The sequence below is a fragment of the Danio rerio genome, chromosome 7 (assembly GCF_052040795.2).
Source record: "Danio rerio strain M-AB ecotype USA chromosome 7, GRCz13ab, whole genome shotgun sequence".
NCBI classification, from domain to species: domain Eukaryota; kingdom Metazoa; phylum Chordata; class Actinopteri; order Cypriniformes; family Danionidae; genus Danio; species Danio rerio.
In genome coordinates, this window is record NC_141027.1 from 62,973,074 (window position 1) to 63,117,252 (window position 144,179).

Below are 144,179 nucleotides of genomic sequence, written 5' to 3' on the forward strand. Positions count from 1 at the left end.
TTGGTCAGAAGCCGGAATAATAATAATAATAAGAATAATAATAAGAATAAGTTTAAGTAGCATTACAGTATGTTGGCTTTCTCAAGCCAACATAATAATAATAATAAGTTTAATAGGATAACAGTAGTCTGGCTTGCTACACAAGCCAGCCTAATAATAATAAGTTTAATAGGATAACAGTAGTCTGGCTTGCTACACAAGCCAGCCTAATAATATTAAGTTTAATAGGATAACAGTAGTCTGGCTTGCTACACAAGCCAGCCTAATAACTCATCTCTAATAACTGATTTATTTTTATCTTTGTCATGATGACAGTAAATAATATTTGACTAGATATTTTTCAAGAAACTTCTATACAGCTTAAAGTGACATTTAAAGGCTTAACTAGGTTAATTTGGTTAACTAGGCAGGTTAGAGTAATTAGGCAAATCATTGTATAACAATGGTTTGTTCTGTAGACTATCGAAAACGAAAAAATATATAGCTTAAAGGTGCTAATTATTTTGACCTTAAAATGGCTTTCAAAAACAACCAAAAGCTGCTTTTATTCTAGCCGAAATAAAAAAAAACAAGACTTTCTCCAGAAAAAAAAATATTATCAGACATAGGCCTACTGTGAAAATTTCCTTGCTCTGTTAAACATCACTTGTGAAATATAAAAAAATAAATAAAAGTCAATGGAAGGCTAATAATTCTGTGTCATATATGTGATGTGTTGAATTTCATTAATTTTTTTCAGCCCCTTTATTAATCAGGGGTCGCCACAGCAGAATGAACCACCAACTTATTCAGCATATGTTTTACGCAGTGGATGCCTTTCAAGCTGCAACCTATCACTGGGAAACATCCACACTCATTCACACACATACACTACAGTCAATTTAGCTTACTCAATGTGTTAAATTTAATTAAACTAATTAAAATTAGAAATGTTCAGCTTTGTTTGTTTAAATACAGCCAAAAATATTTTTTACACCTTACAAAAAATAGTAAATAACAAAAAATAGTGAAATTTTTTTTTTCAGCTGTGCAAACATGTTGGTGTGTTTTATGAATATGTGAGTAACTAATCAGCAGGCCTGTAATGAGAAGGTAATACACTGTGAATATGTTGTACAAAGGAATAGTTCACACAAAAATTCTAATTCTGTCATTATTTACTTACCCTTCACTTGTTCAACCCCTATTTGAGTTGTTTTTAACAAAAGAAGGAAACTTATAAAGGTTAGAAATCACAAAGAGGAATGGAATTTTCATTTTTGGGTGAACCCCCTATTAAGACTCTTTAATTAAAAAAAAAAGTATTAAAAACACACTTTGTTTATGGAAATTGATACGTGTCCAACATAAGGGTTAAACTTGGGAACAGTGTATGTGTGTGTGTGTGTGTGTGTTTACACAAATAAAATTTTATGATTTGCAAGTTGCTGTATAGGATCTGCCATTTTTGATCCCCTTTATACACTTTCATTTCCTAATCAATAAAACAATAGACTAAAATACTGATGAATAGGCTAGATAAAATAAAGCAGACCTAAAGTTCAAATATGTCACACGTATATATGTTGCCATCAAAGAATCCTTTTGTTTTTATTCCTCACTCATTTTAACATCACAGTTGAAATAACAGGATTATCTACATGTATTTAGCCTGAAGAGAGGGTTGGGTGAACTTATTAGTCAGCGTTAGAGACAAGGGAGGGAGAGGGAGAGAGACTGACAGAGAGGGAGGGAGAGAAAGGACAGCCGTTGCTCAAAGGGGGTTACACATACACAACTCGTGTGAGGGAAGCAGAGTAGGAAGAGAGAGGAGGGGGAAAGGAAGGACAAAAAAGAAGGGGGACACTGCACTGTTTGTTTTCGTTTTATTGCTTTGAATTGCAAAAAAAGTACCGGTTCTCTTTAAGTTAAAGGATAAATCATTGCTAACGGCTTCCATCTTTACTTAAGTTCTAGATAGTAGGCTACGAGGGGCACGCAGTTATTTTAAGTGATCAGAGCATTTGTTGCTGTTCTAGCTACTTTGTAAAGAAAAAAGAGACACGCGGTTTGCAGTCCTGTAAGTGCTTTTTAGCGACTCGACAATTTGAGACAAGACTCAGCGTAACAAATATTCAAAACTGGAAGTAGTTTTATGTGACTTTATTTATATTATCAAAGAGTTGCCAGATGTCATTGAGCTCTGCGAGAAAGCTAGAATAACATCTCCATTAGTGGCCTTTTTAAATCACACAGCTAAACAAACACGGGGAAGAAAACCAGATCTACTGTACCAGCCGGTTATTTACATCATTGCGGACTATGGCGGCGGTAACAAGTCCAGAATCGAGTCAGCAAGCTCGCGTTTACTTCCAGACGCCCACCGGATCAACTGAAGAAACCGAGACTCCGGTCCGCAAGCAAGGACGGGTCACAGTGAAATATGACCGGAAAGAACTGAGAAAAAGACTTAATTTGGAAGAGTGGATTATTGACCAGCTAACGGATCTCTACGACTGCGAGGTAAGAGTCGTTTACAGACGCTTTGCTAAAAATAAGAAGGTTAGTTTGAGGTAGTTTATAAACTAAACAAAAACATCAACAAGTCAATCTATTCAATATTAATTATTATAGATAGACAATGCAATGCTCAGTTATCGCAGTCACCATAATATTACAAGCGAAGGGGAGAATGCAATTGTGTTTAAGCGCCAATCTGCAACTGACCCACATTCTATTTACAGACACTTTAAGCGTTAAAGGGAGAGCGCATTAATTATTACGTTGTAGCCTATTACTTTATATACCTTCGCGCAATCTCGGTGACGTCATCCAAAGTACGCCTTGTTCGCTGCTAAATAAATTTGTACAGTTGAGAGACAAGGAGATTGACTACGAATTAAAGCACGAAATTAAGGGGTTTCCCCTTGTAACTCAAGCACTTGGGTTTTAATTTATTAGATTTAATAAAGATTTGCTCAGGGACACATCCATCCTGTGCAAGCTACATTGTTATAGTTCTACCATTAGGTTGACAAGCAAGTAAGCAAACAAACACACAAATAAACAAAATGTGTGTATGCCTACTTCTAGGCCTACATAACTGCTATAAATCTGTACTTCAGGCAGGATTTCATAAAGTCATATTTGACCCACACTATAAATTAACTGATGTGTGAACTAGCTGAATTCATGTAAGCTACCCTCAATGATTTTATTGAATTTACTGTAAATTTTTGATTTGTGAAGTAGCTACTACCCAGATAGCTAGTAGTATAGGCCTACTGCACGACATAAATATTTTTCAAGCAGGAACATTTCTTCAATGTTCAATAATCTGTTCAATGATGTGTTCATTGATGTTCAATGATCAGAAAAATGTTTTAAATTATAAACATCTTTTAAAATATTTTCTTTTTAACATCTGACAGGGACCGTCATATAGATGCACTGCAGATTTGTCTTTCAGATGTAAATACACAAATAAAAAACAAACGCAAACTTTTGAAAACTGAGGCAAGGCTATTCAAACCATTATATGAAGAGTTCAGATGCAAAAACCTCTACGTGCAATTAAAAATGAACATTTTTCTCAGCCTAATTTGTTTATGTTGATATATTTTACTTTAAAGGCCACGAAAAGGACTTATTCGTTGCCATAAAAGTGATATTACTGAACATACACACAGGAGCTTGATAAATTTTAGAGGAAAACTTCAGATAGCATTTAGAGTTTTTTTGCATCTAAAAAATGTTTGTTGTTTATTTGTTCTTTTATTTTTGTTTGTTTTGCTACTTTGTTGGGTTTTGGGTTTCACTCTCTTACACTGTAAATAAAGCATCACTTTACACGTTATATCAGCGAGTTGTGCCATCATTTTGAGGTTTTCTCATTTTTTTAATATCCTTTGAGAACCCACTTCGAGCCTACCTGGCTCGTAAACCTCACACTTGTCATATATAGATTTTAGGCTGTATAGTGTGGATACAGCTCACGTTTTGGAAGCACAATAAAAACGTTACTCTAGACTAGGAGCATTTTCATTGTAAAATGCTGTTTTAAAATGAAAACGCACTAATGTTAAAGTCGTTGTTTGTCAGTGTTAGTAAATATACAAATGAGCACCAAAGACTATTTAACAATATACTAAAGTAATCCTTTTGAAAGCTTCTTTTACAGGAAGTCAGAAAAGAGTTATGAGATTTACCATAAACCTATATTTGGAAGGAACCTTCGGTGCTTCTATAAAAAAATGAACATGTGGTTTGGCATACTTCTCAAGTCGCCTATACCCTCTCAGAGTCTATAAACAACACAGCCACGTATGAACAAATACTTGCTTCCTCACACCATCCAAGACCCATGTCAGCATGTTAAATCCGCTTTTCCAATTTTTTTAGCTTTAAAGTTAACAATAATGCATGACGTGGCAATCCCTCGAGAGTCTTAATCCTTTTCATTTAAAACTACTTGAATTGTTGGAAGTGAGACCAGTCTCGGCATGGAAGGAGTTGGCATGGCAAATTGCCATATAAAGAAGCAATCAAGATATTAGATTCTCACTTTCCTCACAGTGAGTGTTTAGTTTGCCTGGATTTGAGTGTGTAGTATTTCAAAAGACTAGATGAAGAAATGCTTCAGTACTAACGTTACAGATGTGGCTTGGTTAAATAGCTGTGGATAATAAAAGGCTGGAGAAAACACAATTACTGACTGGAAGGGTAAAACATGAAGGAACAAAATAATTTTTTAAGCTTAGTGAGTGTATGTGTTTGTGGAAAGCTTGACTAGTGAATTACTGGAACTGAAACATTCTCATTTCATGATGAGTCATTTTGACACTGGGAACGATGGCACTTAAAATTTTAAAAACCTGAACTTAAAAAAAGAGGATGCCAAAATCAGGGGAGAAGTAAACAGACAATCATTGATGGAGACTAACAGACGGTCTGTGAAAGAGTTGGAGGCACTGAGGTTTAGAGAGGGACAGCTGTGGTTTTGGCCAGCAGCACAAGGATGGCGTTGAGAGGAAAGAAGAAGAAAAGCTCATTAACACTCAAACAGTGTATTTCACTTTGCTACACACAAGTTCATTTTAACACATGCTGTCTAGGATTATGATGGTATCCAATTTTCATTTTGCAATTTAATTGCTGACATTTATATCATAAAATATTATTACAATATTGACCTAGGTTGCAAAAAAAAGTTACTTTAACTGGTATTATTCCATTTTTTATTTCAAATAAATTAATTGCAAAAAGATTATAAAGATTTAATAAAATGATTATCACTTGTAGTCAGTTTTCAACATGTTATTAAACATTAAGCATGCTCATTATCATGATATATTGAATTGTTAGCTATCGGCACATGTCTAATGCTGTCACATATAATTTCGAAGCAAGCCTTTTATTTGGACTTTAGGTATAAATGACATCTGTACATATGAACAGTGTATGACCTTGCTAAAGAACAAGGGCTTGTATTTGTTTCTAGGGCTGGTCCCGTAAACAATATCATATTGAATCATGATAACTTTATATCATTAATGATGATAAGCTCTGGTCATTTTTACACTATTTGGACTAATCTGCGAGCCAGTCACACAGCAGGCGTATGCAACAACAGCCAATCAGCACGCTTTTAGGTCTGGGACACTCCAAGCCAATGCTAAGCAACTAGCACCATTTAAAACAACCGTGTTTTTGCTTTGCGTTGGATTGCGTCTAGACTAAAAGCTGCTTGTGAACACACTAAATGGACAAAAGCCAACAAAAGCAAGAGCCAAGTTCTGTACCTGCGCAAGAGGACATAGCTGCGTCCCAAATGGTACACTATACACTGGTGGTGGTGTGGAGAGACCCTCCTCATGATTGTGAAGTACTTTTCGGTGTATGGTCATACACAGTAAATGCGCTATATAAATATACATTACGTACGTACTTACTTACAAATGATGTTTGTGATATAATTTTTTAAAATTAATTTTATTAATTTTAGTTTAAAAAAAAATCTTTAAAATAGGGAGGCACGGTGGCTTAGTGGTTAATACTGTACCGGCTGGGCCAGTTGGCTTTTGTTTGGATGCTGCGATTTCCCCCACAGTTTAAAGACATGCGGTATAGGTGGATTGGATTGACCAAATTGGCCATAGTGTGTGACTGTTTGTGTGAATAGGAGAATGTTTTGGTGTTTCCCAGTGCTGGGTTGTGGCTGGAAGGGCATCTGCTGCATAAAACTTATGCCAGAGTAATATGTTAGTATGAGGAAGAACTTTTAATTTGTCAGTAACCTAGTCAAGCGCCTCTGGTATACTGCATGTTGTTACAAAATCTGTGAATTTAAGGTCTGTTTACCTTAAAAATCAGCGATCTCCACTGGCTGAGTTACATCCATATAAAGTGGTTTATTCCGCTGTGGCAAACCCTGATAAATCAGGGACTAAGCCAAAGGAAAATGTATGAATATATATCAATTAAAATGTAATTGATCAACAGTCAAACTAAGATAATGTATTTGTCATATCGGCCAGCCCTGCTTGTTTCCTACTAGTTCATTCACTTTGCAATGAATCAGCAAATTTCTGCTAGGCACATAAAAAGGTCCAAATGCGTGAAAGAAAATGAGAATGAAGGATCTTCTGACAGGCTTAGGAGGAGAAGGAGAGGCATAATTGCAGTTTCTAGGATCATTGGGTTGATGCCGCATAATAGAGACTGCTGAGCCGTGACTCATGACCGAAGGAAATGCCAGTGACAGGCGAAACTGCAGGAAGTATGTGCGTATGTTGTGACTGTCTGATGTTTTAAGAAGGCAGTAAAGGTCACAACAGTCTCGTGACCTCAGCTTTGGAGCAGTCCTTTTGTGTGTGTGTGCAGTGATGAACACTGGCAGGATGTTGAGCTGCTGTATATGGGATTGACGTTGTTTCGTGCAGAGTTCTCTTATCTCCTTCCTCACACTCACTCAGAGCTTATTTGAATACTTCAGTTCCTCACCTGCTCATCTCTGTCCAGCACATCCCCCTTATGTTAGCACCTGTGTGTGTGTAATATATCTTTGTGTGTAGGGGAAAGAACAGGTTTAGGCATGTCTTATGTCAGAATACACATTTAAATAAGCAGCTTTGCATGTCTGTTAGAGATTTGCAAAGGCAAAATGCATGCTAAACATTCAAACGGGTCGATTTTTTTGAATGGATGTTTTAATACACAAAGATGCATTAAATTGATCAATTTGTTCTTGATCAACAAATTAGCATTAATGATATTTGAATGGTGAAGAAAATGTCAGATATGGCATCACAGGAATTCATTTAAGCACTATTTAAAGAGCCCCTATTATACATTAAAATAGGGTCATATATTGGTTTTAAGGGCTCCAACAACAGGCTGACATGCATGCAATGTCAAAAAAACACTTTCATTGTCTTATAATATGCATTTATTTTTACCTAATTATCCCAGTGACTCCCATATGATTCGTTCAGCGATTCAATTGTTCACAAACCCCTCTTTAGCGCAAAGCTTATCTTTGCTGATTGGACTGATGACAGCCTGTTGCGATTGGTCGACAGCGTTCAATGCGAGTCAAAGTGAAATGCCCACCACGGCTTATCAACAATACTGAAGTAGAGTGCAGAGTGTATCTGTGAGCATACCTGCCAACTGTTTTTCCCAGGAGTCTCGCATAATTCAGACCCATCTCCAGCCACCCATCCATTTTGTTATTTATACTGTAAAACTTCCGTATAACACCGTAGTACTTCCGTAGTACACAGTGCCCTGTTCTCAACAGTGTTAATCAGACACCCCACCCCCAAACCTAACTCCCCCGTTCTCCCGGATTTTCAGGGACAATTGTTAGCAGGAGTGTATGAGCCCAATGCAGGAGTGCATTAAAGCAGTGCAGTTAAACAGTTAACCATGACACACATTCAGTATTAACCCACACAGCGGCAAAAGCTGAACTCCTTTGAATCTTGTCCGCCTTATGTGTGTAAGAACAGCCGAAAGTGAACATAGTAATGACAAACGGCTGAGAATCGCGAACTTACAAAAATATTTAAATCCGTAAACAAAGCGGCGAGTGCTGCATTTTTAACGAGGCATTAGAAGTGATATGCCAATATAAGGAGTTAACCAGATACAGTACAAGCGGTTACAAGTAACAAAACACAATTGAATACATAATTTGCGAGCTAGAGTAAACAAGGAGGCAACAATTTCAATCGCAACTGGAGAAAGAAACTGATCCATGAGCTGTGTACTGATAAAGTTCCTGTCGAGCTCTGACAAAGTCCCATACATCAATAGTCTTTTCTAATCTTTTCTTTAACAAACGGCCAACAAATCCGCCATTGTCAGCGTGTACATTGCGGAAGCACTCGTTGAAAAAATGATAGAAACACAGCACAAGGCTGGGGCTATAATGCTGAGGTATTGTTGCAAAAATAAACTTCAACCACTGACTCTTTGAGCAGTAATCTTTGGGTAGAGAAAATAACACTAAATTTCCCTCACACTTCCAATAATATACAGCTGAGCACAGCGTCTTCATGATTCATTCGACCGGGATCTGCTACAGTGTTTTTGGGTGGCGCCGCAGGTTTAAATTTTCCCAGGTTTGTGCGTGCAACAATTGGGCTGGTCTCAAGTTTTGTATCAACGTCATGCCGAAATGACTAAAGACTCATTATCAAGACGATTTATTTGAAACACTATGAGGTGACTCTTTTATAAATTAATTAATAATTATAAACACTTTCAGATTTAAGCCTTAGCTGGATTTTTCACTTTATTTAGAGCTGTGATGCACACTATGTGGAAGGTCATTTTCAAAAACCCATAATAGGGGCTCTTTAAAATAACTTTATATAATCTATTTTACAATATCTAAAAAAATATTTAAACATAAATATTTAAAATATTTAAATATTTAAATATATTTCTATTTTTACAGCATGATTCATTTTTGAAAGCATTAAAAAACATCCAAATGAATGGTAGTGTATGTAACTAGAGCAACAATTTTCATAAGACTCTTCGAATTTTGAGTTGTTTACCAATAGTTTATATTCTGAAGTAGCAAAAATTATTTCTCCATATATTATCTGCCAATGCTTGTCATACATATGGCGTTTTGGTACTTTTTATAAGTTTTAATAATTCACATGTCATAATTTATAATGTAATAATGATTCATTGATTTTTAGCTGTTCATTCATTTTAATTTTCGATCAATTTAAAGTATGTATAAATAATTATTCAAATTGAAAGCTAAAACTTTAAATATCAAGTCTGTTTAAAAGTATAAAGACATCAATTTAATTAGAATATCGCTATGTTAACAAAACTACTGTATTCTCAAAAGTATGCACTTTTTAATTTGCAGTGCAAATGTGAATTTGGTTGCTGTTCATTATACCAATTTGTTTTATTCAGCATATGATCAGTTACATAACTGTGTTTACACACTCCTCAAAAATATGGATTGTAATTATGGCAGAAGTGAGTTTACACATTACAGTAGCACTTTAAAATTTGCGTCTTTTCTTTGTAACCCTATGAGTTAGCACATCTTAAATGATCACAGCAAAATCATTTTGTTTCATCTCCAGTAAATAATATGCATTCATGATGATGCTCTTTTCTGGAAAAGTGAACCACAAACCATTTTAAATGTGTTAGGTAGACAGAGAGGAACATATTGATCTAAACAGTCAAGAGTCAAAAGATATTTTTAGTTCTTGGCTATTCCGTCTGTCATTCAGCGATCCTTATGTAAAAGGCTCTGATCTGGCTGGAAATAGCCTTCACTTATGTACACAAGCTGAGGATAAACTAAGTTAACTTCTTAGACAGACTGTCTGGCTCTTTAGCATGTTTATAATCTGGTTAAGTCGTTCTGTGACACTGAAAGTTACTATAGAATGAAGCAAAGGGCTGTAATGTACTTTTAACTTAATATTTAGTGTTAGATAGCAGTCGTAATAGTTGACAAATTACTAGTTGATTTGTGCATTTGAACAGTTAGAGTATGAGAATAGTTCATTGAGATAACATATTTCCCTAGATATAAAAAAAATAATTCATTTGATTTTATAAATATTAAAGGTGCCGTAGGTGATTGTTTTCAGAAGCATTTGTTGTTGTGCTGGTTGAAAGTCTCTTCACAGCCTAATAGTAATCATTAAAGTAAATGATCTAAATGTGGTTATATGTATTTTTATGTTTTAAGGCATAAAACTAAAAGATGTTCATCCAATTAAATAGAGTCGGGCTGACATCTTTCATAATTCCGATGAGTAGGTCAAACTGTCTGTCAGCAAATGCAGATTTGAACAACTGCCTAGCTTTTTGTGCGCAGCTCCGCTAACCGCCGTGCGTTCACGAGAGGGAGATAGAGCACGCACGCGCGTGATCGGTAAAAACCTGCTAAATCAAAACTTTTTAAAAACCTGAATCATAATTGGAGTTACCTTTGCACACTGGAAAAAGGATGACACAATGGCTTAAGGATTTCTCTTAGACAGGTAATGTTCTGTTTTAAAACTGTATTAGCTTCACGCAAAGCTGATGTAACGTTAGATGTTGTTGTTACAATTGGGTTGTTACAAATTAACTAAAACTTTTATCAACTATAAAAATGAAAGATTGATAAGACTATTTTCAGTTTCATAAGGGAATTTTTACAGCATCGATAATGTAGATTTTAATTAGTTTAACAACAAAACACAAGTAAATACCGCTATTCCGCCTAGTCTCTCCCTATATTGTTTACCATGCAAATCTAAATATTCGCTCTGAAATAACATGTCAGTTTGGCTTGCACGCCATCGGACAAGCACTAGTCGCTTTTAACACATGAGAGAGGGTTCTTTTGCTGTGCTCGTGTTTAGGGAGGCGTGGCTCTAGACGGCAGGGGAGGAACTGTGATTCAGAGATTTATGCAAAGCTGTTAGAATTGTGGAAAATCACCTACTGCACCTTTAAATATGATCCTTTAAAAGCCATAGTTCACCCCAAATATAAAAATGTACTCACAATTTACTTAACCTTTACAGGTGCAGTTTTCTGTTTATATGTGTTGTTGATGTAAGACTGTATTCAGTTTGATCGGAATATTCATATTGATTATACCGAGCGCGCGTGAGGGCTGTCACCGCACACACACACTGATCTGACAGCCTTCAAAGCAGCACGGGGTAGATGTGCGCCAGTCACTGTATCCAGCATGGGGCACTTAACTCACCCCACTTTCTATCTTTGTATTACGCACTGTGTTTGCCATAAAGTCATCTGTCATCTCCGAAGGCAAATTTGTGCCCCCAGATAAGTGAAACATAGCAGTTTATCATAAACTTTTCATTAATCATTTTTTCCCTCAATGGGCAGCAAGAATGAACACAGAATCGTTGTCTGATTGACAAGCAGCAACTACATGTGTTCAAAAGAATCTAAAATGCCAAATAGGATGAATCTATGCCACTTTTTCTAAAGAAATGCAATCTATATTCAGCTTTTCACTTGTACGGTGGCCCTGAACTGTCAAAACACCTCTAAAAAAGACTTTTTTGGACATTACATATTTTTATACATTAGTACATTACTGCAACATGTTTTATTTAATAACATTTGAGCTGGTTTCAGTCCTTTAATATATAATAAACTTGCTTGTTGATTAAATTCCATTTTGTTATTTAACCTATTATTTTTATGCAACAGTCAAGTAGCTTGTTATTTTGCTATGAAGCAAAGGAAATAATTATTTTTTGCATGCTGATATATGTGAAATTGTATAATATAGAATATAGGTCTAAATAATCACCTTGCAATTTTGAAATAATAGTTTTTTTGCTTTGAGTATGGACTATTCAGTTCATAAGAGCAGTTCTATCTTTTATGAAGTTTGCTGTGTAAAAATATAACATTTTGAAATATTTATAACTATCGGCTTATAAATCGGCTATCGGCCTTCCAGTCTGAAGAGTTAACGGTTATCGATATCAGCCAAAAAATCCTTATCGGTGCATCCCTAGTAAGATTATTTTTATTCTTTATTTAAAATCGTTTTATATGCTCATTCATTACCCCATGAAGTAACCCCAGAACAAGAAGGTCCTTGACCATATTTGGCACAGTTGTAAATATTAATCAGTTCTCCTCTGATGCAGCTCTCTCTCTCTCTCTCTTTCTCTCTCTCTCTCTCTCTTTCTCTCTTTCTCTTGACAAAAGAGACTGACAGAGATGTGCTTTTTGGTGTTTAAAGCTATAATGTAAATGTAAACACAGCCAAGATAGGGTTTAATAAAGTGTATTGCTATTCTTTTACTCCAGAAATGTCTGCAGATAAGAGCAGAGTGATAAGTTACAATGATTAAATATGCAGTAAACACAAAACTTAACAGTCTACATGTGTTTGTCACCTCAAATTACAATTGCATCTTATAAATTTCACAATAAACATGATAAATTAACAAAAGATACAATTAAATATACTTTTTGCCTCATTGGCGTTGCACTGAATAAATGTATAATCTTTATAAGTGATGGTTGTGGTAGTTGTTGCTTTGTAATGCATAGTAAACAAATTGTTGCTGCATTTCCCACATACAAATATGGTGTACATACACACACATACATAGTAAGATTAATATAAACTTAAAAATAAGGGAGTATAATTATCATTTTAGGTGGCGCAGTGGGTATGATGTCGCCTTACAGCAAGAAGGTCATTGGTTTGAGTCCCGGCTGGGTCAGTCTGCATTTCTGTGTGGAGTTTGCATGTTCTCCCTGTGTTGGTGTGGGTTTCCTCCTGGTGCTTTGGTTTCCCCTTACAAGTCCAAAAACATGCCCTATATAGTAGGTGAATTGGGTAAGCTAAATCGTCCATAGTGTACATGTGAAAGAGTGTGTATGGATGTTTCCCATGGGTTGCAGCTGGAAGCATATACACTGTGTAGAACATATGCTGGATTAATTGGCAGGTCATTCCGCTGTGGAGACCACAAATTAATAAAGGGACTAAGCCAAAAAGAAAATGAATGAATATAGAAGAATTAAAAAAAATAAAAAATAAAAAAAAAACTTAAAAAGGTTTCAATTGAAACAAGTGAAGGGTGAGTAAATAATGACTTTTCATTTTTGGGTAAACTAACCTTTTAAACTAAGTCGTTTCTAGATTTTTGGCACCGTAGAAGGGATTACTTTTGTTACCTACTTCCACGTAATCCTCCATCTGAGCTTTGTTTTTCTTTGGTTTAGTCGCTGCTTCATCAGAGGTTGCCCATTCGGCAATTTTCCCCAAAAATTTTTTATGAGAAAAAACAAAATATTTATAAAGGCAGCAACACCAAAGCTCCAAAACGGTACATTTATTAACTTAAAAAGCTTTCACATAGCATGTGGCATTTCAAGCACAACGGCTGTTCATCAGAAAATAATGATCACAACAATTTTATACATACTCTTTTATACACCTCTGGATCCCATGATCTCACACATTATCTCTCAACAACATAATTAATGAGGACAATTGTAGGATAACACTAGTACAATTATAGTTAAAGTTATTCGTGTCATTCTCAAAAATTGCTCTTAAAAAAAGTTAGATTTTTTTTCTCCACAATTCTTGATGTAAACAGTTCTCCCTTTAAGTTTCTGTTGTTAGAGTAGAATTTTATTGTTAACTTTTTTATCCATCTCATGTGAAGTAGGTTTAGAGATCTAGAGCATGTAAGACTTATTGCCACTGAACTTCTAATCAAGTAAAACAAAATATGTCTCTCTATCAGATTATATCCTCTCTTAAACCTATTTAGAGCTGTCCCCTCTTTGAAAACATCTCTACATGCTGCCTGGAATCCACCTGTAACATCACAAGCCATATTAGGTCAACGACTGTGGTTACAGCAATATATACCCTTCAGCCGTTTAATGATGCCGAAACACTTTCATTAAAGAGCTTTGTGAAAATTACCACTAGAAACTTATCACAAAAACTAGACTATTATAAAAACCTCTTTTTAAAAGAATTGCCCTGTTCTGAAAATACTTTGTAGATTTGTGAAATTGGACCTATAGAAATAGAAGTATGCATAGACATGCACACACATACCTGCAGGTGCCCAGACTGAAAATCCTACCATTGCTTTTATCTAGGCAATATGGAAAGAGCTTTCCTGTTTTATTCCGCTCCAGAAACGACAGACAAGAGGCTAGCAGGTCTTGGCCTCTTGATGTTTCTCTTTATCACCACTTCTCATTCCTTTTCCTACATGTTACACCTAAAGATAGAAAACACAGAGTCAGATTCATGAAGACCACAGAACATGGCACTTTCTCCTCTATATATTTACTTTTTACACAGTGCCGTTGTGCTTTTTTTTTCTATCTCTTATCATGCATTCTGTTCTTATCTAACACAGCGATTTACATATTTCAGCATTTTAACAACATATCTGCATCTTCATGACTTCTGATGTTGCTTAATGGTCACTTAACTTGCTGAAAAATAAATAAAATATCTAACTTCTAAATTCTTTCTACATATATGGTAGCTGCTTTCTGATTGAACAGCATGCTTGTTTACAGTGTTCACAGTAGTGATGGCCAAAGTTGGCCCATGGTAACCTTTGATTTGGCCCTTCATCCTATCTGGGAGAGGGAAAATGATGGGGATGGTTTTGAGGTTGTCAATTCAAATTTAATGTACTGTAACCCCTTGTTTGTTTGTTTTATTGTTAGAAGATAACTGAAATTTAATGTTTCAATTGAATGGTGTTAATTAAATCAGATATTGTTTAAATGTACATACTGTCACCTGATAATGCAAAGACTTTGATGAGCAAATCAAATCAAGACAGATTCCGCTTGACCAGTTTATTCGGCATTGAACTCCACTGTATTTTAAATGTGATTACTTGTTTTTATTGCCATAAGTTGTCATTTTAAAAGTTATTCTGCATTAGTTAATATTATTTAAAGTAATATTTTCTATTTATTTTGAAATATTATAAAAATAAATTTGGAAATTACCCATGGCATCTTAAATGTAATATACAGTAGCTTGGTATATTTACCTTTGGCCCATGGCTCTCAGTGATATTTGGATTTTGGCCCTTTATAAGAAACAGTTTGGGCACCCCTGGTTTACAGTATAAAGAGCATAATGCTAATGAATATAGATTTTAAATGACTTTATGAAATTGTTTAAACTAGCCATGTTTGAAATTGTTCACTCATTTACTAAACCCATAAAGCATGGCAATGTGGTGCTCTAAATCATCAAGGAATGAATGAAAATAAGAGAGTCAATTTGGATGTTGACATAAATAGAATAAACCAGAGAGCAGTTTTATGCAGACAGTTTTGTCTAGGACATTATAACTTACCAAATATATATTAAGCCATACGCCTATTTTAGCCTAATGAATAGTTAATGTGTTACTGTTTATTTGTCACACTTGTTGTATAATTTGAAAGCACAGAGAACCAAATCATTTGTTTTTCGTGCTTATTTTCTTCTTGACTACATTTACAAATGTGAAATGTTCATGAAAGTAACAAAATATAAAATATAAATTTAGTAAATAAATTATAAGTTCATTAAAAACAAAAAAGCTGCCTATTAGGAGTGTGTATTGTTTCCAAAAAAACCCGTTAACCAACTGAAGTTGCAAGTCATATTGTTACAAAGTTCAGCAGTTTGGTGTTTCCCGAATCCCGAACATTCGCAACTTGCGTGTCACAAACTTGTGTGGTTGCAACTACACCCCTAGAGCTGTAGTTTGATGTGTAGTTCCTGGCTGTGTTCTATTTTCAGTTATCCTGTGTCTTATTTATTGTCTAACAATCTAACATCCACTCTGAATGACTCAAAGCATAACGTTACTGTCTTATGTGTAATTGTCTTTCAAAGTTATTCTTTTTTACAGTTCAGTTTTAGCAAACTTCAGATTGACAATTGCGTTCCCTTCATAGTGCACTGTAATTTTTGCACTAATTTATGCCATTTTAAATGCAGCCGTGGCTCATGATAAATGCTAAGTAAACCAGGATTTACCTTTGATTTTTAAATCTTGTAAAAAAAAATACAGTATAGGGATACATTTATGGTTTTAATTGATAGTATTTGTGAAATGTGTCTGTACTGTTGACCTAGGACTGAGCAATATTGCAAAAATAAATGATCAAAAATCATGTTTTATATCACTCGATACAGATAATTATTGAATATTTTTTAACAATCCATTTAGGTATATTAGGATTTTTTAACCACTTTATTTTATTTCACCAACATTACCTAGGCAAATAATTCTAATAGTCAAAAAAAAAAGTATTTAAACAAAATATCTCATCTATTAATAATAAAATACACATCAGTGTTAAAAAGACTCATAAACTTGATAAATAAAATGTCACAACGTGTGTGAAATGGTAAAGCATAAATGCTGAACAATCAAAGAAAACTTTAAGGTGTGAATAATAATTGTAAATAATAATGATACATTAAACGTAAACTCTGTCAACAATACAAATTATGATAATCAAATCTGAGCTTTCAAGTAATACTCATTATTCAAATACATGCTGAACATTATAAATTGTGTACAAAAAGTTGAATGACTGCATTAACCCTAAAAACTTTCAGATGGGGAGCTAGTGGCTGGGATGCACAAGAAAACAACCAAAAAGCCACTCTGGCAACATCCTTACATCCTTTTTCTCTTCCCTACATCTCTTTCCTGCTGCTATATGGCACTGTTTTTCAGGTATGTTGTTATTCTGACCTTAAGTGGCAAGCGTGAGCGTGTGGTTATCTTCACTATGTTCAGTGCGCTTTGTGCTTTGCGCTTTCTGTAACTAGGTGACCATTAACTGTTTTCTCAGACGATGATAAACAGATAAATCATTGCTGCACCTCTGATACAAGCTTATGGAGAAAAGAAAAAGCACTTTAGTGTTTGGGTGCTCTGTGTTTGTCTGAGGTAATTAGTCTGCCGTCATTACTGAAATGTGTATATTCCATACAAAGTGTGAAGCAGATTGGTTAGTTCCCCTGAATCCCAGTGCACTCATGTCATTCAGAAAGTTTAATGTTTTTAACTAGGTGTTGCTGAAAATGCACTTGCATCACGTGTGCGTCGCTTGCACAACATGTGCACGTTGCTTCAATGTGAGCATCGTGCAAGTCGCATGCCTTCATTGAAAATGACAAACTTACACCCTGAGCTTATTGGCATTGCTTCCAATGTGCACGCTCAGCAGCCACATTTTCAGACCGAATACAGCCACATTTTCCCATTTTCATACCGAAACTTCATACCAAACTTTTTTTATCGATATTGACAATAGTGTTCGGTCAATAAATACCGATTTTAGCACCTAGCACTATATAGACCTATACGACATATTGGCCACACTATTTCTGCATTCATGTGAACTTAGTATACTTTTAAAAGTATACTTTTCAAATAATAAAAAAACAAAAACAAACTAAAGCTTATTTAATAATAATAACAACAACAATAATAATAATAATAATAATAATAATAATATTTTGGATCTAAATGTAACTATAGGCAACAAAAAATTTAAATATGTTTTACAATTTTACAATTATTTGACCATATATCTGATTTATGTAAGATCAGAAAGAGTAAGCTATTGTAAATGATTTTATATTTTAAAATTAGAATATGGAACATTTTCAATACTGTTCGTAAAAGAAATATAAGCCTTATATGTGCCATTTACTATTAAAACGTATATTGGATTTAAAAAGTGTGTGTAGATTTTCTCTAAAGGTGTCCATGTACCACACTGTTAAAAGCATCATTATGAATATTTTACATTATAACTAACATGGTTTAAGCCAGGCATGTCCAAACTACGGCCCGCGGGCCATCTGCGGCCCGCAATCAGTTTTTTGGCGGCCCGCGAGGCTTTTTATAAACATCAATAGAATCTGGCCCGCTATACAAAAATGAACGTAATTCAAAAAATAACCACCGTGTGTCGCTATTACATGCATTCATTTAAGCAGCAGTTCTTGTTATGATCTATCTATCTGTCTGCCTGTCTGTCTGCCTGTCGGTATGTCTGTCTGTCTGTCTGTCTATCTATCTATCTATCTATCTATCTATCTATCTATCTATCTATCTATCTATCTATCTATCTATCTATCTATCTATCTATCTATCTATCTATCTATCTATCTATCTATCTATCTATCTATCTATCTATCTATCTATCTATCTATCTACACACAGTTGAATTATTAGCCCCTCTTTGATTTATTTCTTCTTTTTTAAATATTTCCCAAATGATGTTTAACAGAGCAAGGACATTTTTACAGTATGTCTGATAATATTTTTTCTTTTGGAGAAAGACTTTTGTTTTATTTCGGCTAGAATAAAAAGCGGTTTAAATTTTTTTTATGAACCATTTTAAGGTCAAAATTATTAGCCCCTTAAGTCTTCAGAACAAACCATTGTTATAAAATAACTTGCCTAATTACCTTAACTTAACAAGTTAACTTGCTTAACCTAGTTAAGCCTTTAAATGTCACTTTAAGCTATATAGAAGTGTCTTAAAAATATCCAGTCAAATATTATTTACTGTCATTATGGCAAAGATAAAATAAATCAGTTATTAGAAATGAGTTACTAAAACTAATATGTTTAGAAATGTGTGGAAAAACATCTTCTCTCCGTTAAACAGAAATTGGGGAAAAATAAACGGGGGCTAATAATTTAGGGGGGCTAACAATTCTGACTTCAACTGTATTTATATATATATATATGCGTGTCTGTGTGATGTATGTAAAATTTGGCCCGCGACAACGTTTGTTTTTTTGCATCTGGCCCTCGGCCCAAAAAGTTTGGACACCCCTGGTTTAAGCAATGCATCTGTGACCGAGTGAATACGGTTTTGGGAAACACTTGTCTCTACATCATTCATTTCACAAACGATGCATCGTACTATGGTAGTCCAGCCGTGAGTTACATCATTGTTTAAGGCAACACATGCCTGCCTGTTAGTTGGCTTTTTTTTTTTTTATAAATTAAATCTACATTAAAGTTCATTGTGTTCATTTTAACTTCACTAATTTTTCTAATGTGGAAATAACCTGCTTCCTGTCTTCAATACTTCTTAGCAGCTCTAGGTATATAATATAAAAAACAATGTGCAGCTTGCTTTTGACTTAGATAATACATCAGAATAATATGACTATTATAAAAATACCATAATTAAAAACAGTAATTAATAGCGGTTTCAGTTACCATTGTGGTGCTAAAGTAGTGTAAAGCAGTGAACTGGAAGCAGAAGCCTTTCACATTTAAGTTAAAATGACTGTGCACTTGTGCTAAAATGGTATTACTGAGTTAGTGTAAGCTTTATTGGTTGATTGTTAGGTTGTCATGTAAAAAATATCTTTAAATGAAGTATTGCTATATTTAGACTGTATATATTATCCTAAAAGAGAGTGTGACGGAGTCTAAATGATTTCCACTAAAGGAGATGAATTCTCACAAACACTAGAGAAAATATATTTCGTTCAATTAGTCAGTTTACAGTCTGATTTCTTTCCTTTTCTTTGACTGCTTTGTGTGCGGTCATTATTGTTCATCTTAATTAGGCCTCTCGAGTTGTCACAGACTCAACAATCAATCTAATCACTACAGTTCTTATAGTTTTTCCCTATACTACAGGCTGGCCATATGACTTGCCATTTTCTCCATTATTAGTTCTTTAGTTTTTACACTCTTCGCAGAGTAGGAAGTGGGAGGTCAAACGTGTAATGACCTGTTGATTTTGTGTTAGTGTGTGTTATGCTCAGCTACAGTATTTCTATGGGAACAGCTCCCATATGATCTCGCCTCTTTTATGAAGCGTGCTCTCCTTCCCTAGGGTCACGGCATTCACTGCATAATATGAACAAACACAAGCCATCTGATGCTCTGAGTTCACGTTTTCTTTAACGTTCTACAGTTTCAGTTACTGTTTTAGTTATACAATAAAAATGTCATTTCCCCCTTCGTCACTGCAGTTGTTTTAATGGTGAGAAAATATCTTGCTCACTCCACTGTGTGTGTTGCTTGTTATTCATCAGTATACTATCTGCTGATAAGCAAGCGTGTGTGGTGAGAGATACTATACACCCCCACCCTTCACAGGCCCACTTCAGCTTAGCCAGAAGACTCTCTCCCGGGGCAGCATCTGTCCCTGGTCTTCCTCTCCTAGCTCTTTGTCTGTCATAATGTCAGACAGCAGCCAGCACTGAGAATAATCAATAGCACAGCACTGTCTGTTTGTGTACATGATATAGATCACAGGCTAAAGTGTGCCAGAGAGTAAGCGATTCATCTAGTTTTTAAGCCTGATAACAAGGCCTTTCACGTTCTCTCTTGTCATACACCTGGTATTAAGATTTGTTTTTTGGTATATGGTATCAAAAACAGATGAAGGATACACATTTCTGTTTACCACCTCTCTCTTTTGATCAATTTATTTCATGGGTTGGTCTATGAGCACCGCTATTGTTTTTAGATACAGTTGCGATCAGAAGTAGGTTATTTATTTATTAAATTATACATTCATTGTATTTTATTAGTTAGATTGGATGCAGCTGAAGAAACTCATGTCAATATAGCACAATCTAATAAAATTGAATTTTATTAGATTATTCTATATTGATGTGAGTATCATCCGCTGTATGCCATCTAGACTTCACCTTTTAGACTCTCCTGCAGCATGGTGAAGTCTATATGGAAACAGCTGAGGATACTCACGTCCTAATTAGGCATGGGATGATAACCGTTTTCAAGGTATACTGCGGTTTGGAAAAGTCAAGGATTTAAAACTGCCAAAATTTTCTGCTGTACCGTTCCTACATAAAAGATTTTTTTTTACTTTTTTCAGTTTATTTTTTTACTTTTTTAGTCTCTTCAGCAGAAAAGATATCCAAAGATGCCATTTTAAATTGTAAAGAAATCTGTGTTTTTTAAAATAATGAAGACACTGTTTACTGTTCGAAAATATTTTAAATGTTTCTCAAAATAAAATATGTTGTGTTCAAAGTGGGAAAAAGTTTTTGGTTTTTACCCAGATATTTAAAAATAATATATTTTAGAGCAGTAATTACAATATTACGAAACTGTGATATTTTTATCTAATGTTAATATTTTCACATTATTGGGTTTAAGGTTAAGGTAGAGGTAGATGCTTATAAAATACAATTAATTTCATAAAAATTATTAAGACTTCTCGTTAAATTCTGATCTTTTCTAGCAACAACCGCAGAAGAGATCTGAGCTGCTTGGAATTTACGTCATGCTTATTCATAATATTCTGCCGAAATTCATGAATGTACACAACTCTTTATCTGAGAGATTAATAGAGTACTAATAACATAAGTAACATAAACAGTGTATCCTCTGTGAACAAAGCACATCGTCCAGCCATATAAAAAAACTATTATGGCTGTCACCATAGACATTTGCATGTACTTTATGTCTTAAACCTAAAATAAATGTTATTTATTTGAAAGCACAAATTGTGATTGTGATTTATGACTGGCGCTGCGCCTCTCTTTCTGTGCCTTTCAGTACATGGTGTCAGATTTGAATTTTAGCAGATGATGACGTGCGCTCTAAATGCTCTAATCACACCGGTGTAATCATATGCTTCAGAGTCCAGCATAGGCTGTACATTTTAAATAAACAGAAAAAAATACTTTTATTGTATTAATAATGATAAATTTTTGTACATTTTATAATAAACTTCCTAAATGATGGAGTTTACTGCTGAATAATAAAGCTGCACCTCCTTTTGCCTTGATTTGATTGCTGATGTCTTATTCTCTATCCCTTGAGTGACTATTTTAATAACCAAAAAAAAAAAAAAAACATTGGATTAATTCACAGCATTTAATTGGAACATTTAATTTTATATATATATATTTTTGCTCAACGATTAAACAAACAAAATATGTTTTCAATGTAAAACTTCGGCCCACGAGCCTTAGGGCATCTCTGCTCTATCACTTTTTCATATAAAACAGTAATGTTCTCTGATTAGATGTGGAAAATAAGTTTGTGTTTGTGTCCTGACATAGTAAGGATGCATAAACTGACAGCATCACAAGTATAGCAGTTTATTAAGTGTGCATTGAGTGAAACTATGTCATTTGTTGACACAGACTCTTTATAGACCCTTGCATGATTAGATCCTGTGTTTTCATCCACGTGTTCTACATTATAAAATCATTTGACCCTTAGAGTTTATGTGGATGCACTGAAATGATGTTTGATGATAGGATGCAATGTGTTTATATTTTATGCAGTGTCTTTTACAATGCATACAAAACAATGTCTTAGGCGTCTTAAACAATGTGTTCACACAACTGTGCTTTCATTCTAAAATGCATACGTACTGCCATGTTTGAGCCTGACATCCACAGTACTCCGGTGGCTTCGGCGTTTGAAAACACTGAGGAACCTGTTTTAGTTTACACTGGTGTTGTGTTTCATTGTAGACAGACCAAAACACAGACTTTTTAAAATGGAGGTATGAGTGCCCACAATCGCTGCCTGATAGGGTCTTCTTGACTATTGCTTTATGATCCCTGATTTGTCAAGTCTGTCTCTTGTGAGCATTGCATTACTGCTAGACGACAAGTACAGAGAGACTAAAGTCTCCACTGAACAGACGTTGGCGTTTCTGAACTTTACTCTTACCTGACCTTCCCCATGAACTCAACCATCACTATGATGTGAGCCAACATGTTGAAAATGACCTTCTTTTGTGTCCTCGCCCACTGATCCGATCATTACCATTACTTACCTGCAGAGGCCTCAACTTGAGAATGTATGATGGAAAGATATGCACAGTGTGCATGAAGAGTCATATAACACGCAGTTTAGGTTGCACAATGCATATAAAAAATACTAGTGTGAAGGCAGCTTTAGTATGTGTTCATTTTCCTTCCAATTAAAATTGTTATTTGATTCCATTGAAATCTTTCCTCTGTGGGAATGGGTCCTGAGTTCTGTTTAGTAACTGCCATTCTTTCAAATATATTATTTTGTGCTTAGCAAAACAGGAGTGGAACAACAAGGGCATGAGTAAACCATTAAGTAATTGGAATTTTGGGTGACCTACTGTAACCCTTTCATTTGTTTAACAATCCACATGGGACAAGAGAACTTGTCTCAGCTTTGGAGTAGCCAACAAGTATATGCATCCTAAAAATTTCGCTTTTTGTTTTGGACTTCTAAGTCTATTCATATTTCAACTGTTTTATTTATTTACTCACATAGGCCAACTCTAGTTAAGACTTATAATTGAGAAGTCATCTTAACTTAGTGCTGGGGCATTTATTTGGAAAACTGTTACTCATGATCATGACATGATTCATTTGTTCTGTGTATTGCACAGGATGTTTTTTTTTTTTTTTTACCAACAGATAAAACATCTAAAGGAAGTGCCTGAATTACTCTTAAAACTGGATCTTGTTGTGCAATGATATGAGCTGTTGAATGCACACACCTGGACTCATACGCGGTTTATCTCATGGGTATTATGAAGCAACTTCTTGCATATGCTCACAGTGCATGCCAGATAGAAAGATAGAGACAGAATATGTGGGTGACACTTAGATTTATTGATAAATTTGAACCAATGAAATAAATTTTCGACACCAGTGTCAACTCATTTCCTCCTTCCTCTATGTTCAGTTTTCTCTCTTTCGTTCTTTGTATGTTTTTTTTCCTTCTCTATCCTTTCCATCTCAATTCTTTTTCTTCCCCCTAATTATTATCTTGGCATCAGAGATTAACCAACCCATGCAGAAACCCCTCCAGTCATTAACCACAGGTAGAAGTGCTGGCACTTAACTATGTAATCAGATATCAAGCATAAATTACTCTTGTCAGCGGCTTAGGGCTGAACAATGTCACACGTACACCAGAGCATAAAAAGTGCAGAACAAAAAATATACGTATTACACTGCGAGAGACCTAATTTAAATAAAAGACACATTGATATGAGACTCCAACTATTTGATCACAGTAACAGTTTGGTTTGATCATATTAATATTAGTTCATCAAAAAATTTAAATGTACTCTTGGAAACCTTCTCGGAAGTTTTTTGTTTCTGTTATAAACCAAATATGTTGAAAAGCAGCAGTTATTCACATCCATAGTTGGGAAAAAGTCTAGTCGGCAGCTGGATGTTTTCAATTTTTTGTGCTCAAAAGAAGCTCAAATTGGTTTGTAAGAAGTGGACAGTGGGTTAATGTATTTATGTATGGGTAAATTTGTATGTATTTATGTATAGGTAAATGTTTCTTTTTGAAGCTTTTAAGCAGTTTTTTATATACTCCAATAATATTAATAAAACAACTAAGAAAAAAGGAATCCAAAATTCATCAGAAATGGAGAATGTATTGTAATGTAATGTTATTTATTTATTTATTCTACAATGTACTTAGAGATGTTTAGAAAGGTCTCATCACATGTCAGCGTCTGATTGAGACAAAAAATGTTTATGTTTTTAATGATAAACATTTATCATAGTGTATTATAGTACAGATAGCTTCTGATCAACTTTACAGTAATGGATAGGGAAAAAAATGTCAGTGATTGCAATTATTTCAAATATAATTACAACTTTGGTTTTAACAGAAAGCACAGATTTACATAATGCAATTTGGTGTCAAGCAAATGTATTATTTAGCATCATTATATTTCAGTTTATTTACACTTATAATTTCTTGTCATTGTGATTATCGAGGAAGTTAAAAATAGAGGTAATTAAAAATCTCTGATTACTGTCAGTTGAATGATATTTTGTTGATCTATTTTGCCCTTGATAATGTCACAATGTCGGTCTCTATTCTTCTTATTTACCATCTAAAGCTCAGAGGTTGTTCTGGGTTCAGTACAGGTTCTGTCAACAACATTGATTACCACCCAAAGTACTTTTGACCGTAGCCCTGCAGTATTTCATGTTATGAATTTACTTAAAGTTTAATAATAACAATCTAGCTTAACGTTTTAATACTTTCTTATTATAAATGCATTGATAGCCTGAATCCACCAAGGATTAAAGTGGCAGTTGACATTACTTTTAATAAACAGAGCATTATTTATTAGCATCAGCACTAATGTAGTTATTGTTCTTGGTGTGAGCCAGCCTCACTGTGATTAAAAAGCGTTGATTTTTTTTAAATCTATTTCAATTGATAATGATTTAATTAATTCAGTCATGGAATAAATAAATAACACACACTCACCGGCCACTTTATTAGGTACACTTTACTAGTACCGAGTTGGAGGCCCTTTTGCCTTCAGAACTGCCTTCATCCTTTGTGGCATAGATTCAACAAAGTACTGGAAATATTCCTCAGAGATTTTGATCCATATTAACATCAAACATCATCACGCAGTTGCTGCAGATTTGTCAGCTGCACATCCATGATGCGAGTCTCCCGTTCCACCACATCCCAAAGGTACTTGACTGGATTGAGATCTGGTGACTGTTGAGGCCATTTGAGTACAGAGAACTCATTGTCATGTTCAAGAAAGATAATTTGTGCTTTATTACATGGCATGCTTTCCTGCTGGAAGTAGCCATCAGAAGATGGGTAAACTGTGGTCATAGGGGGATGGACATGGTCAGCACCACTTAGGGCTTTGTTGTTGACACGATGCTAAATTGGTACTAATGGGCCCAAAGTGTGCCAAGAAAATATCCATCATAATAATGATGGATTCATGCTTTCATGTTGTTGACACCAAATTCTGACCCTACCATCCGAATGTTGCAGCAGAAATCGAGACTCATCAGACCAGGCAACGTTTCTTCAATCTTCTATTGTCTAATTTTAGTGAGCCTGTGTAAATTGTAGTTTCCTGTCCTTAGCTGACAGGAGTGGCACTCGGTATAGTCTTCTGTTGCTGTAGCACGTGTTGTGCTTTCAGAGATGCTCTTCTGGAGACCTTGGTTGTAACAAATGGTTATTTGAGTTATTGTTGCCTTTCAATCAGCTGGAACCATTCTGGCAATTCTCCTCTGACCTCTGGCATCAACAAGGCATTTGTGCCCACAGAACTGCCGCTCACTAGATATTTTCTCTTTCTCTGACCATTCTCTGTAAACCCTAGAGATGGTTGTGCATGAAAATCCCAGTAGATCAGCAGTTTCTGAAATACTCAGACTAGCCCGTCTGGCACCAACAACCATGCCACATTCAAAGTCACTTAAATCCCCTTTCTTCCCCATTCTGATGCTCACTTTGAACTGCAGCAGATCGTCATGACCATGTCTACATGTGTAAATGCATTGAGTTGCTGCCATGTGATTGGCTAATTAGAAAATTGCGTTAACAAGCAGTTGGACAGGTGTACCTAATAAAATGGCCGGTGAGTGTACATTTAGTGATGCTACAATGAATGAATAAATTATTTACTTTAAACAGCAATTTAGCAAAAATACTACTCGATCTCGAATAACAGCCATTTAACTACACTGTTATAATATATATGTTTTTATTTTTTTTACTGTATTGGCGAACGTCAAATAGGAACTGAAAGCCTCTTGGCCTAAGTTCAAGTTGTGTCTGGCACTTCTAGAGATCCACTAGGGAGCCAATATTGCTTCCATCCTCGTCCTCAGTGATGAAGACAGCTGTGTAAATGTAGGTCAAACCACTGCTGAATCGGAGACTCTCCTGCTCCCATAATGCCACATCAGATTTACCATGACTGCAAGAAACCTGTAGTGTTGTTCATTCACACATGTGCACATAAAAATGTCATGTAAGCAAACCTTTTTAATCACATGCAGTAATCTATATATATCCAGGGTAGATACTTGCATGCTGACAAATTTGCTGTGCTTTTATGTATGTATGTATGTATGTATGTATGTATGTATGTATGTATGTATGTATTTATGTATGTATGTATGTATGTATGTATGCATGTATGTATTTCTGTGTGTGTGTGTGTGTGTGTGAGTGTGTGTGTGTGTGTGTGTGTATGTGTGTGTGTGTCTGTCTGTCTGTCTGTATGTGTGTATGTGTGAGTGTATGTATGTACAGTGCTCAGCATAATTGAGTAGAGGCCATTTAAAAAAAATGATATTTATGTCCATTTCGCAATGAATATAGGCAATGTATTTTGGTGCATTTAAACAAAACAGATTTATTAAACAATCTTTAAACAGATATATCTAATAAAATATTTTTTCAGTCATCAAACATATTTAGAAATTGAAAGATAATACAATAAAATGTATGCAAAATATTGCAAAAATAAACTAAATTTTCAACTATATTTTTCTATTTTTCTATTACCATGTTTGTAAACATTCAGAATGTGCGCACAGGGAGGTGGCAGAAACCAAAAAAAAAAACGGGAGCGCTAGCATTTACAGCTAGGGAATGACATCTGATGCCGTACAGAGTTTGTTGTTGTCTTATAAATAAGATATATTGATCACACATTATACATATTATTTACATAATGCTTTCAGCATATTATTACAGCTCGTCATCTACTAATAAGCACAGTGCATTTAAACAAAACAGATTTATTAAACAATCTTTAAACAGATATATCTAATAAAATTATTTTTCAGTCATCAAACATATTTAGAAATTGAAAGATAAAACAATAAAATGTATGCAAAATATTGCAAAAATAAACTAAATTTTCAACTATATTTTTCTATTTTTCTATTACCATGTTTGTAAACATTCAGAATGTGCGCACAGGGAGGTGGCAGAAAAAAAAAAACAAAAAAAAAAAAACAGGAGCGCTAGCATTTACAGTGATCTGGCAAAATTTACGTTAAAGTGAGTGGCGTTCATCTGACAGGTCATTTGTGATACCACCCTCCCAATGGATATTGGATAAGATGAAATAAATGACCAAGCATCCAGCCCCAAATATACTATCTCATTAAAACTCCAAGTGATTTTACAAGAGAGAAGTTAAAGTCTACAAGATTCAAAACTATGTAGTGTTAAAAATCGAGGTTCTGCTTAGCCAAAGACAATAAAAGAAGACAGAGTTAACGTTATACAAGGCCTGGGTAATTAACCACCAACACTCAAAACTACTGCATTCTGACAGTGAACTTCACCTGTACCGCAGGGTATGTGAACTTATACATAGTTTTAGGTAAAGTTGGTTTTATATTTGCACATTCTGACTTTCTCCTAATAATATAATTTCAGAAAAATATTATTTGCAAACTCTTAATAGCGAAATCATATTAGCAGCCAATGACTATCAAAGTACAACATTGTTTACATTCAAATAAACAGTGTTAATGTTGTTTTCAAGTCACACTTGCAGGTTATTTCAGAATGAATATTCAAAGTGCTGTGGAAAACAATATATGGAGTGTGTCACAAGTTGTCTCTGAATGAATGTGTAAATATAAAACCAACTTTACCTTAATAACTTAACATTACACTTTCACGTTTTATTCTTAGCATTCATTGTCGGCAGTTAAATGACCCATATGTTACAGTTTTTGCTGAAATCATTTCTGCAATCAAAAACGAGTAATGAGTATGATTCAACATACCCTGTAGCATGAACTTACCTGATATAACATGAGAACTGTAGAGTCGAGTATTTCTAAATAGGTCGTCACTTTATTCAGCTCCCTTTTAGCCAAAGACGTCTGGAGTTGGCAATAAAGCAGTGTGATGTATGGTAAAAGTTAAGTTTTCTATTTTTGGACTTTTGAATTCGGCATCCTACCGCAAAACACAAAATCTTTACTATTGCAACCTGTCTTTTTTTGCAACCGGGGACCCTTGTGACGTCATGTGTGATGTAGTTTGGTAATTGGTCCATATATGCTGAGCACTGTGTGTTGTGTGTGTGTGTGTGTGTGTGTGTGTATGTATGTTTGTAAGTATGTATGTATCTATATGTTTGTGTGTTCGTGTGAATATGAACACTTAGATTGTTACGTATAATTATGAATTCTGTCTATATTCATTTTAGAAAAAAATTGATTATCAGACAAATTTTAAGTCCTCATAAAAAGGGAAAAATTGGATCAAAATCCCGGCCAATAGTCAAAAGTTTGTTCATCTGTACATTTTTAAAGTTTGTAATTGAGGATTTTATTTATTTGTTTCATTTATGTATTTAATTATTTAGTTATTAGGAAATTATTCTGCTGCATTTATCGTATATAAAAGGTTATTAAAAGATTACTGTAATATGTGAAATATGTTACGTTTCAAACGAGCCTTCATAAATCAGTCTAATATGCTGATTTCCAAAAGTAAGTTGCTGCTCTGAACTCTCTGCCCACTTTCCAGAGCGTTTGACCCAAAAATCAAAACATCAGTTTGGTTTTGATTATCATGTCTATCGTGTGCATGCGACATTGCAATTCTTGATCAAAGTAAAAGTTCATTATCAGAATGTATTTTAAAGCATTGACTGTGCCAGATTAAACTTCATTTTGTGTGCAAACTGAGATATTAAACATTACTGTGAAAATTGTTTTGTGAAATTGAAAATACCTTACTGGCAACAGTTACAAATCTCAAAGTGCTTTATATAAATAGGAATAAAAGAAACGAAAAAACAATTGCTGTAAAACTAATTACTTCAGTATTTAGCATACTGTACAATTACAGTAGTTTACTGTTTTTTACCACACTGAACCACAACATTGCATTAACAAATATTCTGTACATTACAGTTATGTTTACTTAAATTTGTTTCATAGTAAACATTTAATGAATAGCTCTAATCTGTAACTTGCAGAATATACAAATGAAATACAATTTTAATTTGCCGGTGCTGTAAAATAAAAAAGAACAACTAAATCATTAACTGGACACAAACTTTTTGTATAATTGTTTTAAACATTACATAATAGCATTAATAAAAATAAAACAATAATTAGTTAATAATTAGTTATTTGTTTTAAAAACAAATTAGCCTGGGCAACAGAGAAGACATGCTGGCAATTTATAGAAATAAATCTTACAGATACAATCTAATGCACATGAATTGCATATAATAGCAATTTTACTTCGTAAAGTGAGTGTGTGTTTTTTGTCCTCAGTTTGCAACACTGTATTTATATAACCAATTATTTCCCAGAATGCATTGTACATCTACAGTAATATAGTGCAAACTGCATACACAGGATAGAGTTGTTGAGTATACCAAATATTACTAAAGTCCCTACCAAAGGCAAGTGATTTTACTCAGCAGCCACTTTGAAACGCCTCTTGAGCATTCTGTCAGAATGGGAAAACATCAAATTCTCTCAAACTGTTTGCCAAGCTAACAATTACATTACATATTTGGAATCACCAATTAAATTAAACAGCATCTGCCCAATACATTTTGTTTCTAAACGTCCAAATCAAACAAAATCTGCATATTTTCAGGTTGCCCGAGTTAATGCGCATGCACACTTATCAGGAATAAGATCACGACACCAAACTCATTTATGGCAGTATTACACATTATCATCTTTTGGATAATGCTTTGTCATGCGCTGCTCTTTTAAAGTAATTTACAACTTGGTCTTGAATCTCCTCCAGAAATGACAGCGACTCTTTGTTTACCAGTTTGTGGGGGTTTGAGTAGTTGTTGTCATGTGACGTGCATTTGACAGGGCAGACTGTATCTTGTGTTTGTTTCATACAGACAACAAAGCAAAACACTTTTGTTTTTGTGTGTAGTTTAGTAATTTAAATGTGCATATTTCTAGCTTTATGTGGATATTTTTCCTATGTCTATCAAGCAAGTATTTACTGAGATTCCAGTGCATTTGTCGATCAACAAACTGTCCAAAAGCACACGTCTGGTCCGAGCTTTTCCTCCTGATAAACGCTAGTCTATATAGCAATCAATGATTGGTACTAGTTCGCATTACTGTGAACAACAACATGTACAGTAACAAACTGCACGGAGCTTATATACAGCAAGAAGCAGTTGAGAAAAACAATGTTATACAGTGAAAACTGTCTGAATCCAAACTGCCAGAAATAATTAAATTAGATGACAGCAACATAATCTGTGCTGTTAATATGAATCAATAAAAAATGATTCATATTAAAATGTTGTTATGAATCAATCACACATCAATCAAATGTGATTTTACATGAATGAAGTTATCATCACAGTGGCACAGTGGGTAGCATGATCGCCTCACAGCAAGAAGGTTGCTGGTTCGAGCATTGGCTCGGTCAGTTGACATTTCTGTGTAGAGTTTGCAATACTTATTCTCCTAGTGTTGACATAGGTTTTCTCTGTTCTTCTGGTTCTTCTGTTTCCCCCACAGTCCAAAGACATGCGCCATATGAGCTGGTGTGTGGTGTGCGGTCTGGTGCAATATAGCTGCTGTCACATCATCCAGGTGGATGCTGCACACTGGTGGTGGATGAGGAGAGTCCCCCTTACGTGTAACAGGCCCGGATTGGCTAATCGGGAGGACCGGGAGAATTCCCGGTGGGCCGGTCCGTTTTTTTGGCCGCGAGGGCCGGTGTCCCTAGCTCCAGAATATGTTGCTCTCAGCAGTCACACTTTTTTAAATATAATTGATTTATTTACTTGACCACAGCCTTCTTATTTATTATTTTACCGCAGCTCTGCTCTTGTTATCTATTTTATCGTAGCCTAGTGAGCAGTATGCAGCCTGCAGGTTAATGATGATATATCTAGATAAGTCAATATTTAATGTACAGCTTCTGTGGTACAGTGGTTAGCACGTTAGGTGAATATGTGGCCAACCAGGGTTCGGTCCTCGTCTATGAAGATTTTTTTTTTTTCATTTTTATTGTTAAGACATATAATACTGTAAAGGTTGTTGAACATTTGAAGTTCTAAAACAGCTGTTTTCTCAAAAAAAGACGTGATAGTGTCATTAGAAACTGAATTGGAAATTAACTTATTTTAAGATAGTCAGTGGTGAACTGAGGTGGGCCGGTCTAAGGCTTGAAACTCCAGGGCTGAAAAAGAGTCCCACTCCGGCCCTGACGTGTAAAGTGCTTTGAGTGTCTAGAAAAGCTTTATAAATGTAAGAAATTATTATTATAGGTGAATTGAATAAACTAAATTAACCGTAGTGTATGTGTGTGAAAAAGTGTGTATGGGTGTTTCCCAGTGTTGGGTTGTGGCTGGAAGGGCATTCGCTGTGTAAAACATATGCTGGATAAGTTGGTGGTTCATTACACTGTGGTGACTCCTGATAAATAAAGGGATTAAGCTAAAAAGAAAAGGAATAAATTAATATATTATCATATTTATCATTTAAATGAGATAATAAACAAAACAGGGCAGCTTTTTAGGAGCACACTGTATATTATATATAACATGTTATATCATTGGTAATTTATTCAGCTTGTTGTTTGACTAATAATTGTACCACATTCATTAACAAGTGACAAAAAAAGTAATAGAAACACCTCTTTTACAAACTTTTAGCTTAACCACAATCAAAGGTCTTTCCTGTAAATAAATCATCTATAAATCTCTCTGTTCACTTTTTTCTTACTGTTCTGCCTTTTAACTTCTGCTCTGTTTCTGTGTCACTTCAACTTACCATTATAATTTCACATGTCCATTGTTGGCTGTGTTATTATTGCTTCTGCTGTTCCTCATCCGTAAGTACTTTTTATCAGAATCTTAACATTTAGAAAAGTCGTTACTAGTGATAAAACAACACAGATCTGGAGTGGAGCTTAACTCTTTTTTTTTTCCTCCCTCAGGGGGGCTGTGTTTCTCATAATTGTCCTGGAAGTTGCTTAAATAAAATGAAAAACAGCAGTTGATGACCACTGCCTGTTTGTGCATTTAAAGTTATTTTGTGATTTTTTTTTTATTTTTTATATGGTTATATTGAGTTTTCACACAGCTCGTCTTTACTCAGCTTTGTGTTGCTCTTTTGATCTTTTTCCTAGTCTCTGTGAGTGACTAGTAGCACATGGTGCCCACATGTTGTGCCGTGCATTCTTTGTCTCAGTGTCCACACACACACATATGCGCGCACACACACAAACTCACTCACATTCCACTCCCTAACTGCCAACTCAAGTGGCTTTTACAGCTCGTTCACTTCCGTGTAATCATGCACCCTTTAGTTATGCGTGCGCTACTCATAGACACAAATTGAAGATATCTTCATTTACTAGAGTAATTACATGTGCTTCTGTTCACATGTGCCATTGCCATGGCAGTATCAGTGTGGCTGAATGAACTGGAGTTGGTATGCTTGTGTTTGTGTGACAGAGAGAAAGAGAGAGAGAGAGAGAGAGAGAGAGAGAGAGAGAGAGAGAGAGAGAGAGAGAGAGAGAGAGAGAGAGATTTGGGCAAAGGGTAGTCAGGCAGGTGCAATGACAGCTGGTCTGGGCAGCTCAAACCGAGGGGGAGGAAGAGAGTGGTGAAAAGATGAAGTACTTATAGTGGCATAGAGAACAAGAAAACGTTTGAATTAAAGAAAAATAAAAGCCCTTTAGAAATAGACCTGTTCCAGCATGTGCCTTTTGATTTTTCCATTGTGAAGCAATGGGCAGTTTTAGCGTTTTTTTGGCTTCAGTGCTTGTTTCTGTAGACAGACGATATTTTAATATGGCGTATGAGTCACTTCACCAGAACCACAATGAGCTTATGCTTGTTCATAAGGCACTTGTGTGTGTGTGTGTGTGTGTGTGTGTGTGTGTGTGTGTGTGTGTGTGTGTGTGTGTGTGTGTGTGTGTGTGTGTGTATCTGGAAAAGGAAGATGAAGTTTGTTTTGGAAAAGCCTCTGAGGGAGCAAATGTTTGCAGAATAGGGAAAGAAAGAACATTAGAGAGAGAAAGGGGGTGTGCGAGCTTTGTGAAGACCATTTATAGCTTTGTGGAGAGAGAGACATATTAACTAGTCTTTATTGAAAGAGACAACTTTATAGAAAGAAACCAAATTGGCAGACTGAAGGAACAAGAGGAGAAAAAATACAGAAGCGTATAATTGAAGGTTGGAGCCTCCACTTTCTTCAAAATACGATTAAAACTCAGCCAGGGGAATGGTGAGGGTTTGAATGTGAATCAGGGTTTTGATTTGAATTAAAACTACATCATTAGAGAAGTTGGTTGTAAGACAAAGAGTCTGACGCCATGCTCACTAACATTGAGAAAGAACTGCGGACAGATCTGTTTCATGGCCAGAGCCTTGCCAGCAGCCCAAGGCCAAATATGTGAACTGGACTGATAAAAATATCCAAACACAGCAGTGTTTCTCTAAACAAACAGGCTTATTGGAATCTGTGCAGAATCCCATTTCAGAAATGTTTTGCTGCTGCTCTGTGTTCAACGTATGACTTTTTCTGTTCTGATGTTCTGTTACTCATGATGAGATGTGCTGCTAGAACTTGCCTAGATGTGGAAAGTTAAAGACAAGATGATAATGTTGGAAAATTTGGAAATTTGGGGAAAATATTTTATACACTTTAATCTTTTTTTGATCATCATCAAAATATTCTTCTTCTTTTTGTGATAATAAATATTATTTTACATTTATTATTAAATTATACTATTAAATCAGGTTCCAAAGAATGGCAAATGATCAGAAGTCTGGACTTTTTTTTTTAAACTTATTTTTATTAGAGAATACAACCTTGCATGGAGTACAAAAGTGTAACAGTTTTTTTTTTTTTTTTTTTGCATAAGACCATCCATCTCTAGCTATCAAAATGGTTGTAAGTACATGTACAGAAAAAAAAAAAAAAAAAAAAACAACAACCTTAGGACATATAAAGAGATAAAAGAATAATAATAGATTACAATAATAATAAAATAATAGTAATAATAATAATAATAATTGTAAAAAAAAATATATAAACAAATAAATTTTTAAAAAAGGAAGGAAAAAGTGGCCTTGTTCCTTGATACTTCACGAGTTCAGCATGGCTTATTACAGAAGTGTGGACTTTATAGTAAGATTTTTTTTTTTATTTTATTAAATAAATGAACACGTTGATTCAAGCATGCATTAAATGGATCAAAAGTGTGACAAAAAATTATGTTTCAAATAAATGTTCTTTTAGGGCAACGCAGTTGTGTAGTAGGTAGTGCTAGTGTCTCACAGCAAGAAGGTTGCTGGTTTGAGCCTCAGATGATCTGTTGGCGTTTATGTGTGGAGTTTGCATGTTCTCCCTGCGTTCGCGTGGGTTTCCTGCGGGTGCTCCGGTTTCCCCCACAGTCCAAAGACATGCGGTACAGGTGAATTGAGTTGGCTAAAATTGTCCGTAGTGAGTCAATGTGTATGGATGTTTCCCAGAGATGGGTTGCAGCTGGAGGGGCATTCGCTGCGTAAAACATACGCTGGATAAGTTGGCGGTTCATTCCGTTGTGGCGATTCGGATTAATAAAAGGACTAAGCCGAAAAGAAAATAAATGAACGAATAAATGTTCTTTTAAACTTTCTACTAATGAATGAATCCTGAAAAAATGCTTTAGTTTACACAAAAAAGCAGCAGTTTTGATTAGAAGTAATGTTGATTGTTATTTAGCATATCAGAATAATATATGCCAATTAGGCATGGGACGATTTTAAGGTTTACTGTGGTTTGGAAAAGTTAAGGTTTTAACATTGCCGGAATTTTCTTTTATATCGTTCCTACGGAATATGTAGTTTTTTTAAATGCGTTGTTTGCTATATTTTATTTAGTTTTTTAGGACAACAGTATTTCCAGCAGAAAATGACCCTCCACAACAAAAGCTATTGTTCCAAATTATTGTAAATGTTTCTCAAAATAAATATATATTGTGTTCAAATGGCATATTTTACAAAAAATTTGTAAAAAGAACAAATTTAAAAATATTCTTTTTAAAAAGTATATATTTTAGAGTAGTAATCACAAAACCGTGAAACCATGATATTTATATCATACCGTCACAATCTAATACCGGCCCATGCCTAATGCCAATTCATCTAAATCCTAAGTAATGCCTGTTTAAAATGATTTCCTTTAAACCTGAAATTAACTGTTTGAGTGACACAAGAGATACCTCTAGTGGTGAAGAAGCATTACACTGACCTTCATTAACCCTGGGTGCTATTTGTGTAAAACTGCTTTTAAAGACTGATCCCAAGTCACTTTCGCAGACATTCTAGAGTCATCTATGCAACCAGCGTCACTATGTTTCTCTCTGCCTAGCTACTCTTTCCTCACTAGATTTCTTGACCCTTTGGGGAAAATGCGAGAGCTGTAGGGGATTCTTAGTATAGTTGTGCAATTTCCAATTAGCTGTTACTTCTAGGCGGTATCCTAATAGACATAATCTTCATCCATAAGGATAGTCCATGTGCTTCATGATGCTTATATTTGTGTATTACAGGAGGAGGCCATTCCAGAGCTGGAGATTGATGTAGATGAACTCTTGGATATGGAGAATGATGTAGATCGTGCTGCAAGAGTCAAGGTATCCTTCTCAAGAATGACACTCTCAATGATTTTTTAAACATTTTCTTCTACTTTTTCTTTTTTTTATCTGACCATTTTGTGCTTCTGTTTTTCAACAGGAACTGTTGGTAGACTGTTATAAACCTACTGAAGTGAGTATAATCAGCTCATATTCAACAGTAGGCAAAAAAATATGCACACTTTTGAGACATTTTACATCTCAATACCTAGAATTAATCAGTGGAATTGATTGAAACATACTGTATCGATGCATACAATGAAAACGGGATTAAATTACACAGACGTTAACATGAAACCATTAATTGTCCTTACATTATAAATATTTCTGGGCAAAAATGTTTTAATAATTTACAGTTGAAGTCAGAAATATTACCCTCCTTTTGAATTTTTTTCTTTTTAAAATATTTCCCAAATGATGTTTAATCAGAGCAAGGACATTTTCATGGTATGTCTGATAATATTTTTTATTCTGGCGAAAGTCTTATTGTTTTATTTTGGCTAGAATAAAAGCAGTTTTTAACTTTTTAAAAAACATTTTTAGGTCAATATTATAAGCCCCTTTAAGCTTTTTTTTTGATAGTTTACAGAACAAACTACTGTTATACAATAATTTGCCTAATTACCCTAACCTGCCTAGTTACCCTAATTAACCTGGTTAAGCCTTTAAATGTCACTTTAAGCTGTATAGAAGTGTCTTGAAAAATATCTAGTCAAATATTATTTACTCTCATCATGGCAAAGATAAAATAAATCAGTTATTAGAAAGTTACAGTAATTGGGGGGCAGGGGGGTTAATAATTCTGACTTCTACTGTATATAAGTGTATACTCTGTATACAGTAGTCAACATTTGATCAAAAAAGTTAGGACAGAAAACTATTGGACAACACCCATTACTGTAACTGACTACTATATTTATTTTGTATATATGCCAGGGTATCTGCGGGGTTTTATAGTGTATTAAAAGTTGATAAATTAATTTAGAAGAAATGTAAGACCCTTAAAAAGCATTGAGTTTGCTTAGAGTTGCAAGGTATTAAATATTGTATAATTCTTGATTATACAATGTACAGTTGCATGCAGGCATTTGATCTGTGAATAGTGGGACGATACGTAGTTTATAAAATTATAAAATCCTGCTAGATTTGACATCACACTGCTTTATTTACTGCAGTAACCAAGGCAATGGCATCATTTTCTGCTGTTCTAAGGGGACCACTTGCTGGATTTGCATTTTTATTCACTATATGAAAAATATTTTAGTTAAGGATTGGTTTCAATCATTATTTAGTAAATGTACTGTAGGTTAAAATGTCGCTAATGTTACCTATTGAAACCAAAAAGGCTAAGAAGAGTAAAGAGTCCAACCTAAACCTAAAGAGTCTTATAAAAGGTCTTAAAATGTTATTAATTTTGCTTTCTGATTCCTGTATAGACTTTGAATACATGTATAAAATTATTGATATTTAGATATAAAAAATATACTGTATGTACTATGTATATATATGATACAAATGATACATAAATCAAAATATCTATATTTAATAAAATAGTTTTGTAGAGTATTGTTTTATGATCCCCTGATTTATTAGCCCTGTTTATTTTTTTGCCAAATTTCTGTTTAACGGAGAGATTTCTTCAACACACTTCTAAACATAATTTTAATAACTCATTTCTAAAACCTAATTTATTTTATCTTTGTCATGATGACAGTAAATAATATTTGACTAGATATTTTTTAAGACACTTCTATATAGCTTAATGTGACATGTTAGTTATGTTAACTTGGCGGGTTGTATAATGATGGTTTGTTCTATAGACTATCAAAAAAAAATTGCTTAAAGGGGCTAATAATTTTGACCTTAAAATGTTTTTTTTTATTCTATTCTGAAATAAAATAAATAAGACTTTCTCCAGAAGGAAAAAAAAAATCAGACATACTGTGAAAATGTCTTTGCTCTGTTCAACATTATTTTGGAAATATTTTTAAAAATTTAAAAAATAAAAGGGGGGCATATATTTCTGACTTCAACTGTATGTTTCTATATCACACATATATAATAAATATATGTAATACACACATGTATTATGTCAAAACTAATTTTATTTTGGAAGTGACTGATCGTGATTAATCTTGCCCAGCGCTAATTATAAATAAACAATCAAACAGATTGTGGTAGGCAGAGTTTTAGGACTTCTCTTAGGACTTGTCAGCTGACCGATGTCTGCTAAATGTATTTTCTGTAGGAGTTTGTAGCTGAATTGTTGGACAGGATCCGTGGCATGCAGAAGCTCAGTACTCCTCAGAAGAAATGAAGCTCCAGCCGCCTCCACCTTTCCTCAGCGTATCCCGCTTCTCCTTTTGCAATTTAAGGGGCGTTTCTTTTCACCCCTGAGCAGGTGCTCATCCTGTCCCTTGGCTCCATTGCATCTGTTGGGGAGGAGGTGGAGGCAAAGTTACTGGAGATTCAATCAGATCCTTATAAGCAGGGCTTATTTTTTTATAATTTTGTTGTTTTATTTGTATTATTTTATTCTGTTTGGCTTTTTTTTTGTAAAGGAGGAACGAATTTTGAAATGTTTTGGAATGTATTTTTTTCTTGTTGTTACACATTATTGTGCATATTAGTCTTTATGCATATTATAATGTTATTTTTATGAATTAGTTTTCTTAGAATTGTACCTTTTAAATATGGTTTCAGAGCTCCCTGCACTGTCTCAATGAACACATGGACTAAATCAGTTGTGAAACTGTGACGTTCCTTGGTTTAAAATGACTTCAGAGGAGATCAGACAGAAGCGGCCTTGTGGATTATTATTTTTTTTTCTTTAAATAAGTGTTCAGGAACATTAAAGAACATTTTAATTAAAAGGAAAAAAAAACAATAAATAAAGCAATCAAAGCTGTTTGAAGCAAGGGAGTTACTTCAGATTTGTGATATTAACAGGGGAGGGAACAGTGAGGCTTTGATACTTTAATTTCCCCCTGTCTTATACACACACACACACACACACAAATCCATGGGCATCACCACCCTCAGGGATCAGGAGAAATTACCACGTACACTACCACAACCACAGCTGCGGCTCTTGGGCCTCACACACACAAACATTTACAGATGTGCATGCTGACTCTTTCAGAGATAGGGAGGGACTGGATGATAGCAGGCTAGACATGCTGCAGTACGTCACAGTCACTGGCAATCGTATGTAAAAAAATTAATCCTCTCACGTGACTCTCCTAAATCATCTTTCCAAGGATGCCATCTGCTCTTTTTGTCTCAGCCAATCAAATACTATAATAAGAGGGCTAATAGTCTCACTCGGTGCTCTTGAAATTCACCAATCCAACATTTCTAGCAGGAGTTTTAGGATAGCGATTTCTATCACATACTAACACATCTACAGTATATGAATCATTCACTGAAACTCATCCTGTCATTCGCTTGGGAGTGATATGAAGTCAGGTAGAATGACAGATGTCCACTTGTTTTATTTTATTATTATTAATAAAAACATTTATTTTACTTTTTCCCTATTTTTTTTACCTGCCCATCTGCATTTCATTTTACATGACAGTCATGTTTATACTTTCAGATGCTGCCTTAGGTTACATTCGTTCTGACAACCAAATAAATAAAATCATGTTAGATAAATACACAAGGGGGAAAGGAAATAGAAAAGACCTACACAAGTTGAATTTTCTAGAATAAATAAAAGGTTATTGTACTTTCAGTGATTCTTTTTTTTCTAGGAAAGGAAGTTGACTATATTTGGAGCAATTTTAGATGCATTAACATTTATTAACAAAATTTAATCATCTGTTGTGTGGACCTTGTAGTACTGTTGATTTCTCTGTTGTGTCCAATGGGACGTGCAGATTAAAATAATTAACTTGACTTTTAAAAAAAATAATAATACAGATTTTGGAAATGTTAGAATTTGTGCTCGAGGTCATACCTTTTAAAGGAAAAAAAGTATATTGTAGCAATACTAAACTGATTTGTTTTTTGCCCAGTTTTTACACTTTTATGCAAGTTTAATAAAAACATGTAAAACTACTTTGTCTGCTTCTTTACTTATGTCTTAACTGTGTATTGCTCATATAAGAATGCTTTACTGTTGTTAGAATAATCATCATATTTAGTAATGGAATATGTTTATCTCCGATTCATTATACAATATCACAAACAAGCTTTCATCAGGGAAACCTTTCAGTGGGTAAAAGCCGCGGCTCCAATGCTATGCTCCAAATGCTAATGCCAGGTTTGAGACCAACTGTAATCGACGAGTCCGCGATTCTTCATCTGCGAGCTTCTATTGGTTCTTATAAGAAGCGAGGTCTGCGTTTATTGGCTAGAGCCCCAAAACGGCTGTGTGTTTCAACAAACGAATAAACGCTGAGGAAGTAGACCTGTCCGATGTCAACTTGCCATGATATGCAAATTCATTCGAAAATATGTCATATTTCTTCAATGCTTAAAGAATAATCGACAAGAAGGTAAGCTATTTTGCTGTGGTTTATGCAGTAAATAGAGTTGTTTGTAAGATGTAACACGGTGTGTTGATATCCCGAGTCTTGCATCGGGTAATATGCGGAGAACACTCGTGGAGGATTTAGTACCTCCATGCGAAGTATGATAATCAATTACTACATTGTAATTGAGACGTTTTAACAGTCGTAACTTTTTGTTTTGCACTCTTGTTCGCGAACACCCCATGTAGCGCGCTTTGTACTAACGTTAGGCACTTCTTGCCTCTGAATGAAGTGCGGAGTTGGTCAATTGAAAAACGAGCTTTTATAGCTAGCCTTAATGCGCAACTATACTTGAACTGCACGGAACTGTATTTTGTAATGTATCTCACAGCGTATAATGTATGAGCTGTAGATGCACAGAATGAGTAATGAGCTTGTAATGTAGCTAAGTCAGTGCAGTGCGGCCTTTAGAGGATGTACATGATACACACTGCGAGTTTGTATAGACGCAGGTCACATACATTGCTTTTAAAGTGTTAATTCAATACACTGTGAATTAAGTTTGACGCACTGAACGATATTTTTCCTTTCTAATTAAACATAAGTGGTTAATAGGTTCTTACGCTTGGTTTCTTGATTTCTTTGCTCTTGGCGGCTAGTGTCCTCTAGAGGTCCATAGTTTTCTCCGTTGTTATACATGAACATTAAGTTAATGTTATATATTTTTTTCTTTATGCTGAACGCATCTTTGAGACCGATAGCTTAAAATGTATATTTAAATATTTTTGTTGTCACACATATATATATATATATATATATATATATATATATATATATATATATATATATATATATATATATATATATATATATATATATATATATATTTAAATGTAACGTTACATGTTCAGTATCCAAGTAATCAGGGATGGACAAAATACATAAAATACATATTTTAAAATACAAAACCAAATACATAAATTTTACATGTATCAAAATAAACTACAAAATACAGCAGCCACAACAAGTACCAAAATTAAATACTGCTTGTATTTTGTACTTTAAAAAATACTACAAAATAGTTTTACAAGGGAGCATGACATTTCTTAACAAACCTTCCATTAATCGACATTTGATCCATCCCTTCACCATTAAACTGACTGAAGTGAAGTAAACAATGTTTGACAGCAACAGTATTTCTCTGAGCAAGTTTAAGTTAGCTTCTCTGCTAACTTTAAGATATTCATAAACTTGTGTTTCTCTTTAATTTTTAGTATAGATTTTGTACAAGTTTCATACAGAAACTCCTGTTTTAAAGATGATCACTTTAATGACTGTAAAACATTTAATGCAGATAATGAGCTGGAACATATTTCTTCATTGTGTTTGCATCCATTGTATGGCCAGTAATATTGACACCATCTCTTAACAGTCTTATATCTTAAAAGGGTGATATACGAAAAGTTTATTTAATTTTTTTTGTTCACATCATTTTCTAAATAAATAAATTTTTTTGACAAATAAAATCTTCAATACTTGATGTAAAACATTGATTTTTATAAGCTACTAAAATATCCAGTTTTAGTTATTTCCATAAGTCATGGTTTTGCAAGTTATCTTTTTATGATCAAAATTCTGGCATTTGAAAACGCCAATGAAGTATAGGAATTGCCACTGCAGGACCTATTTTTATGTTGTTTGTCTTATTGTCTTGGCATCTACAGTACATTGCAACCCATCCAGATCTACTATTATTTAAGCAGTTTACTTAATTTACCAAGAGTTTTTCAGTTCTTCTTTAACTGGAAGGCTTACCCTCTTAGTTTACCCCCTTTACCCCCCTGAGCACCAGTTTTTTTTTTTAAAGCATCAATTTGAGGTTGCATTTTTATCAAATCATCATGTAGACTTCTTACAAAGTATTTTACGGTATTTAAAAAAAAAAAAAAAACAAGACACTATAATACTAAGTATTTTGATAGAAAATTTTCATCTATATTCATATATATATATATATATATATATATATATATATATATATATATATATATATATTAGGGGTGTAACGATACACCAAAGGCACGGTTCGGTTCGGTTCACGGTTTTGGAGCCACGGTTCGGTTCGGTACGGTTCGGTTTCTGTTTGCTGTGGGGTTAGGGTTGATTTCATGTTAACAGCAATGCTAAGAGAAAATTCACTTAATAAAAAGAACATCTTAACTTTTTCTTTATTAACTTTGTCATCGCTTTTTTAGTACAGTCAGGATACCCGAGTAAACAACTAAAATTAAATAAATACCTCCAATATAGACTAGTCAGAAAAAAAACTATTCTCTTTAGTGCAGCCATCTTAACTAAGTAAACTAAAATTAAATAAATAACTGCAGTGTAGACTAGTGAAAGATCTTCTTCAAAAACACCATAATATCCACATTCTCCGATGAGAGACTTGATCTCTGTGCAGACACACACGCTCATTTTTGATTATCTATGGTTTCAGTTAGATAGATAGGTTTCCGTTTAAATTAATGAAAAAATATACATATAATGTGTTTGTAAAGTGTTTTTACATGACATATTCACCAGTAAAATACATTGCAGTTGTGTCAGAAACTAATGTTAGGGTTGTAGCCGGCTGTATGTTTGCCTCTCGATCTCTCTCTCTCTCTCCCGCTCCCTCTATGCCGGTCATTTCTGTAGGTCCGCCTTCATGACAGCTGCTGCCTGTCATTTCTGTAGGTCCACCTTTTTGACAGCTGATTGGTCAGGAGACCGATCTATCATCATTTGGTGACGCAGCGCGGGAATGTGAAAAGCAATTCAGGAAGAGCGGGAGAGAGAGCGCTTTTTCCTTTGATCTCGTTTTTCGTGTATTATTCTCACATGATTATGATTTTCGTTGTTTTTGCTTAACTTTCGTTTGGGCAAAATTATTTTGCATTACTTTTGGCCACTTTAAGTAATTTTGTGAGGTTTGTACATTTTTATTTCAATTGATTTGTATATTATTTTTTGGATCCGCTCCTTCCCGACAATATAGGCTGTTCACTCTTAGTGTAAGGTGAATAGGGAAAATGTCATACGATTTCCATTTTGCAAACACGTAGAAAATGTATTGCTAAAGACATCAGGTAAGAGGTGAAGGTCATCTTTGTTTATTTTATTCAGTATAGGGAAGAATGCGGCGCTCGGCGCTGAAGACCTTTTTTTTCTTTTCATCAGTTTTAGCGAGATAAGGGGTTATTCATGAGTTAGAATTGTTTTATTATATTTATTTCTTTTGTTTGTCTTCACTATCACCCCCTTGCTAGAGTTTAACTAATTTTTGTTTGATACTTTTGTTTGAATTTGCTACTTTATTATATTATTTTTATTAGTGTAAATATTTCTCTTTTTTTGTATATTTGGGCATTATTCTGGTTTCACTTTTGTACATTAAATCACTTTTGTTGGCAGTTTGTTGCTTACACCCTCACATTGTGAAATTACCACACTTTTAAAATGTTTTTCCTTACAAGTAAGTTTCGTGAAACAGTTAAGACAGATAGGCAGGCGCTTTGTCTACGACACGAATTCTATTCCTGTACTCAACTGGAAAACCAAAATGTTTCCACACAGATGACTTAAATGTGTCTGGGGGATCTGCAATCTCAGTACTATGTAAAGCAGCCATCCTGCGTCCAGTAGTAACAAGTGTGATGCTCACTCAAGTCACATGACATGACATGCACTTAAATACTAACTTTAGAATATAATATTTAGAACAAAACCTCATCATTACTAAAACAATTTAATTAAATGTGATAATAAAGATGTGTTTAAATTGGTTCAATTAGTTAGAGACAAGTGACGTCAACCTCAACAATGGGCAGCAGGGGGAGTGAGAGTACCGCGATACGCCACGAGAGTTTCGCGATACGTATCGTGGCTGGTGTATCGCGATATTTCGGTTCGGTTATAATATCGTTACACCCCTAATATATATATATATATATATATTCATATATATATATATATATATATATATATATATATATATATATATATATATATATATATTATATATATATATATATATATATATGAAGCATACATTCCACACTTTTGCAATGTGCACACACAATCATGCACCTATTACACAGATATGATCTCAAAATACCATAAAGTAGATAAAAATGTGGTAAGGAACCATCTTTCTCATATTGATGTGATTGGAATGGAAGTTTGCTTTAAAAAATTTGATCTCACAGTGTTTCGTCATTAGACTCAAGCTCGAGTTAACTGTGTTAAAACAACACAGTTACCATATTTCTTCGGTAGGTATAGTAACTGACAATAAGTTTGATTAGGCTGTTGTTAGTAGAGGTTTAGAAAAAATATTCAAATGAATGAAAAAATTCTTTAATACTCTTAAAAAAAGGAAAAAAAAAAAAAAAAAATATATATATATATATATAGCCCTCCATATGCTTGCCAGAGGTAGCCTGACTGCCATTAGGTACCAAGATGAGATCCTCTTGAGTTGGCCCTGGATTTCTCCTAATGCAAAACAATGTGGCTTCTTGTGGAGTTCCAGCACGACAAAGGCATTGCCGCTTTTCCCCTATTGTGCCAGTCTGCCGGACCATTCTAAGAACACTTCGGTACGGTTACGGTCGCTATTTCTTCACTGAATCTGGAACGGCGCGGCGCTATTACAAACCGTTCTCGGCCCGGAATTCTCGGCACGGTTAGCCGACAGATTCTGTGTGTTGAAGTCACGGTTCTGTTGCCAAGCTATCACAGCTGGCTCAGCGAAAGCCCGCTAGTCATCAGACAGCCACAAGTAAAGAACACTACATTTAATATAAAAAAATATCCAGGTCTAAACAATACAGTTTGGAAAGGGTTTTAGCAGTCTCTGGCAGAGAAGTGAATAACTCTTGACATTCTTATGAAGATTATTAAAGTTATTATTTCATTGACTTGTATACAATTAACCATGTATAATATAATTACTAACCCATCATCTAAAATCTTAGAAATAATAAAATATCCTATTGTTTTATTCGTGGCTAGAGTTTGATTATTTTGATTGACATCCTAGGCAATGAGACCTTTAATTCGCCTGACTGAGCGCAAGTTTATTGCACGCAGTGCCGCATTTGATAGCACAAAACTCGCTTTGATCCTGGAGAAAACTTTACCAACTCCTACATGTGCTGCTGAAAGACTTTTTTTCCTGCTGTGCATTGATAAAGCAAAAATACATGCTTAATATCATCAATGTCCAAATTCCACAACAACATTACTATATCCATGGAACATGAACTTGCAGACTCTTTTGTCAACTCTTTCAATACATTTTTTAGACTTTGCTTGAAAGCTTTACAGAGAGGCACTGCTGCCCAAGTTACTGTTTTATGATTAATATATATTTATATGCACTAATAAAATAGTCAAATTAATGAATAAAATAAATTAAATGTTGGTATTGCTTTTACTCAAAAAAATTTCACTAAGTTTTGACAAATGTTTTCTAAAATAAAATGAGCCACTTTCATCATTTCAGCTATAGGCCATTATATGATTCAGTTATACATAAGTTTGATATTTATGGGGGCATGTAACATGTTTCGGTTTTTTTGTTCTCTGTGATCTTTAATATAGGTAGCTACGCAAATATTTTCTAAAGCGTCAAGCAGGAATTTGTCTACAGCTTGTTTGTTAGTTATGAAGTAAAAAAAAAAAAAAGATAAAAATACAAAGATAAAAGAGCAGCATGTTGCTGAATATAATAGGGTTTTATATGCTTTATATCTTGCTATGTGTTGTTTCATATTCGTTTATTATTTCACTTGCTGCATTCGTTATTTAATGCAATGAAACAAAAACAGCCATCACTTAAAGGGTTATATTTTACCATAAAAATGTAGTATTTTTATATCATTATCAACTTTTGATAAAAAAAACACTGTGTCATTTAATTGATTATTAAAAATGAAATAATTTAAGTGCTATATTTTTTATAGTGAAAGTGCTCACTTTTGACAAGGCCTGTCCAAAAATATGTTTCTGCAACTATAATACAAATGTAGTATTATTGTTGCATTATCATTTTGAAATTTTCTGTTATGTTCAGATATTTTAAATATATTTTCCCCCTCCAATCATTTTCAATTATCATGTTACATTTTGGTCATTTTCCCTCCAAAAACAATTTAGCCAGAGCCAAGCAGCACATGACTTCTAAATAAGGTGCTGTGACATGTACCTATATTTAGCCACTCCTATTTGATAGAGCGGCATAGCAGTGTTTAGTCACACGGTTGCTTTCGTTTTTATGAACATGAAAAAAAATAGTTTTGACTTTTATTTAAGATTAATTGAACAACGGAAGCCGTTTACATTGCGTTACCAAGGCAACTACTGATGTGTTTTGTGTAATGTTTCAAAGAGCTTTGTTGCAGCACGACAGCGGAAAATGAAACTGCATCCATGCTGTCTGGCCCGGTTTGGCATGGAATGGAACAGCTCTGCTTAAAGAATGATTTAGGAAGATTTAGCAAAAGCGGCTGTTGATGCCATGGACTGGCCTGTCTGTTCCCCACACTTGAATTTAATCAAGCACACTTCTAGGGCATAATGTTTTAAGTTGCACTACAGACTAGACTTGGTGGATGCTTCAGTCCAGGTCTGCTTTGAGATCACTTAGGAGACCATACGCCACCTTATCAGGAGCATGCCCAGGCATTTTGACTTGTTTTAAGGACATTACATCAAAGTTAGATCAGCCTCTAGTTTGTTTTTGTACTTCAGTTTTGAATGTGACTCCAAATTCAGACCTCCATGGGTTAATAAATGCGATTTCCATTGATTATTTTTATGTGATTTTGTTGTCAGAGCATTCAACTCAAGAACAAGTAATTAATTAGAATATGTAATTCATTCAGATCTATAATGTGTTATTTTAGTTTTCCCTTTATTTTTTGAACAGTGTATATAATGTCAAAACAAACTTTTATTTTGAATGTGATTTATCACAATAAATCTTTTCCCAGCACTAGTTATTAAAAAGTATTTAACAGTATTTTTTTTATATTCACTGCCTCAAACACCAATCTGTAAATGGATACCATGAGATCTCATTTCTGTTATTATTATACATTTAAATTTATTCATTTAGCTGATCATAATGAGGACAATAGAAGTTATCAAATCAACAAAAGAGCAACAATATGTAAGTGCAGTGACGAGTCTCAAAAAGTCTAATACAACACACGGTTATAATTCCATACTGTTGATTTCAGTGCTGTAAGCAGTCATGCCAGCTCAGCCTGCTGCCAGAGATCCAGACGAGGAGATGGAGACTGAGGCAGATCCTGACATTCCTCAGACCAATGGAGAGGTGGAGGAGGATCAAGAAAGAGATGGAGGAGAGGCTGAGGAGACGATGGAGGAGAGTGGAGAGGAAAGGGACAGTGACTTGGAGGAGAGTGAGCCAGAGGAGGAGGAGGAAGAAGAGGAAGAGAGTTCAGGTGTCTATACAAAGAATCAATTGAGTAGATTTTCTCATTAACTGTGTGCAGTTGTGCTGCAGCATCTGTCAATGTGGTTGCACTGGGGAATAGTAATATTTCACCCCATTAACTTTTATTTGTTTTTTAATTAAAACTATACCACTGAACTGCTTGGTGATTTTGAATATATGACTAAAATAAATCATAAAATTATGCATTGAATGTGGTGTAGTTATGTGATACCTGTACATGTGAAGCAAAGAGAATAAACAGCACAAATGAACAATATTGATTTTCTGTTTCAGAAATGGATGATGAAGATTGTGAGAGAAGACGATCACAGTGCCTGGATGAAATGTCAGACCTGGAAAAACAATTCCTGGAGTTGAAAGACAAGTAAGAATGTTTTTTTTTTTGCTGGTAATTTTATGTATTGTATTGTTCAGTTGTTTGAAAGTTATTAATTCTACAATGTGCTAGATGCAGTTGTCTTTTTCTTCAATTTCAGGCTTTTTCAAGAACGTCTGAATCAAGTTAAATTGAAATTGGATGAGGTTTTGACAGGAAAGGCAGGAGAGTATAGAGAACCTTTAGCAACACTGCAGCAGAATCTACAGCAGAGGACACAAGTGGCAGGTGAAACATCAACACACACTTACCTGCTTTGTTCGTATCATTTTAAAAGTCAAGTTCTCAGATTTGTTTTAAAATTATTTTCACTTCACCTTCTGTAGGTGTATATAGAGAACTTTGTCTGCAAGTGGTCAGACACAAGCATGAATGTGAAGTACAGGGTGCAAGACAACATCTAGAGGTAAAGTTGCTCAGCAGACATTCAGTCTTGAAGTCAATATTATAAGCCCTCCAGTGAAATTATTCTTGTTGAACAATCTTTGTTGAAGCACTTTATTAACAGAGAGATTTTTAAACATAATTATTTCTAATAACTAATTTATTTTGTGTTTTCCATTATGACAGCACATCATACACTCTCAGAAAAAGGTACATAGTGGTACAAATAATGTTCCTTAAGGAACAGTTTTGTACTGTCTAAAAGTTGTATCTTGAATAGTACAGAAAATACCTCTTATGATACTTATCTGTACCTTTTATGGTACAATTGTAATGAAGGTGCATAATTGTTCTCAGAAATAAGGTACATAAATGTTGGACAACTCCTTTTTTTATAACATCTATGAAAATAAACATAACCGAAAGGCAAAGTTATTTTCTGAGTAATTTCTATATTAAAACAAGAATCATAATTTAAAAGCTTATGTTTAAAGACACTCAAACATGAATTGTTATGTTCTACAATACAAAACAACTGGTAAAACAAAACTATAGCTGTTGTAAACCAAACGTTTAATACATTTTAAATAAATGTTTGGTAAGCATTTTTTTTTTTGATAAATACATTTTAATTGGTAATATCCACACCTTTTGGGTTGCTTTCCACTACACATGTGAGCTGGCAAAAGTCCTGCATATGCAAAATGTTCATGCAGACATTTTAGCATTGTAAAACTAATCAAACATTGTGTATATCTTATTACAATACTCTGTAATTCTATTTCTTTTTAAAAAATTATGTAAATTAAATTAAATTTTAAGTGATTACAAAGATATTATTTGAAAATTGGAGAAAAAGGGTTTTAGATTGTAAATGGAAAAATGTGTTTTATGTAACTTTTGTGAAAAGTGTTGTGAAATGTTTAGCAAAAATTGGATAGTTTGTTAAAGTATTTTTTATTCTTTATTGTAAATGGAAAAAGGTACACAAAAAAGTTACTCAGAACTCCCCTGCTGCGGTAGCTAAGGGAACACAAGGGATTAGACAAAGCTTGATTGTTATGTATGTTGAATGTCTTTGGATGGTGGGAGGAAACCGGAGAACCCGGGGAAAACACACGCGGACACGGGGAGAACATACAAACTCCTCACAGAAACACCCACCGGTCCTGTGGAACCAGGGCTGGCAGTGTTCTTGCTGTGGGGCTCACAGTGCTAACCACTGGGCCGCCGTGCCGCCCAATCATAGGTAAAGGAGGAGAATTGGGGAGGAGGGGGGTTTCTTCCAAACGAAGATAAAGTGAACTGAAAACTGTGGCTATTTATAGTAGCTTAGGGCTGATATGATTGGAAGATAGTGATTGGAAGATAGTGAATGCGAGACCGGCCGTGATAAATCATAAGCACGTGATCCTCTCGAAATTAGTTTATGAATAAACTTCACTTTGATTGACAGCTTTTTAAAAGCCCGAAACCTTTTACAGCCCGACATTATTGAAATGTGCACATGCACACAGCTCTTTTGCCTTTTTTCAAGAATGAGTCGTTTATATGTGTTTTATCATAACTTATTCATAACAAATGTTGGATATAGGCCACTTGGAAGTTTGAACAAAAAAAGTCCTCATAACATTTCAGCACTTTAAGGTAGCGTACATATACTTAGCCTTCAAATTGCCACACATTGACACACCAATAAAAATTAGTTTTTCTTAACCAATTAAAATAAATTATAAATTAAGATGGGTATTTGGCAATAGCGAAATTAAGATATAGGCTCTGTTAGATCTGTTTCATCACTTCTCTTCACAATCTGACATTAAGGTGACGGTGAAGCTGAATAATAAAATAATAATGCCAACATTACCCCATATACTCTGTCTACATTATGCATATTTGGTTTAATGAATATTTAGTTGTAATTTAAAAATCCTTTACTCACCAAGATTAGGCTACCTGTTTTTGTGGAGGAACATTATTGAATCCACTGTAAATGGCTTTAGTGCAGTCCTGCGCTCACTGAGGAGCAATGAATACCCTTTCACTGCTGCTGCTACCGGCTGGGATGCATACTGTTCTGGCTAATTTAGCATGTTTTGGGTTGGATTGTTTGTTTATCTTCCACCAGCCAAGGACATCCATTTCGTTTTCTATGACAGCAGTTTCAATGTAGCGAGTGACCTCGTCATCTTCCGTGTCAGCTTGCTGTACATTGCTGTCTAGTGGTTTACCATAATATGCAGTGTATGAGCAACCCTTGAAATACATTGGTGGCTAGAATGACTGTTCTTTTTGAACTAGCGTCTGGCCTGACCACAGTCAAAAAAATTTTTTTACGTCTCTGTCATCATTTGTTTCACCTTTCGAGGGATGGATTTTAATGTTGTAACAAACGATTTTATTACTTTCTGGCACTAATTAAAATGCATCACATGACTGTTCACTTACCACACAAGCCCAAGCCCGGCCTGACCCTGTCTAAAATGATAGAAATTAAGCCCAAACCTACCTGAACCTGTCGATCTTCAGCTCTACTGTGGATGCCCTTCTAGCTGCAAGCCAGTACTGGGAAACACCCATACCCACTTATTGACACACACACACACACACACACACACACACACACACACACACACACACACACACACACACACACACACACACACTCTCATACACTACGGCCAATTTAGTTTATCAATTCCCCTATAGTGCATGTGTTTGGACTGTAGGGGAAACCGTAGCACCCGGAGGAAACCCATGCTAACACGGGGAGAACTGGCCCAGCAGGGACTTGAACCAGTGACCTTCTTGCTGTCCACTGTACCTCCCATTTGAGTAATATTTCATTACGTCACATTAATTCACACTCAAACATGCACACATCACATTTATTACAATCTAGAAGCATTGCCACAGTCTCTGCCACAACAGTTGTGTTTGTGTGTTGACAGTGCAGTGATGACCCTAAATCATATCGAGTCTGTAATAAGATGCTTGTTTCTGTAGAGTGAGAAAACCCTTTTGTTTGATGCCATGAAGACAGAACTTTTGGAGAAGATCCGCAGACTGGAGGAGGACAAACAGAGCATAGACATCACCTCAGGTACATGCACACGAACACTCACACACCCACATACAAGACTGCCTGCTTATCTGAATCTGGAATCTATGATACTGTTTAATAAGATTTCTATATCTGTCTACATAATATAAAAATCTTAGTAAATATACATACACTACCAGTCAAAAGTTTAGGATCAGTTTTTTTCTTCATGTTTTTTAAAAGAAAATTATTCTGAAGGCAGCATTTATTAAATGTAAAATAATTGTTAAATATTTAAACAAATTTGAAATAGCTGTTTTCTTATTATATATAGATTCAAATGAAATTATTACTCCACTCATTATTGCTTTTATTACTATTACCATTATTAATAATCATAATATTAATAATAATAATTACAATAATAATTAATATTAGAGTGATTTCTGAAGGATCATGTGACATAGTCGTAGTAAAGATAAAGATTCATTAGGTAAAATCACTGGATTAAATTGTTCTATTAAAATGATCAACTACTTTTAAACAGTTATTTAATAGTGCAGTAACATTTCACAATTTTTGCATCTGAGTTATATTTTTGATGAAATAAATGCAGCCTTGGTGAGCAGGAGAAGCTTATTTTAAAACATTAAAAAATCCTACTTAATGTAATGTATATTTTAACCATTTGCCCAGCAGGAATTGCTACTGGTAATTGGTTAGTGGCACTTACAATTGATATAACATATACTGTATAAAAAACACAATAACTTTTCCATTATTAATTAGAGTGGTGGAATGATGAAGTGAAGATGAAGAAGTGTAAAAGAAGGAGTCACCTGATTCGCTCAGACCGGAAGAAGAAGGCAGCACTTGTGTCAGGTAATAAAGTGATTAGATTCAGATGCATCATTTCCTTCTATTGCCGACTGTCATACAGAATAAATTCTGTTCCAGCACCAACACTTACCAATTATCTGATAGTTTATTAATGCATTTCTTCAGAGGCCATCAATAAACAGACTCTGGGTCAGATCAGACAGTGTGTGATGCACAGGAATTAAACATAGGTTATTTATTTTTATTTATTTGTGAAACAATGTTTTTTGTGAAACAAGAGTTTTTTTTTTTAATCATAACAAGGTTTATGTATCATAATTATTTAATTTGTTTGTTTTATAGTTGTTTATTTTATTATCTAAATCCATAATCCATTTTACACAAGCAATTTACGTTTTATAACAAAATGTTTAATTTTATTTATGTCATATATATATATCTGCAATTTTTTGTAAACCTTTTTTATTATTAGGATATAAAGCTTTTAAAAAAATATTACATTTGTGCTTAAAGTTGAGTCTCTATACATATACTATTTTAATTTTAATGTGTTAGCCATATCACTGCCAAAGGAACAGCTGTATGACCAAAAAAAAAAACAAGAAAATTATTAGCCTTTCTTTGATTTTTTTTTTCTTCATTAAATATTTCCCAAATGATGTTTAATAGAGAAAGAAAATTTTCACAATATTTCTGATATTATTTTTTCTTCTGGAGAAGATTTTAAGGTCAAATTTAAGGTAATTTTAAGGTCAAAATTATTAGCCCCTTTAAGCTATTTTTTTTTTCGATAGTCTACAGAACAAGCCATCGTTATTCTACAACTTGCCTAATTATCCTGCCTAGTTAACCTAATTAACCTAGTTAAGCCTTTAGATGTCACTTCAAGCTGTATAGAAGTGTCTTGAAAAATATCTAGTAAAATATTATTTATTGTCATCGTGGCAAAGATAAAATATATCAGTTATTAGAAATGAGTTATTAAAACTATTGTGTTTAGTAATGTGTTGAAAAAATCTCTCTGTTAAACAGAAATAGGGGGGGGGGGAATCAAACAGGGGGCAGATAATTCTGACTTTATTTATTTATTATTAACCTTAAAAAGAGTTTGCTAAATTTTACTGCAGTAGATCTTGTTTGATTTCTAAAAACCTGAAAATGACTGAAGAGTTTTCTAGAAAATAAATATAGATTTAGTATTGGTATCATTATATTTAATAGAAGTATTGTCAAAATTTTTGTTTCATCACAGCACTATTATACAGAATATACTGTACAGTGCCTAAAGAAAACCATCATATCCCTTTGAAATAATTTTATTTAGTTTAACACTTTATTTGACATACAACCTGGAATCAAATTATATCCCAGATAACCATTCCAGCTATTGAAATGTTTTTGCAGCCTTCTCCTAACCTGTGCCTTTCAAAAACTTTATCTTGAGGGTCTTTTGAAAGAAAGGTGTAATGTGAGTAAAGGTATGGATTTTCATGGGTTATGATGATTTTCTATAGGCACTGTATCATTACAGCCAATATACAAACTAACTTCACAGCATCACTTAGACTGATAAAGCAAGCTGCTGTCATTTAGTATCTTTCACAGACAGCTTTTTTATCTTGCAAAATAAATGTTTTAAATATTCATCTTATTTGTAATCTTTTAATTGCGCCAACTCACTTGCGAGAAGTCAAACACAGTATCTGTATGTTTGAAGGCCTGTGATTATCTCTTTGCTACCGATTTTCCGCCTTTTTGTGGTTAGGAACGGAGGATGAAAGCCAGAGTTAAAAGAGAAAGCTGATGATCAGCGTTATGATACCGATAAAACCTGATTGCTCCTGTTTGGTTTTGTCAAATAGAAACTAACCCTGTAATCATCAGTTTATTCCGCCTCCTTCATGCTACAGGCCCCTGAAGTGACATGAATTATTGTTTTGACGATTTCTGAGAAGTAAAGTGAATCTGCATGGACTTCTTTCCACTCCTGCTTTCTGAGTCTGTTCGTCTTTTTCAGGGCCATACATAGTGTATATGCTAAGAGAAACTGACATACTAGAGGACTGGACAGCCATCAAGAAGGTATTAATTATGAGTTATCAACCCTTCACTCACTGTGAAAATGTTTTATGGATCGTGATCTTTACCTTTTCTGTCTTTCAGGCAAAAGCAGCACTGATGCCCCTAAAGAAGAAAGCAGACAGTAAGTCAATTATTAAATGGGAATATTTATTTATGTTCATCATTCAAGCTTTCCTGTCGCTCTCTGTTTTTTTATGCAGCTACATTGGGAGGTCAAGGTAGTCAGATGAACCTCATTAAACTTTGAAAAAACTGAGTGCTAAAATTAACTCATTGTATATTTATTAATGAAAATCACATGCGCTGACCATCTGGGACCTTGCCTTGGGCTTAATATATTTCACCAATGAATTCTTTCTCAAGAGAACAGAACAGGTTTAAAGTGCAAATAGATGTTTCTGTATAATAGTGAACTGTACAATGTTGTGCAATCATAATTCAAGGTTCATGTTTGGTTTTAAGTAGAAAAGTGTTGCATGTTTTAAATAGCGCAATCTTTTACTAGCATGATAAAACTGGTTGCACTTTGCTATATGCTACAGTATGTGTACTTAAGGAGTACTTGTATATAGGGCTGGGCAATAATAAGATAACAATAATTATCACAATATATATTTTTTCGATAAAATGGTAATGACCGTTCGATAAGTGCTCGATAATATTTACGCATTATGTGTAAAGAAAAAAAATCTAGGAGGAGTATGAAAAAAATTAGGTAAAAAAGGGCACAACTGTCCAGACGACTCGTGCCATCAAAAGCAAGCAACACCGCAAACCTGTTTCATCATTTAAAACAAAACCACCCTTATGAAGATGCTAATAAAATTACAGACCCAAGCAAGTGTTGGTAAACCAGCACAACTACCCAGCAGAGTTTTATGTCATCATTTTCAAAAGCCGTGCCTTATAAGAAAAAACCCACAAAACGACAGACAAAAGATAAGACAGACAACACAATCTCAAGCATATCTCAATGAACACTTGATACTTGCGGTAAACTACAAGCTATGTTATTAAAGGGCATTTGTTACAACATTGATAGGATCTTTTGTTGTGAAGCTTATGTTTCCTTTTTAATATTAAGATATTTACTTTGAAATCTGTAATAACACTATTATCTATCACTGACGGTAAAAAACCATATACATATATAAGGGCTGCACAATATATCGTTTCAGCATCTGTATTGCAATGTGCAGATCCCCAGTAGTCACATCGCAAGACATCACAGAATGCTGAGTATGAATTATAGTTGACCAGGAGCTACAGAATTGTACTTTACTACTGTATTTATGGAATATATACCTTTTAAGAAACAAAAAAAAGCATGTGTTTTTTTTCTCACTTAGAATTTTTGTCTTGTTTCTTGTTACTACTACAATTACTATGATATAAATACAGCACTACAACATAAAAAAGAGAGAGATCGACTTGTCACTTAATAGTGATTTGATCAGCTGTAGTTTGTAGTTTTACGCTGAATTTTTTTCCTCTAAGGGCTTATTATGCGGTCTCTGTTGCCAATTTGTGAATAGACAACATCTACCGTCTTTGCTCTGCTACAAAACAACTTCATTCTTGGCTAAAAAAGCCTTAAAAGTACATTAAGTTGTCCAAATGGCTGCAATATTTGTCAAACTGTTGAGTGTCCTCTGCTTGGCACTTGTGTGGGCGGAGTAATACACAAGAGTGGAGAGACAGTACGAATTCTGATATTGCAAAATATTGCATGTTTATCAGCCAATCAAATTCATAAACCAAACAGATCAAGCTTAGGTTCAGGGGTAGGCTTAGGAATAGTCCCTAGTTATGACCCAGCTTATGTGGCTTTCAAACATTGGTTAGGGTTAGGGTTTTACCTAGTACAGGTAAATGTACCATCAGGGACCATCACAACCTCTTATAAAAAGCATGCACCCCATATACAATAGTGCTGTCTGTCTCAATAGTTTAAATGGAATAAAAGACATGTTATCCATTGTCATCCCAGTTGCTTCCATTAGACCTGACTGTCACTCACATTCTCCATCTGCCTGCCTTTCATTATGTTAGATGCAGATGTTCAATTCAAACAGCCATTTCCCTATTTCTGTCACTCCAGACAGATCAGCTGAAAGCACTTTGGCTTTAATGTAACATTTTCTACTCTTGAGAAAAAAATGATGGTCATTGCACTCATTTTCATATTTTGCCTCATAGCTCACTCTTTTTCTATTTTCCCCAAAAAAAATTGATTCCTTTATTTATACTTTTGCAATTACACCATTGCTAATATTTTCCTTAATAAAAAGAAGTGTACTTAATTGTAATCTATGTGCATTCATTTAAATATTTACTTATAAAAAACACAAGGGCCAGTTAAATATATTTTAATTAAAACACTTAATACACTTTTTTTCAAGTTTTAATTTAAAGTACGCTATAAACTTAGTTTCCCCCCCTTTTTAAATATAATTATTGTGTTATTAAATATTTCATTTAAAGTCAAAAAAGTGTATAAAAACAAATCCCCTGTGATTATTAATTTTGCGAAGAGTACTTTTTAAACTATATTAAAGTTTTATCTTGTATCTTAAATTTGTAATCTTTTTAAAGTGTGTTAAAATAAAATCTATGGACAATCAAATATATATTTTTCTGACTATAAAGTTTTTATTATCCCAAAAGTGCTGTGACTTGTATTCCAACATGATTTATGATATGATATATATTTATGATAATCATGGTATTTATTTATTTATTTTTCTTTTTTACTTAAATCTTGTTTCTGTTCTAAATTAAAAAGATTTGTTGTAGAGTGAGAGGAGCAAGAACATATTTATAAATTATAATGTTAACATTATAATGTTTTTAAAATGTATTTAAAATCTCCTTTGACTTCCACACTAGTGCATCATTATAGTCAGTTGTAGAAAACATTCTTTTTAATACCATTGAGCAGCTCAAACTCAAAGTCTGACAAGCTGTTTGATTATCCACACTAAACATAAAGTCAGAATTGACAGTCAGAAGATATCTGATGTAGTGTCTTTTTACAGTATGTGTAGCAGATTTTGGACAGGTCAGATATCCGGGTGGACAGCAGGTTTATTTTAGTAAATGAAAACTAAGACCAAAACTATTGGTCAAAAAGCTTTTTTGTTAACTGAATAAAAAAAAAAAATTAAAATAAATAAATTAAAAAATAACTGAAATTAAATAATCATAAAAAAAAAATTTAAGTAAATAAATTAAAAATTAACTGAAATTAAATAATCATGAAATCATCAAGACCTGTGGCTGTTTATCGAAACACTTGTAGATTTGTGGGGCTTTCTTATCCAAACTCACCAGTCAAAGACATGGTTACATACAAAAACATTTTTTTTATCTATAAATCATAAGACTTCCTCTTATCAAACTTTTCTTCATGGGGAAAAGAAAATAAATTAGGCTTGTTTAACTACATATCTTTTATATGAAGATGGTTGTATGAATTTGTATTCATTGCATTTGTGTAGTTAAGTCAAGAGTTACAAGAGATGATGCAAGCTGTGCAAAATAAATTTGCTCTGGTTGACACTGGATGTTTTTCTATTAAGTAAAACAAAAACTAAATATAATTACTAAATACAAATGTGTTCACAAAATAATAAAAACTAAATCATATATAACCAAACCATTAATGGAAACTAAAACTAAACTGAAACGTACAGCAAATTTGAAAAATGTATTGACATATTCAAAAATCCAAAACAGGTCTAGTCTAAAAACAGATCAAATGTCTCTTGGCACTCACAGCTAGTTCACACAAAGATTGTCCTGCACTCTTGATCGTATCATATTTAATGACTGTAGTTTCACATTAGAGTATGTGTGCAGTGACAAAATGTCTTGAAAATAGAGATCATTAATGAAGATGAAGTATCTTTTAAACAAGCAGATGTCTGTGCAATGTGAATTTTGGGGTCTTTTCTATAATGGAGAGAGACTCTCTAAAGACAGAACTGTTGATCTAGAGGTTAATAACAACATCCCAGCACAGTCACTAGAGAATAAGGCATAAGACTACATCTGTGTTCACTTTGGCTTGTTTACAAAACTGAAATGGTCTTCTTTTTTTGCCTGTGTTTCTCTTAGGGTCGTAATAAAAGGGATCAGCACAGGAGAGGTCTGGTTCAAGCGCACAGATGGCACCAAAACCAAAATCTACATCTCTTAACTTCAGAAAGGCAAATGTGCCATACGAAAAGCTTAGAGACGATAAATTACACTCAGAGAGTGTGTGAGCCTACCCTTTAATAATTACCAAATAACACACACATTTACCAACACATTGTAAAACTTCATCTAATGCTATTCACTGGTATTGAACAGACCATAGGATGTTTATTATGTCTCCATTGACTTTTTGTCTCAGATCAATGTTGCCCTTTTTGATTAGGTTTTCCTGATGTTATTATAAAAAGAGGGAGTCAGATCAGCTCTGCTAATGGCAAGTATGTAAAGCTGAAGTTCATTACATTACAAAAACACAAAATGGGCATACAAAACCTGTTCGACCAAATGCACATAGACTATATGAAGCCTTTCTTTGTTCTTAGCGGGAATCTTGATGTCCAAACCACAGTAAAAAACAGGTCAAAAAATGCAAATCGATTTAATGTCAAAAACCTTGATTGATGGCCTTTTGATCACAAAAACAGCGAAACAAAATGATTACAATATAAGAAAAGTTCAGAAATTGGAGGTTGCATTTCACTGGAGTTTGCAATCCTATAAGATCTAATTGTTTTTATTGTCATATCCCCAGCAGATGTGTGCTAAGGGTGATAAGGAGCCAATTCCCAAAAGTGTATCAAGCAAAAAAAAAAAAAAAAAAAAAAAAAAAAAAAAACAGAACCATAAGTAAAACATAGAAAACACTAAATAGTGTGTGCTTGCAACACAGCAGCCTTGCTTGGCACCATCTTGGAGATACAACATATGACTACCTTGATGTCAAAACAAATTAACATCCAATATTGGTGTCAAAAAATTAGAACTATAATAGTTTTCGACGTGTTTTCTGACACCAATGTTAAATGTCAATTTAAAAGGGGACGTATTATGCCTTTTTACAAAATGTAAAATAAGTCTCTGATGTCCCTAGAGTGTCTATGTGAAATTTTATCTTAAAATACCCCACAAGTACTGTTTTATACTCTTTGAAACTGCCCCTTTTAGGCTTTAAGCCAGAGAGTGGTGTTTTGGTGACTGTCACTTTAAATTCAAATGAGATTGTGCTCTTTTCAAAAGAGAGCGGAGCTACAAATGTCGATGTATCAGCATAGTGGCTAATTCAAAAACAAGACTAATATCCTATACGAATGAGGGAGAGATTGTTACTAATGGGCGGGGCTTTCCCCCTCTGATGACACGTAAAAAAGGAGAATGTTTACCATTAGATGCTGGTTGTATTCACAGAATGTTGTTACATAACTGTGTTTAAACTCCTTATAATAGGGATATTTTGTGTAATAGTTTTGACATCAATGTAGTCAGTTGACATGAAATGTATTTGCAGCTTTGTTTTCTTAATGTCTTTTTGACATCAAGTTGCCCTCTGGATTATTATAGCCTACTGTTAGTTCCTCACACTGAATACATTCAAATTACTTCACACTGACCTGACCTTATATGAAGACTGATACATATTTGGGTTCCTCAGTTTTTTTATTTATCTTCATGCTTTAAAATGATTATAAAACTCTACTTCATGTGCACCAAAAACAGTACATGGACAAGAAAAGACTGCACTTACAGAACATATCTTATTTTTATCTTGTGCTGTAAAAACTGCTTCTTTAACCTGGTCTCTGATCTGTTTTTAACTGCTAATGGTTTGAATATTACAAGAAAGATGATATCAGGACACCTTGAAACATGTTGTGTGTACCCAGAAAACACAAACAAACAAAAGAACACAATCACACCTTTAAACATGTTTGCACTCAGAAAAAAACAAGAGATGTAATTTTTTTAGTACATTGAGAACTGTTATTGTAATACATAGTATTTATAGACATCTGTAAATTAATCTGAAACAGAGGGTGCTTTTTAAAACTTATTTATAAAGTGTTGGAGATAACCATGTATTTATAACAAGAAGCATTAATAAAATCTTTTTTTACAATTGCTGTTTAATTATTTGTTCATTAGTCCTACAAAGGATTGATGTTTTAAAAAGAGTTGCCTGGTGTGACTTCCAGGGGGCGCTGTTGTGCAGCTATACTCACTTTTTTTGCCACTAAATGGGACTAACACCTAGCAAAACATAAACATGCACTGAAGAGAAAACAATCATCATAATTCTGTCTATGTCAAGCTGATGAGATCAACAGGGAATAGAAAACTCAAGAAGTTTCTATATTAATTCATACTTTTGAAAATTAAAAACTCTAGCTCTGGCGTACATCCAAGAACAGACACTTCTGCATTAAAATATTGCATCATTGCTATTTAATGAATCTAATGATTTAAAAGTTCACTTGAGTGACTCATGATTTATAGAGTTTGAAGAGTAGGAGGTGCACACACGTAAGGATGAGGGAAAATTTTGTCTGAAGGTGGAGCTAAGTGGAAAATGGCTGATCTTAGACAGAATTTTTATACTTTCTACACTATATGCAAAAGAGCAGCTATGATATTTTCAATAGAGCGCAGCCATGAGGGACTTTTTAAGAACAATATTATAGTTGTTATTATTAATTTATTTATTACTGAAATTCATTCATTTTCGTTCGGCTTAGTCTATTCATCAGGGGTCGCCACAGGATACCCTTCAAACTGCAACCCAGCACTGGGAAACCCCCATACACAGTTACATTCACACATGCACTACGGCCAATTTAGCTTATTCCAAAGGTGCCCAAAGTAGGGCCCGCGGGCCAAAGTTGGCCCATGGTAACTTTTGGTTTGGCCCACCATCTCATCTAAAAAGAGTGAGAGAATACTGGGGGAGTTGGATGGTGGAAATGCCTTTGACAGACTTCGTCATTTCTAATTTAATGTTACCCTTAGTTTCTTTGTTTAATCAAGGAGCTAAAAAATTTTAATGTTTTAATTAAAAGTAAATGAATTAGACGTTTAAAATGTACATACTGACAATTGACAGATAGAGGACAATGCACAAGACATCGATGGGAAAATCAAAGCAAACGCAGGTGCAGCTCGACTAGTGCTGAACCCCATTGTGTTATTTATGGGATTGTTTTTACTTTAATAAGTTCCTCATGAAACGCTAAAATGATACTGCTTCATTAATTAATATATTTTAAAGCAATGTTTTCTAGTTATTTTTAAATATTAGCAAATCAATTAGGAAATTACCCATGGCAAATTTAATGTAATATGTTCTAATATGTCAACTGTTCTTTATAAAAGTTTAAAGAAAACTGCTGGACTTAAATTTAAAGTATATCATGAAGTAGCCTATTCATCAAAACCTGGAAATGTCCCTTGGACCTCTTAAATATAGGCTTTATGTCATCATATTCATAATAAACTGTTTTTCATAAGTTTTAAAATATATATTGCATGTATATATGTATATCTTTGAAATCTAAGCATTAACTTGTGTTTAAAAAATATTACATGTAATTACATTTTTAAATTAGAAATCAGATCTGCTTACTGTGCGTTAGAGTAGGCTTTGTGTGTCCAGAAAGCAAGTGATTAAACTACACCTGTGAACATTGGGATATAAAAATACGGGTTATGCCCTCAACAAACGTTACAAATATGGGGAGGAAGTTAGCTTCAAATGATAGAATACATAACAAACATTATAAAATTGTCAATTGAAAAAAGTCAATTTGCTGATCACATCAGTGTTATTGTACGCGTTAAAGGATTAAAAGTGTGTTCATTTTTTACTTGAATTATTCAGCGATTACTCCGCATACCACTAGATAAAACCTGCGTACCACTAGTGGTACACGTACCACAGTTTGAGAACCACTGGTTTAGTATATTTAACTCCAGCCTACAGCCCTCAATTAAGTTTAGTTTTTGGCACCCCTGGCTTATTTAATGCACCAATACTACATGTCTTTAAACTGTAAGTAAACCAGAGCACCTGGAGGGAAATCCACGCCAACACTGAGAACATGCAAACTCCACACAGAAATGCCAACTGACACAGCCAGGACTTGAACCAGTGACCTTCTTGCTGTGAGATGACAGTTCTAACCATTGATCCACCGTGACAACCCTTATTACTGAAATTTTAAGCAAAATTATTTAATGTCATGTTGAAAATATAGTCCCCAATAGGTAAAATAGGTAAACTGAAAAGGTTGTAACAACTTCATATAATCAGAAACCTAGATGAAACTTTTGGTCTTTTGTGTCCTACAGTTGATGGTGCTATGGAATATAAATAAGAAGCCTTCATTTAATCATTTCAATTCAGTAGAACTTCCATACATTCAGTATATTTTCATTTCAGTTGCAGACTAAGATGATTTTGACCTCCTGAATGGCTTGCAGTAACAGAAACTGTCTATACTAAACAGTAAAACCACAGCACCTTGATTTTTATGGGGGAATGCAAATTAGGTTAATACCTGTGGGTGTTGCACCTTGATATACATAGAAGCATGCAAACAGTAATATGGAATGCATTATGAAATATGTTTTCATTGTTTTATTTGTTTTCATTTAATTGCATTGACGTGTCTGTGTTTGAAAGTGTTTAAATAAGATGTTTTATTTCACAGATAAACTTCTGATTCTATTGGATTTACTTTATATTTTAAGTGGTTGCAAAAATTTATATGAGTTGAACAAATTAAGTCGAACATTACAAAATGCAATATGTTTAAAATCATTAATTCATTAATTCATTCATTCATTCATTCATTCATTCATTCATTTATTAATTTTCTTTTCTGCTCAGGGGTCGCCACAGCGGAATGAACCGCTAACTTATTTAGCAAATATTTTAAACAGAGAATGCCTTTCCAGCTGGGAAACATTCTTACACACTCATTCACAAACATACACCTCCGACAATTTTTCCTACACAATTCACCACACCACATGTTTTTGGACTGTGGGGGAAACTGGAGCACCCAGAGAAAACACACACAAACATGGGGAGAACAAGCAAACTCCATACAGAAATGTCAACGGATCCAGCCAGGGCTCAAACCAGAGACCTTCTTGCTGTAAGGTAATTGTGCTACCCACTGTGCCACCGCGTCACCTGTTTAAATTCAGCCTAAATGAATAGTTTTCAACCACTTACCCTAAAAATGTAGTGAATCCAATTAATCATATTTTCAGTGTGTGCATGGTGACACTTTGATTGTAGCTGCTATAGTTTATCAAGTCTTGCTGAGCGGGAAATGAACATATTTGCAACTGAATGGCTGTAGTGGAGAAAAAAAGACTTTTTGCCCCACATAATATTATCATAACATATTCATTCATTCATTTTCTTTTTGGCTTTGTCTCTTTATTAATAATCAGGGGTCGCCACAGCGGAATGAACCGCCAACTTATCTAGCATATGTTTTACGCAGCGGATGCCCTTCCAGTTGCAACCCATCTCTGGGAAACATCCATACACACTCATATGCTACGGACAACTTACCCAATTCACCTGTACCGCATGTCTTTGGACTGTGGGAGAAACCGTGGAAACCCATGCTAATGTGGGGAGAACATGCAAACTCGAACCAGCGACTTTCATGCTGTGAGGCGACAGTACTATCTACTGCGCCACAGCGTCACCCCATCAAAACATGTTAAAAGATAATTCAGGAAACAACAATTGATGTACCGAGCAAGCAGTATCCTAAAAGTTCACACTTTCCATACTCTCTTTGAGCCATTGGAGCTGTCTTCCATTTATAAAGTTCTGCCAAACATCCAAAAGCATGTCAACTCATGGAAAATGATGCACTGGGAGAACATCAAATGGTAGAGTTTAGAAATGTCACAGAGACAGGTGTGATTTGAAAGCCAGAAATTTTGAGAGGGGTCTGGATGCAGACCTGGTGCAGTGAAATCTAAACTGCATTCAATGCTTTTTAATGCGCTCAACAAACCCCACCCCTAACACCCGTCACAGTGACGTCACTCACTCCATTGAGTGCATTGTGTCTGACGTTGCATCGCTGAGTGAAGCAATCTTAGCTTGCATCATAAAGGCTGCATCCAGATACTATTGGAAATTTCTGTCAGGATGTCTAGGTAACCACTCCAAAGTTGCAAGTGATTAGTTAAATGCAGCATTCAACACAGAATACTTCAGAACATAAATGAAGACATTTAGACTTTACTAGTTCATTTTTATCGAACTAAAGTGATATTTATTTTTCCAAGCACAATTTACAACCCAGCACCAAATATGCCCCAGGAACTACGTTTTTTTTTTTTTTTTTTTTGCGAATCTACCAGAGGCCGCTGTGTATGCTTTATCATATCTCAAATTTCTCTCGCGAGTGCCAATGCATTAAAAGAATGATTTTTACCACATTTTCAGATTTTACCACATTCTCACACTGTTTTTTACTTGTTTATTTTTTAGCTTTTGTTTTTTTGTCTTATCTGCTTTCTAGAACTGGTATTCATAGAACTTGACACAAAAAGGAACAGCCACCACGTATTGTTCGTTTTAAAGATGAAATGCAGCCATATGTACCTCTGGCTACATAATTCATGATCTCCAGAAATGTTTGAAATGTAAAATATTTTACCAGTTCATTCATTTTCTTGTCGGCTTAGTCCCTTTATTATTCTGGGGTTGCCACAGCGGAATGAACCACCAGCTTATCCAGCACATTTTTATGCAGCAGATGCCCTTCCAGCCGCAACCCATCTCTGTGAAACATCCACACACACACACTCATACACTATGGACAATTTAGCCTACTCAATTCACCTGTGCCGCATGTCTTTGGACTGTGGGGAAAACCGGAGCACCCAGAGGAAACCCACGCGAATGCAGGGAGAACATGCAATCTCCACACAGAAACGACAACTAAGCCGAGGCTCAAACCAGCAACCCAGCGACCTTCTTGCTGTGAGGCGACAGCACTACCCACTGCGCCACTAAGTCGCCATTTTACCAGTTCATTTTTCATTTTGTTTGTAAAAATTTATATCAATTTTTTTATTTGTGTATTTATTTTTTAAAGCAGAGTGTAAGTAAAATATCTGCTATATTGTACATACTTTATTAGCAGATGTTCAATTACAGATAACATTTCCCATTAAACTCACTCTTAAGTCAGCAATGCACACGGGAAGCATGCAGTACTATTGAATCAGCTAAATTAAGGAATAACATGGACAATATATGCTTCACAGTGCAGTAGGGCAACTAAAATACAGATTGAAAAAAGAACTAAGTCTTAAGCAATCAATTAAACCAGCAGGAACCTTTTAATCTATAATACCAGTATACTCTCAGGACTGCAAATTATTTGGGATCTCATATGTACAAAAGTAGTGTCTTAGATTAGAGGCTACAGCCTTCGAAGGCTGCATCTGACGACTGATTGTGTCATTGCAAAGCCAGAGTGAAGTCAAATTTCAAGGCTTGTTCAAATCCAGCCTCCGAATGGGTCTTTCGTTTCCTGTGTAATAAAGAATTCCACTGATGGATCCGTCGTGGCCCACAATATTTTAAGGTTCATAACGTGCTGAAGATGACGGAACATTTGCAAAGGAAATTCCACCTTTGAAGGTTTCGGTTTGTTCAGATATCTAATGATACAAATGTTACAAATATTATCCTTTTAAATGATAACTTACTAATGCGATTTAATTGAACATATCTAGATGGTTTGTAAACCTGTTTTGTTTGCCAAAAATGTCGTATCAGTTTAAACATCACTTTCAAAAAAGTCCAAAACAAGCATTACTGCCACTCATCACTGGCAGCTGTCACAGTTGCTAGGCAACAAGTTCAGTCCTCTGTAGGCCAGACTTTCTCACTTCACAAAGCTTGGTTTGGCCTTTGCCTACTTGGAAAGACTTTCAGGGTAGGAGATGGACTTAAAATATCAAAACTTTCTGGCAGATTGTGGAAGATAAAATCTTCTAACAGTGGTAAAATGGAAAATGGTTCAGGTTACTCTATCTCCTATAAAGTTTTAAAACGTGTATTTATGGAGACATCAAGCAGGCTGCATTTGTTAAAAATAAAAATAAAATGATGGCAGTTGTTACAGTATGGCATTCTTCTTTTGGACATTTGATATGTTCAGTGTTATGTCAAATCTTGTTTTTTTGGACCATTTTAGCTGTAAAAGTAAATCTGCTTTTTAAATTGTATTTATTTTTTTTTTTACTTCAGGTCCTCATTCACAACTAAATATAGTCTACATTTTCAAAAAATGTTTTAATTCAAATGTTGACTACTGTGTTTCATTAACAATTGATGAGTAATTCATTAAGTACATAAAACATCCATGTGCTCAATGTTTCCCCCACAATCTGAACACATGCGCTATAGGTGAATTGAATAAGCTAAATTGTCCGTAGTGTATGTGTGTGAATGAGTGTGTACGGGTGTTTCCCAGTGATGGGTTGCGCCTGGAAGGGCATCCGCTGTGTAAACATATGCTGGATGAGTTGGCAGTTGATTTTGCTCTGGCGACCCCTGGTTCAAAAAAGGACTAAGCCAAAAAGAAAAGAAAATCAATGAATGGATCCTAAACAAACCCAACTAACTAAATTTGCCACCTGCTCTCATGCACACAGTATTTGACTTAAATAAACCAGAGAGGCAAAGGGGAAAAGACAGTGTCAAATATAATTTGTCCCTTTGTTGATCCTTCATTTTTTTGGTCTACATCTTGTAAGCTCCCCATCAGTCAAATGTGCGCTGGGGTGTTGAGGCACAGCAGAGTGTATAGAGACACTGAAAGGAGAGCAGGCTTGAAAACAAAGCCTGGGTGACAGTACCGGACGTGGGCAGCATCTTGTTAAAAACACACAAGTCAATCAGAATCTGTTTATTACGCTCTTTTCACAGTCACTCTCTCTTGTTTGTTCTTTGTTCTCCACAGTTTTAATCTCACTTGTTTGCTGTTCACCCTTTCTGCTCTTGCCATGTGGCTTTCCCAGTTTCTCTGGCTACACTAAATATCTTGCTTTAAATATCAGCATCAATCAGCATTGCTGGTTCAATCCAGTTACTGCTAGTGTGAATAGAAGATAGTCTAGAAGTTTTAGTCATTTTAAAGGTATCGTATGTATCTATGTACACACACAGGTAAAGTCAGAATTATTAGTGTAATTGGTGTGAATCTTTTTGCTACCACAGTTTTTTTCATGAGGGTGAGTAAATGCTGATCATTTTTGTTAGCATTAACTCTCTTTAATTGGCTTGTTAAAATCACTGGGAGGTGTCACATTCATCAGTATCACAACACAGTGCTGTTGACCAGATTGATGTGTGTGTGTGTGTGTGTGTGTGTGTGTGTGTGTGTGACGAGTACATGAAATGGGACTCCAGACTTCCTCTTCTCATTAACATATTCAGTTCCATGACCTCCTCTTCCCTCTGATAGCTTTGCTGTGTTAAATATCATTTCACAAGAGATGCTCTCACTAACTCTTTCCCCCCCCACCTCTCTATCTCTCTCTCTCCCCCTCTCTCTTTCTCTCTTAGCACTTCCTCTTTCCCTCTGCTCACTCTTCATCTTGCCAAGATGCAGACACAGTGCCATTATCCCAGTTTGTGTGTAGAGAAGGAGACAGAAAAAGAGAGAGAATTTTTTTTTCTCATAATAATGCACTATTTGGCAATACATTTATAATTCCTATAAAGCTTTTTTTATTTCAATTTGAAAGAGAGAGAGAGAGAGAGAGAGGCCCAATCCCAATTCTATTTTGTACCCCTTCCCTTTTCCCCCTGGCTCTTGAAACCGAGTGTGAAGGGGAAGGGCTTCAAAATGTACCCCTAAGAAATGGGATAGCACTACAGCACCTTCACACGTCATCTTATGTCATCACGTTTCTTTTGCTTCATATGAGATCAGACGATGACCACTGCTTATTTCAGTTGTGCTATTTTTTGGTATTTTTGGTATTTATAAACATGCTTGTTTGTTGTAAAAACAAATAATAATGACAAAAATAATAATTTGTGCATCTACTGACTTCCAGGTTTCAGCCGTGTTGCTGTTGTGACAGGTGTATTCAAAGAAATTCTCTTATCCCTTGGTTTCGAGTGTGGTCCTGAAAAATGTCTCTTTCGAGGGCTTTCTAGCCCTTTCCCTTAGCTCTACGTCTTCAAGCTAAAGAGATTTTGGACGCACCTACTCCTTCACTTGAATGCGCAAAACGAGGGGTAGAGGTAAGGGGAAGTACTAAGGGGTAGAACTTAGATTGGGCCAGAGAGTTGTATTTAAGAAATAGAGTTCATTATTTCTAGAAACTACAGTGAGCTGCCTGTACATAGACAGCTTGCCTCCAGCACAGTATCTGATGAAATGGAAGGCTGAAAGATCATGCAGTTGTTCTTGTGAACACATAAGAAGAGTAAAACATACAAAGCACATAAAGTAGAAGACGCATCTCAAACTTCTCCACTAGTTTACATTCACTGGATTACAATAACATTCATTAAGTTTCTTGTTTCTTTATTAATTTGGGGTCACCACAGCGGAATGAACCACCAACTTATCCAGCATATGTTGTACACAGCGGATGCCCTTCCAGCTGCAACCCAGTACTGGAAACTACCCATACACTACAGCCATCAATTCACCTATATGGCATGTCTTTGGACTGTGGGGGAAACCGGAGCACCTGGTGGAAACCCAGCGGAATGAACCACCAATTTATTCAGCATATGTTTTATACAGTGGATACCCTTCCAGCTGCAACCCAGCACTGGGAATCATCCATGCACTCTCGCATTCACATACATACACTACAGGCAATTTAGTTATTCAAGTCACCTATAGCACATGTGTTTGGACTGTGGGGGAAACCGGAGCACCCGGAGGAAACCCACGCCAACATGAGGAAAACACACAGAAACTCCACACAGAAATGCCAACTGACCCAGTCGGGGCTCAAACCAGTGACCTTTTTGCTGTGAGGCTACAATGCTATCCACTGAGTCACTGTGTTTCCCAATATTGGTAGTTGATTTATTAATTTATTTTTATTTACATTTTGAGAAGTTGAATACAAAACATTCTTCCAAGCTTATCACAATGCATTCTAAACTCCAATACTGCCTTAGAATTTGGCTAAAACATGTAGAAATACGGAGCAGCATACTTATACATTGATGGGTGTGTCTGTGAGACACAGTCCAAATGTTATCAAAAGAGAGTGACAGAATGAGTTTTGATAGAGTGAGAAAAAGACATGCATAAAAATTGAAGCATTATAATCCAGCAGGGATATAAATACAGAGAGAAATGTAATCTAGACAGGTGTTGTCGAGCATATCTATGTGTGTGTGTTGTAGACAGTCTGTCCCAGTTGGCCAGAGCAGCAGAGGTGAATCATAAAAGTGAGGAACACACTTACAAAGGTCACTGCATTTCCTCTATATGTCTTTACCTCAGCGTGTGTCAAGTGCTGTAATTGACTTTGCAAGACATTGCAAGCATTTCATTGTTTAGTGAAACATACAAAATTTTACACAAAAACCATTGTCTCCCCAAACTCTTTCCAGGCCCGAGTTTTTGCTTCCGCAACTGCCCAGGCACGCTTGGCCTGTTAATACCCATCAGCTGTCTCGGGATTCCTGCAAGCCAAACAAGCCCTGTAGGACTCCTTCTTCAGCTTCCAGTGTCCACCACCGAGTTTATGAATTGCCGCCCTGACAGGCACCACAGACCTTACGGCCACAGCTCCTCATGGCCGCATTAAAAAAGTAGTTAGAGAACATGGACCACTCAGTCTCCATGTCTCCAGCCTCCCTTGGGATCTGGTCAAAGCTTCCGGAGGTGAGAGTTGAAAATCCCTCTGACTTGAAGTTTAGCAAGACGTTCCCAGAGGACCCTCACAATATGCTTGGGCCTACCAGGTCTGTCCAGCTTTCCCCTATGTCAGCGTATCCAACTCACTACCAGGTGGTGATCAGTTGACAGCTCTGCCCCTCTCTTTACCAGAAATCAGATGATACAACCACAAAATCGATCATTGACCTCCGTCCTAGGGTGTACTGGTGCCAAAAGCACTGATGGACACCCTTATGCTTGAACATGGTGTTCGTTATGGACAAACTGTGATTAGCACAGAAGTCCAATAACAAAACACCACTCTGGTTCAGATCAGGGAGGCCGTTTCTTTCAATCACACCTCTCCAGGTATCACTGTCACTACCCACGTGGGCAGTAGAACAATGTCCCCCAGTGGGCACCTTCCAGCACCCCTCCCAAGGACTCCAAGAAGGCCGGTACTCTACACTGGTGTTTGGCCGGTGGGCACATACCACAGTGAGAGACCTATCAGCGACCCGAAGGCAGTAGGAGGCAACCCTCTTGCTCAACAGGGAAAAATCCACACATGGTGGCTAATAAGCAAGCCCACACCAGCCCGCCGCCTCTCACCGTTAGCAACTCCAGAGAAGAAAGTCCACCCCCTCTCAAGAAGAGTTCCAGAGCCCCAGCTGTGTGTGGAGGTGAGCCCAACTATCTCTAGTCGGTACCCCGTTCAACCTCTCGCACAAGCTCGGGCTCCTTCCTTCCCAGTGAGGTGACTTATTGTGTCCTAAGAGCCAGTTTCTATGCCTGACGATCGGGTTGTCGTGGTCCTAGCCTTCAACCAGCACCCTTTCCACAATGCACCGGCCCCTTATGGCTTTTCCTTCAAATGGATGGCCTAAGGGAGGATGGTGCCACATCACTCCTTTGGGCTAAGACTGGCCGAGTTCCCTGGGAAAAAACCCGGCCACCAGACTCTCGCATATGAGCCCCAACCCCATGCCTGGCTCCAGGGTGGGGCCGCGGCTGCGCCATACCGGGCGACGTCACAGTCCATGATGTTGAACTCATAAGAGTTTTTTAACATCATTTGAATTTTAAATTATTACAGAGTTATAATTTATGTGTTTTAAACCTAAATCAAATCAGCATCATAATAAATGTTTGTATCAGCACAAAATACATTTTTGAAATACAAACATATGGTTTTCAAAATTTATTCAAATATTTTTAGTTTTATTTATACTCAGAAAAACACATTCATAGTGTAGTTAGTACATATATTTGAGCAATACATATATTTGAGCACATAAGTAGCAGTCCGAAATGTCTGTTTATCGACACTGGTGGGAGGCGTGTGATGACTCGAGGCCGCAGGTCGAGTGGCTTGTGTCCCACTAATGATGATATTCAGCCATATTGTACTGCCACAAGTGTGATATTGCGTTTATACAACAGTTATACAGCATAATCATGTTGTACGAGTCTAACTTATCATATGCATTTATTTAAATGATCTTTTTAACCAAAGAAGGCTCAATTCCAAAGGCAGATACCGACTAGATCAGGGCATAGTGTGGGAACTTTGGGGGTTTTACGATGTGGTCACATGTTGATTAGTCAGTCTGAATGTCTCAGTATTTGGGCTTTGGTCACATGGTCAAGAAAGAGACAAAATAGATGGTAAACTTTGCTCTGCCTCATTTTCCTGGCCTGTCTTTCTTGGTCTGCTTCTCTCCTGCTCTGCTCCTTTCCTGATCTGGAGTCTGTCTTCTCTGCCTCTTTAAGGCCTACTTACTCTCTTTGTCTCTCTCTTTCCCCTTGTCTCTCTCTTTTATAGGTGACTTCATTTTTACATTTTATCTGGGTATAATTATTACCATTCATTCATTCATTCATTCAATTATTCATTTTCTTGTCGGCTTTGTCCCTTTATTAATCCGGGGTTGCCACAGCAGAATGAACCGCCAACTTATCCAGCAAGTTTTTACGCAGTTTAATTCAGTTGTAGCCATAGAGAATTATTGTCATTAAATCATCTTGTTTTCAAGTATTTGTGAATTACTTTTGATTTAACATAAACACTTAATTGCTCCATTTTACAGTTTTACACCTTTGTTTTGGCTCATTTCCTGAAACAGAAATTGCATTCTCAAAACAACCTGGACAAACCTCCAAACCACAATTGTTCACAACAGAATTGAATTTATCATTAAATTTATCAAATTGCAAATGTCTAAGTACATCTTTTGCTAATGATTAAGTACAGATAGCCTACGTTTAGCACAATTTCCAAGTGAATAGATCTTGTTGATCTAAACTGATTGTTAATTCTCAGTCTAATATTTGTTCTCTCCAAAATTTGTCAGCGTCATTTCATTGTATATGTCATTACATTCACAATAGTCTGTTCAATTGTCAAAATTATTCAAGACTATAATACCATGGATACCATACAGTAGGTAAATCCTTGGAACATTTGAGTACAATGTATTACAGGCATTTATTTTTTTACTGTGATATATGGACGTAACTTTGTGTGTGGTTGATCATTACAATAAAAAAAGAGTTACAATTTCCTTGGCAGTATGAGTGCAATGTGTGACGTCAAACCTTGGAGGCTACTCTTACCCTAAAATCCTATTTCTTTTTTTTTCAGTTGTATACACAATTGTATTCTGTTAGCTAGACAAAAACAGAAACCATTGTCAATGAAAGACTGGGCTAAGAATGTAAGGTGGATATGAGGGATATTTTAGTGGTCCTGTGCCATAATGACAAAACATCTAAACATTTTGACTTGCAGTGTTTACACAATACTAAAGGGACGAAGCATTTTGGGGGCACTGACTGTATAAACGAGAAGGAAATTTACTTTGGACACATGACTGAACTGTTTTGGGAAAGGTATGAGCTTTTGCAAGTGAGCTAAAGTGTTGTGCTTAACTGTAACACTGTTTTGCCAAATGATCTTAAAATTTTGAGAATGTAATTTCTGTTTGAAGAAACGAGTCAAACCAAATGAGAAAAACTGTAAAATACAATACAATCACATAATATCAACACTCTCCAGCATTTTAAGCTATTAATACTGCACTTATTTCCGTTTTAGGTATAAGATTGCAGAAGAATGGTTTGACTAGAATGTACAGTTTTTTTTTTTACCATCAATACTACAGTTTGAACCAATGTGGTTAAAACCCATTCTTACAATGTGAATAAAAAAAGAAAATGAAACACAGAGAGTCTCAATTTATTTATTTATTTTTTTGTATGAGGGCTGCTTTCTTCCACCATTAATTTACATCTGCAACTGATGTCAGAACAGCAGAAAGTGTTGCTGCTTCACCAACATCACTTTAGAGCTAGTGTTTGGATGATATCTGAAAAAATAGGTATTTTTGTTCACATTTCAAAATTTGTAGGCTGAACGGCATGAAATGCCAATAGTCTACAGAGATTTTCTAGTATTTCTCTGTTGCAATCAGAAGATCACAATAATTAACCCCTCAAAAGCTAAAGCAAAGCAAGCACTATCATAATACTATGGTATAAATACAACCTTACAACATACAAATAAGAGAGATCCACATAGAATGTTCCTTACCTGTTTAATAATGATTTGTTCAGCTGTAGTTTGAAATACAAAAAGAAAACACTCTGAGTTTCTCTCCTGTAAGGACTCATTATTCTGTCTCTGTTGCATCCTGTGGCACAACAACAATATCTATCACTATTTAACACATTATTCTACTCAAGACATATTGTTCTGCTTTGTTACAAAATTTACAAAACAACATTACATTATTGATTATTGATATTTATGATACAATTCTGGTGTAAACTAGGAATTAAAACTCATTGTAACTGAGGGTCAAACTAACTGCTTGACTAAACACTGGGAATGTGGTGTTATCCAGTTTTGTATATAAATTATGATTATGTACTACATTCAGCGTATTTATTTGTATGCCAATGTGTGTTGAAAGCATTAGTATGCAGTGTTCAGTGTGGGTGTGCTTGTGTGTGAAATGTGTTTGCGTGTAGTGCAAAGCCCTAACAAAGCATAGATGACAGTAATTAACTAAATGAGATGAAACCTTTCCTGAAGGTAGAGAAAAAGAAAAAAGTTCCTAAGCAGCATGCTATAGATAGTGATATAATACCATTCTACACTCACGTGTACATGCACCGCCAAACCCATCCATCTGTTGTTATGGTCTTCTGGTGACAGTCTCTTAAAGTAAAGGTTTGTCTTTAAATGACAGCTTGAGATAGGTGTGTGACTTTGATATGTATTGATATTGATTCTGACATTTAAATTGAATAAATGAGTATTCAGGTGATGGAAGAAGGAAAAATGCTATTATTATGAATTAAAAAAATAATAAGAAGAAATGTATCAATATTTTTATCTAAAAGTATCTTTGTTGTTGGCTTCTTCAACCTTTTTTTACCTACATAACCTTGCAGCAAACATCCTTCTGCTCTTCTTCTCAGCTGTTAAGCTTTTCTTTTTTTTTTTTTTGCTGTTTTTTTAAATGTCAGGAATTGACACTCTGCCTGTAGTTGATCACTGTTTGTTGTAATGCTTTAGATTTACAGTGCTCTATATTCCAAGATTCAAGATTTCAAGATTCCCCTATACACTTCAATAATTAAAAAAGTCTAATAATGTATATAAAACATACTGACAGTTTTGTCATCAATTAACTAACTGGCTCAATATACACCACCTAGTTGTGGGGTCAGATTATAAAAACCAGCTGACTTTAAACAACTGATTATGTAAGAAAAGTAAGCAGTTCAATTCATTTTTCAATTCATCTTTATTTCTATAGCGCCATTACAATGTAGATTGAGTCAAAGCAGCTTAACATGTAAAGTGAAATAAACTGAAAGAGTAAACAGTAGTCAACTGAAACTGCATCCGTTCAGTTTTCGGAGTTGAAGTTCAGTTTAGTTCAGTTTAGTGCAGTTTAAATTTCAACACATACTCATTTTGAAACATAGCCCTATATACACTAGAGATATTAAATTATGTAGCCGCTGAAACCAATTTGTCGGTGAGCTTGCCATGTACATCAGCGAACTTGAGACACAGAGAGGAGTTGACCACGATGACGAGGTTCGAGTCCGGCGAAGAGTGGTTCCAGAAAGCAGATAAAACCAAAACAGAAGCTAAAAAATAAAATCTAAAAATATGGTAATAATAAGAAGTGGGCTTTTCTTTTTTTGGATTGCTTTTGAAAATTGTTGGTTGGGTTTAGGGAAGTGGGTGGGTGGGCAGGTCAGTCAACAAAATTGGTTTGGTTTAGGGATGGAGGAGGGTGAGTCAGTTGATCAGTCAGTCAGTCAGTCAGACATTGGCCTTTCCTTGCGTGAACCCATAGATATATACACTAGATATCGCATACGGACCCTGAGCATGTGTCAATATCGCCGCCATATTTGTACAGTCCTCCCAGGACAAGTGTCATTCAACCGCACTAGCCAAGACAGTGTTACTACATGAAGATGCTGGACTTTAGCGCTGTCTACGGGTGTAGTAACGAGCAAACAAAGAAAACAAAGCATTAAGGCAGAACATATCATAGGTAAGATTAAGTTTTTTAAATTTTTGTATGTTATGAACTTTTGTGCTAAACAAGCAACGTTATTGAACCCAGTCACTTACTGCATTCACCATAAGGCAAAGTAGCACCAACTCGCACTAAACTATATGCAAGTTCTGTTGAATAAAATAAGCAAACAATGAAAAAATAAATATGACGATGCTGCGGTGCCAGAAATTAGTTTAATGTCGGCTAAGTAAACGAGTCGTTTATAACGGAGATTCATTCACAAACGAACTGCTTGTCAGTATGAGAAGTGAAAGCAGGAGAGGATGTGTTTCAGGGCACGGATTAGATCAAATTTAACAGGCAGGGTGGATAGTACATTTCCATACTCAAACACAAGCTTTTATCAGGAATGCCTGTGCGATCACTAAATAAACAATGTAGAAAAGTGATGTAAAATTATAAGTTTCGTAATTAAAAAAAAAATTGCATACTGACTCCCGGGAAAACTCTCGATCATAGATATATGTGTATTTCTCTGGCTCCGGATGGCCACAGTTCTCCACTGCAGCTACCCTGTACTAAAATGGCGGCTCTATTGACACATTCCTTCTAATAGACAACAACAGGGTAGGCGACATCTAATTTATATAACTATGGCATGAACCAAGTAATCGTCCCTAGAAATGCAACTAATGTGATTGGTTTTCTTTCAAATAGACTAGACAAAAAGTTATGCTCATGCACACACAGTCTCACTGCTTCTAAAAGGTCCAGATTTGTCTTTTTGTAAGCAGCACCGTTTGCTTTCCCTTTAACCATTCTTTGAACAGATTATTAATTGGCCTAACAAGGCCCGGATTGGCTAATCGGGAGGACCAGTATTTTTCAGTAAGCCGGTCCGTTTTTGGGCTGCGAGGGCTGGTGTCCCTAGCTGCTTACAATCTCAATCACACTTTTTCCATTTATTTATTTATTTCACCATAGCCTCACTCTTTTTATTCATTATTTTACTGCAGCTCCGCTCTGCCCCATGAGCATATATATTGGTTGTTACAGACAAAAGTGAAGATGGTTGAGTAGTCATGGAAGGGAAAGTGAAGTGAACAGCGAATGGAGGGGCGAGGGGATGGGGTTGGGCAGGGTGATTGGTAAAATGAGGTGCCAGATCAAATTTCAGAGGTGCGGGATCCAGGGTGTTCCCTAAATTAATGAATATTACAAAAAGCGGAGAAAAAGATTAAGCCATCAATAGAAAGTAATACTGTGGTTAAGAGTCTTGCAGTGCAATACTTGTTTTATTCTTTATTCCAAAAGCACCACCATAACAGCATCTTTGCGGTCCAGTGGTCTGCACGTTTCGTAACAATGCAGCTGACCCGAGTTTGAATCTCACCTCAGTAGTTTTTTTTTTAAATCTTTAGTGTTAAGACATATAATACTGTTTAGGTTACTTATATAGGTATATATATATATATATATATATATATATATATATTGTTTATATATATATATATATTGTGTTACCACCGTTACAATGGACTGGATATCTGTAAAGATTGTTGCACAGAATATATATTCAGATATTGCAGGAAAGGACATTGTGATGTTTTTAAGAATAGTATTGGAGATTTAGCTACCCTTTAATGTTCTCATATTTCTGAAAAACATTTGAAGTTCTAAAGCAGCTGTTTCCTTGAAAAAGACGCAATAGTGTCATTAAAAACTGAATTGGAAATTACAAAGTCTCAAAGACTTGAAATTTCAGGGCTGAAAAGGAGTCCCACTCCGGCCCTGGGCCTAATGTTAACCGTGTACACGTGATCATCCTTTCATTATCACTCACAGTATGTTTTTTTTAGCTGCTTTCTTTTTGTTAAATTTGTTTAATTATCAATTTTTACAGTCGCATTGTGATCTGGGACCTTTAGCCAAAACAGAATACTTTGCATATTTTAGATACATGACAATAATTGTTTTTTTTTTTAAATGACAATCCTTTTTTTTCCTTTTTTTTTAAAGAAATGTTTTGTTAAATAAAAACTATATTATACAGCTATATTTAGCTTGTTTTGACACATTTAAAATTTGTGGCTAAGAAATAATTATTTATGTTTGGTAAGGTCAGAGATAAATTTGGTAAATCTTTCATCTTGAGCTCTAAAAAGTCATGTGAAATAAAAAGTAATTGTAATATGACACTATGAAACCATGATCCATTCGCTCATGCTCATTGAGTGAGCTCTTACACAACACACAAAAAGTGAAATGAATGAGGAGGCATGTGGACATAACACAAATATTAAATCAAATAATTTTAGCATGTCAAAGTAATTTTTATTATGCATGTAAAATTTATTTTGCCAACAACAAAATCGTGGTGAATTAAAAAGGTGAGTGGCTGGTAATGTTCAAAAACTACTAGCCACAGTGGCTGATGATCAAAAAAAGTTAATGTCAAGCCCTGCTCGTGGGAGAAATTTGAGATCTGAAAAAACATACAGTGGCCTCTAGTGGATTCGCGAAAACAAAAATTATGAAAAAAAAAAACATACCTCCTGGGACGTATTTCATGGTCTCCAGGGATCTATATGGAGGTACGTGTTCAGAATGAGCCTGATCAAGCTCTATAATTTCCAAACCAAACAAGCCAGTGATGACAGTGGAGGAACGAACTTCACCAATTGATGAAAGTGAAGGAAAAAACCTTGAGAAAAAACAGGCTCAGCTGGGCAAGACCAGCTCTCCTCTGGCCAAACTTCCTGAGCAGAGCTGCAGTCTAGGTGCTTAAGGTTGGGGAATGCTGGATGTCCATCGTGGAGAGATACCAAGCAGCAGGCAACTTAATCAATGTGGTGTATGTTTACAGGGACTTTTATTTTAAATATGCCAGCTCAGGCACTTCTGGTGAAATGTCATGCTATTATAAAATTGCATCGTTTCACTGTTTGACAAGAAATACTGCATTAAATTACATTGTTCTCATGTCTTTGAAATATGAACATCTTTTTTCAACAAAGGCTCATTCTGAAAACTTAGCTTTATCCGCTTGTTAAGTGGTGACGTGTTTGTGACTTATGTATACTGTTTCTGGGTCCAAGCCGCCACTCATTTGAGTGGAGAAATCATTTGTTTATGATCACATTTTATTCCTATCACACATTAAAGTAAATTTTATATAAAATCATAGTAAACACAACAATCTTTGGGCTTGCTGCATAAAAAATACCAAAAATTAACAATTTATAAAAAAAATAATCACTTTCTGGCCATCGGATGTTAGGCATGGACATATAAACTGCGATCGTGATTTTCAAAAGTATCAAATCGCTTTGTAAACGTTTATTATTACCATTTCATGAGTCTCCCCACTCAGTTGAATAGAGCGCTTGGACCCGGAAGCCGCTTTGCGTGACGTCACACTTAACAAGCGGATATACATTTCTGGAGATCATGAAATATGTTCCAGAAGCTACGTTTTTTGCAGTTTTTGTTTTTGCAAATCCACCAGAGGCCGCTGTGTACACTTTTTTCAGATTTCAAATTTCTCTTGTGGGTGCTATTCTCTCCTGCTGTTCTCATGTAAATCCATCAGAGGCCAATGGCGACTGACTGATTTACTGACTGACCAACTGACCTATCCTCCCACCCTTCCTTAAACCCAACCGCAGTGTTTTAAAAAGTAAAAAAAGAAAAGCCCTTGCCTGATTTTTACTATGATTTTAGATTTTACCACATTCTCATCCTGTTATTGACTTGTTTATTTTATTTTTTACCTTTTGTTTTTGTCTTGCTTTCTGGTTCCGTTTTTCGCCATACTTGATCCTGGTTGTTGTGGTCAACTCCATTTTGTGTCTTAAGTTCGCTGATGTATGTGTTAAGCTACTGAACAAACTGGTAACAGCAAGAAAGCCACCCATACATAGGTAAGTGGAAAAGAACGGCGTCATATCGCCCTGTAGAGTTCATTTAAAAAATGCAGTTCTGGCTACATAATTCATGATTTCCAGAAACATTTAAAGGGCTATGTTTTCAGAATGAGCCCATCTTGGTTTTTTTTTTTTTTTACCATAAAATTTTCAATGTAGTTTTTATGCTTATCTGCTGCTCCTGACTGTACTTGTGTTTAAACTGCATTTGGTCTCATTTTATGCTTGAACAACAAAATTAATGCAGAAATCTATTTAACTGATTGTATTTGAATTCAATTACATTATCAATGTTGTAAAAGTAGCCTTCTGAAATTGAAAATAGTCACAAAAACCTGTCACTGTAAGTTTATTGGGTGGCTGAAAAACACTTGACATGTAAATAGCTAATTGAATATTGTAATATAGTTCGTTGTTGTGTGGGAAGAAGAAGACAGGGTCGGCGATATCAGGTAAGCAATATATTTTATTTTGCTTCTTTGCACACCACTTTCAAACTGTGTCCGTTGATGTGTGTGTGTGTGTGTGCTCTCTCCTCTCTCGACTGCTCCTCCCGTTCTCCTTAAGAAGGGAGTCTCTCCGGCCCAATCACTAGAAAGACAGGTGTTATTTATCATTTCTGATTGACCCGCTGATTAGCCGCCGGGCTCCTAGCATGCTCTCCCCCCTGATTGGGTGTTTGATCACGCTTACCTCTCCACAAATATATACCAAAGCATTCACGTTTTCTTTAAAATAATGAAAAATATGATTATTATGATTAATAATGAAACTTATGACTATTACAGGATGTAGGTTAAACAAACAGGTAGAATTGGAATTCTGATCTAAAAAATGTTACAAAGCCACTGAGAAAAACTGTAACATTTGATGTATGATTTATTCAACACATTTATATATAGATCATATAGCATCTGTTTTATCTAGATGTATTGACGGATGACTCTGGCAAGCAGAAGCTTTGAGTTATCACACACACGCATACGCTTGTAAGTCTCAAATACAAAAACTCACCTGCTAATCCTCTGGAATAACACAGAATCACACGCACAGACACATCGTCTCAAAGCAACACCTGAAATAAGAATCAGAGCCTCATGCTCTCATTGGAAATCCAAGCACCCATGTTGAGTCTCGAGGGAGAGACGCTGCCAGAGATGACATGAAGGCTGTCAGCCTGTCCAACGACAGCTAGACAGAACAGACTGCCTTTGGGTATGACAAATTCAACCCTCAGCTTTTAGACATGTTAAAGGATATAGAGAAAAAAAAATCCCATTTATTTAAGGTATGTTATGGAGGACAGAATCAAATTCCAAGTGTTATGACAGAATAACAGACAGACAGACAGACAGACAGACAGACAGACAGACAGATAGACAGATAGATAGATAGATAGATAGATAGATAGATAGATAGATAGATAGATAGATAGATAGATAGATAGATAGATAGATAGATAGATAGATAGATAGATAGATAGTTATTGATATGGTAACATATGAATAGTTAAAAACTGTAGAATATGTGCACAAAAAAACATTCCTCTTAATTTACATTGAAAATGAATCAAACACCTGTGTTTACCAAAATAGGTAGGCAGATTTATTCCGAACATACTGCAAGAGAACAACTCATACTGTGTGCCACCTAGCCTATAATACTGGCACAGTAAGGAAGCATTTCACAATTTGAAATTGTTCAGCAGGAATATGGCCCCAGAGCAGCTTCTTAGAGCACCTAAATGAGACTAAATACAGGATTAAAGCATGTTTAAAGGGAAAGAGATTTACTTGAACTACAGTAAATCTTTTCTTCCAATAGGGAAATAGGTGCAAATGATTTCAGTGAAAATGTAAGGCAGATGCTAGTTGTAATAGATTCCAACTGAAACACTTTAATGTCAACATTCCAATGTAAAATAAATAAATAAATAAATAAATAAATAAATAAATAAATAAATAAAAAGGAAAAGAATATATTAACATTTAAAACTTGCAGTTTCTCACTTTAGTATATAAAGATCAATGTTTACTTATTACTGAGAAAAAAAAAACTGTTAGTGTTTTTTCATGACATTACATTACCAATACAACACAACTTTGTCATAAATCTGTCATAAACAGTGGTATAAAGTAATAAATTACAAATACTCCAATTACTGTAATCAAGTAATCTTTCTCAGGAATTGTAATATACTAAGCAGTTTTAAAAATGTGTACTTTTACTTTTCCTTTAGTACATTTTTAGTGCAGTATTGATACTTTTACTTTACTACTTTCCTTCAACCTGCAGTCACTACTTTATTTATTTCTATGGGGATTGGCTAAAGTAGAAACATCAGTCCTGTGATTCTTGTCCAATCAAATAACACATTGAAATTAAATTGCATCATACTGAACCACCTCAAGACATGGGCGCTTTATAAATGCAGCAAACCTTTTGGAAGCATTAAAACCCTGCAGGCACTGGACGTCAACATGACGTCATATTGGTGTTGTACCCCAATGTACCCTCATAACATCATAACATTGGATATTGTTTGGAAATAAAAATCAGGTTGACATCAGAACTCATTGTCAGGTCAACGTCAAACCTAAAATTAACCTAAAATCAACCAAATATTAACATCTAATCATGTTACACCTTGACATTGTGTAGATGTTACCACTATGACATCTATCAGATGTTGGATTTTGATCACTTTTTTTAAACACAACTTAAAATCAACCAAATATCAATATAATTAGACGTTGTTATGGGACGTCAAAATAACGTTATCTTTAGACGCTGGTTAGACATTATTGATAATTTTGGTCACCTGATGTCATGACCTAAAATCTCATGTCCAAAATCTTTACACACAATGACCCAGAGACTGTTTAGATTCCATGTCAGTGATGAGAAGGATGTAGACTGTATGATGACTTAAAAATCATCAAACAGTCTTAAACAATCACTAATTAGATCAAATGAATAATGGAAGGAAGGGCCAAATGAAGCAAGGGCCAAACAAGTAATGGAAGGAATGACCTAATGATGAATGGAAGGACCAAACTAATAAAGGATGGAGAAAATAAATGAATGAAGGAAGGATGCAAGAAGGACTGAACAAACTAAGGAACGAATGATTGAACAAATGAAAGAATGAACAAAGGACCAAATGAAGAAAAGAAGGAACGAACGAATATCAGAGAAATGCACTACAGAATGTTACGTTTACACATCCCTGCACTAACTGCATGTAAACAGATCAACATTTCACACTGTAATACTTTCTTCTTACTATTGAGTTCTCTTAAAAGAGGTACTTTTTACTCAGACTTTGAGTAATATTTACAACAGATGCTTTTACTACATGGGCAAGTAATAGTACTTTTACTTGAGTATGATTTTTCAGTAAACTTTCCATCACTGGTCATAAACATGATTCTTATGAGGACAAAATAACTGTGTTGAATATTTTTCTGACAAATATTTACTTCTTCAGCAAAATGCTCTGATAGTGACACTATGATAGTGTCATTAATATTTTATGACATTTTATTTAATTACAAATTGAATTTGTACCACTGTGGTTGAGGTCAAGAAAAATTGTAATGATGTTGTTATAAAATGTATGACCACCTTCAAGTCAAGTGTTATGAACAAAACATATGACTGGGACACAAGATGTTTGTCAGATTCAGTAAGTATGATAGCATGTGGTATGTTAATCTACACTATATGTTTTCAAGGTTTAGGGTGTGAAATCCTTTTTTTTTTCTTTTTGAAAAACTGCTCACCTAACAGCATTTGTCTAATCAAACATTTTAGGAAGAATAACACATCATGAATGGTAACATTATTACAAGTAGATTTTTTTTCTGTTTTAATATATATATATATATATATATATATATATATATATATATAAATATATATATATATATATATATATATATATATATATATATATATATAACAGCCAATCCATATCTCTTTTTTGTTTGTTTTTATGATTTGATTTTTAATTATTATTATTGTTTTTTCCAGAATTTTGAGTGTAAAACTCAACAAACAGGCCAATAAGAACACAACACAGACTGTTGGTATTGCTACATTTATTTGCATGTAGCTACTTTAGGTCACATTATATGCCACCTGAATCTCAAAAGCAATCTCATTATCAAACGTTCAGCAGCCACTGATATATTGAGCACAGGTTCATAAATATGCATGCCCCTTGCATACTTTGTATATGAGACTTTTATTTTGAAAATGGTTGACTTGGCAAAAAGCGGTTGTTGCTAGTTCAGATATGGTTGGGGCCAGAAGTTAACGGTAATTATTAAAAATATTTATTAAAATTACCCACTAAATTGTATTTTTTAACATCTACCCCTACCCCAACCCTTACCAAACCATCACAGTACTGTAAAAAAATAAATTATTGTTTTACATTATTACAAAAACTATTCTATATTGGTGTGCATATCTACATCTGTATCCTGTCTAGACTTTACTGCAAAAAGCAAGCTGCACCAGATTGTTTTAATGTGCTGCTATGCAACAACTGCATGAGCCATCTGTTCACATGCATGCGTGTCAGGAGACAAAATGTGAAATATATAGATTATAAAGTTTTTTCAATTCCACTCTAAAAAGTTATGTTTAATTGTATCTTTTGTTATTGTGTTCTGAAATTTGCTGCATATTTTTGCAATGAATCCACAAACAAATAGAGTACGTTTCAATCAGTACCTTAGCTTCAAATGTCATTCATCAGTAGGTCATGTGCACCATTTTTTGCACTGGTAAGGCCACTGAAGGGCTTATTTTACTATACATTGGAACACAATAAATGAGGCTCATTGCTGGCGCGTTGCTATTTTTAGAAACAATAATAGACTTCTCAATAGACCTTAGCTGTAATAGCTTAATACAGACAGGATGTACAGTACAGCAAAATGCAAATATCTTTACATATGAAAAAGAATTAAAATATTGAAGATATATACAGGATATAATACGGATATATACTGTATAGGATATAAATATAAAGGATTAAAATATTACAAAACATATTATTTTCTAGCCTACATAAATATAAAAACCATGCTTTCATGCCTTCATGCCATGCATTATCTCGGGAGCTAATGAAAAAGAATTAAAGGATTAAAATATTACAAAACATTACTTTCTACATAAATATAATGACCACTACCTTCATGGCTTCTTCATTTCAAGGTGGCTCTTTTAGTTTGTTTTTTAACAATGTTATTATTATTAGTAGTAGGATTTATTGTATTTATATTTGTTTTAATAAAAACAAGCTTAAATTTGTCCACTTGTTGGGTTTTAGACCATATGCGGCATAAGAACAGGAGGTGTGTTTGAATATAACTTATGACCACACTTTGTTATTATTGTTCATTCATTAATTTGCTGAAAATTAGAACTGAATTTAGAAATAATTAAAAAAATATATATTTGTGCAAATCTTTGCCCTTATCCACAAAAGTAAAGAGTAAAGTAAAGTGTAACAGTAAAGACAAAGTAAATATGGCTCATTCTTTATCCACTAGCTGCAGAAGCCCTGTTTAAGTATTTTCTTGCTAGTGAAGTGTTCAGTTTTTCCACTAACAAAGTCTGCCATGTAAATAGCAAATGCACCATGCCGTGGCACAACTGACTCTTAAAGTGAATCAGAGATGAGACTCTTATTGGTTTAATGCACGTTATGCTCAAAATACATCAATAACTCTTTAAGAGAATAAGCACAACCCTGTTGGACCATGCTCTGCAGTGCAGATCGTATTTTTTCATCCTTAACATAGCAAAAGTGAATTTAGACACACATTGTTTGCTCTATGTTTTAGATTTTGCATCTAGATCGTTAAAATAGAGTCCAAAGAGTGAGAGAGCGGACTAAGAACTGACAGGGCAGAGCTCATCAATATTCATGACCATTCCAAAAATGATCAATATTGAGCTTCTGATTCTAGGGGCATTTTATGGAGTAATATCAGAAAACAATTTAACATTTGAATAAATGCAGTATATGGCAGCTTTAATCCACAGAATGCTTAGACATGGAAAGTAGAACGAACATACACATTGTGAAGGGCAAATAGAACAGAAATATGTCTCAGAAAATGTGAGCACCCAGAGTCAAATTATTAAATAAACATGATTAAAAATATATTTTTCACTTCTTATTCTAAAATGACATTTTCAAAAAAAATGGGAAAAAAAATGTCTGGTTGACATTACAAAAAAAAAAAACCTGCAGAAAAAAACTGCATGGTGTCTCTAATGTTAATCGCACATGCACATTTGTAGACGTCATATCATAATTTTTAAAAACAAGCCAACGGCAACCGCCCCCCCCCCCCCCTCCCCCCGCCCCAACCTACACAAACACACATTACCTCTGCAATATTAAAATGTTGGCGACCAGACAGGATGTAACAGAATCAGTGAACGTTCGTTTAACGGATGAATAAACCAGAGCCTGTGTGTGTGAGTCAGAGAACAGATGCACACTGGTTGTGTGGTGTTTAGGGAGAGCAGGCCCACGTGTTTTTTACAAAGGGGCCACGGTATTTATACACATCAGCATGGAGGAGGAGACAGTAAAATAAGCATCCATGACTCATAAAGGGCCTCCCTTCTCCATCTCTCTCCCTTTCTGTCATTTTGAGTGTTGTTATAAAAAGATATGTGTGCGTTTGATATCAAGGTGTTTGTCAAATGTCGAAACAGTTCTCAGGGAATAAATTTGGCTCATATATGCTCGGTAGGGGCTGGAGGAAAAATATAGAAACAATTTTTCTCATTCCGTTAACCTACTCTGTCTCTTTCTTTCTGTCCCCTTTTCCTCCCCCCTGTCGTGACAGCGCAAGGGGGCGGCTGACACAAACACAGAATGACAGAACATTCCTGGAGATGAAAGGGCATCGTGAGAACCTCAGGACCCACCACTGAGATGACACACACATGCTCACACGTGACTGTGCGTGCAGACACACTTACCTGTCATCTAAACTACACACGCACTGATACACACTGCCAGGCCACCTGTCCTTGCGACTACACAGCCTCAGGGATGCATTCACCAAGATAAAAAAAAGACAGAGAAACATGAAGACATACGAGAGGGCCAATTGGACACGAGAGCAGCAGCGTGGTGGAGACCAGCAAGAGAAAAAGAGAATGATGCAACATAAAGTGACTGTAGATGGGTGTGAAATAGATTTAAAGGGGAGTTTCATCCAGAACTCATCATTTACTCTCCCTAGTGTCGTATTCAAACCCATACGAGTTTCTTTTTTGTGTGAAGCACAAAAGGAGGATTTTAACGAACTGCACTGGCTGTTTTCTCCACCATGCAGTAACAATGAAAGGGGACTAAGATTTCAAGAAGCTTCAAAAAGAATGCAGTTACATTAAGAATGTTGTGAAGTGGTCTGACAGAGCTTGAAAACAACTAATACAAATGATCTAGCAACTTACAATTAATCTAATACCTTTTGAGCAGAATGAATTGTGTAGTGGTAATTATATTACTTTGGGTAAAGTTGACCAACTGTATTATGCCCCTTTTTACTTCAAGAGTTCACACTTAGCTATAGTTTAACACTATTAGCAGGTTTAGCTGCTCTCAGAAGAGAACCCTGAGCTCAAAGATGATTGATTCCAGGGCTCCCACCTGGTTGATTGAGCATGTGAGGGGAGTACGAGATCAGGTAGTTCTCGAGAGCTAATACAAAGATGAGGAAGTAATTTTTTGCTAGGCTATAGTGAGTTTGGATTAATCTGATTGACTAACTAATGATTGTAAATGAGAGACCAGCTGCTGGTGTTTACCAATGACTGTAAAAGGTGTTTACTCATAATCCAGCTCAACAAGCATGACGTGAAAAATTCCAGTTGAGCTTTGGTTTGTTGGCTGGCACTGAGCCAGAGAAAGACGTGTCATATCATAATTACGCAGTGTCTTTAAACCACCCAATGCTTATTTTCTGTATTGGACATGTAAATACACACAAGTACCAGTAAAACAAAACATTTAGAGTTTGTAAAATACACAAGAAAGTCTATGGAAGTGTAACAATCTATTCAAATATAATTTGCCCATGTGTATTATTCATATTAAACACGTAGTGAAAGTAACAATGAAGTTCAGTTCTTCTTCCAGCTGGCCAGTGTAACGAGGAGACTGACACGGAGGGATCCATTATGCAGTATTTATTAATCACAACTTCACTCAAACACACAATATGCACCGGAGTGCACACACACACACACACATCCACAGTAGTAGTATGGGTAACAAGAATGGTGATGGACAGACACAGAGTGAGTTACCAGGCATGAGTGGAGGGGAGAGAGCGAGAATCAGAGTCTGTTATTCAGGCTTGGGTCAAGGGCAGGCAGCAAGGATCAGAGTCCGTATAACAGGCGTGGTTCGTGGGCATGCAGAGAGAGTCAGAGTCCGTATAACAAATGTGAGTCGCGGGCAGGCAGAAGGCGAAGCAAAGTAAGAGGCAGGCTGGAGTCGTACACAAGAGATCAGGCTGGAGATACCGCTCAGTAGTGCTGGCCGGGGCTGAACAAGACTTCACACTGACTGAGTGTTTGAGTGTGGCTTATATGAGGTACGTGGGTCGTTAACCAGATTGAGATCAGGTGTCTGCGCAATCAGTGTAAATGGATGATGTAATGCTAAAAGTCCGGAGATGGTGACCTCTGCTGGCCAGCGAGGGGAATGACCGGGACCGAGTCGGTGACAGCCAGCCACTTGCTTGCATGCATTTTGGGAGCAACTAAAGAATTTACGCACTGAATCCTGTGTGTTTTGCTTTTATGAGTGAAGCAAATGCACGTCCGCAAGTAAACACGGCAACGTCCATCTCACATTATAGGTCATGAACAAGATAATTATTATGTCTTTCAAACAACAAAAACACTCACATGTTTTTGTGAATTGGAATATCAGGTGATGAGCAAACGTGTTGATAACGCGCTCTTGTGGCTACGGTGTGTCATGTGACAAACATGATACTTCAATACGGAAACATTAAGGGTGAACGTTCTAAAATAATGATCACCAAACAAATCTCACTCATGTGGTAGAATCTTTTAAACTCACCAGTAAAAGTTTTGATAACAATAGCGGTGGTGTAGTTACTTTGTAATTTTGTCTCGTTTCCAGTTCAAATATCTAAAAAATCTTAATTCAAGATTAGACAAGAAAAATGGCATGAGAAAATTAAGTAATGCTTAAAACTTCTGTTTGAGATCTTTTTAAGATTATTTTTCTAAACTCGTTTTAAACACTTGTTTTAAACAATCAATTTAATTTTGAGGTGTTTTTTTATAAAACAAGACATCATTCCTTATGCTATTTCATGTGTCTATAGTATGTATCTTGATTTAAGATTTTTTTTAGATATTTGGATTGAAAACAGGACTTTATAAAAAATATATATTTTATTATTATTATCATAACAGCTCAGGAATGTTTAAGGATAGCATGTGTGCGCTCTTTCTAAACATTTTAGTTCTGTTTTTGAATAAAGGGTTGAAAATGAGGCGTTTTCTTAAAAAAAAAAAAATCCAATACATTGATTAATAAAAAAAAAAAAAAATCCACAGATTACTCATTTATTCATTTTCTTTTTGGCTCTGCCCATTTTTAATCTAGGGTTGCCACAGCGGAATGAACTGCCAACTTATCCAGCACTTTTTTACACAGTGGATGCCCCTCCAGCCGCAACCCATCTCTGGGAAGCAACCATACACACTCATTCACACTCATACACTACGGACAATTTCGCCTACCCAATTCACCTGTACCACATGTCTTTGGGCATGTGGTACAGGTGCAATTCAACAGGAGGGGTGCCATGGTAGGTGCCATGGTACAGGAGGGGTTCACCCAGGGTGCCATTCAAGCTAGCACCGCCACTGCAGCACACACACATATTATGTACATCTCGACATGCGAAAGTGTTCCTTTTGTAAGTAGTCATCAAATGTGTAAACATTTAGCCGTGGTTTGAGCATCTGCCTTTGGATGTTTTTGGGACAAAACTGCATGAATGCTTAAAGAAAGCTTTAAATAAAAGTGAAGCCATCAACAAAAGCTTGACCCCTTCTATGTTTACAAATACAAGCGCAGCCATTTAGAGCTCATTTCTGGTTAATGAAGTTAGAATTTACTGGTATTTTGTAATGGATGTGTGAATCGACTTTTCTGAAAAATTCAGGGACATCTTTGCCTGTGTGAACAGGCCTTTTTTGAATTTAACGGTAAAGTCGTTACAAAGATGTTCTTCCATTACAGGACAAACACATTTTCAAACAGATTTTCTTGGTTATTTCTTTAAAATATCTTATTTTTTCTCAACAGAGGAAAAAAAGTTATACAGGCCTATAACAGCTGAAATGATCACAGAAGTTTCAGTTTTGGGTGAACTTTCTGTTTAAAGACAGGTAGAATGTTGTATGTTTTATGTCCTACATCATATGGTGTAACAGTTGTCACACAGACAGACAGATTTACATTCAAAATAGTTTTTGAAAACTTCCTGTGTGAAAGAGCCATAACTCTTAACATGTACAATTTAAACTGCTGAATAGAAAAAATCAGGTCAATCTTTTTCTTTTGTTTATTGCATTACGTTATGAAGTTATACTACGTAATAATCCTGTTTGCTTTGCTTTGGCTTTTAGTACATATACAGTAGTATGTACAGGCAGAACTATCTCTCTCTCTCTCTCTCTCTCTCTCTCTCTCTCTCTCCCTCACTCTCTCAAATTCAAATTCAAATTCAAAGAGCTTTATTGGCATGACTGTAAAACAAATCACAATGTTGCCAAATCAATAACAAAATACAGAACATTCATATAGATAAAAGAAATATAAGTAATAATAAACAAACACATATACATATCGTTATATTATACATATATGTTGTCACAATAAACAAGTTAATAAAAAAAAAAGATTAACAAAAGTATATAATAATAAATGGTAAGGACAGAGAGCTTTAATAAGGGATGAGGGGGTTCAGCCTTTCTCTCTCTCTCTCTCTCTCTCTCTCTCTCTCTGTGCGTGTATGTATGTTTTCACACTTTTCCTCTGCACTTTTCCTCTGGCCATTCATTTAATCTGCTGGTATGACCTGTTTTTTTTGTTTGTTTGTTTTTCAAGGTTACTGTTTTTATGCTGCACTTTAAAAAGAGCTTTTCTTTTATTCATCAGCGTTCATACATGAAAGTTTTGCCCCTATTGTGCTCTATTTTATTTTAACATTGTGTTAGATTAAATAGTAGTTTGAAAAACTAGTCTATTATTCCCATCTCTACCCCAGTCATGTTTAGGAAAGAAACATATGTGTTTATCTGATACAACTGTGTGTGTGTGTGTGTGTGTGTGTGTGTGTGTGTGTGTGTGTGTGTGTGTGTGTGTGTGTGTGTGTGTGTGTATGTATATGTGTACAGATGGAAGAGAGATTGCAATATTTAGTTTCATGCAAATGATACATACAAATCACACAGTAGGCTGAGAGACAGTATGTAAATGAAATCCACAGGAAAAGGAAGGGGAAGAATAATGATAGGGAGTCTGTGAGAGGACAGACTCTGCGAGACTTTGTCTCCAACAATGAAGAAAGGCAAAGAGAACTTAACCTTTTAAGGAAAAAGAAAGAAAACCCGCTCATCTCTTCTTTCTAGATGAAGAAAAGTGGCAGAGCAAGACAGAGTGGGACCTGCAAGCGAGATCTGTTTTTCAGGTTCTTTAATTCAGCTCTTCTCTCACCCCGTGCTGTTCTTCCCCTGTCTTTTTAAAGCCCACAGCCCTCCATCACTTTCCCATTTTGGATATTGTAGCCAAGCAAGATGGAGGAGTTCAAAGATTTTTGAGAATGCAAGAGACTTGGGAAAAATGCAGGGGAGCTGAACAGCCCAGGAGAGTTTTATTATTGTTTGACCTCAAGGAACTGAGGAAAGCAGTCAAAAATATATTATAATTAACCAGTACAGGCTAATCCCTTATGTAAATTCACCATGGTTTTAATTCAGTAACCAAGGTTACTACAGTCATAGTGTTATCATTGAATTACTACAATATTACTATAGTTAAATACACAACTGTCTAAAAAAATGCATGGCTTTTAATAAAACATGGTTTTAAAATGTTACATGACTACCACAGTCAAATTTACCACAGTTTTGTATAGTAAAACCATTGTTTTGTTATTTTATCAATCACATTTTGTAAGAAATTGAGCTATTTGACAGTAAATTGATACGGTAAAAGGCTGTAAAAATGGACTGTCATAAAAATCATAAATCATAAAATCATAAATGTTACATTATATATATATTGGATTTGGCATTTCCCAAATTCATCTTTCCAGCAAACATTCACACTTATCTTACCACTTACCTCTGGAGCTGCAGTTAGAAACAGAGTTCCTGGCTGTGTTCTATTCCCAGTTATTCCCCTATGCCCTATTCAATTAGACAATTCTAATATTTAAACTTGGAATTATACATATAAAAAAAGCATTAAAGTCATCTTTTTTAGTTGTAATTTGCTTTTGTAATTTGCTTTTGTAATTTGCTTTCAAAGTATTTTTACAGTTCAGGTTTAGCGATCTTCATGTTTACAATTGCGGTCACTTTAAAAACATTGATGTGAACACAGCCGTGACTCATGATGAAAGCTATAAGTGACCTATTATTTCTAGTGGAAAGAATATAAATTTAAAAGAAGCTTTTGTACGTGATTTTATGTTTTAAAATAGAATATGTAATGTTCTTAATAATATTTGTAAAGGAAACACAGGCCCTATAAGTGTCATTTATATATTTCAAGTAATATAGAAAACAAGAGCATGTTTTTTTACCAAAACTAATATTGGATTTTTTTTAAATGCGTGTGTGTGTAAAACTATAATTTGCACAAAGAAATTATGGGGTTCTTCTCTAAAGAAGTTGTTACCACCCTGTTTAGAGCATCATTATGGACGTTTTACATTATAATTAAAGTGGTTAGAAGAGCAGATCAGGAGAAGACAGAGCAAACGTTACAATATATTTCTATTTCTTTCTTTACCATATACCAAAGCTCAAATACTGGGACATTCAAATTGACCAATCCAGAGTTTTATCAAAATGTATCCACATTGTAGAACTCCTAAAGTCTACAAACATCTTAGCCAGGCCCTGATTTTATCAGCACTTCTACCTTTGGAATCTGTATAGACCCACTTGGAGGGAAATATATGGTTTGCAATAAAAACAAATGCATATTATTTCTGATCGACTGCTTTTGACACAGTTACATCCTTCCGCCAACCCACATGACAAAGGGCATCTCAGAAACTGTGGCAAAAGTCTTACATCTCAGTTAGGTCCTTCAGGGTGTCTAGGAAAAGTGAGGTGTCTATGTTGCAACATCTTGCTACTAGGGTGCCTCAGGGTTAGGTTCTTGGGCCACTTTTTTTCTTCCATCTACATGGCATAACTGGAATCTGTCATTGAGGAAAAAGGACTTTTCATATCACTGCTAGGCTGGAGATCATTTTAGCCTGAGGATCATGCCTTTCTATTAGCATCTGTATAATTACCAGTGAGTATACTAAACAGCCAAAATGTAGGATTTATTATGTTGTTCACATAAAAGATAATAATGTAAGTTCAATTAAATTCATCTTTATTTTAATAGCGTGTTTACAATGTAGATTGTGTCAAAGCAGCTTAACATAGAAGTTCTAGTAAATACAAACTGTTTAAGTCCAGTTTTCAGAGTTGAAGTTCAGTTTAGTTCAGTTCAGTGTGATTTAATTTTTACTGCTGAAAGTCCAAACACTGAGGAGCAAATCCATTGATGCGCAGCTCTACTAGTCCCAAACCAAGCAAAGCAGTGGAACAAACTTACCAATTGATGAAAGGGAAAAAAAAAAAAAACAACAGAGAGAAACCAGGCTCAGTTGGACACAACCATTTCTTCTCTGGTTAAACTTCTTGTGCAGAGGCACCGGAAAAAACTGGACGTCCATCATGGAGAACTGCAGAAAAGCAAGGATCCATCCTGCCTTGTATCAATGGTTCAGGCTGGTGGTATTGGTGTAATGGTGTGAGGGATATTTTCTTGGCAAACTTTGGGCCCATTCGTACCAATTTAGCATGGTATCAACGCCATAGCCTACCTGAGTATTGTTGCTGACCATGTCCATCACTTTATGACCGCAGTGTACCCATCTTCTCATGGCTTCTTCCAGCAGGAAAACGTGCTATGTCATAAAGCGCCAATCATCTCAGACTGATTTCCTAAACCATCGATGTGCAGCTGACAAATCTGCAGCAACTGCATGAAGCTATTATGTCAATATGGAGCAAAATCTCAGAGGAATTTTCCATAACCTTGTTGAATCTACGCCATGAAGGATTATGGCAAATCTGAAGGCAACAAGGGGTCCAATCCAGTACCAGTAAGGTCTACCTAATAAAGTAGCCAGTGAGTGTACATGTGGCTAGAAATACTGCTGTAAATGCTGGTAAAGACAGCATGTTAAGACTGTTTCATACACATTGACCTGGATGCTGTCTTTAAGCTGTTAAAACCCTTTCACAAGACTCACATAAGGCATTCATGTTCTGCTTTGACCTCCACATGAAACATTTTGCGTACAGCATTATGGAAGGATGACTTTATGAGGTTGCTAGATAGCAAGTGTTCAGGAAGTGCATTCAGGACTAAAAAATAATCCAATGAAAGACATAACGCCTTTGAGATAAGTCTTTGCGATTGCTTTGATACATGGCAGCCAGAACATTTCTTTTCTCTAAATGTCATGATACGCCTTTGGCGAAGTACGTGACTTGCAGATCAGTCTCTGTTCCATGTTGTTTTGATAATCCTATCAACACCACCCACGTCCTATGAACTGTCTGGTAAATAGTGCTATGAACTTTGACCTGCACGCCTGAAGTGACACGATAACATGATGCCTAATTTTTTCAATAGTGTTCAATGGATTGGGGAAAGTGGATAAGTAGGCTTTTCATTTTTTCAGAGATTTCTACAGTAACGTACATGCAAGTCAAAACAGTCCTGTAGAACCTGAAATATTAAAAAATAGCCAGAAAATTCAAAGTTTTTGGAAATGAGATCTTTATTAAACCATCTAGCAAAAAAAAAAAAAAAAAAAAAAAAATATATATATATATATATATATATATATATATATATATACACACACATATATATTGCCATATACATTTGTTCATAATAATTGTTTTATATCACATTTGATACATCAAGCGTCTGTGCAACTATTTGCTCACAACTATGTCAATTGAAATACAAAAAACAATTTTGTCCTTACCATTTTGACAACAGAAAACAGGCAGGTTTTCTCTTTGCTATCACTTGTTACCTGATATACCTGTTGTATATCAAATTATAAACAGATTTTTAAACAAAGGATTGATCAGGTTGATGTTATATAGGTTTTAGAAACTCGTGTATCAAATATGATACGTTTAGCTGTATAGGGTTAATATACTATAAATACTTGCATAGTTGTAACTGCATGCACTGCAAGGCTATTTTCACAGACATTTCTCTTTAATTAGATTAGTTTATTATTGTTCCTTAAAGTGTAAAAAAAAAAAAAAATCAACTGACTGATTTTACTTGTATTTATTTTGTTGTGTATTTAATATTTTGTCCAATGTTTGAAACATTGCTGAATAACAGAAGTGTCCAAATACAACCTTTTCTGCACATACAACAATATGATAAATACAATAATTAAATAAAACAATAGCAATATCATAATCAAACAATATGCTAAAACATTTCAGTGTTTTTCAGCATTGCTTAAACATTAATATTCCTCTTTAGATTAGACTGGAAATATTTATTTTTGTCATTAAATACAGTTAAAGAGTTTAATTTTGGTGTCTTGAAATGAAATGACCATTTCCTTTTTCTGTTAAGACAATAACAGGGATTTACAAAGCATACATTTTTAAATAAGTATTTATAAAGCAATAGTTCTCAGATGAGCTCACAAAACTGTAGGTGTTTGTGTTAATAAATTAACATAAAGAACAACCATTACTATGTTTGAAAAATTTGACTAGTTTAATAGTCATTTGCTTACTCATTGTAAATCATTTTAATAACTGGTAACTGCTTTTAAATACTTGTAAATAATGCAATATTACTTTAGTAATGAAAAATGAATTTATTTATAAGCTGCTCATTAATGTTTATTAATTTAGAGTTAACGCTTTAATGATGAACTATTTGCTAAAGCTTAGTAAATGATTAATAGTGTGCAGTGTTACCAAAATATCTGTGTATTCTGACAAAACAACATTTTATCACAGGGAACATATATATATAAAGCAAACATACCAGAATACAGAGGTCTATTAAGAGGGCTCCTCAAAGCATGAAATTGACTTGTTTTTTTCCTTGTGTGCTGCCTTTGACAAATGATCAGTCACATGACAAATGTTATCCTTCAGGTTACACACGTTTGAATGGTCTGTTAACAACAAAACATCTGCCTTTGAGGTAAATAGAAATGTTAACGGAAAGCAGTTAATGGTTTATGGCTATAATCATTCAACTAAAAAAACTATTTAATGTAATTTCTGAGTGACATTTTAAATGGCGCATCATGACCGCATATTACAGTTAAGTATTTATTTACCGTACCGTTTGTACTCACCAGCAAGTCTCACAGGATACTACTTTATCAGCTGCAGATTGTTCCCACAAAATAAATATTTTAATTTATCAACAACCTTAATTTTTTTCTTCTCAAATTTAATATTTGTTACATAATCAGTGATGTGCTGTAGCTAAGAAAAAAAAAAAAAAACAGCAGTCCTTTCGCCTATATGTAAGTACAGTGAATACACCAGGTCATTAAATTCCCTAACACCATCAGCAGTCTTTAGAATAGCAGTTCATTTCACCCATTGCATTATTGCAACCCAGGCTCATTCTGATTACGTACCCCTATATACATTTCTGGAGAAGCAAAAAACACTGGGATGTGAAAATGAGGCATAGCCCCTTTTGGGCTCTGGCGCACTTTGCACTCACACTATAAGGCCGTACTCACACTAGGTACAGTTGCCTCAAACCGGGCCAAAGCACGCTTGTCCCCTCTCCCGTCTCCCCCGACGGCCCGCACTCACACCATATCGGGCCTCGGCACGCTTATGTCATCGCTGCTGCGCTGTTCAGTGAGAAGCGCTCTCTCACTCAGCAGCACAGTGGAGATTTCTCTAGTTATATAGTTTCAGTCGTTTGATATGCAGTGACGTGCAGTCAAATATTCCTCCGAACACTTTTGCAGCTCATAAACAATCATAATGTTCTCGTACTGCAGGAATAAGGAGGTCTGCTGAAGGCGCGAGCTGTCGTGTAGTGAGGAGTTTGCGTCTTTAATAAACTACGGCAGTTTGCGTTCATTGAACAGTAAGAAAGATTAATAAATCCATATGAAACAGTCCCTCAAAAGACATGTCTTGCTTTCAGTTTCGGGCTTTGGCGCGTTTTGCACTTACACTACAAACGTACCGCGTCAAAGCCCAAGTGAACCGCGCTCAGGCACACCTCTTCCAACCGGGCCAGGGCCAGCCAAGTGAACCGTGCTTGAGCCCGATTCAGCGCACTCACACTTCTCAAACGATCCGGGAAACGGGCCTGGGCACGGTACGTATGGCATAGTGTGAGTAGGCCCTAAGTGTACCGCTCAAAAGCCCAAGTGAACCGCGCTCTAGCACACCTCTTTCAACCGGGCCAGGGTCGGCCAAGTGAACTGTGCCTGAGCCAGATTCAGAGCACTCACACCTCTCAAGTTATCTAGAAAACGGGCCTGGGCACAGTTCGTATAGCATAGAGTGAGTAGGCCCTTAAACAATTCTGATTAAAGAGCAGCAAATGAAAATCTCATTTAGATTTTTAATATGATTACATTAAACAACAGAGGTGTCACTTTAAAAATGCACAGATTCATAATGAAAGTTTTCAATTGCTTTCCTAAGTGTTTATGTTCAAAGATAAAATTTATTGTTTAAAAGAAATTCCACCAAGATCGACATGATTACATAATTATGTGTATCTTTCTGTTCAATCATGCACCTGAAACCCAGAGTATTCACTTTTGATCCGCTTCTAATCACTTGTACAAAATTCCATTTAGGAAACAGCGTCTATTTATAACTATGAAGCCAGCTGACAGTCACGCACTGCTAACATGAACAGTTTTGAGGACTGCATAGGAGGGGCGAAGATGCCTGTAATGGAGAGGAAGGGGATCCTGCCATTTTTATATTTATTTCAAAGTGCTTTCATGCCTAAATAAGATGAAAGCACAGACCAAAATCACGTTTAAGAGCAAGGGGAATGCCCTGTTGGTTCTTCAGTATGGGCTACATATAATGAAGATTGGCTCTTTAATGTTTATAGCCACCCTTTGATTAAAAATACAGTAAAAAATGGGAGGGTTGACAGGTGTGGTCCCAGGAGCTACTTTTTTTTAGTTTTTGTTTTCATGAATCCCTGAGAGGCTGCTGTGTACACTTTTTCAGATCTTGCCAGTGCCATTCATGCTTGCTCTTTTCACGTAAATCAACCAGAGGCCGCTGTCGACTGAATAACTGACCCACCAACTGATGCCCTCTCCCAGCCCCTTCCCTAAACCTATCCAACACTGTTTTGAAAAGCAATCCAGAAAAAGAAAAAACCCTAATTTTTACCACTTTTTCAGATTTTACCATATTCTCACCCCGTTATTTACTTGTTTTATTTGTTTTGCTTCTGTTTTTGTCTGACCTGCTTTCTGGAATCGTTCTTCACCAAATTCGAACCCCATCATTGCAGTCAACTCTACATCTCAAGTTCGCTGGCATACGTGTCAAGCTACAGGACAAACTCGTAACAGCGGGAAAGCCGTCCACATGAAGGCAAGCGGTCAGCTGGTAGTACGAAAAGGAATGATGTCATACTGCTCCGTATAGTGTTCGTTTTAAAAACAAAAATGCTCTGGCTACATAACTCGCTACGTCCAGAAACGTATATAGGGCTACGTTTTCAAAATGAGCCTGTGTTGCACTATTGAGTAAGAGCCTTGTGTTTTATTCAATTGTAATTCTTTATTCAATTTATTGCACAATTTCTTTATTTTTTAACATATCTCCAACATAAACAACACATTTTAAAACAGAAAAAAGCAGGAAACAAACAATGTAAATAGAGCATGATTCAAATTAAACATCATCCAAATACAGAGATCAGAAAAAAACATTCACTTTTAAACATTCAGTTATTAAAACATTCATAGATTTACTTCTTCAGCTTCAATAAAGAAATCCTTAATGAAAACTCAAGGACTGAATTTCCTCAGTTCCCCACCTACACGGAGAACTGACAAATTGAAAAGTAGTTCTCACAAAAGCATAGAAGAAGCTTGATAGGCAATAGATGATATTAGATAATTAAGTTACCTTCATCTGTGTACAATAAGTTGGTCTTGTTAGTTCAATAGGAATGGTCCATATTAAATCCAAAAGCTTTTGGTTGCAAAAAGAACATCAAAGATTCTTACTGGTTCACTTGTAAACATCAAAACAACTATAACTGAATATTCAAACAGAATTGAGTAGCTTCAAGTTCTAGTTCATATCTCTTTCTGTATCTTAGGTAAAGGGAGTGGTCTGGCTTTCGTATCATATGACAAACCATCAGAAAAACTGAAACATGCAAAAATATTAGTATATAAACACATGTATCCTCAAATCAGTTTAACCATTTCTATGTCCATAAACTCTGGATTCTCAATTTTAAATAATTCCAGCTTCCACCTGGAAAATCACAGTGGAGTTCCTATTTATACCTATAATCAAAGCTTATTTCAAGGTCAAGTATGAACTATCCTGTGCAGCATATCATTAATAACACAGACTGAAGACTCTTCCATTATTAACAGCCCACCAGTGATTATGCACAATTAAGGTCTCTGTTTCTGCAGTATTAAAACAGGGAATGCTTTAAACAGAATTCTGCTGAAAGACAAAAGCACATTGTTTGAGCTTTAAAATGGGATCTATGTAAACATATTACACAACTACATTTGCAAACATTTCGAAGGAGTATTTGTAAATGAAGCTTTTCTTCGCTGCACCACAGATACATTTAGCATTTGTTTATTTCATCATTGCCTGTGTAATGACTCGCTGTTCATTTACAGTGGCTGTGCAAATCTGAGCCCTTCTGTGGTGCAAAGGTGATAGAGTGATTAAAAAGGAAAACAGAATGAAAGTGAGATGACATTGCATTTGTTGTGCTATAACTTTCAAAAATTAATAATCATTACAAAGGTTTATCCTATTAGCTATACTCTTTGTAACAAACAAATCCAAAATAATAGCTGGATTTGAATTGTATTGCTTATCGCTCAATATAACTGGTTTTAATCATGCTATCATGAACAATGTTAGCACGACAACACTGTGCTTAATGTGCAAGTACTCAAATATCTGCTGGTATTAATATTTTAAACACTTCAAAATAGATTTTACGCTCCACTAATACGACGTTAATATGAAACTGCTGTTCCTCTTCAAACTCTCTCTCACACACATACACAAATACAGTTGCACAAACATCCATGTAAATTCAGATACTGTTGTTTGAATTTATAACAAACCTTTTTAATTAACTTAAAAAAAAAATGAAAAAAAAGAAAAATAAAGAAAAATCTTTTCTCTTGTTAAACCGAATACCAAAGCCTTCTCTAGTTCTTGGTTGCATATACCGTAAAATATGCTTCTGTTTTAAAATAGCAGCAGTTATTTTTTAGTAAGTTTTTTGAATTTGACCCTTAGAATTCTTGACCCTAGAACCCTTAGAAGAGTAGAAATCTTAAAATCATTCGCAATTACAACACCATCAGTCCACTGAATTACAGAATCACTCTAAAACTGGCCTTCTGAAGAGCAGCCATTAAGCTGGGATTTAAAAAACAAACTTTATTCAGTTATTTCTAAGATAAGATCTTCCCCTTCCAGGCTGCTGTCGGCATTGACATGCACCTTGGAAATGATGCCAGAGATTGGCGAGTTGACGACTGTCTCCATCTTCATTGCACTGAGGACGCAGAGAGGCTGACCTTTCTCCACCTTCTGGCCTGCCTTCACCTTTACTTCCACCACTTTACCAGGCATAGGCGCTCCAACCTGTCCCCGGACGTCTTTCAAGGCTTTAGGGTGAAAGTGCATCTCCTGGCGGAGCAGAACACAGAATTAGATCACAACAGGGGAGATCAGATGCAACTGAATCCTTTTTTTACACTCGTTCTCAACTATTTTCAGACATCAATTTCTGCTTCGAGAAACATACATGAATAAATGAAGGAATAAAAGAAAGACTTTTGAGCATGTAAATATTTACAATCAGGGTTGCAAACAGGAATATAAGTAATAAAAAAGTAGAAATGCTGCATGGAAAACCAGCCCAGGCATTTTTATCACTACATCATTCTGTTTCTTTTAAACAGACATATTTACTCATTATTTACTCACCTTCAAGTAGTTACAAACCTTTAAGATTTTCTTTCCTCTGTTGAACACAAAATAAGATATTTGGAAGAACATTTAAAACATGTAAACTTTGACTTCTATCGTACAAAAAAACAAATACAATGGAAATCAGTGGTTACAGATTTCTAGCTTTATTCAAATATCATATATTTTATGTTCAACAGAGGAAGAAACTTTAGAGGAAGAAAAGCTTTAAAAAAAGTAAATTGTGCATGAATGAACTAGCCATCTAAGCAGTCTGGGGGCAAGTTACTTTTTGTCATCTATCCAGGTTTAAGGATCAACAAAAAATAACTTGACTTCTAGTTGATCTTTTGGTATCAGAAGTGGCCCATACGAAAAGCAAAGGCCTCTGGATTACGTTTATTTTACCAAAATAAAATATGATCATGCCTTTATTTTGAATGATTTCATTATGACAGTACGGTATGGCTTTGCTTAGACAAAAGTCTTGTCACTGAACAGAAATAATGTCCAGTATAGAAAATTAATTCATGGTGCTGTGGATAAAGAATGTATATTGTGTATGACTCCCATGATCTTGGAGGACTGCATCCACACATCTCTACAATGGCCCAAATCACTTATTAAAGAAGTTCCCCTTCGGGGGGAACTCCAGCACTATAAGTGGATTTGATTGTAAAATCCACGCATTGGGAGGTTCGGTTCAGAAGCTACTCTCTGAAAGAGTATTGAACGGGCCAATTAAGAATGAATTGGCAGCGCAAGCCTGCGCAGGTGAGCGGCATAAGCAATCAACTGAGTATATAAGCTCACCTGGCGCCAGCAGACGCTATCCTTTTCGCTTCAGAGACTTTTCTGATCGAGCTTCATGAGGGTTCCTCCTGCTGTCTACAGCCACTTCGAGCGAACGAGTGTCTCCCGGTCCAGAGCGAGTCCACACAGCGGCAGATGGTCGAGCTGGGTTCTCCCTTGCCTGGCGTCCCTTTGGGTCCGGTCCTCCAGAGCGGTGCGTATTGTTGCAAAGCATCCTAAAAGAGCAACACAGTCGTGCAGCACGTCCTTTTCAGGACGGCACTCCGACTGTGCGTTTCTGGTTGCGGGGGTTTCCTGGCTCCGGATGATGGGCACGATCACTGCATTACATGTTTGGGGGTCCAGCATGTTAATGTGGTACTCGGAGGCGGTTCATGTCGTCACTATGATGCCATGACCGTCGCGCAGTTGAGATCGCGGCAAACTCTCGTGAGAGAGCGAGCCACCCCAGTCGCCCCCTGTTCTGTAGCGGGCGCTCGGGCAGATCTGAGGGTTCCAGCGAGAGATAATCCGCCGCCTAAGGGCTCGCGGACCTCTCGCTCCTCCAAGCGCTCCATCCAAGCTTCGGGCGCTGGGAGTGATCCGTCTAATCAGATGGTAGCTCTCACGCTCGCTGACACCGGAGATCAGATGTCCTCCGCGGCATCGGAGGGTGGGCTTTCATTGTCCGACGATGATCCGGACCCGCTCGCCCCCTTCGGGCAGGTGAGCGCTGTCAAAACGGATACTGAAACGGACGTGTTAGCCGTGCTTTCCCGGGCTGCTTCGGCCGTGGGTTGGAGATGGTTTATCCCCCAGCTCCGCGGCCGGACCGACTAGAGGGGCGTTCCCTTCTTCCCGGCGACGCACAGTAGGCTCACGCGGTCTTAAAGAGCACCTTTTTTCTGCTCGTGCTGCGTGTCCCTCCACCCTCACGACTCTTGGTGGTGGAGCAGCCAGGGGGTATGTGGCGATTCCTCAGGTTGAGTGTGCGATGGCGGTTAATCCGCACAGCGCCTCTTCTTGGCGGGGTCTGCCTCGTCTCCCATCCAAAGCCTGTGAGTTTTCGGCTCCCTCGGAGCTAGAGCTTACAAAGCTACGGACCAGGCTGCATCCGCCTTGCATGCGATAGCCACCGTCCAGCGCTACCAAGCGCAGGCGCTGGCCGAGCTGCACGAGGGTGGGTCCAACCCAGGCTTATGAGCTTCGCACCGCAGACGACTAAGCTCTTCGGACTACTAAGTCCGCTGCGTGTGCTCTGGGGAGGACGATGTCCACACTAGTGGTCCAGAAGCCCCACCTCTAACAAAACTTGGTTGATATGCGCGAAGTTGACAAAGTCCGCTTTCTTGACTCGCCCATATCCCAAGCTGGTCGGCGACACAGTCTGCGAATTCACCCAGGAATTCGAGGCAGTGAGAGAGCAGTCCAATGGGTGATGTCTAATCGGCGGCCCCGTAAGCCCGCTCCGCCCGCCGTGCCATCCATACCTGCTCCTCGCCGATGGCGCCTGCCTACGAGAGCTGCACCGCCCCCGCACTCGCCTCTGGCGAAGCGAGTGCGTCGAGCACCTCGGAAGCAGGCCACTCCCCCTGCCCAGAACGCCGCTAAGTCTGGCAACGGACCGCGAAGCGTCCCTGGGACAGGTCATCTGGAGAGGAGGGAACTTGCTCTTTCCTCGCTGGAGGGCGGGGCGCCATTTCCAACGGCACTTTTTACTGCCATGAAATGAAAGGGCACTTTTCCACTTCTCCGGAGGTGACAGCCCGAAATCTGCCAGTTTGAGCTCAGCTCTCTAGCTTGTAGGTTCAGTGCACTCCGCCAGTGGCTCACGGGCACTGCAGGCCCTGCCAGCCTGGGATGCACCGCCTCTCAGCTCGCAAGGTCTGCATGCTCCGCCAGCAGCTCGCGGGCGCTGGGGGGACGGTCTCCCTTCTCCCAGCCCCCAAGCCCCCCCTCCGGAGTCAGGGTGCGGAACCAGAGCGAATCGCTCTCCTCCAGCTCTTCTGTGGGACCCTCGCGCTCCCCGGATCAGCACACCCGCTTCGCGCAGGAGTCAGGGTGCGGAGCCAGAGCGAAACGCTCTCCTCCAGCTCTTCTGTGGGCCCCTCGCGCTCCCCGGATCAGCACACCCGCTCCTCGCTGCCCCTCCGCGGGTACGTCAACGATTGCTGCGATGACATCATTAGCGAGGGCTCTGCCTGCCTGGTTAGCGCGGGCCAGCGGTGCGGTGCGGTGGCTCATACGCACGATCAGACTCGGCTACGAACTACAGTTCTCCAAACGGCCTCCCAGGTTTACGGGCGTGTATTTTACCAGGGTCAATCCCCTGTCCGCCCCTGTCTTGCGAGAGGAGATTGCTGCCCTCCTGGCAAAGGGTGCAATCGAGCCGGTACCTCCAGCCGAGATGGAGAGCGGGTTTTACAGCCCGTACTTCATCGTACCCAAAAAGAGCGGTGGGTCACGGCCAATCCTAGATCTGCGCGTTTTGAATCGCTGCCTTCACAAGCTGTCGTTCAGAATGCTTACGCAGAGGCGCATCCTCTGATGCGTTCGTCCTCAGGATTGGTTTGCAGCCATAGACCTGAAGGATGCGTATTTTCATGTCTCCATTCTTCCACGCCACCGTCAGTTTCTACGGTTTGCGTTCGAAGGTCGAGCATGGCAGTACAAGGTCCTCCCCTTCGGGCTCTCTCTGTCTCCGCGGGTCTTCACCAAACTCGCGGAGGGTGCCCTAGCGGCTTGCGGGCATCCGCGTACTCAATTATCTCGACGACTGGCTGATTTTAGCCCACTCTCGGGAGCAATTGACTGCGCACAGAGACGAGGTGCTCCGGCATCTCCGCCTATTGGGGTTGCAGGTCAACTGGGAAAAGAGCAATCTCGCCCCGGTGCAGAGGATCTCTTTTCTCGGGATGGAGCTGGACTCGGTCACCATGGTAGCGCGCCTCTCCGGAGAGCGCGCTCGCCTGCTGCTGAACTGTCTGAGGGAGCTCGACAGCAAGTTAGTGGTCCCACTGAAATAATTTCAGAGGCTCCTGGGGCATATGGCTTCCGCTGCGGCTGTCTCGCCGCTCGGATTGCTCCATATGAGACCACTTCAGCACTGGCTTCAAGATCGAGTTCCGAGACGCGCATGGCATGTGGGCACACACCGAGTCTCTGTTACTGCGCTGTGTCGCCGCACCCTCAGCCCCTGGAACGATCCCTCGTTCCTGCAGGCCAGTGTGCCTCTGGGACAGGTGTCCAGTCATGTTGTTGTTTCGACAGATGCTTCCAGCACAGGCTGGGGAGCCGTGTGTCGCGGGCATGCAGCTGCGGGCCTGTGGGTAGGTGCCCAGCTGCATTGGCGCGTCAATCGCCTAGAGCTGTTGGCAGTGTTCCTTGCTCTCCGCCGTTTTTCTCCGGCGCTGGGGCAGCAACACATGCTGGTCAGGACGGACAGTATGGCGGCGGCGGCGTATATCAACCGCATGGGGGGTATGCGCTCTCGCCGCATGTCTCAGCTTGCCCGCCGTCTGCTCCTCTGGAGTCACCCGCGGCTGAAGTCGCTGCGCGCCATTCACATCCTAGGTATGCTCAACCGTGCAGCCGATGTGCTCTCACGGCAGCAGATTCACTCTGGAGAATGGAGACTCCACCCAGAGTCTGTCGAGCTGATATGGGTGCGATTCGGGGAGGCCCAGATCGATCTGTTTGCTTCCCCCGAGAACGCTCATTGCCAGTTGTTTTATTCCCTGACCGAGGGCTCTCTCGGCACGGATGCACTGGCCCACAGCTGGCCTCGGGGCGTACGCAAGTATGCGTTTCCCCCAGTGAGCCTGATCGCGCAGTTAATGTGCAAGGTCAGGGAGGACGAGGAGCGGGTTTTGTTAGTTGCGCCCCTCTGGCCCAACCGAACCTGGATATCAGAGCTCTCCCTCCTCGCGACGGCCCTCCCTTGGCAGATCCCTTTGAGAGAGGACCTACTTTCTCAGGGACAAGGCACCGTCTGGCACCCTCGTCCCGATCTCTGGAACCTCCACGTGTGGTCCATAGACGCGAGGAAGACTTAGGTAACCTGCCGCCCGCGGTGGTTGATACCATCACTCAGGCTAGAGCCCCCTTCCACGAGGCTCGCCTACGCCCTGAAGTGGAGTCTATTCACTGAGTGGTGTGTCTCTCGCAGAGAAGACCCCCGATCTTGCCAGATCAGTGTTGTGCTCTCTTTCCTTCAAGAGAAGCTGGACAGCAGGCTGTCGCCCTCCACTCTCAAGGTTTACGTTGCTGCCATCTCCGGTCACCATGACGCGGTGGCTGGCGGCACCGTGGGAAAGCATAACCTCATCATCCAAATTAATCCAACTCGCCCCCCTCTCACGCCCTCTTGGGATCTCGCCCTCGTTCTCACAAGCCTGCGATTTGATCCCTTCGAGCCACTCGATACAGTATCTTTAAGATTTCTGTCCCTGAAGACAGCTCTGCTGGTCGCGTTGGCCTCCATTAAGAGGGTCGGGGACCTGGAGGCATTTTCGGTCAGTGGCTCGTGCCTGGAATTCGGGCCGGGATTTTCTCACGTTATTCTGAGACCCCGCCCGGGTTATGTGCCCAAAGTTCCTACCACTCCTTTTAGAGATCAGGTAGTAACCCTGCAAGCGCTGCCCCCGGAGGAGGCAGACCCAGCCCTGTCCTTACTTTGTCCAGTTCGTGCTCTGCGCATTTATGTGGACCGTACTCAGAACTTTAGATCTTCTGAGCAGCTCTTTGTCTGTTATGGCGGACGGCAGCAGGGAAGTGCCGTGTCTAAACAACGTTTACCCCACTGAATTGTGGAGGCCATTTCATGTGCTTATTTGAGCAGAGGCCAGCCGCGCCCCCCGGGAGTGCATGCGCACTCCACTCGGAGCGTTGCATCCTCTTGGGCGTGTGCGCGTGGCGCCTCTTTAACAGACATTGTAGAGCTGCGGGCTGGGCGACACCCAACACATTTGCAAGATTTTATAATCTGCGAGTGGAGCCGGTTTCCTCAAGGGTGTTAGGTACCTTTGGTGATTGAGGAAACAACTCGGTAGGTGTTGTACACGCTTGCGGTGCCTTTTTTCCCTAACACGGAGAGATGTGCACCCTCCTGTCTGTCAGTAAAGTTCCCCATTCGGTGAGCCCTGCAGATTCCTCCGAGGCCCCCAGCACTGACTCAGCGGAGGAGTCACTTGCTGGCCCATTACGTAGTAGGTCTGCCCGCTGGTCAGCCCGCGTTTTGGGTAGGTGCCTGCTATGGCCGATCCCCGCTGGTGATCCCCATATGCTTTTTCCGCCACGGTTAAGTTCCCCCCTGGGCGGACCCGTGCTTTCCCTATCTGCTAACCACCTTTTTATGCGCACTCCCCCTTTTCAGGGTTAGTCCATATGTAATTCCATTTTTTTCCCCCTATTGGGTGCGGATGGTCTCCGCAGCGTCCTCCCTACTGGGATGGCACGCTTCCCAACGTACTGTCGTATATTCCTAGAATTATCTAGACGCTAGCGACTCCCAAAAAAGATACCTATTCCGTAAAACTTCTTTTGAAGTGGGATAAGTTAGGGCCAAGGGCACGTTGGAGGACCACGCCTCTCATGATCTGGGTGCGTCACGCTTGCCTGACCGCTCTCTCATGGTGGGTGTTGGTAAGGTGCAGTCATTATGGCGCTTTCAGTGGGCTCCCAATGCGTAGATTTTACAATCAAATCCACTTATAGTGCTGGAGTTCCCCCCGAAGGGGAACGTTCGAGGTTACTAAAGTAACCCTTCGTTCCCAGAGGAGGGGAACGGAAGCACTATGCTCCGTCGCCATAATGACTGTCCCTTAGCTGTTAAAAGTCTCTTCAGCTTAAAAAGGATAGCGTCTGCTGGCGCCAGGTGAGCTTATATACTCAGTTGATTGCTTATGCCGCTCACTTGCGCAGGCTTGCGCTGCCAATTCATTCTTAATTGGCCCGTTCAATACTCTTTCAGACGAGTAGCTTCTGAACCGAACCTCCCAATGCGTGGATTTTACAATCAAATCCACTTATAGTGCTTCTGTTCCCCTCCTCGGGGAACGAAGGGTTACTTTAGTAACCTCGAACGTTCTCTGGAATGGCAACGAAAGCATACTTGCAGGACTCCTAGAGTTCCTCAATATTCTTTGGATTCATCTTTAAAGCCTCCTCCATCTTACCCCAGACATGCTCAATAATTTTCATTTCTTGTGACTGGGCTGGCAAATCCTGGAGCACTTTAACCATTTTTGCATTCAGGAACTGTGGAGGATCAACCTTCTGCCACTTTTCTAAATGATCAACTAGAAGTCAAGTTAATATTTGTTGCTCATACAACAAGGATTTTGTCATATAGTGTATGTCATAATCTAGTGTTACTTCTTATAAATTGGAACCAAAAGTGTTAGTTACTTAAAAAAATAAGTTACAGTCTTTCTCAGTCGCTTTAGTGCTTTTCTCATAACACTAATGCATTTCTGCAAAACAGTTAGTACAAACTGCAAAATCTAGCTGATAACCTGCAAAAGCGCGTTGCATGCTCAAAATGGATAGTTCATCCCTCAAAAGCAATTATTGATGTCAATCAAAGTGTCAGTGTCATCAAAATAAAAAGTCCTGACACCACTGTTTATAAGCAAGATAGTCAAATGACTTTGTAATGTTTTCATTATGACAGTTTACTCTGTACATTTTTCCAATGCAATAAAGTCAGATTTTGGTGACACGTCCTGAAAACGCTCAAGACAGCACTGTATACTATTTGTACAGCTATTTAAAAACAACAGTAAAGTTAGACATCATTGCATTTAGTGAGGTATCTGAGTACAAGACACTGAATGTGTATGTTTCACATGTGTGCATTTGCTCTTTGCAATTATAACTTATTCACAGCATTGTGCAAAAGAATAAATACACTATTATTAACAACAGACACAAACTTTCTTTGGTGTGCACAGCTGTAAACAATATTGCAGAACATATTGAAACTGAACCTACAACACAGGTCTGTAAATCATTCATGAAATTGTACATTTTAAAGACATTTTCAGGAAATAAAGATTTACTTTTTTTTTTAAATATATAATTTACTTGACAGATTTTGACAACTGGTTTAACTCTTTTGTATGCAATGACTCAAGTAATGAAATGAGGACTATTAGTTTTATATGGGATGACTATTAAGCATTTACAAGTTTAGTTAATTTTGACTGACATTACATAAGCGAATGATAATGTTATAAATAGCAGAGAGTTGTGTGAAAGCAAATGATGCAAGTTCAAAAGCAATTTGATAGCAATTTGTTGGAAGGAATGAGAAACTGCTACTATGATGTGCACAAATGACTAATTGTTTTGAGAAATGCATTAACTGTAGTGCAAATGTAAATAGTGTTGTGAGAAATGCACCAAAGCCACTGAGAAAAACTGTAAATGACTTGCTTCATCTATAGGTTGGGCTTTCTTGTTTATAATACTATCTAAAGTAAATCTTGTGAATGTGAAGTTAATAAACAGGCTGAATGAAATCAAAACAACCTTTCAGCTGCACTGCCTTTCTTAAATTGCATAAAAAAAAAACAGGACACATTGAAAGAATGAATATTCAGAGTTCATATTTATTTGTTTTTATTCATTTTAAGAGATACTGAATCTGTGTTTGTTCAAGTGAGATGAGTAAAAAGATGCTCATATTTCAGCTATATGTTTACAGATTGTGTTGCAGCCTAATCTCACAAGGAAGCACAACTACTTTATGTTTTGCCAGTTTAGTGGCTAGTTGGTACAATTTCAGTCGTACAAAAAATGTACTTGCATGCATCCAGCCCCTAAAATCATACTAAATTGTAAAAATGGCATCATTCAAATTTATACCAATTAGCCACTAAATCAAAAAGCCGCAAGATCGTGTTGGATTGTACACAACACATCAACACATACACCTGATTTTTCTCAACAATGGACAGGAGACCTGTTAGTCAATGCATTGGAAAACAGAGCTACTGGTTCTCTACAGTGCTCAGCATAATTGAGTATACACCTCCTTTCAAAAATTTGTATTTTTAGCAGTTTCGTAGTAAATAGAGAAAATTTTTTTAAGGCATTTAAAATGATAAAAAAAAATATATCCAATACAAAATAGTTTGAAGTACAACAAGAGTTATTGCAAAACAAAATTACAAACTACACAATTTCTACTAGGTTTTATGATATTTTTTGTTTCTCTCGATTTTTCCTGTTTATACAAATTTCATTTAATATTTTTCCTCAACATATTATTTTTGGTGTGCTCAACATTTTAGACTGTGGTCTTTAGTTATTTTGCTAAATTATTTCCAGTTTAGACTTTGATACTTAGCCCCCCTCTAAATGTTTTTTCTTTTTTTAAATATTTGCCAAATTATGTTTAACAGAACAAGGACATTTTCACAGTATGTCTGATAATATTTTTTCTTTTGGAAAAAGTCTTATTTAAAGTTTAACATATTTAATGTAAAACAACCTTACATATTTCAATAACTTTTAAAATGTATGTATTTAATTAGCTAGTTAGCTAGTAATACAAAATAAACAAAAGTCAAAGAATGAATACTTAAACATTCAGCCAAAACTTTCATGTTATAGGGTATAAAGTGATATGCACAGAGTAATGTAAGACAATATACAGTGTATCCTGAAAGTATATATAGCGCTTTGCTTTTTGTTATTTTTCTGTAATTTTTTTTTTTTTTTTAATGAATTTACAACTATTTCAAAAAATCTTTTTTTCACATTGTCATTATAAGATTTGTGTGTAGAATTTTGAGGAAATTAATTTAATCTATTTTGGAATAAGGCTGTAACTCAAAAAAATGTGGAAAAAGTGAAGCACTATGAGTACTTTCTGGATGCACTGTAAGTTTATAATTAGACAGCAAGCTGCACTGTGTGGTCATTCTTCCATCACTGTTCCCACATCTTAGACTTCAAATAGCTTAAAATACCCTTTACAGACATAGTTTCCAAAGGAAAGCATAAAGAAAATGATGTTCTTGCAGAAACAACCAGTTCTTTAATTATCATTGTAAGATCAAAGATTATGTTCAGTTCTGTAGTGTGAAAAAAATCTGTTATATAGTTACATCATTACGTAAAAAAAATAAAATTAAAATTGTACTGTTAATACTTATACGTAGATAAAATTTAACACAATGTCTAAAAATAATATAAGCATTAACATGAAATATAATTTATGTTACATAGTCAGGATTTCTTCAACCTCACAGCCTTGATACATAAGGGAGAAATCCGCTACAGTGTTAGTATCTGCCATTCATATTGCCTTTTGACAAACAGTCTAGAGATAAATCTGATTTAACTTTCATTTCAGAGATATCAAAACTTCAGACAACAGAAGCAAATGCTGGACCTGCAAAAAGGAACTTTTATGTGTCAGGAGGAGAAGTGTTTTTGCTAGCTGTGTTCAGGCAGAGGGAAAGCTCTATTGAGCATATGTTGAGCAAGTGTCATCAATCTGACTTATCTGTGACTGAAGACACTAAGTGTGTTTGGAGCATCTGACTCTGACATACTAAGCCAAACAAGACAGTAACAAACAAAACGAGCATCTACAGAGACGGGAAACGATCCTTCAGACTAGAACACACTATACGGTTGCTTATTTACCAGACAGAATATCTTATAATGAATGAATCATCTTAATCACGAAATGCTTTGTGTGGGCAATAAAAGTGAGACCTTCAGTTGTGTCAATTCATGCTGTAATCTGCCAAATTATATTTTTACACTGACTGCGTTCCTACACAACACTATTGACTTCTAATGAAAGCACTCATTGTGAGCCCTGCTAATTTTTTTATTTTTTTTAAAACGCCTGTCTTTAAGTGATAAACGCTCATGACAGCATGAGCAAGATCACTTTTAGCTTATGTCAGAAATTATTCACACCTTGAGAGAGAAAAGAGAGCATTTGCGAAACATGCCTGAATGATTGAGTGTAGTGTTTGAGTCAGGATAATTGCATTTCTGTGATGAAACAATCCAATCTCGACGGGAATATAAACAGTTACCTTCATTGCTGCTGTATCCTTGACCAAGACTGAACGCAACTGGCCGTTGAGTTCAAAAAACACCTCTCTCTGACCAGACTTGTTCAAGTCACCCAAGGCCAATGCTTTGATATGCAGAATTTTCCCTCTTTCCAACTCGACCTGTGACAGAACCAGACCAAGGTTATTTTTAAATTAGTTTTATTTCAATATTACACTGTAACCCGCTACCCCCCCCCCCCCCCCCAAAAAAAAAAAAGGAAAATCAAACCATTTAAGTTAAAAAACTAATCCTAATGAGTACTGTGAATTTAATCCATTTCAGTAAATAAAGCAATTTGAGCATAGTAAAACCCAATAAATAAAAATAATTCAAATCAACTGAGTACTCTAAAACCCAAATCGTTTGAGGAAACCGATTGCAACAAACCATTTGAGTAAAAAGCAACAACAACTAATCTATGGAGCACTGTGAACTTGCTTCATTTTAATTACAGAAATTAGGTATTTAAAATAACTCATTACCTTTAGTATTGAGTTCAAAAGTCTTTTCAAATAAGTAGAATGTACAGTTTTTTTTACCATCATGTTGATAACTTCTTAGTCACTCGGTAGAACTACAGTTCGAACCACTGTGGTTTTTAACCCATTCCTACATATTGTAAAACAATTAATATATAGATAATTAAGTCTGTAAAAATGACAAAAACGGTACTGGCAGATTATCACCAGGTGTTTGTATCATAATTTAGCAATACAAAAATGTATTTAAATTTGAGGATTGAAATGATTAATAATAATAATAATAATAATAATAATAATAATAATAATAATAATAATAATAATATTAAAGGAATAACAAAATATGTAACATTGCAAACATACAGACATTTTTTACAAATAATTTTGTTTCAGTTTTAGTAATTATAGTTCAGCAGAGTTAACTTGTATTTACTTGAGAGTTAAACGGTGTTTGAATAGCTTACACTAACTAATAAAACCAATAAAAAACAATGCATCTTAAATGTATAAGATATGTGTATATTAAAAAAGCAATTAAAAAAAAAGTTATTAAGCAATATTTACCTTGACTTTTCTTCGAGTGTTGTTGATAAAAATTTTAACCCCCCCCCCATCTTGTACACATTCTCAGATGGCACTATTTATTTTCATAGAAACCACCTAAATAATCTTTCACACAAACTTTTAAAAGCGACATGTTGTGGTGGAAATGACACTGATGCTGTGCGACAGCTATATTTTGTATAAAAATAATATTGGTAATAGTGTCACATTAATAACTATAAAATATTTAAATTATTTCACTAGTGCTTAATTAGAATACATTAATGGATATCAGATAAATAATATTTTAAAATGTTATTTTCATTGTTGAAGTTTAAAACTCTGGGTGTGCAACAAGGTGAAAACTGACACATAAAAGGAGGTTGAATAATATGAAAAAATATAATAGAAAGGTAGTAAATTTTTTAAAAGTAAGTTTTATTGTTAATTTGACAAAGAAAGAGGAATTTTTACAAAATTATATATATATATATATATATATATATATATATATATATATATATATATATATATATATATATATATATATATTTTTTATTTTTTATTTTTTGGGATATATGACAAAAGTGCCCGTAGTTGAAGAAATACCCTTATATAGAAAATAGATATTTTGACTCATGTGTTTGGTTGTGAAAACACATATCCATTTCCTAAAGTCCATCACAGAATAAGTGTCTTATTAGTTGTGAAATTCTTGTGAAAAATTAGTTTTTCAGTAACAGTTTCTAGTTTTATCTAGTTAGTTTTTCGTTTATTGTGAATTTTTAATTACATTTCAGTAACCAAATGATTTTTGACTTTGAGTTTTAGTGTTAATTTTCTAAAATAACCTTGAACACATATATAAAAAAGGAAAAAGAAAAGCTGTGATTAAGTAAAAAAGTCAAATAAATAAAACAATCCAGATTGAGGCAAAACAGGCTGGGCAGAATTAAGGCAGATTAAGGGATGAGTGATTAGCACAGGCCTGTGGGAGGCATTAGGTCTGTACCATGCACTGTTTGGATGTGGAGGGGATGCTATTTTGGGGTGTGCCTGCGTTCGCCTCAGTGACAGCTTAATATAGCTCATGTTAATCTACGCTAATCAGCCACGACTAACATCTCATTTGGACAGCTCTACTGGGTGGAGAAACATGCCGCCAAATAACTTGAGTCCCTGAGAAATATATGATTATGCATGTTAACTGAGGAAAATCTGGTTCATTTTGAAAGGGTACAGAGAGACCTGGTTTGAAGAATCAGGCCAGCTGATGATTAAGAGATGCAAGTGAACTTTCCAGTCTTACTGATTTGGTGCATTTTCAAAATAAAAAGACTTTGTAGGTAAGTATGCATCTCTTTCTGGCTGGCTTTCCTTCTGTCAGAGAGTGATCAGCTATGCAAGTCCTGCATCTGGGGCTCTCAGTTCTCATGCTGCCTGCAGTAGGACTCGGAGACATATTCATGGATGCCAGGTAACACCCACTTCACTCATAATGGGGTTTTAGGAGCCAAACACACGGCTAAGCTCCAATCAACACATTTAGAGACACCTCAGGGCTCAGCTGGATAGATAGAGTTGCACCAGTTTCAAATTATTCACAAACTAGCACAGATTAAGCTAAAAAATGTTCACACGATTAGCTTTATAAATCTCAAACTCCCAGCTAATGCAGAGCTCTAAAATATCATTCACGGTTTATTCAACATCATAACACCTTCACAAGAGCCTACATATTAAAAGTTCTATATTTTGAACACAATAGGAGAGTGCTGTTCAATATTACTATGCTAATCAATTTTACAACCTCAGCCGCAATAAAGCTCGCTAATAAACTTTGTGAAAGTGGAGGCTAGCTGAGGACAGGGAGAAATCTAATTTTGCAAATCTCCTGATGAGAGAGCAGTCGGGCTCTTGGCTGAAGCTTAGAAGGTCAAATCCCACAGTGTTATAAAATTAACAGGATGAAGTATACTTGAAATGAATTAGCATGGGAAGAAATAAGGTACGGTAAACAAATAAATAAATAAGCAACTATATCACTGAAGTCAATAATGTAATTGCTGAGGGTCACAGCAAGTGCAGCTTGGTCAAAAAAAGTAAGAAAAAGCTATTTAGATTAAATTTAGCTCATGCTTAAAGAGCCTCACTTACACAAGTGGTTTCAAACGTTTATAAGTTTATTTATTCCGGTTGAAAACAAAATAAGTTATTTTAAAGAAAGCTGAATATCTGTATCCACTGACATCCATAGTAAGAAAAACAAATACTAAAGAAGTCAATGTCTACAGGTTTCCAGCTTTCTTCAAACAGTCGTGGAGCCAGAGTACTAGCTTAACTACATCTCTCACTAGCGTGGCGGTAGTGTTGCTATGTTCTAAATCCAATAGCTTTTCAGTAGTGTAGGTATTATTTTAAGTAAGTAGCGTAGTAGCATCCACACAAGCTACATTTACAGATCGTGAACCAATAAGTGACAGCATCAACATTCACGGAGCTATGAGGCCGTTGTGTCTAGTTGATGAAAGGAAATCCATATGATATTGAGAATTTCTTCTTCTAGTTTTACGGTGGTCGACAACAAACTTTTTGGTGTGTTACTTCCACCTCTCGCTCTGGTACGTGATATCATCAACCAATTAGGCTAACACAAGAAATTTGCTTGAGTGAAAGATGACTGAAAGAAACAGTCAAACAGCTTTGGAACAAGTAAAAGGAGAGTAAATGATGACATATTTTTCAAATTTGGGTGAACTATCCCTTTTTAGTCGGATCGTATCAGTGGTAATTCTGTTTGTATTATACCTTATTTTACCGTGTTGACAATTTTGTTTTAACCTTAACTGGGGTAGTTCAGTGTGTAGATGTCCATTTCTAAAACAGCCAAGATGACAAAGCCTACGTAGATAGACTGGGCTCAATTAAACACAATGATTCAGAGAGCATGAGGAATCAGTCAATAGTCATTTGGCCACCTGAGACTTAAACCTTACTGAGGATCTTTGGTGTTGGTGTTGTTTTACAGAATGTTTTGAATATTCCATCATTTATTCAAGATCTCTCAATTATCAATCCAACTCTTGATGGTCTCATTCTAAAATGGTATCATGTGATGGTCTGTGGTAGGAAGATGCAAGAGACTGCGGCATAACTACTGGATGCAATAGCTAACTTCTGGATGCAATAGCTAGGATCACGTGTGCCTTTCATAACCTTTTTATAATTATCACATTAGCTTGAACATCCATTGACTTTCTGTCAGAGTTGTGTGACAGTTAGTCACTGTTTGCAAAGACCATATAAATGAATGAGAAGTGGAGTATGCTGTATCCAACCTGTCAATATATAGTATGTAATATCTGTAATAAAATCACATTTTGTTCTGGTGTAAGATCTAAAAAATCTACTGTATAAGTTAAAAACTAATGGTACCATTGTTTAATGTACCATTGTAATGAAGTTTGGTGCAAAATGAAAATGCAATTCTATAATATTCTTTTGCCATTTCCAACTACTCTTAACATTTGAATTTCAGACCAATTTTAATGCTTTACAAATTGCATTACTTTATTGTATTACTTAAATTAAATTGATGTATCTCATAAAAATAGAAAGAGTAGCAAAATACTCGTTTAAATGTCATTTGCCCTAATTGCATTATACTCAGGGTTAGGAAAACTAGGATTAAATTTTCATCCGAACATTATGAGATGTGTGTACCAATCCAATCTTCACCATGATCTGACAGATTTCATACTATAAGGGTGCATTTACACCTGCCTTATTTAGTCCAGTTGAATCGCACTAGAGTTTTTGCAGTTCGTTTAGGCAGATGTGAACGTAGCCATTGCACTCGAGTGCGCACCAAAAGCAGACCAAAAAAGTGTACGCTTTCAAATTCACCCTGGAGCGGTTTGTTTGTGGTGCGAATATGATCCAAACTAAAACAGACCCAATCACAAAAAGTACTGTGCCTTTTTGGACTAATCCAGTTGCCTTTGGCCGATGCGCTGTGCATTATAGAATGTGGAGGTAAAATATTTGTTGACAGCACTTTGCCAACAGAGAGAGAGAGGGAAAAAGATTACCTGATGGATCATTGGTAATATTTCCGCAAGATGACCATGTCGCAGTTTAGATAATTAATTCACGCCTCCTCATTTGTAATGCTTTAAAACATTGTTTTCCAGCCGCAGTCTTGCTTCAGTCTCTAAATGTATAGATTGTCTAAAGTGATGTACTGTATACAAACTATATAGTATACTATGAGCGCAGTCACTGCTCCATAGTCAAAAGTGACATTTTGTATCTGCCGGTTTCTTTACTTGCGGGAGTTCCATCTGCATTTTCCCGCACGTGTATTCTGACCAACCGAAAAGCAGTTTAGGAAATATGTTCTACAACATCTGGCCAATGAGTGATGTGGATTTTGTCAGATGACTGCATTTTGGTTCTTTTCAACTGGTTCGGACCAAAGCAATCAGTGTGGTGTGAAAACGACACAAAGATGGCAGAAAATGCTACAATGTATCATTTATTGCCCTTGGTCCGGACCAAATGAAGCAAACTGATGTGTAAGCACCCTAAAAGGCATTTATATTTTTGGATCGAATGCATGAGGTAGGCCAGTCGTAACCTTTGTACAGTGGCATACCCTGCTCCATACTGACACAGACCATGATGCACACCTTCATAAAAATTTAACTTCATGTTGAGATAACACAGTGGAAGATGCATGGTTAGTTGGCTTCGTAGTGGTGACGAGTGTGACTAGGACCAAGAGCCATGGGAGTGGAGCGAGGCCAATGGCTAGAGTGTTTAACGAGTCTCTTTAAGGTTAAAGGAATTGACAATCACCAACTGCCGCCTCTTTTTTTCTTGATGAGTGCAAGTTTGGGCTTCTGCTAGAGTAGCTTCACATGTTTTTCTGGCTTAAACTCAAAACACCGGCAAAGAAACTCAACACAGCGGATCATAGAAAACCCACTGCCTACTGGCATTTCAGAAGTGTTATTGCTAGAGAAGCACTTACAGAATGCTGAAGTGTAAATGCTTAAAATGGCATCAGCTATATGCAAGGTATACACCATGGGTATAAAGATCACTCAATGCAGAAGTATAAAAGCCAATTATCACATTCTAGGAGTGAGTGAGCATGTTCAGTTGTACACCTTTGCCTGTGCTCATCATTATTAGTTCTTTTACATCAGTTCAGTCAGGGTACTATTGCAGTAGGTGATTAGCTTGAATATTTGTTTAAATTTGTAATGACAGGGGTGTCAGGCATGTTATAATGTAATGTGTGGATTTGTGCTAATATGGGAGATGTGAACCAGTTTAAACAATTTATTTTCATCTGGTGAACTGGTTTTAACAGGCATCACAGGAAAGCATTTTCAAAACTACTTTGACTTAGCATTCATCTCATTGTATTATTTAAAACTGACTTTTCAAACGTCTTAAGTGTGAGTTGTCAATACATTTAAGGGCCATGACACCCCCACTTTCGGTTCAAGTCTACCTCAGAAATTTTTGAAAGGATGCATGATAATGGGCGTAGAGCTCCGCTAGCAAAGGGCAGGAGTGGGAGGGGAGCGAACAACTGTTGTCAGTCGGCTCACAAAATTAGATAAACCGTGCATTATCCCCCTTATCAGGAAACAAAGAGGAGTTGGGATTCGAGCGAAGTATCTAGCCCAGCCCCTGAACGCTCCCCCCGAGAATTCCATGCAAGAGGTGAGGTGACAGGGTGGTGGAGGGATGCTAAAAGTCGTGAGATGCTGCAGGTAAGACAGCTTTGGTATATATAGGGGTTTGTTCAAGAACTGATTTGATAATGGGATGATTGTCAATGACGCATTCAATACTAAACTTAATAATTAAGAAGCCGGCTCTTCTCATAGGATAAAAAAACAAAAACTCCACTATGAATATTAATGAAAAACTGATGCGTCATCTTTGCATTTGCAGTTTTGTGCTATGTCGCCAATTTTGATCCCGCCCCAAAAATCATTTTAAACCCAGAAGCTGAAATTAGCTGACAAAAGCTCCAAATTATCCAGTTTTCTCCACAATTAAAGCTAACAGGTGCTAACATTGTCTTAACTGATGCTCAACACACAAATCTGTCTAAATCTCAAAAAAGTACCACCCCCCCTCCACAAAAAAAGACTCAAAAAAAGACATCCAAGACAATAATTTACAGCCTTTTTTCTATGCCACTAACAAAATGCATTTTCAAATACATGCTGAATTTTGCTACAAACAACACACTGTATTAAAATGTTAACCTATTTTTCCTAAGTGCTTTTTCTTTTTCTAAGTCTTAATACATTATGGAAAAATACATTCAAAAAATACTTTTCTGCTTGCATGTTAAATTTGTCAATTATAATTGGGTAATATATTTAGCATTTTTTACACAATAAAGCTATGGTTGGAAATGGCAAATATAAATTACATAATTTAATTTTAATTTAGCAAATGTTAAAACTTTGCTCATACAGTATATTAAATAAATAAATAAATTATAAATTGCAAATTCAAATAAATAAATAAAATGTCATTTAACAAATTCCATTTCTGTTTAGCATATTACATTTGAAAATATTTTTACTCATATGCTTCCATAGACAGATATACTGTTGACATTAATTTAAAAAGTTATATTGTCTCCTTAATTGTATATCTGCAAAGACTAGAATGTTAGCTTTAGCTGCTAAATTGACTAAAGATCACAGGCTTGACTTCCATCATTCTGGACATAACAAACACAACACCACAATCACCATAATTAAAGCTGAGGATAGTCCAGGTAAAAACGTTGTGTTTTGGTAAGGAAATGGTACCTGAAACTCCTCTGCGATTTTAGGGCCATCCAGAAACAGACGAGTATTAAGGCAGTCCACCGGACCAAAGGTTGATGTAAACTCTTTAAACTCCTGGAAGACTTTAGGGTACATGGCTGCTGACATCACATCTTCAGGAGTGATTTCATCCCCGTGTGCTGCTCGAAGACCAGATTCAAGAGCCTCAAAGTCCATCGGTGGTAGCGAAGCCCCTGGACGACCTTCAATTCGAGGCAATGACTTGAGCACCTATAATATAAAAAACATCACATGATTAACTTTGGCATAAAATATGGTTTCTTACTCATGGTATTAGCTGAGTACAACTGACCTCTTGTCATGTAATCAAATGTGTATTTTTTATATAGCGCATTTAATGTGTATGGCCATACACCCAAAGCGATTCACAATCATGAGGGGGTTCTCCCCACACCACCACCAGTGTGCAGCACTTGGATGATGTAACGGCAGCCACAGAATTGCACTAGTGCTATTGGTGCTAACCACACACCATCTATTGGTGGAGGGAAGAGACAGTGACATGAGGTGGACAGTAGATGGGAATGATATTATTGTAAGGGCCGACTGAGGGCTTTGGCCAGGACACTGAGGTTACACACCCACTCTTTTAAGTGCCATAGGATTTTTAATGACCACAAAGAGTCGAGACCTCGGTTTAGCCTCTTATCAGAAAGACGGCACCCACTGACAGTATAGTGTGCCCTTCACTTTTACTGGGGCACAGACCACAGATCGAGTGCCTCCGGCTGGCCTCACCAACACCACTTCCAACAGCAACGTAGTTTTCCTATGTGGTCTCTCATCCAGGTACTGACCAGGCTCAGCCCTGCTTAGCTTTAGTGAGTAACCGGTCTTGGGCTGCAGGGTGATAAGGCTATGTCTCTCTTAAAGGGAAAGTTTACTCCCCAAGAAATACTGTCATCATGTAAATACACTGTAGAGATGTTTAAGTGAGCTTACGCCATGAAGAAGCCATGTTTGATTTGTTGACAAATATTTGCAAGATTCCTTAATGAATTGGACTGATTCAGTTCTTAAGTTTAAGTCCCTCTATACCAGGGGTATCTAAACTCAGTCCTGGAGAGTTTGTGTACTGCTGAGTTTAGCTCCAACTGCTTCAACACACCAGCCATGACGTTTCTAGTATATGCATTAAGAGCTAGATTAGCCGTTTTAGGTGTGCTTGATTAGGGTTAGAGCTAAACTCTCCAGGACTGAGTTTGGACATGAGTTTGGAGATGATACAGTTACAACGGTTAACAGCCGTTAAGAAACCACCGAAGGAAAAGATTATTACACTATAATGACTTTAATTTTAGTCTGTTTCTTACATATCAATCACCATATGACTTAATATATTGAATACACTGAAATAATACATCCTTGGTATGTTCAGTCTCTATCCTGATTTGTGTAGTAGTTTGGTGAACTTAGCTACACAAATTTACCTTAAAGCAATCAATGATAAAGTTTTCAGTTATGAGTGACCCAATGGCTGAAGAGAATTTGTCATGACAACCAATTCAACTTTCAGATTCTGACAGCTCAAGTACAAAAGACCTAAATAATGATGTGAGTCGATATTCAGGTCACTGGTCACATCTTTAATGCAACTTTGGGATTTTCAGCAAGCATTGTAACAAATTCCATCGCTTAAAGCACAAATGTTTTGCAAATGAATCAACAGTAATACCATTCACTATCTTATCTTGTCTTTGTCCTCTGGCTAGCGTCTGACATTGCAAGCTCAAAAGTACTAAATACATCATTAGTGCTGTCAGAGTGGGCGTTAATGAACAGAAGCACAAACATTTTGACAAATAGGTCAATTGCAAAGGAGAAGCTACACCACCAATATGCCATTAAAATGACTCAATTCATTATGTACAAAAACTTGCTGATTTCTTCGTGTTGGCAAGGCAACAACAACCAAGTGGTACTATTTTCTCCTTTTTGTTTCACAGCAGTAAAAATGAATTAGAAAAAGGTCCTTGGACTTGCACTGAGCACAGCCTGCTGGCTAACGGGGGTAAAGTGAATGGTCTACACAAAAGGGCTGGTGGAGAAAAGAGGAAAAACAAAACATATCAGCTCATAAAAAGCTCAGCAGCCCATTTCGTTATTCAGATAAAATAGTTGAAAAGGCTGCCTGCAGTCCCAACCCACCTAACTGTTGAATAAATTGCCACTTAATAGCAGTTGAGTCATGATTTCAGGCCATATGGGCTCTCTTTTGTTTGATGTGTCCTATAAGTTTACTGTTTTGTGATTCTGCCTGAGAGTTTATATGCAACCTTATTTGCAGGCTACCTGTTAATCCTTTTCCCTCATTACTCTACCACTTGAGATTCCACAAAGGCATTTATTTACTTTCCCACTTCAGTCCTGTAAAGTTGATGATTCATTTGACAATCTCAGTAGCTCAGATCGGAGAGACCATTTGTTTTTAGCTTAGTAACACTTAGAGTCTATGGAGTCTGTGTCAGTGGCAGGCTTTGCAAATCCATTCTTAAAATAATTTATCTGTAAATCTCACCGGCCACTTAATTAGGTACACCTATTTAACTGCATGTTAATGAACATTTCTAATCAGCCAATGACATGGCAGCAACTTAATGCATTTGGGCATGTAGACATGGTCGAGACAATCTGCTTCAGTTTAAATCAAGCATCAGAATGGGTAAGAAAGGTAATTTAAATGACTATGAGCGTGGAATATTTGTTGGTGCCAGACAGGCTGGTCTGAGTAATTCATAAATTGCTGATCAACTGGGATTTGCACGCACAACCATCTTTAGGGTTTACAGAGATGGCTCAAGGTCAGGCAGGGTCAGAATTTGGCATCAACAACATGAAAGCATGGATCCATCCTGCCTTGTATCAACAGTATAGTGGTGGGGGTGTAATGGTATATTTTCTTGGTACACTTTGGGCCCCTTAAGTACCAGTTGAGCATCGTGTCAACACCAGAGCCTACTTGAGTTGTGGCTGACCATGTCCATCCCTTTATAACCACTGTGTGCCCATCTTCTGATGGCTACTTCCAGCAGGATAACACGCCATGTCATAAATCATGAATCATCTCAGACTGGTTTCTTGAACATGACATCGATTTCACTGTACTCAAAAGGCCTCCACAGTTACTAGATCTCAATAAAAATGGAGTACCTTTGGGATGTGGTGGAATGGTAGATTTACATTATGAATGTGCAGCCGACAAATCTGCAGCAACTGCATGATGCTATCATGTCAATATGGACCAAAATCTCTGAATATTTACAGTACCTTGCTCTATGCCATTAAGAATTACAGGAGTTTGAGGGCAAAAGGGAGTCCAACCTGGTACCAGTGAGGTGTACATAATAAAGTGGCCGATAATTGAATGTATTTTTTCAAATGCCATACATTGAAGTTTAGAGAGGTCCAAATCAACAGGAATTTTCAGAGTGTTCAGCAAAATAAAGGAATCCATAAAAGTCTGGAACAGCATAAGGTTGAGTAAATAATGATTGAAGTTTCATTTTGGGTAAACTATTTCTTTAGGGATTGTGAAATGTTTCTTTTCCACGTTTAACATCTTTATTCCAAGAAATGCACATATAGCCCCAATATGGAAACATTAAATACAAAACCTAGAAAAAAAAAGGGTAAAGCTGTGCGAAAGGACTGAGAAAACTACAAAGCTAGCTTTCGAAGCCTGAGGTAAGGAAAGAAGCTTAAGGAGAATACTTGAACTGCATTTATTTCATAGTAAGTTAAAGCATAGCATTATGTATTCCTTATCTGCTCTGTCATTACCATAAACTAGCATGAGAGCAATTGTGCCATTACACATGCAGTGTAGAAAAACACCTTCTAAGACTGCTGGCATCTGCACTCAAACTACCTGCTATACGGTTTTGAAAACAGTGCTATATGGATTACCAGGTGGTTTGCAGAGAAAACTGCAGCAAAGTTTATGGACTCGTGTAAGAGGTTATATAATTTCATAACTCAGAAAATAGCAGTTCCTATATCAGATGTCTGAGGCAGGAGGAGCAGCTAGGAGAGCTTCTGTTTTCCTCACATTGCTTTCTGTGCTGGGTGAAAGGGGATATTTGACATTGTTGACACAGATTGGAAGGAGATGAGATTTGCTCTTTTTTTCCCCTGAATCATCTGTCCCCATCCAAGTGTGTGCATTTAGGCTGTTTGTCATTCTGTACTGTCACAGCCTGGCTGAAAATATCACTGGGGTGATGTCATGTGCTCAACAATCCTCCTGGAAAGATCAATAAGCCTTGGTAAAAAAGGTGCCATCGAAATATTAGTCGTCTCAGTAACCATTAATCACAAGCATCTGTCTGTCAGTACAAAGAGAAGTCAAGCATTGCTTAATTACATTTGAAAAGACATTAACCAACTAAGAGCTAAACTGATTAAGTACTTTATGGTGCTTCACTAAATATGTCAATTAATAAGCAATCCACATTTATACGGTCCTGTCTCCTTGATTGATACTGTAAAGAAGACTCTCACACAAAATCCCCAAAATTTCCATTGAAATGGGCAAAAAGAGATTGCATTTAATTATATGTTTGAAAATCCACTAGGAGTTTTGCTGCTCTCCATCTGTCTGAGAGTGCTCTCATGCACTTTAGATAACAAAGGGACTCATTTCACTGGCCCAAATCAAATTCGTCAGGCGTGATGGTCCATTGCTTTCCTCACAGGATCCACAGGAGAGAAGACTACAAAGCAGTGGGCTGTAATGGGAACTCATGTAGCCATAAAACGGTGTGAAGCTTCTCGCTCTCTGACCTGAACGCATCTTCCTCTGGTCTAGCCTCTGAGGGAGCTGTGTAATTGTTCCAACTGTGACTATGTTTGAACTGCGAGATCATATGTAGAAACATGAGCAAAATCACAGCAGCTACTTAGATGAGGCAGGTGTGTGTATGTGTTTGTGTGGCAGTGTTTGACCACACTGCCTTTCTGCCTTTTCATCTCTGACCCAGAGTAAATGTCATTCCATATACTGGTTAAACAGTGACAGGTTTCTGCTGTCTTTAAAAAGAAAGCATACAGTCCAATACATCAGTTTACATGTACACTATAAAGTAATAAACAATTAAATAAATGAATAAAGAAAAAAAAAACATGCATACATACATATGTGAACTCACCGGCCACTTTATTAGGTACACCTGTTCAACTGCTTGTTAATGCAACTTTTAATCAGCCAATCACATGGCAGCAACTCAATGTATTTAGGCATGTAGACTTGGTCAAGACGATCTGCTGCAGTTCAAACTAAGCATCAGAATGGGGAAGAAAGAAGATTTAAGTGACTTTGAACATGGCATGGTCGTTGGTTGAGTCATGGCACGGGCTGGTCTGAGTATTTCAGAAATTGTTGATCTACTGGGATTTTCAGGCACAACCATCTGTAAGGTTTCCTGAGAACGGTCAACGGTTCAGGCTTGTGGTGCTGGTGTAATGTTTTGGGGAATATTTTCTTGGCACACTTTGGGCCAATTAGTACCAATGAAGCATTGTGTCAATGCCACAGCTTACCTGAGTCGCTGACCATGTCCATCCCATTATGACCACATTGTACCCATCTTCTGATGGCTACTTCCAGCAGGATAATGCACCATGTCATAAAGCGTGAAGCGTAAAGTCATCTCAGACAGGTTTCTTGAATATGACAATAAGTTCACTGTACTCAGATGGCCTCTACAGTCACTAGAACTCAATCTAATAGAGCACCTTTGGGATGTTGTGGAACAGGAAATTCGCATAATGAATGAGCAGCTGATAGATCTGCAGCAACTGCGAGATGCTATCATGTCAATATGGACCAAAATCTCTAAGGAATTTTTCCAGTACCTTGTTGATTCACTGCCACAAATGATTAAGGCAGCTCTGAAGGCAAAAAGGGGTCCAACTCTGTACTAGTAAGGTGTTTCTAATAAAGTGACCTGAGAGTGTACATACACAGATGAATGTATACATACAAAATGTTCATTCATTCATTTTCTTGTCGGCTTAGTCCATTTATTAATCCGGGGTCGCCACAGCGGAATGAACTGCCAACTTATCCAGCAAGTTTTTATTCAGCGGATGCGCTTCCAGCCGCAACCCATCTCTGGGAAACATCCACACACTACAGACAATTTAGCCTACCCAATTCACCTGTACAGCATGTCTTTGGACTGTGGGGGAAACCGGAGCGCCCGGAGGAAACCCACGCAAACACACGGAGAACATACATACTTCACAAAGAAATGCCATCTGAGCCTAGGCTCGAACCAGCAACCCAGCAACCCTCTTGCTGTGAGGTGACAGCACTACCTACTGCGCCACTGCTTCGCCCCATACAAAATGTTAATGTTAAAAACATTTAATTAATAACAATAACTGTATCGACAGGAATTTTGTTAACTGTTAATTTGCGCTGAATACAATTATAAGGCTTTCTTCGCTTTTGACGACCAAATATACTTTTACTTCTACATTTCTTTTACTGACAACTTTTGTAATATTAAAACTATACTTTATTATATATACTATATATATAAAAAATAAAAGTGTTACAACTTTTGGTGTGTTACTCCCCAATGCTGTAGAGATGAAATCTTGACAGGTTTCTTTAGGGGAAGAGAACATTCAAGGAACTGGGTCTGAGCCTATGAGCAATGACAGTAATGGTCGGGCAGACTTAGAGAGTTTAAAAGGATGTAAAGAAGCATGCTGTCATTCAAACCCATCCTCTGAAATCCTGTCTTAGTCAGTCCATCACTCCATCAATCATCCGCCACAGTCAGAAGTGTGCAGATGAGTATGATCAGTCTAGACTGATAAAGTACCCATGTGATGGTATAGGGTCCATTTGGTTGTTTATCCTTAATAAAGTCTGACATATATTGCATTTGTGACACCTACTAGTTTAAATCTGAAAAAAAAAAAAAAAACACTGGGACTGAAAGCTTTTAGACTGCACTTACATCTTCTTATTTTTCTTTTTGCAAGATATAAATTATGTATAGATATTTTATTTGATTTCGGTGATCTGAGGGTGATTTTTGAGGAAAAAGTTCAAGTATTGAAAGTTATATATGTATAGTGTTAACATTATTTTGTAATGTTTAACTTACAAAGGTGACTTAAAATCTAGAAATAAGTAATCTTTGATGATTTTTTTGCATAATATAATGTCAGGAAAACACATAATTTTTGATGAACTTTTAGTCAATGTAGTTTGTACCATACCTGTCATCCAATAATAAGATTTTTGCTTTGTTACTATATGAAAACAAAGTTTTCTACTACTACACTGCATCTGGTTAGTTAGTACTACTATACTAACTATACTCACACAATAAATGTTTTTTTTTTTTTTTTTAATGTGGTACTACAGCATGTGAGTTCTAAGTGGAAGCATATGAAGAATGGTAGCCCATAAGCTCTTTGTCTGTACTGTTAGTCATCACACAAACTTTATGAATGAAAATCACAAGTTATGCTGAAATGGTTTCTTTTAGCTTTCTGAAATACATCATAACTCATGTAATCACTTAATGTTACAACCATAAAAAATGTCAGTAAAATTACTATAAGTGGTCATAACTACTATTTACTTGCAGTACATTTAATGAATCATACATTTCAATATACATGTACTTTTAGAATTTAGTACTGTAGACTTTTACAGTATTACAGTGTTGAGTTAAAATTCAGTCACAAATTCATTCTTTATTACACTAGTTACAGATTTAGTATGGTGCATCACACAATAATTTTCACATTTTGCATCATGTTGTTTAAGCCCCTTTGTGAACTCATGGGTGTCCTGGTCTAAAATAGGTGTTTTAAGGAGCATTGTTGGTGCATTGCTATTTTGAAGAACTGAAAAAGACTGAAATTGAAATCTAGAAGCAGGTCTAAAGTCCAGCACAGAGCGTGTTAGTTATGCGCCTATGCAGGTTCAAATGCTTACACATTGCTGAATACATACAGTGTGTACAGCAATACACAAATATCTTTACAGATGAAAACAAGTAAAGGATTAAATGTTACAAAAATAGTTATTTTCTACATAAATATAAAATCCACTGCATCTAGCCTTCTTGTTACCTTCATACCTTTTTCCAGTTAATTCATGACAATTTGCATTATTATAATATTACTATTATTATTAGTTTTATTTATTATATGCATATTGATATTTGTTTTAGTTTAGATTTGTCCACCTGTCAGTTTTTTTTTTTAAGTGTGTTTGGATATAACTCTTTGAGCACACTTTATTATTATTGTTCATTTATTGATTTTCTGGAAATTAGAACTGAATTTAGACATAGTTTTGAAACAAATCTTTGTGCTTAAGAAGCAGAATGAAATATGTAGGGTAATGGATGTGTTCAGTGGAATGCATACAAGACCATTTCCTTATCTATAAAAGTAAAGAAGTAAAGAGTACAAGTACTTTATCCTCCTTATAAAGTCCACCATGTAAATAGCAAATGCACAATGGCGTGACGCAACTGACTCTTAAAGGGAATGGGCGTTGAGACTCTGATTGGTTTAATACACATGTTTAACATACTTGTTTAAAACACACCCAAAATTCATTAAGATAATAAGCACAACCCTGTTAGACCATGCTGCGCAGTACAGAGCATAATTTTCCATCCTAAAAATAGGATTTGGACACTCCTGTTAATGCTTTTGCGCCATGCGGTTTTAGACTAAAATTCTGCGGCCACTGGATCTGATCAGTTTTCTTGCGGTATGGAAATAAGTTTCAGAATAAAATGCGGTAGTGGTCGGGAACTTTGGTGTAATTTGAAAAGGAGAGGGCGGTCTAACAACATAGCGCAACCAAGAGGAAGAGCATGTGCATCCGCCGTAGTGCTTTGTGTGTGTGTGTGTGTGTGTGTGTGCGTGTGTGTGTGTGTGAGAGAGAGAGAGAGAGAAAGAGAGAGAGAGAGAGAGATAGAGAAAGAGCATTACTGCCCTTTTTGCTCTGTCTTGTTTGTAATACAAATCTACAAAACCAGTCATCTGCCATGGTGCTTTGTGTTGCTTGTAATAGGCTGACTGGACTCTGTAACATCCAGCTGGGTGTTTTTGGAGGCCTATTTAATTTCTATACATTCTTCCTTGTTCCAATACGTACCTTCTATGTATATAGAAATTATGCACATATGATATATGAAACACAATCGGTAGTTGGCAAATATTGAACAGAAAAGTTTGTAAATCTGACTTTGTAGTATCTACATACCTCACCGCACATCACACGGCACTCATGTCTCATCACAAATGGACAACCAACACTTTTATCTGTTATCTCTCTCTTTTGGTAGTACCCAATTTAAATGTGAGATTTTAAAAACCAGATCTAAATTTAGCAGGAATGGTTGGGTCAGGTAGACAACAGTGCGGATTGGGCAGCGGGTGAACAAAGGCTGAATATATGGTGGGATTGGTCGGGTGCGGTATAAAGCTGGCTGGAGCAGGATTAGAATTCAGTCCCGTGCCTTTGTGCCTAGACCGTTAAAATAGAATCCTTAAACTCTAGAACTCTTTTACAGTGACATCACACCAAGGTCACTTTAAAATTCTTTGATCAATTTCAATTATTGTACATTCATGTCTTACAAGCTGTTCACGTCAGCGTTCTGTACTTCTGCGCATCTTTAAGTTAATGCGACATACTTTCCTGCATGATAGCCATTCTCCTTCTATTAGGAGCTGAAGTGTCTCTGCTCTAGATGATACAGTTATTAGCACATTCAGCCAAGCTAATGCATTTTAAATAATACATAAAACATGCTGATTAGTGTATGGAGGAGCTCCCCAAGGATTGCCGGAAAAGGGTTTAGAGGCTTTTCCCTTGGCGGAGGCATGAGACACAAAAGAGGGCTCACCAATTCTATTAGTCACAGTGACTGCAGTTCAAAGATGATCCACGCTTCATTCAGTCACTCTTCATTAATTTGACAGCTTTTGAGGCCATTTATAATCCAGAAATATGTGTGTGCGTGTGTGGTAGAAATGGTTTCTAAAGATAGACTGGTTAATTGCCCCTAGGATTGAGACTGGAGCGACATTTAATTGAAGTGTCTGCTAACGTCACTAAAACTGCATGCGTATAGGAAAAGGTGTGAAGATTTTGATCCCCTCAAGCTGCTTCTTACTCACTATATACACAAACACACTGTTTAAATATATAAAAAACAGATGCCGGTTGATTATGTGAAAGCTTTTGCATGCGTTGTTTTTCCATCACACACCATTGCAAAGGCACAGACTGCTTGAAATGATGGTGCTTGACATGTTTTGATCGTATCATTAAAAGTCTGTTTGTGTTTCTTCCATCTCAACCTGTTTGTCTGTGTAAACGTGTGTGTTCATGTGTGCGGCTGTGGGAGAAGATTGGCCACTCTTATCAGTATTTTTCCAGTGGTGTCTAACGAAGCGTGTCTGGTTATCTGAGTTTATCTGGATGAGCTGATTGGCAGAGATAGAGGCACGAACGCATGAGTGAGTCACTGCAGGCTCTGCCACACAGCCCTTTCCAAACTATTATGATGATTGTATGTCAAATACACCCACAGATACATATGCTGACTATGCCTGGGGCCGCTGTGGTCGACATACACCCAGGTCAAATGACAAAGCGTAATTAGCTTTTCCTGTAAATAGCTCTTAAGCATTAAATGTAGAGTTTACCCAAAATAAAAATTCTGCCATCATTTACCCACCTTTCACTTGTTCAAAGCCTATTTGAGTTTCTTTCTCCTGTTGCACTACTGATGACACCCATTGACTTCCGTAGTATATTTTTTCCTACCATGAAAGTTGATGTGTGCTAACAAACAATAATAAACAATTAACAAGAAAAGTTTAACACCATTAAAACTGCAATAAAGGTTTAAACCACATGAGGGGAGAATAAATAACGAGGTAATATAAATTTTTGGATGAAATAGTACTTTAAAGGTAAAGTATTTTGAAGCAGACGCTGTACAAATGGCTTCAATAGTAATGGTAAAAACTTTAAAAATGCTACAGTAAAGATATGTAACTGTATTAACAGTAAGTTTCCTTAACATACAATGTGAATAACCATTGTCTGACTTTCTTAGTATTCCCTGAATGACACTTAACTTTTTTTAATATGGTTCATTTTTTTCACTTATGTTATGTAAGTATATGTTATATTTGATTTTGATAAATGCTGTTGATTGATTTACATTAGTTTCATGTAAGGTAAGGTAAGGTAAGGTAAGGTAAGGTAAGGTAAGGTAAGGTAAGGTCAAACTTTATTGTCCCAGTTTGGCAAATTTGTTTTGGGTACTTGCCCTCAGCTGCAGTTATCACAAACATAGAAAAACAATACAAGCATCCAAAAAACAAACAAGTATACTATAAACATAAATAAATCTATACCCCCACCCACCTCCATATATACACATAAATAAGCAAAACAGATACTCCCAGGCTAAGCCACCACTATTTAATTGCTTAATGCTCACCGGATAAAAAGGCAAGGTACTCTGAACCTTTTTCCCGAAGGTAACAACTCATACTCATTATGCAGAACATGTGATAAGTGATAACAATTGGTTTATCATGTCTTATTGTGTTCTGTTCATAAATATGCTTCAGTAACATCTGTTCTGATACATCAATAGTCTTCCATTAATTTTCCAAGCAGTGTGAATCAAACTGACTAAAGTAACTTGCCACCATAGTTGCCTAATGATGGTTTTTGGAAACACACCCCAGGTAAGCTATAATAGAACTTTAGTCAGGTTTGGAACCACTTAATTTAACATAGTGGTATAGAGCAATCTTTAAATTAAGTCTTAGATGAAATAATATTCAAAACCCAATGATTCCAACTGTCTCATTATGCAGAACATGTGATAAGTCACAAACGATTGGTTAAGCATGTCTTATTGTGTTCTGTTCATAAATATGCTTCAGTGACATCTGTTCTGATACACCAATAATTTTCCAAGCAATGTGAATCAAACTGACTACTTTAGTTCTCAGCTGCACAAACCAGTTTGCCAAACCAGGTTGTGATGCCGTACCTTATTGAGCTCTCAAAAACAGCCTGATAAAACAAGATCTTACATTTTTGATCCACTCCATGCATTCAATAAAGTCGTTGCTGAAGATTACTGCAGAGATTGTCAACATGTATATTCCATTTCAGTGAATTATTAAAGAACACACCAAGATAATTATACAAATTGACCTGTATGATGGTTAGATTACTGATGGTCACAGGTCTATGGTCATCAATTTCTCTAAGATCAAACATAATCTCTTTTGTCTTACTGACATTCAAAGCTAGAAGGTTATTATCACACCAACTAATCTTCCAATCTCTGAAAAATATTCAGATAAATCTCTGTTCTTATTCAATAAACCTAAGATGGCAGTATCATCTGAGAATTTAATTAAGTAATTATTAGAATAATTACATCTATATGCATCTGTGTATAAAGCAAGCAAAACCTGTAAGCTAACACAGCCCTGTGAAGCTCCCGAACTCTGAAATTTTGTCTTATAGTGTTCCATTAACATTTACCCGCTGTCTATGATTGAATATAAAAGAAATATGCCATTTAATTAGTAATGGATTAACTTTAAAATCTTGTAGTTTAGTAATTAGAAGTGTGCTACCATAATGGTGTTTAGTAGTTGTGTGACTGTGAATAACACTAAACACCTTCCATATATGCACAGTAGATGTTTCTCGGTTTGCTGATAAGCTCATTGTAATGCTTGTAAGCACTTTAACACATTGGTGTAACACCTTAAATTAATTTTTAAAATTTTGGAAACAGAATTTAAATCACAGCTGCTCCCCCTCTTCTCTTGTACAGTTTTTAGTTACTAGAAGTAAGAGTACAAAAAGGTCATCCTGATTTGTTTTTTTTAGTGCAGTGTTAAGAGAAGAATTAATGCAATATAAAACTATAATGCAGCGTTGTCTATTGTAATTAAGCAATAACACATGAAAGAGTGTCCAGGGGTGCACTACCAAAACAATGATGTAACTCACGGCTGAACTACTGTAGTACGAGATGTAATACGAGATGTAATTTAGGAAAAGAACAATATAGAAATGAGTGTTTCCCAAAACCCTAGTTGCTCTGTCGCAGATGCATAATTTGAACCACGTTAGTTATAACATAAAACATTCATAATGATGCTCTAAAATGTAAGTAAGAACTTCTTTAGAGAAAATCCCCATAATCTTTTTTGGTGGAAATTATAATTGTTATATATATATATATATATATATATATATATATATATATATATATATATATATATATATATATATATATATATATATATATATATATATATATATATAAAATATGTAGTCAGTAGTTTACCTTCTACCCTTCTACCCTCTAGAAAGTCTATAGAAAGTCTAAAATTACTATATGGACCACTAATTCAACAAAATGCAAAGTTCTAGAGATTTACCTAGCAAAAAAAAAAAAAAAAAAAAAAAAAAAAACATTTGCTATGACCTGCCACTTACCAAGCTACTTACTATTAATCTACTTAATTTATATTTAGCCAAATTAGACTGAACTGGACTGTAAAAAAATACTTACACCTAATTACACCTTAGAAATATCTTTTATTTATTTATTTATTTATTTATTTATTTATTTATTTATTTATTTATTTATTTATTTATGTATGTATGTATGTATTTATTTATTTATTTATTTATTTATTTATTTATTTATTTATTTATTTATTTATCTATCTATTTATTTATTTATTTATTTATTTATTTATTTATTTATTAATTTATTTATTTTTTAAATCATTCCAAGTTTAAATGTTGGAACATTGGAAAGGAATAGGGCATAGGGGGATAACTGGGAGTCCGCTTGTTAAGTGTGACGTCACGCGAAGTGGCTTCCAGATCCAAGTGCTCTATTGAACTGAATGGGGAGACTCATGAAATGGTAATAATAAATGTTAACAAAGCGATTTAAGGCTTACGAAAATCACGATTGCAGTATATATGTCCATGACTAATATCCCATGGCCAGAAAGTGATAATTTTTTTTATAAATTGTAAATTTTCTGGTATTTGTTATGCAGCAGGCCCAGAGATTGTTGTGTACACTATGATTTTATATAAAAGTAACGTTAATGTGTGATAGGAATAAAACGTGATCATAAACGAATGATTTCTCCACTCAAATGAATGGCAGCTTGGACCCGGAAACAGTATACATACGTCACAAACACGTCAACACTTAACAAGCAGATAGAACACAACCAAGAACTCTGTTTCTAACTACAGCTCTTCAGGTGTAGTTGCAAACGTACAAGTTTGTGAAGCAGAATGTTTTTTGGAACAACAGATTTCGGAAATGCCAAATCAACAAACTATGTTTGTAATGACAGAACTTGCCACCTTAGTTGCCCAATGATGGTTTTTTTTTAAACGCACCCCAGGCAAGCTATAATAGACCTTTAGTCAAGTTGGATACCACTGAATTTAACATAGTCGTAAAGCAATCTTTAAATTAAGCCTTAGATTAAATCATTTTCAAAACCCAATGATTCCAACTGTTTTATGGAGATTTTGTTTACTGTTTAGGTTTTTAGATGATCTCAGACTTATTTAAATAAAAAGCACTGCATCTCAGGCCTCTGAGACTGGACAAACCAGTAATGCAACATATTTAGAAGCACAACAAAATGCATGTACTAAAGACCTCAGGATTGAGTGCAAAAAATGACTTGCAGGTGCCAGTAAAAACACAATAAACAGCAAGTATAACATTAATATATTTATTTTTTTATTAATATATTTATTATTATTTTATTTGTAATTTTAGAGAAAAACACCTCTTTTGGTGATTTGCAGACTAATAACAAGTCATTTCAAAAGGTATACTAATTTACTGTTAAGGTACTGATGTGTACAGTACCTTTAAGATACAAATATAAACCCTTTAGGTATAAACATGTATCTTTTGAAAACATACCGCTGTATTGCCGTCTTATGTGTCTATATTTTTTTAAGAGTAGTTATGGCATATTTGTCCTTTAAACGGTGTTAAAGCATAATTTTAAACAAATAATTTCTAGAAGTCACTAAGACAGTTTTGTCCAATGCATTTTTGGTTTGAGGCAATTTTGCCTGATGCCATTTCATCTGATGCCTTGTCTGATACCTACCTGACACCTTTCCTGAAACCTAAAAGCTTTCTGTCTGAGGGGCAATGCTGTTTCATTCAATTTATTCTGAGGTGTGATGCCTTTTAGTCAAATGGCAAAGGTCTAAGGTACCGTTTACACTAAAGTCCGTTTTTTTTTTTTAAACTGCGTTATTGTTGCATTTAAAAAAAATAATAATATAAATAATATATATATATATATATTATTAATTCAGGCATCTGTGCATCACTTGGGTAATAATCAATAATCATTCAATAATGGTGATATGAAAAGGGCTTGATGTATCAGGGAACAATACACAATAGTCCAAAAGACCAATCAGACAGGGATTGTGAATATCTGCACAGCCATTTTCAAAAGTTTGTGTTTCATTCCATCTGTACTGAAACAGAACACCATTTTTAAACTAAAATGGGGTCTTTAACATTGTCCAAATGCTCCCTTTTTTACTGTTCAGAGATACCAGGAGTCAACGTAGCAAACTGTATGCATTTTTAAATGAAAACTGATTATAAATGATTGTATTAATGAAGTTATTTAATTTTTTCTAAACTCTTAGAATGCTTGATTGCTAGAATGTTCACTACTGATAAATCACTAACTATGGCATTTGACTCAATAAACTCCTAATTCACTGCTTATTAACAGTTAACCCTTAGAGACCTAGTGGTATTTTATGGGCATCTAATGGGCCTATTAGTATTTTTTCAAAGCAGTTTTATTTTTATTTAAGCAGTCAGCTTCAAGTGTCTTATATCATTTTAATAAGTTAGTAGTTTTAGGTATTTAGGTAAGATAAGAAATGTAGAATAAGATCAGGCAGAACCAAAACATGCAAGACACAAAACAAATCAGAGCTAATAGTTGCGTGTGTCAGAACATATTTGGCATTTCTAGTCAACTATAAGGAATAGAGATTTAAGGTGTTAGTCTGGACAGGTCGTTACCTAGCATGGCATCACAATAATAATGCCCTGTTAGGACAAAATATCCTGTTAATTATTGATTGTTGCATTGTGTGATCCAATTTGTAAAAGTCTTAGGAGGTTTGACTGAGTAATTCATATTAACAATGAATTTTAAGGTTTTTAACTTAACAAATGTTTTAAATTTAACATATAGATCCTCACGAAAAGTAAGTTAGAAATGTTAAAATATATTCAAGAGTGCAGTGGGACATTAATTTCCAAGCTTGGCTGATTTTTTACAAATATAAAAATGATTTCTGTGTGATCTGTTTTTATTACATATAATGGAAAATCAGGTATGGCAATTCACTGAAATCCAAAGAACAGGAGGGCGTACACCTGTATCAGTGCTTACATTCATTTGAATATTTTTTGGTAACACTTTATAATAACTACACAATATAAATCATTTATTAAGCATTAGCAAATAGTGAATTCATTATCTGTTCAGCATTAACTCTAAAATATTAAACGTTAGTAAGCAGTTTATAACTGCAGGTACAAATGCTCTATTCTTGACATATAAGCACCTATATATTGTGCTTAATAATTGTACTTTCATACTTTGTTAATGATTTATTTTTCATTACTATATTAAGTATAGCATTATTTACAAACCATTTGTATTTAAGAGAAGTTGAGTGTTTTTAGGATCATTTAGAATTAGTTAGTAAATGATTAATAAACTATCGAAATCAACGTTTATATGTCTTATTATTCAGGCATATACTAATAGTTAACAAATATGTTAATAAATGCTTTAATAACTCAACTTCATGCAGTTTTGTGACCTACTCTAAAGTGAAGACTATTTATGCTTTATAATTTCATTATAAATGACAAATAAAGGCTCAGATTCAAATGAACGATAATCTGTGCAATCTTATCTAAAAAGTAAAATTACTGTAAAGTTTAAACATTGCCAAATAACAGGAGTGTCAAAATACGACATCCAACTGGATAAAACAACAACAACAATATAATAATTTAACAATATAATAAGATGTAATGTTTAAACTATGTTTAAACAGTGATTTTATTTTAGATAAGCTTGCAAAGATTTATTTTTCATTTGAAGTTCAGTTGCATTTGTGTATCTTTAAATAAATAGGAATGAATAATGTCATTCTTAATGTTTAGAATTTAACCGAGCCTTTATTTGTCATTTATAAGGCATTTATAAATCATAAATAGTTCTCACTTTAGATTAGCTCACAAAACTAGATAAAGTTGAGTTAATAAGGCAATTATTAACATTCATAGTAAACATTAGTATAAGCCTGAATAATAAGACATATAAACGTTGATTTCAAGAGTTTATTAATCATTTACTAACTCATTCTGAGTGATCCTAAGAAACCCTCAACTACTTTTAAATAGAAATGGTTTGTAAATAATGCGATACTTAATTTAGTAATGAAAAATGATTAATGACCAAAGTATGAAAATACAATTATTAAGCACATTATAAACATATTTGTAAGTCAATAATAGAGCATTTGTAGCTGCAGTTATAAACTGCTTACTAATGCTTATTATGTAGAGTTAATGCTTAACAGATAATGAGTTCACTATTCGATAATGCTTAATAAATAATTTATATTGTGTAGTTATTATAAAGTGTTACCTAATTTTTTCTAGATCACCAAAATTGTTGTCAGGGGTGATGAAGTGTATGAATGTCTTATTATGTACCAAATCTTATAGCACCTGTTTCTTTGACAATCTGCACTGTATAAAGCACTACTACAACAAACGTGATTTGACACTGAAATAATGAGGCTACACTTGTTTAGTATACTAAAACAGACCTTACTAGTTTCTTTTGTTGTCATAATGCAGGTTGTAGTTAATGTACATTAATGATCTTGAATGAAACATGTATGGTCATGGGCGGAGCATGTGTAAGCTGGCCAGAGAACACCAGATAGCAGAAAAGAGAAAAATATTTATTATATTCAATATATTCTGTATATTCTCACTCAAACTATGCCTGCTGTTGATTATAGCTGCTGATCGAGAGAAAAGATGTTCATATTTGTTGGTCCAGGATCAATATTTTCCACAGCTAATTAAAATGATGACAAGCATGGCTGTCTCTAGATCGGCAGCACAGCTGTGGAAAAAGATTTGCATGGATGCCATGCCATGCAGATAAAATTAATAAATTTTTTCAATAAGCGTTTTTAATAATTAAATTCGGTGTAATAAATAAATTTCAATTTTTACTAAGTGCTGCTCACATTAAATAATAATAATAAAAAATGGTTTCAAAAGTATTTTGTGACACCCACATCCCGTATTGACTAAAAATGCAGGTTTTAAATGCCAAAAGCTTCATCTACATGCTGATATTGAGCTGGTAGCCAATTAAAATGTTTGACATGGACATGCAATCTTTTTTCAAAAAGAAAAAAAAGCAAATAGCAAAGATAACTCCAGTACAACTACCCTCTTTATCAACCTGAAACTGGCTTGTACTAAGATGAATTTAGTGAAACTGCAGTCCTCTCCCGAGTTTGTGAAGGAGGCACACCTGACTGGATTTTATTCAAGCTTCGAAAAACTTTTCAAATTGGCACTGACATTACCTATGGGGACTGCAACCTGCGAAATATAATTTTCAGCAATGCGATTTGTAAGAAATTGGATGCGGTCAACTATGGGCCAGGAGAGACTGTCATCTCTGAGTCTGTTGCATATCTAAAGTGACATAACCACAGGACTAAACAACGAAGACATCATCATCGTGTATGATACCAGGTCTAAAAGGAGGATTTTGCTGCATTAGGTAAGGCAATGGCTATTATTTATATTGGCTGCCATGACACGTCACATAAGCCTAGCCTACCTTTATTTTTATAACAGTGGTTTGTTAGGTATATGACACACAGTTATTTATTATTAGATTATTTTATTATTTATAGATCAGTGGGTTACATTAATAATACAATAATAACAGACGTTTGTTGATAGGCAGTACATTCGCTATAACCTCTTCCTGGTCTGTCGTAAATCTTTTTAAATTTATTAAGGGGAAGTGCATGTCTTAGACTTACCCTGGAGTCTGTATCTGCGTATGGTTGTTTTTAATTACTTGCGTCATGTTGCAGCTTTAAAACTAATGGATTCTACTGGAAGGGGAGTTAACTAGAACAACATGGACTAGCAACAAACTTTCTAGTTACTTAGCAACTTGAGCAAAGCAGACAGTGCATAGTGTTGATTTATTGTAGTTACTGGAACAATTATGTCAACAATCACACTTTCAGATGCAAATATCAGAAATGTCTTTGTTGCCTAGAGGATTAATCATATTTTTCTCTATATATACTTAAAATATCACAAGTAAGTGACCTCAGTGATTCTGTGTTGGTTATTGAAGCAGTGGGCAAATGTCAGTCATACTTACAAACTTTAATTGACTACAAAATAATTCACAATTTAGACATATATTAATGTCTGTGCTAGTAAGACATTGAATTAAAATTGCATCTGTCTTGTTCTGACTATATCATTCTCTGTTAGACTGAGGCCACATGTTGAGCTCTCTTACATGGAAATGCTGCCAGTGCTGACAAACAGCGTTTGATCTTTCGTTTTTGGACTTCAGAGTGCTTCAAAAGTGTTTGTCTGTCTGCTTCTGTGCATGTGTGTGTGTGTGCACACCAGTGAAATGCTAAATCAAAGTAAATTTGCCCTCAACTGCAAAAGCAGGATATCTGTTCTCAGTAACCACAGCATTTAAAAATAAAGCTAAAGCCAAACATGAACACAGATGTGTGTAGGTGTGTATTATAGTGGATCAATCTGACTCTGACTGGTTCCTTTTCTCAGCTGCTTTTCAGCACAACGAGACAAAGACGCCTCAGCCACAGCTGAGAAAAAGTCTAGCGAGTGACAAGCTTTACTCAGCCTTAAACTCTTCATGTTTTATCGTTTCTTTTTCACACATATACAAACTCTGTGATGGATGCACACAAAGCCTGTTTTTTAATCTCTTGAACTTCTCCTGCTTTATCGCATCCTCTCACCTTTTTATTTTCTTGTTCTCCCTCACATTCGATGTGTGACTAGATGTTATCCAAAACAATGATGCTGTCACTCTCAACAGCAACAACAATAACAAATCTGCATGTTTATTTCTCAGTTGACGTGCTTTGGATGAAAGCATCTGCTAAATGACTAAAAGTAATGAATAAGACACATTTCTCATAGATAATTTCTATGAAAAATAAATAGTCACTTTTTACATCACTGACACAAACACCTGCAGTCTATGTAGGTCTGTTTAATTTGCATGACTGTAATACTTTCCCAGAGTAAAGAAAATTAAGTCAAAATATAATTATATGTAATTCTATAATTCATTACAATTATGATACATGAATCATAATAAATCATCTTTTTTATTTGCTTTCACAATACCATGTTGTTGTTGTTTTTTTTTTTTTGATCTGGTGTTTACATTTTTGACATTTATGTCTATAAATTAAAAAAGTTCAAATTTAAAAGGATTACATCTTCACTTCTATCATTAAACAGTACATAATAGTTTTGTTTATTTGAACATGTATTTGCAAATATTGCAGTTTATTACTTCCAGTTTCTTATTTTTAATATTTCCAAATTACAATGATGTGCTTTCCTTAGATTAGACAAAATCACCAGAAATCTAGTCCATAAAGATTGCTGGAGAACTACAAATCTTTCACCAAAAGATCTACAAATCAAAGCTGGGGTGCCGGAAAAAAGCAAAATAACAACCATTAAATTACAGAAATTTATTGTAATATAACCAAAGTTAAATTACAGAAATTAACCAGTAATTTAAATTTAAGGAAATTTCTGTAATTTAATGTCTATTATTTTATGGTAAATTTATAAAATTTCTGTAAATTTTCTATATTTCTGTTATTTTACTTCTTTTTTTTACCCACACTCTAGCGGCCGGTAAATGTTCACACACACCAGTTGCAGTTCACCCACTGATTGCGCACACAGAGATGGAAGTTCTTCACAGACTATTTCTAGGACTAATTATACAACTCACACACACACATCAGGGCTGAGTCTTGTCGGTGTTTATGTCCCATAACATTTCTAAGCATTTATCTAGTGTAGTCTTTCCTTGTATCAATCCTTGCCCTGTTTTTCATGTCTTGAATCGTAACTGCCTAACTTGACTATTTGCCTGTTTATACTATGACCTGTATGCTTCTGTTTTGCTCCGGTGTTGACCATTCTCTGTTGAATTTGATACTGCACGTGGATTCTCAACTCCACTGTCCAGCATCCTAATGTTACAGGATTAGTCTTACAATGATAGAAAACAGTTTTGTTTTCCATAAAGTGAGTAATCTCTTACCTTTGACCTGAAGGGTTCAGGGAATCCTCCATGTGGTATCCCAATGTGTCCTTGCAGGAACTCCACAACAGAGAGAGGGAAGGAGAGCTCGTCTGCTCTCTTTTCCACTTCAGCACGAGAGAGAGAGTTTTGCACCATAAACTGAGCCAGATCGCCCACAATCTTAGAGGAGGGGGTCACCTGGAATTAAAATGTGAGAAGGACACATATAATTTAGAGTTCAGAAGAGAGCTCTTCCTTTCTGCAAACTTTAAAATTTACACAAAGCATTTCAGTTGGTTGTACATAATGCTTTAAAATTGCTTGAACTACCAAAAAGAAAAAGGGAACTTTAAGAAGATGGAGGTAGACGAAGATAGAGGTGGAAAAATCAAGAACTGAAACAATGAATGGATTTGTGGAAAGGTCAGATCTGGGTGTTCTTTCTTTTAAGAGGGGCCATTCATCCATGAAATTACTGTCATCATCTACTCTTCCTCATGCTTTAATTGTTTCATTGCACATAAAAGAAAGTTTGAAAACTTTGGTTACAAAGCACTGGAATGTATTTTAAATATATGTATTGCGGCAAACAAGGACAACATTTTAAATTACTATATTTGTAAATAATAAGCAGAGGTGGTTAGAGTATCCAAAATCTATACTCAAGAAAAAGAATATGGAGCTAAAAATATGCCAAAACAATTTGAATGATAATTTCTAAATTTTTAATTTGAATTCCATAACTTGAATATTGAACATCTGAAATTCAACACAACATAATTTTTCAAGGCAGATTTTTTTATAGATGTATTTTTATAGACTTTTTGTGTTCTGAATTCATAGACTGCGGGTATCTATTTTGAAAAAAAATAGTTTCAAGTTTTCAACATGAAGAAATTCAGAACATCAAATTCAATATCTTATTATTCAAAACCATAAATTAAGATTGTGAAATTCAGATTCAGCAGAAGGTGAGGGGTCATCAACAGGGAAGAGTAGACGATCAACGAAAAGTCAAACTAAGCATTTTGGCCAATCATTAAGCTGCGTGAGTTTACTAGTGTATGTGAGGCTCAGAAGGATACAATTCTTCTGCAAACCGACTATTTGGGTTCAGCTTAATCAGTAGCTTGTGTAATAAATAAATACATGCTTCAGTGAACCAAATTCTTATATTTAATTTAATAACATCTCATTAGTTAATCAATTTTTATTTAGGTTTTTGGTGTTTTGTAGGATAAAGAGCTGATTTTGACCTATACTGATTTGGTAAGCGATCAGTGGTCTTTGTTTGTTTATTCAGATGGCAAAGTTAGTTTGTCGTATCGTCAGAAGTACTCTTTCAGTGTTTAAAGACTTACCTTAGTCAAATGATTTATAAGTTACTAAAGTTTACAGTGGCCCAGTGGTTAGCACTGTCGCTTCACAGCAAGAACGTCACTGGTTCTAATCCTTACCAAGCCAGCTAACGTTTCTGTGCCGAGTTTACACGTTACCCCTATGTTCATGCGGGTTTCCCCCGGGTTCCTCCCACCCTCCAAAAACATGCAACTTAAGTAATTGAGTAATCCTAAACGCACAATGCTTCTTTTAAGTTGTTATTGTACGTAGTTATCTCTTAAGAGTAATCACTATTTATTCATGTTCAACAGGGAAGATCTCTAACTG

The 144,179-nt window shown here is 36.1% G+C and overlaps 3 protein-coding genes across 5 annotated transcripts in view; 2 read left to right on the plus strand and 1 right to left on the minus strand.

Annotated features, from left to right (window-relative positions):
• The first annotated feature begins 1,793 nt into the window (after positions 1 to 1,793).
• Positions 1,794 to 40,508, plus strand: ppp1r14bb (protein phosphatase 1, regulatory (inhibitor) subunit 14Bb). The gene is given in 4 exon segments (NM_001002692.2): positions 1,794 to 2,502; positions 36,363 to 36,446; positions 36,547 to 36,579; positions 38,695 to 40,508. Coding segments are annotated over 4 exon segments (387 nt in total). The 5' UTR covers positions 1,794 to 2,301; the 3' UTR covers positions 38,764 to 40,508.
• A 378-nt stretch (positions 40,509 to 40,886) lies between these two features.
• brms1 (BRMS1 transcriptional repressor and anoikis regulator) lies at positions 40,887 to 60,042 on the plus strand. Its single transcript, NM_200097.1, is given in 10 exon segments — positions 40,887 to 40,948; positions 48,214 to 48,441; positions 48,729 to 48,819; positions 48,932 to 49,059; positions 49,158 to 49,237; positions 52,222 to 52,318; positions 53,048 to 53,140; positions 55,116 to 55,180; positions 55,262 to 55,301; positions 59,300 to 60,042. Coding segments are annotated over 9 exon segments (816 nt in total). The 5' UTR covers positions 40,887 to 40,948; positions 48,214 to 48,227; the 3' UTR covers positions 59,308 to 60,042.
• Positions 60,043 to 99,773: 39,731 nt separating this feature from the next.
• The window catches only part of pcxb (pyruvate carboxylase b), a 359,237-nt gene continuing 314,831 nt past the window's right edge, over positions 99,774 to 144,179 (minus strand). For 2 of the 3 annotated variants that reach the window (XM_087259874.1, XM_087259875.1), the window contains 4 exons: positions 142,530 to 142,709; positions 120,945 to 121,193; positions 113,050 to 113,190; positions 99,793 to 101,911 (listed from right to left, as the gene is read on the minus strand). In XM_087259874.1, coding sequence (XP_087116000.1) covers positions 101,660 to 101,911; positions 113,050 to 113,190; positions 120,945 to 121,193; positions 142,530 to 142,709 — 822 coding nt within the window. In that variant the 3' untranslated portion in view covers positions 99,793 to 101,659. 3 annotated transcript variants of the gene reach the window in all.